A 105541-nucleotide genomic window follows, 5' to 3' on the forward strand; every position below is an offset into this window, starting at 1 on the left:
TTTGTCATACAACCATACTGTATACCTCTTGAAAAGGTATTATTGTGAGTAAGTCAGTAAATGTATTGGCTTCCGGGCCTCTGTTCAAAGATGAGCAGGATTTAAATCACTGGAGATTTCACTGCCTGTGAAGTGACCCTAATCTCTTTAATCACCTTACAGAAATGTTGTTAAGCTTCTGTCCCAGGCAATGTCAATCACTAAAGCCAAGTTACTTCTGCATCATCCTGCCAAAGATACCGAGATACAGAATATTTGCAATCCATACTCACTCCCTGGGAAATGTTTAAAAGAAAGCAAGGTCAATTTGTAAGTAATGCTTCTTTTAAAAAAAAATATTTTGAAACTTGAATCAATGCAACAACATTTCAAAGCATTAAATTGTATAAAATTTCACATGAAACAATGTGATGATACAGATTTTAATTTGTAGAACTGTAAAATGTATCAAATATATACTGTATATATATTTTTCAAAAATTTCAACTTGTGAATCATAAGAAAACAAGTATAGGTGATGTCTGAGGTCCTTATCATTATTATCTTCTTTTAACATTTTTCTTTCTACTGTACATTGTAGTCTTAAATTAACATGGTAATATGCAAAGCAGGCTTTTGTCATAGTACATGTTACTTGACTCTTACTGGTTTATTTGAAGTTTTGCCACTTGTCATAGATTTATGATCTGGAGGAAAAAAATACCTGCAAACACTAAAATACCTGATCACATCTACTGTACAAAGTTAAGTGTGCCTGACCAAAAGCACATTTCTACAGGCAACTTTACAAAATTCTTTCCTTGCCAGTTTTTTGGATGATTTAATGTTCATAAATTAACAAAGGAATGTTAGTTACTGTACATGTCTTGTAAAGTACTGTTGTATAGGAAAGTGAACTGGCTTTTTCTGCCTGTGCTTTGCTCTGGAACAAAAAGCATTTTCAACATCTCTGGGGTACACATGGCAAAAGTTAGGCAGTGGTAAAAGTGATAGGTAAAAGAGAAGGTAAAAAAAGCTAAATAAAATTTGAAATGATCTATAATTCTCAATTATCTATCATTAATAAGCACAAAAAGTCCCTGAAATCAAAATGTGTACAGTACATTAAGTACTTTTATATCTTTAGTTAATTTTTAGTGTTATCTTTGCCAAACCCAGATAAATGTACATGCTTATGGGTTAATTGTAAAGTACTGCCAGGTAAGAGCTTTTAATTTCTGAACCTTTCCAAATTACAAATTTAGATGAAAGGTCAATTTAAAGAGACTGTAACATTTAATGCTCTTAAAGTAAAAACAATAGAAAAGAAAGACAGATTACAACATTTCTATTTGCTAATACACAACAGATAAGATTATACAGTATGTTGAAAGATTCAGATCACCCTGTCTACAAGTATGTTAAATGCTGCATTTTGTCAAATGAAAATTCCCTTACAATTTTAGTTTTTAAAAAAGAACTGGATGGTTAAAAAAAAACTGGTTAAAAAATAATTTTAATCATAGTTCACTTGTTTAAAGACCTAATTCTTCTATAGGTTTTATAATACAACTCTTATAACAGCCGTTGATCTCTATGTTTTATCTTACAGTACTGTATATCTTCATTTTACTGTTTTTTTAAGGGACCCCAGATTAATGATCTGCCTACCACCCAAATTAAAAATACAATCAGCGATGTGAGTGTCCTTAACCTCCGATTGCCAGTTACAAATGGCACAGATTTAAAAACACCTGGCTTCCATCTGTCACAGAGCAATGGAGAGCGGGACAAGGCTCGGGTTACTGCTGGAAGATCCCTTCTTAAAAGCCAAGTAAAGAGGGAGCACGCTGAAGTCAAGTCACAGCCTCAAGAGGCCATACAGAAAGAATCCGAAAATGTATTGCCAAGAAGGCCAGTGAAGCTGGCTCCCTTGGAGGTCAACAAAGATGTCAAGAAGTCACAGCAACAGAAAATTAAGGAAATTGAGCAGGAAGCTGCAATAGCTGCCAAGAAAGTGGAAGTCATGGGTACAGAATCAAACCTCCAAGGAATGAAACAGCATGCAAAAACGGGGCTGGAAAAGACCGTCTTAAATATTTCTCATGATTCTTTCAGAGAAACAGCAATACCCCAGACAAGATTAAAGAAACTTTGTTCAGTCCCTGAAAGACATTCAGATCACTTCCAAGGCAGTAATTGTGGTATCAGAAGAGAGACATCACTCAAAAAGAACACCTTTCCTTGCAAACCATTGGTACCTATGAGTAGCAGTCAGAAGTCTAAAGCTCTTGTCTCAATTGCCAGGGGGAACTGCAGTGGAAATCCTGATTTCTTTCAGGGTTCTGCTGTAGGACACCTGAGGCTGAGGAAAGGTAAAGACTTTGAAGTGGATCAGCGTAAATCTAAGATGTCAACACTAGCTGGATTATCTGATGATGATGGCAAGCCACCCCAGAGAACTAATACGAAGAAGCAGCTCTGCAGCACTGAGGGACGCTAGTTATATGCTGCAAAAAGCACCAAGAAAGTACTCTAGGCATACTGGTGACACAGGAAATAAGAGAAGAGAGCTCTGGTTGACAGATTGTTAGCAGTATGGCTTTTGGGGATATCCAAGATGTTGAGTGAAAGATTGTTAAAACATACAGTATTTCACAAATCTAGCAAGGTCCTTAGTCAATTATTGCTTCTTACATGATTGAGATGAACCTCATCATCATTTTGGTAATTTCAATATTATTTAAAAAAAACAAAAAGCAGCACTTGGGTGAGTAATATGGCTCAGCGATAACAAACACTGAATGGATTTCGACGTATCTTTGTGGATACAGAAAATATGAATACATATTGAAAAGACTTTTTTTTTTACGAAAGCCTATGATACATATTAAAAATAACCACAGAAGACATTGTAAGCCTAACACAAACCATTGTTAACTTCTTTTTAATTTGTGATTTGCTTTTAAGCTGTGCTACTAACTACTGGATAATGTTGCCAAAATGAAAACAACGAGTTTCTCTTTTTGTGGCACATAAGCTTGAGAGAGAAAATCTCATCCTGGACTATTGGAGCTTTCAACAAAATATTGTAGTTCAAAGCAACCACATCTTGCAACAACCTTTACAGCAAAATCTTAGGATTCATTTGGCTCCCCCACATCCCTTAATCAGAAGAAAATTGATAAATGATTAGCCATTAATATACAGTATTATAAATGACTGTAGAAATACAGCTACCCATAATAATAACAGCAAATTCAGAACTACCAAAATGTAAAACTTTCATTTTAAAGTAATACATTAAAATAATGATAAAAACAACAACAACGATAATGATGATGGAGATGGTGATGGTGATAAATTCAGGGGTAAAAGCATGAATATTGTGAGGAAAATATTCTCTTATTCTCTGAAATAAATACTGTATCTTATTGTTCTTTTATTCCAGCTGTTGTAGTCAATATTAGGATATTGCTATAAAATAAATGTATATTAGTATTAAATAATATTGCTTTCCAGTATATTCCATATTTAAAAAAAGATTCTTGTAAATGGATGTTTTATTTTTAAAAGTCCACTTTTCTTGGCCTGAGTTAAAAATCTGAGTTTTGAAGAATTATTTCAGTACAATTCCCCAAATGTATGTTCTACTTTGAGGTATTAAAATGAAAACATATGTTGTTGGTTACAATTTGAAACCACAATCACAACTAATTTGTTATTAATACTTCCTTACTTTTAAAGATCAAAAATAAAAATCTTTAAAAAACACGTTATTCATTGGTCCTGTTCTAGAAATTTCCCTGAAGCAGTACCTGTGTGTTTGCTGTGCTGCCTTCATTATTTCAAAACACAGACATTGTTGCAGTACTCTTTTAACATCTAGGAAAACTAGTGTGTATTCTGCTATCCTTTGACATTTTGTGACCATCCATTTTCAGTATCACGTTTTTGTTTAGAGGATTTTAATGCACTGAAACCTAACCTGACATACAAAGTCTATAAAATGGGGATATATCCTGGACAGGACACCAGTTCATCACTGGGCACACAAACATCATGTCTTTGGATTGTAAGAGGAAACCAGTGCACTCAGAGAAGACCCATGTAAACATACGGAGCAAATGAAAACTCTAACTCAGAGACAGATTATAATCCCATACAACACTACCTACTGAATGACCAATCTTGAGTAAAAAAAAACTGGTACAAATATAAAATATAAACACAAAACATCAGCTCTAAGCACTTGAGTGGATAAGTTCAAACGGTGCAGGTAATTGTACATTGGGTGATCCAAAGATATACTGTATACAGTATGGAATGAAATGCTTGATTAGGAAACTTCACCGGGAAATACAAGATAACAGCCATTACTCAAGATGGATGTCGAAAAGCTGTTTACTCAAAAATTAACTCAAAGTTAACATGATCAGAATAGTAGGATAAACACCCAAATAATTAAAATCAGAAAACACTGTTGAATTTTTGTGACTATTGATTATCTCGGCCATTCTCTCTATGGTTGTTGTAGTGGTACTGCATTTAAAAGAGTGTCCTTTATGTTCTGTTATCAATAAAGTTTGGCTCATGTTTCCATTCACCAGGTTCAGATGTGTCTGTTCTTCACACACAAAACAAAACAGTTGTATCACGTTGTCACCAGGTGGCATTTTTTCCTTGAAAGCATTGTAAAGATGGTATCCGGGTAGTTTTTAACTTTGAATCACCATTGAAAGCTGCAATGTATTATCAGCTGTCTTTTCTATTAAAATTAATCAATTCTGATATATACAAGCAAAATTAAAATAGCTTGCTTACCATTCCAGTGTTGGAATGCATTAGTCACTGTATATTTAGCTCAGTAGTGTGGGACAGTGCTCTCTATGGGTCAAATATTGAAATGGTTTACATGTAAAATGGAGCTCTTGTGTTTTTACTTTAAAAAATAAAATGGAACCAGATAGAAATTAGTGTACTTCATTCTGAATCCTGACATTCGACACAAATGGTTTCATTCCTCCAGGAGTTGATATGCTCTTGAATTCAGCACCTGACCGTGTTGCTCCTCACTCTCTTTTTAAGACTGAGTTATAAATTGCAAACAGAAGTTGTGTGACAATTAATCAATTCATTTGAATGCTTCAGAAGAAATCTTCAGAAGAAAGATTGTTCGCGGCTGGAGACAGCCAATCGCAGGGCTGTATGATGCAGTCTCAGCTGTCCTGAGTTTTTAAGCATCATGCACTTAACATGCCACTACTCAATAGACTTTGGAATACTGGAGGATAAATAATGTCTGCTAAACCCTGCCAGAGTTTTTCTACAATGTTTTCTAGTTTTTATTCTCTCTATGCAATTTCAGCCCTGCAAAACCCTCCACAGTGCTGTCACAACAAATGTCAGCATGTGGAAGTATGTTAAGCTATCTGAGATGGTATAGTGTTAAGAGTCACAGATTCTTAATCACAGCATTAATGAGAGGGAGAGGATCAAACTAAAACAGTCCAAATACCATCTAAAGGGAGAAACACTTGATCAGCTAGTACTGTTCTGACTATACCATTTTTTGTTAATAGAAAAACGTTTTTTCTACAAACCAACTTTTCGGGTAGGTTCAACTGTGAAAGCATTTTGCTCCTATGAAAATAGTTTTTTGTGCAGGCGATTAAGGGGTGACTGAGGAAAAGTCTTAAATATGTATCTAGTACATACCAGACATACCTCAACACTTGGCACTCATTTCTGATGTCTCCACTTTTAATGACCTGAGTTTTGTTGTCTTTTTTACTTTTTTCAAGTTCATAATATTTTGAAATCAGAAAACATCCACATTGAATGCCATTGGGCCTGCTAAAACTCAGCTGTTATGGATAACATGTATATTGTGGAAAGGTAAAGTCTATATTCCTCTAGTTGGAATTCGTCTCTTCCCTGGTTATTGCGGCCTTGGTTATAGGTCTCTAAAGAAAGATTTAAGAAGTCGTAGTTAACATTTATCCATTTTCAGTAACTGCTTAGTCTAGTATGGTTCATGGTGAGCCAGAGAATAACTTAAAAGACAACAAGAGCAAGGCAGGCTGTACCATGGATGGGATTTCAGTTCATAGCAGAGTATACACACTCACATACATATGGGGAACAAGCAATAACAAGCATGTCTACAGCCAGAGAAATAATGCAGCCACAAATAGATCATACAAACTTTACACAGCAATAGGCTAGCTACTGTACCAAAGTCATCATTTTTATCTATATTACTTTTGTAGATTTTAATTAGCCATTAAAAGTAACATTTTAATAAATAAGCATTAAAATTAAATCTTCAAAATAAATCTTGAAGAGCCATTTGTTGAATAAACACGTATCAGATGTCTATAGTAAGTCTACTTCAACGTTTCTTGCATTGTGAACTTCAATAGTAAAAAGTATGGAATACTATACATATCCATGGAAATGAATGCCTTCACATAAGGGTCAGTAGTCTGATTATACACTTCAATGTTCAGAGAGGGAAAATGTGTTGCTTTGTTCACTGCATTTTCATGTCAAGAAAAGTGAAATTAATTATTCATTTGTGATAATGTACAGTACAGTAAATTTTCCCCTTTGTATTTCTGCTCTGTATAGAAAGTTGAACCATGTGCACCTCTGATTAACTGCTTTATCACCCGCCTACAGTACTATAGTACCTTAAAGTTTATACAAAAAAATATAATTGAAATCTTTCAGTCACTTGAACGTGACGAAGGTTAATAAAGCAAAGTGTCTTAGGATGACATATCAAGAGACAAAACGCACACAATGGAATGTACTAAGCAAGGATCCATTATATCTATTGACAAAACATTTTAAAGATTAAACATTTTGTAGTCTTCTGCATATTTTTTATTCTTTGGAGGAATATTTCCCGAATTATGAATAAAAAGGAAAATTGAAACAATCACATACTTATTGATGAATGTGCAATTCCTAGAATATATTCATCTATTGCAGCAGTAGCACACAGGAACACAGTAATACTGTAGTAGTGTACATTTTATCTGATGACTTGGTTAGACACTTGTCAATCCTACCTCCTTGACTTTTCACAGATTGCTTTAACATAAACAGCTGAACTCACAAATATGTCCTTCCATAATGTGGCCAGGACTCCCAAAGTCCATCTGCTTTAAAACATCAGAAGACTTCCTCTCCCAGTCCAGCACTTCTATAGTTAGCAGGCATTGCTGACTAAGAAATGACATCACATACAATACATTCTCTCTAACTCTCACCCTTCACACACGATTTTTCATAAAAAATGCTTTGAAGCATTTGTCATAAAAAGAATTTCAAAATAATTCAGAACTTTATTTCACATTTTAATAACAAATCTTCAATATTATTTCTGTAACAATTTAGTTGATGTTGTACAACTATAAGTGCAGCAGAGGGCGCAATTGGGGCTTTTAGAATAATGCAAGTACTGTATATAAAGCTCCTTAGAATGTAGTGTAATTTTAAAATGTATAGCAATTGACATCAATCAATGCAGAGTGAAACACAACACTCCCCACCACGTCAATTTTATATGGTCTGAATATTGTTACTTTCACCATTGCTTTATTCTGAGACAGAGAAATGGCCATATTGGAGATTTTACCCAGCCACCAGCCTCTGGTTGCTCACTAGCTTTGAGGTATGAAGGCTTTCTTCTGCAACTGCACTCTCTAAATCTGACTTCCAACATGTGCATCCTGATAGTAGAATCTACTTTCTTCTCCTTTTATTGTTTGCTACACAACCCCGGCTGTGGTCAGCATCTGCTTGAGTAAAAGAGTTTGTGTGGGACAGTTCACATGCGGGGCAGACACTGGTTGCTGTGAAGCCAGATGACTGAGGAGGTCTCGGAGTCAGTGACACTATAAAGTCAGCGACATCAGACTCTCAAATTACACGGTGAGGAGGCCAAAGAGACTACAGTAAAACCACGCAGCTTTCACTGCATCCAACACAAATCGCCTTAAGTCCTGAGAGTTTTACGGTGAAAATCTCTTATTTTTCTCTGTCTTCACTTCCTTTTTTCCTGATCTTACCAGTTATTAGAATCTTAGCTCGGCTGGACCTAGTTAGTACACAGTTGGGTGTCTTCAAAGACAAACGAGGTTGGTGCTATAGGCGGTATTATTGTGCTGGTACTGTAGGTAGCACTCTTACTCCAGGTCAGTTCCTGGTTGAATTTCTAACCAAAGACTGGATGCTGGTTAGGGAACACTGTGCTGTAGGAGGTGCTGCCCATCATATAAGATGTTAAACTGAGTTCATGACCACTTTTATCCAGCCAAGTGTACAAACAGATCCCTTAACACCATTTGAAAGAATATTCATGTTAATCCTGGTGTATTTCCATTTTGGGCTCTAGCAGAGATGGTCTGCTAGAGCCCAGAGATGGAAGAGAATTAAGATGGTCTGTTCCATCTTAATTCCATTCGAGGAGCAGAGTCTTACTTCTCTATGTTTCATGTAGTGATGCTGCCCATGCATATTGGCTACTAGTATGACTTTGGACAGTGGGAGGAAACCAGAGCCCCCCAAGGAAACCCATGTGAACACAAGAAGAAACAGAACAAATTCCACACAGATAGTACTGCAGGAATTGAGCCAAAGTCCCCCAGCTCTACACCAACATGCCTTTATATTATTATTATCAGTAGAAAAAGTAATGTTGCTGTTTTTGTTATTCTTAGTACTGTATATGGACCAGTACAGAACTCCTTAAAGATCCTGTATAAAGATAACCAGTAAAGAACTAAAGGCATTAGATGGGAAACTATGTCTCCTTAGAAATATACATTACCATCTAAAGAGCAGAGGAAATATCATGACATACAGTATTCCATAAATGCCAGAGAAATACAAGAGATGCCTGTCTCTAGAAATTTTATAGCAGGTAAAAGAACAAATAAGCTTGAAATACTGAACTAAGAAGCTATCAAGTAGATGAATCATTGGGAATTAAGACACACAAATGATCTTAATAATATTCCGATGAATGTGCTGTAACAAATTATGATATAGAAATTGGACATTTTGTCAATTGTTTCCACAACAGGTTGGCAATTATTGGACATTTTGATATCTCGATATTAAAGCAGTTACAAAATAATATTACGAATTCAAAACATAAAAAGGCATCGGTGTATGTTACTCTTTGGTACAGAAGCTTGTTTTTTGTTGTTACAAACCACTTGAAACAAGGTGGAAAATGTATTACTGTGTCAACAGGAAAAGTAAGCCCTCCGTAAGTCTCAGGAAAGCTATATTTTTAAAACACATTTTTGAAAAGCAGACAATAATGAAAGAAAAATGTACAGAAAAACTGTACTTGTCAAAAAGAATTCTTATTGTTTAATCTACGTGCCCTGGAAAACTTAACAGATACCACAGAATTTATATAGAGAACACTCGAACTGTGTTTAAAGTGACAATGAGGTTAGCAGTGAAGTTAAGAGCACAGTTCTCCTTTGAGCAGGGTATTTTAGATGGGTGCAGTAAAAAGACAAAAATACCCTGAAAGTTCGGCTATAATTGGATGGAGCTGTCAGCCTTTTTTATTTCCATGAGCCTCCCTCTGAAACTCAATACTTTCAGTGTAGTTCCTCCCACTCAATCTACCGATCCAAAGCTTGTTAGAGAACTTTACCTCATTTTTAACAAGACTTTACACTGGATTGTCACCCTGGACAAATAAAATATTTTTTACTTACATTCTATGAATAAAAAGTGATCCTCAGGCTTTCTAACTTAGAAGATGCTGCAGTCTTGTACCCTGCAGAGCAGAGAACAAGTGCACATGTAACTGGAATCTGAGGAAGACTGTGACAGAACTGTGGATGGTCAACAGAAGATTTTTTTAACCAAAATCCAAGTAAGAATCAAATATTAACATATTTATTTTCAGGGAACTCAAAATTTGACAATCAGATATTTATTCAACTACTTGAAGCTCTTACAATTATTTCAGTCTAGTAGAAGGACCTTGTGTCTATCATCTGTTTGATATTTGTTACCAATGGTAAAACCAAATGGCTGGTTTTACACTGCACATAAAGAAACATTCAACAGATATACAAATAAAAAAATACAAGATGGCACTTTTTACAAACCTTGAATTATTATTTATCAAACCACTTATGCATAATTTAGTAATTTCATTGTACAATACTTTTATACTCTAATCTAACAATGATAAAGGTTCTCTTGACTAGATTTGTGTTTAAATAAACTTTGGCTACAATTTAAACCTGTGTAGTATGTTGGTAACCTCATTGTCCTTGAAAATTGAGTTAAATTTTAAAGGCTTGCTTACTGGACACTAATTATCTTAATATAAATTAAAATAAAGTAGTCAAATTAATCTTGGACTACAGGAAAGCAGTCTGTGCACTATGCAAAATGTTTTCTTTCTTGCAAGATTTCCTGAAATATCTGACAATGCTGAATGCTCAATTTAGTGCTTAATTTAAATTAATTTAAGAAAATCATTTTATAAATGTAAACAAATCTGAAATAATTTCAAGTATGTTACTCTTGCAGTACTGTACATGGTGTGTAAAATGAGCTTGACTAATACATCCTGCAAAGTTTATTATCTTTCAGTGACCAAACAGAAAGCTACCACCTGTGGAAAGTGAAAAAAATACAAAATGCATGTAGCACCCACTTGTGGGCAAAAACAGAAATTAATGTCAGGTTGTACACGTACTGTAGATTAAGGCTAGTTAACATAAAAGCAGGTCTAATCTATTATTAAAGAACCTTATGCACAATATATTTTAATTAAAAAAAACAATCATTCTCGTAAAATCACAATCAAATCACTTTCCTATATGATGTTCTTGAAGTAAACTGAAATTAACATGATTTTTAATCAAGATCTCAAAAATGCAAAACAGGTCACATTTTAATGTTAGCTAAGATATGAAATGCATAAAGGTAAAACCATTAACAAAATATTTCTAATCACAATGTATTAGTCTAGCTCTGATGTGAAGACTTCTGACTTCAACTTGAAGAGGATTGTAAATTATAAAACCTTATTAATAAGATTTACAGAAGTTACAGCATGTATTTACTGTAACTATACTGGTCCTGCAGCTGTTGATGGTCATGTATGCTTTAAGTTGTATTATTGTTTTTTTTATTTAATTGCTTGTTGCTAATATACTGTGTGTTGTTAAATTACACACTGTACAACTGACTAAACAGATGACACATTTGAAGCCCATTTAATAATGTTGATGCCACTTCCAGTACCAGTTTTCAATTCAATTTAAAATATTTTCTGTCATGAGATTTTGTGCTGCTGCCACTCCAAGTACACTATGTGATATCTTGTGTCTGTGTCAAAATTCTCTGTTGCTGACAGATGAAAATCTTTGGCTCCTTATTGTAGGATATTAGTGTGTTGTAATGAATTATAATTAACCCCCATGAGTACTGTTCTTTTGTCTCTGAAAGAGTAAAAGTCTGCCAATTTAAAATGAATACCAATCCAACACGGGTGATTTAACACTTATTATCCATATCTGAATATGTCTTTTGCACATATTTTCGCATATTTACCATGATTATTATTAGATTAGATTTTTATTTGTGCAGTCTGACATCAAATATTTGCATTTAATACCTTTTCTATTTATATTTATAAATAGATGTTTGTTATTTATTGAATAATTAATATTCTGTACAAATGTACAGAATATTTGTAAAATTATTTATTAGAATCAAATACCGACACAAAGCTCATGTGTGTGTATGGATGATTATTACCATGTATTGTATGTCTGCAGTGGGACTCAGTAACACTTTGACATTTATTCTTTCTACTTGTTGTGTTATCAGTTTTAAAAACATAATTTGATGACTTTTGGCATCCTAGTTTTGATTTGGAAACCATGCTTTTCTGTGGTTAACATGTAAAGCACGGTATAAAATTCTAGTTTAATTATGGTTATGTAAAAGATTATAGCTTTTAAATTCAACATAAGCTAAGAAGAATAGTTTAGAATTAATGAAATAACTATATTTTTATAATCTATTTATATTTAATTAATTGTCACAAGAACATATTAAAAAAAAACAATAAACAGTTTTAGGTGTGCAGCATACTGTATATATCTAAAATGGCATATTACAAAGCTATTATTTTCTAGTTTTTCAAATATGTCAGGTTTTTGATTTACTCTTTCCAAAAATCAATCTAAATACACTGAAACAAATCACCTTCAAGTTAACAAAATGCCATAACCTGAATACAGTTTGAATTGCCTAAGCCTCCTTTGATACCCTCACTGACTGAGAATTCATGGTGTACAGGAGCACTAAATATACAAAATCCTTATTGTGGTTTATTTCTATGAAATAATAACTTCCAGTATTCTACCTCAATAGGATTAACATCTATAGTACATTGTGTGTTTTAAAGGCTTTGGTTAGGAATGTACTATCACTGAAGGAATTTCTGACATCTGTTCATTGACACACCATGTGCTACTGAAGCAGAGCCTCAGCTCACACTTCAAATGCAAAAACAGAGATGCGCCACAAAGGACCTCACAATCTCACTGGATCGGCTAACCAAGGAAGCTGATGCAAGTTAAAGCTAACATTCTCTGGTGTAGAATGTCAGAGCAGGCAAATGAAGCAGCAGCTCCTCAGGTCTAACAGAATATTAATTTATACTGTACAGTAGATAGTAACATAATGTAAATATGTAAAGTACATATTAAAACAACAATGTACACCTTGAATAGACTGTAAATGCATGATTTTATCAGCATTTCTGACATGAGAGAGGACTAGCAAAACCCAAACATCTCTTTCATTATTGATCCCTATAAGCCTGTACAATACAAGCAAAAGACAGGTGAAAACAGGCAGACAGAGCAACTAATACTGCACTTGGAGGAAGATTTAGAAAGAAAAGAAACAAGCCAGGTGAATTCCCTTTTGGATAAGAATATTTTTTGCCAGTTATTGTAGCCAGAAATTTGCAATGTTTCCTTGAAAAAAAAGTAATATAACTTTTATTTTGACTGATTGATGACTGAGACAACTTTGCAAGTCAGTGCAAACTGTGTAGGAGCTACTGTAAGTAGGTGTTAATTGTAGGCAGGAAGGCTGATAATATTTAACCTACTGTTTAGCAACAGTGCAGCTGTTTCTTATCACCAAAATATAGTTCTGTGCATCATGTACAGTATGCTAAGCATTTAATACTTCAAAAGTGGTGTTTAAACCGATAATCTGTAACTTGTGGAGCATCGTGGAGGAACTCCAAAAGCCATAATACATTTGTGGTACTGGTAACTGCCACAAAATCCAAATTATGAATTATAAAGCTAATGCACTGGAAAAAGAACTTAAGAAACTCCATTGGCTCCAAGAGATTCTCAGCAAAACAAGATTCTCAGCATTCAGGGAGATGTGCAGCATCGATTGTCAGAGAAACACCCGGAGAAAGAGAATAAGGATGATGGTCCCAGGCGGTGAAAAGTAACATATTTCACTAACTCAAAATCACATCGCCAAAGAAATTTGCCCCACTTCAGAACCTTGAATCAGATACGGGAGCTTAAGGGCAGGACACTTCCATCTCTAATCCAAATTCTAAAAAAATCGGTCTCTACTAGGAATACAAAAAGAGATTTGGTGGTTGTTGGCCACTGTGATTCTCTAGAACACTATACTGTAACTGTAATTTTGCACCTCTGTATTCTCTGTGAAGCCAAACTGTCTGATGGATATCATCCATCAGAAAAAAGGCTCCTACTGTAACTAGAGCCACAATATGCATCACATAAATGTGGTATTATATGAAGCTCTAGATGCACCATGGGTGCATATAGGATTTGACTAATTTCATATTTATAGACTTAAAGATGCTTTCTCTAAATCTTAAATATTACTAATTTCTTAAAACATGTCTTTGCCATTGCAGCTGCAAATGGATATCATAAATTGTTAAATCAAGGAAGTGTGCAGTTTATAGGGGATGGGAGTGGCAAATGCCACATCATCTTATATACTGTACCAAGCCCACACATATTTCTGCGTAACAGCCTTTTCCCAAACAGCCTGTATACAGTACCACTATGTTTGTAGACAGCGAGAACAAGTTACCAACAGTAACCAAGGCATGATACACAGATTGTCCAACAGAAACCTGCTGATAGTCTATTTTTAATTCAAAAACCCAAGGATTAAAGTGAACCTATTTTCTAAAAATATAGGTTAACATTTGATGAATAGTGCTCCTAAAAGTTTCTTATTTTAAGAATTCTATTCTGAAGTGCCTGTCGGGAGGAGGCAGTCATATCACTTTATTGTTTTACCTACAGGAGAGTTAGCATTTCTTGTTCATTACTGAATATTAACAGGATTTTTTTTAAATATCCTCTCTAAAAAAGTAAAAATAAACACTGAAATGTGTTACCACATCCCAGCATCAATGCACTGCATATACTCTGTATCCCTTGGACAAGCTTCTAGTTTGGCATATTGTCCTCCAGCTTGTGGGACAATCATTTTCGCACAAAGCTGTAATTTACATTATTTCAGCAAAGTTGTTCAAGACAATAGTGCATCTTGTTCCTCAGCTGAACAGATATAATTAAGCTAAATTTATACCAAATAAACTCATAGAAGAACTGTCTCAGATGCTGGATAAACATAGATGTTTAAACACTAAACACTGTAGTGGTAGATCAAGATATCCCATATGAATGTTTTCTGCAACAGTAGCACATATGTCCTGACTAAGACAAGAAAATAATACAAATATATATTTTTTTCTTTGAGAAAGTAAAAATGAATTTAGCTTTCAATAATTATAATAGCCTCAAAGTAACCCTTAGCACATTTTCTATTTATTCAATTTATTATTACTTGTAAAACACTAACAAAAGAAATGAATACGTATTGTTTTACGTTTGATTATCTCTTACACTTACAAAGTTAACTTTCTGTTGAGTAACAATTGATAAGGGTCCATTTATATTAGGACAACAATTTAAGCAAGCATTACTAACAAAATGTTTTCAGTATCTGTATATTGCAGAGGCATTAAATAATGTCATCAAGTTAAAGGTTTATTTCTATAAATTACAAACCTGAAAATATTATTGATTCATTTTAAATAATTGTCCCCACAGGACGAAACATTGATGGTAACCACAATCCTATTCAACGGTCACTGTAAAAGAGATGGAGATGGTGTTGCGAATGGGATTTCGGATTTGTAAAATTCTAATATTCCTTGCACTGATGCTTCCAGGTGGAAGAACAATTGCACAAAGAGCAGGTAAGAATTTATAAACAACATCTCCATTTCCTACTTGGATTCAGCTATTAGCTTACTTGCATTATTCCTTTTCCTGAAAGAGCATGAAATCAATGAATATGAACAGACGTTAAAATCAAGTTCATGAAAATTTATCAGAAATATGTAAAATAGCCAGATAGGCTGAACATCATAAATGTATTACTCTATTGATGTATGTTCTTAGAAAAGAGAACAGATTTTGGATATAGATAGAATGTTCTAGCATAATTTCGATTAGTTGATTATTCATAGCTGACAGTGATTTATTTGAGTTACTATTGCAAAAACAATAAATCATCTCATTAGTTAAAGATGATAAGGAACAGGTGATGAGGTATTTTAACTTATTAAATGTCAAATGTATAGCCTGATGAATATCAGAAAAGAAACACATACAAGTGAAGCAATACTGTACACCTTGCTGATCAAGAGAACAAGGGCTTCTTGCTGTTCTCTTTCAGGGGGGTTCATACATTTTAAGCCATTTCTTCCTAACTTTCCAGGGAATTGTGTTTCTTTTTTGATTGACCTGAAGCTTACCATAAAGTGAAATTGAATATATTCCAGTTTCAGAGTAAAGTGAAATTGAATATATTCCAGTTTGGGCCAGAGTTCAGACAAAGGTTAAAGGCATTTTGAAACCTAAAGTTCTATTCTCAAACTAGTATTTTCACAAAGTGTCCAGAACGCAGAATGTACAAAACTATTTAAAAAATGTTTTCAGAATTAACTTTGAATATATGATGTTGAAATAATTAACCTTATTTCTCTCATTTTCATTTAGGATGTAAAAACGTTCAGTATGACTTGGTCTTTATACTGGATACCTCATCCAGTGTGGGAAGAGAGAACTTCGAAAAGGTCAGGCAGTGGGTGGCCAACTTAGTGGAGACATTTGACATTGGACCAGACAAGACACGTGTGGCTGTGGTTCGGTATAGTGACAGGCCTACCACAGAGTTTGACCTTGGGCGATACAGAACTCTGGAAGAAGTCAAAAGTGCAGCTCGGAATATCAGGTACCTTGGAGGAAACACCAACACTGGAGATGCCATTAGTTACACTACCACTCGCATCTTCCAAGATGCGAGGCCCAATGCACAAGGTATCAAGAAGGTTGCCATCTTGATGACAGATGGAAGGAGCCAGGATTATGTTTTGGAACCTTCCAAGGCTGCCCATCAGGCCGGGATAAGGATGTTTGCAGTTGGCATTGGCGAAGCTCTCAGAGTTGAGCTGGAGGAGATCGCTTCAGAACCAAAGTCTGCTCATGTGTTTCACGTTTCTGATTTCAACGCCATTGACAAGATAAGAGGGAAACTGAGGAGACGGCTCTGTGAGAGTAAGTATTATAGGATTTATAACAATGTTATAACATATTATATTATAAAATATATGACAGTATCTAAGTATCAGGCTTCTTCACTTTAACAGTTTTCTCCCAACTTTTCTCACCATTGAATTAATACTTCACAGGATGAGCACTATGTGTCATTAATGAGGAATGCTGGGAATGGAAGATTTTTCCTGGATGTAGTTGGTTGTTTAAATGGAGGATACCAACCATAAAGCTTGGCTGTAAAGGATACAAGCTGTAAAGCTTGGCTGCCAAGGAGCAATATTTTACGTTCATGTACTGCTAGTGACAAAATGATTTAAGCGAAATGATTTATATTCCTGACTAAAGTTAGCTATGAGGGAAGGCAAATATATCTGAAATCTTAATCCAAACATTAAATATGGTACTTCAAATGATACCGCAGGGCCATCTCCAGAGTCTGTTATTACACCTTTAAAAATAGAGTTTTATATTGGCTTACAAGTTAGACAGAAATATAATGTATCGATGAGAGATACAACTTGAAAAAGTGTCCTTTTAATATAACAGAGCAGAATGGCATTAAATATGTTACAGTAGTGACTTCACCCTCTTGAGTCATGGAGAGTGTAGACTTCATAGCAGACACAGAAGACCTGGTCTAGGGAGCCTGCTTGTGAATGTGGTTTAATCCTGGCAGGGACAGAGCAGTACTCCAACTGTCACATAGCCATGGTGGTGGCAGTGAAGGAAGAAAGTAAAAAGTAAAGTTTCTAACACAATAGTCCAGAAATGTGCAATGTGTTTTAATGAAATGCTCAGTTACGGTACATGAATTTAAAACAAATGTTCCCTCAACAATCATGCATCTTTACTGCCCGGCAGCTCAAGTTTTGCATCTAAAGATGGTCAAATAAGTGCTTTATGTCTGGATATCATACTAACCTAAGATGTTACATGTCTCAATATCTGAATAATACTGCTTGTTTATAACAGTTACACTAAAAATGGTCTATTTTAACATTTTGGGCATCCTGACAAATATGATAACAATGCTGTGTGATAGTCTTTCATCACCAGACACAGGCTTCAATCTCATCCTTTTTTGAACTGTAATCTCTCGGATCACTTTGCACTATAATGTGCATCTAAGAATATCAGTGGCAAGAAAACAACTTGGGTAAATGGTTAAGTTATTTTCGTTCTGAAAATTATAGTTCTAATATTTCAAGCACTGTACCCTTCAGCATTATCATACTACCTTATTTTTTCTAGAAATCGACTGCTTCAGAAACAGGTACTGTAAAAAAGTAACTGAAAACTCAGATTAGCCCAATAATCATTGCTTTACAGTTTCTTGGCAAAAAAAGCTGTCTTCAACTGGACATACTCTTGACAAATGACAAAAGTTCCTTGATGAGCTATAGAATTTAGATTTTTTCTGACGAACATTTGTTTTATGTTTTGGGAAATTACAGATCTACAGTGTCTTAAGTTAGTCTGCTTCTGTACATTCTCTCAATGTTGTTCTATTTTAAAATAGGGGAGGGTTTTCAGAAAAAACATTAAACATTTGACACATACTCTATATCGGGAGATACAGTATGTGTATACCTGAAAATGCAATTTCAGGAGAAAAGGATTGGAACAGTAGATATGGCACACATTTGTAAATGTATTAAATCCTTCATTTATGTGTAGATATGGGAATTTGACGTTATTGTTATATTTTGGATAATTGTACAATTGAAAGGCAAACTTAAAAAATCTAATCTGTCTTGAGAACTGATGAAAAGTAGAAAAAATACTGCCTTTTCTACAGTACCTTGACAGTATAGTAAGATCATAACTGCTGGTTATCAGCTGAGTCTCTGTCAACCCTGAAATATTGTAAGCTAGCAATTCACAGTAAAGATGGACTTTTTGCAAGAAAGGGCTTGATAGATCACTGGTTATACAAATATTCAGAAGGAAACACAAATACAGCTCTGTCACATAAAGCCTAATTTAAAACAAATTATACTATTCTTATTTACTCTATGTACTGTAGAGATACTGCACTACAGTATGTGAAGTTTATGAATATTTCCTTTGTCAATCATTAACCTAAAATGTTGGCAATTTCTAGGTGGTAATTTTCTTGTGGCAAGGCACTATTGACTGTGCCTTTGAATATTTTTAAATCAACTACTCGCAAACTGCAATTTTACCTTTAATAATTGTTAAGGCAAACTTTGATTTAAAGCCAACTTCGCCCCGTAATTCCTTTCCAATTTTCTTATACACCCATACCCACAAAACATATGGTCTCTAATCAAATCGTGCAAGTTTCTAAATTCAACAGCAGGGTACAGAAATAAGTTAGGGTGTCTTAATCCACAGATGTTTACGTTAGCTAAAGAAGTAGCCATTTACTAATCTGTTTTTGATTAGTACCCTACTGGTACATGAATCACAGGGAAGATTTCTGTAACCATCTGTGGGTCAGTAGTTCTTTTAACAAGAATGGCAAAGGGAGTTACCAGATGGACCAAATACAGCTTAGAATATAACTATCAATAAGAGCACCCAGTGCTTAAATACAGCTACAGCTGTCCAAAGCAATTCTGGGGTTTTTGCTGCATGGTGGATAGTGTATACTAAATATTACTTAAATAATTATTGACTATGTTTCTTTGCTATGACTACAACAATTCATATTATAACAAACCATTTTTAGTGAATGAATGTACAGTACATTGTGTAGATAGAAACAGCTTGACTTTACCAAGTAGATGTAAAGTCATTCTCTACCACAAATAAAACAAAATGAGTTTGCTCTTTTTTATACTAACCACTACTTTGCCCGGGATAGAAAGACGATCTTAGTGGTGTAAAAGAGGGAAGCTGAAGATGACGTGAATGAGTGAAAGGCACAGCAAGTGAACCATAATGCAAACCCCCGCTATTGCAGCACTGGTGTAAAATATTCTTTTGAGAACATCAACCATACTGCAGGCATACCTTCAGAACTGAAATAGTAATTGGTGGTATTGAGTCCTAGGGTAGGTCAAAGTCAAAAGGAGATTTTTTCTGTTCTAATTTCAGTCTTCAGGGTCAATGGTTTTGCATTCTGCCAAGATTGAATACAGTAAATCCTGTAGTCACAAGTACAAAAATTTCTGTGATGCAAACAGAAGGTTGAGATACACTAATTTGCAAAGTGTTAGACATTTTGTTTTTTTCACTCCATATTTTTCTGTTGTTTATGCAAACGTATTCTATGTTGAACTCCCACAGCTTTATGGATTTTGTAGTGAGGACGAAATGTAGGCCTGACTATGTTAAGGGTACTCCCATTGCCACTTACACTGTATGAATGTGTGGCTGCTCTTTAAATTATAGTTTTTCAGCCACAATGACAGAGACCAGTTTCTTTTGAGCATGGTTTGAGAAAATTAAGCTGCAGCACCATTTTAAAAATATTTATGCATAGTTGTCATTTTAGCATGTAATCATGACTCTGAAACCGTTCTGCTCCCCTTTTTGAAGTGGGAACACGTCTGAACAGCTACAAAGTGTACTTTGCTAGCAAATAAAACAGAATTGCATTGAGGAACTACTGTAGTCACATTAACAGTACCTTCCTACAACACAATTTAAATAAAGCATAAGCTGAATTATTGCTTTCATATGCAGACTTTTAAATAGGCAACTAAATAAAATATGACTATAATATTATTTTAACCTAAGGAGAAACAGCGCTGATAAAATGAAAAAAATAAATAAAGAACATACAGTATCTTAGCTGCCTCAGAGAACTTAGCTGTAGATAATATTTTTCTTAAAATACAGCATAAAATTATATTTATAATTACTGTATTACTTTTAAAGTGGTTATGAATTGTCATAGACTATGTTTTGCAAGCATTAATGATAGTAATACTGAATTTTGAATTTTGAAATAGTGTTAACAAAACATTTAATAAACTGTAAATTAAAAAAAACACTGATGCATCTTATAGAACCCTTAGTGTTACATTTCTTTTTGTAAGGTGTGCAAAACTTTGCTCATTGCCAAACCAATTTCTAAAACTATAATATTTCAGTAACACATTTGTCAAACCTGGTTTATTGCATAAACAATAAGAAAACACTTTCAGACATTATATGCATATCCTGTATCTGAAAGTCCACCTGGAATAGTTTTAATGAAATAACTTAACAGTTTTTTTTTTCTGAACACTCAAAAGATATTAGAACCTTTACAGCAGCCAAACAATAGTGTTAATTTTACAGGGTAAAATAAATAAGATTCAATGCAAAAATTGAGGCACCATCTCCTAGAATTAGAAAAGCACAATCACAGATTAAATTAAACTAACACATGCCTTCCTTGTTTGAGTCTTTGCTTTCCATTCATTTTGCATTGTGTTTATTGTTCATTACAAGTGCCTCTGCTCTATTTTTTATGAAAATGCTAAGGCTCCTGGTTTGTAAATACTGTATTTACCTGAGCACTTCTATACCAAATTAGAATCTTCAAGTCTTGCACTGTATAAAGTAAGGAAAAGGTTCTGAACGATCCCCACCCCAGAAAAAAGGATGCTAAAGTTAAGTTTCTTTGATTTGACAAAGTCCTTTTTATAGCTGTGATTAAAGAAAATTACAGGCTCTGATTGTACAAGACTGTCAAAAGGGAAACAGCCAGTGTGGTTTGGTTGCCTGCCTTGCAGTTTTCCAACTTCAACACCCTCATTCTATGTGAATAAAAAAAGCTTGACCGAACTACCTCCTATCCCTCAACAGTAGGGTAGTTGTGTGGCTGCATTGTTGAGACACACTCTCAGAGTAAGGGAGATGGAAAGAAGCTGCATTTGTGTGCACTTGTTAAATGCTACAACAGGTACTGACACCTAAGCCAAAAGAATGCCACCATATTTAACACAATAAGGAATTCAATGAGACTGGTTATAAAACATCTCATAGCTCCACTATAAACTGATTATAATTAGTGGTTTTTGTTGGCATGGGAAGTTCAAAATAGAGCTATTGCTTGTAGTTCTCTGGTGATTATGTGATTAGGCTGGCAAGATGCTGGAACATGGCTCTTCACGGAGAGAGATAGCTCAAAGCATAAGGGTGGTTCACAGTATTACTGAGAGAGTAGCCAAATTCATGTACAGTACAGTATGCATAACACGTTAACAGGTTTCTTTTTTTTAATCTAATCATGTGAAAACTGAGTTATTTGCACATTTTTTTTAGCCTTGAACAGAAAAGACCACAAGGGGCCTTAATTCAAAGACACTGACAATGACAACCTAATGAACCTCTTTAGTCGACAGTGACCAAGACCCAAGCGAAAACTATATGGCAGACTTAATTTTATGAAGACACATTCTTTCGTAAAAATATGAAGTATGTCAGTTATCATATCCAGACTCTATCAAAACATGTTTTTAGCTGATAGCCTCTTTTGCTTGAGTTTTTTATTGAAAATTTAATTGTTTAAGGAACATTTGGGGGTCATATACTGTAAGTGCAGTGCCTTGTAAAAGTATTCAACCCCTACCAGTGTGTACCTTTTTGGAATTACAAATGATGTAGTCACATTTTTTAATTGAAGACTTACAATCAAAACCTGAAATCTCCTTGAAACAATAAACAGTTTAATGGATGATTTATGTTTTTTGTCTACAAAAACAGCAGTGAAAATTCAAAAATAAAATATATACATTACATAAATATTCAGCCCTTTACTATACCAACCCAAAATTAGTTCAGGTTCATATTTAACTTCTTTAATCCATAAAAGGTGTTTAAAAAGTGCTCAGTTTTAGAGCAAATAGTGCATGCGTCATTTGTAATTAAATAAAATGGGATATTATTGGAAGGGGAGTGAATGCTTTTGGACATCATTGTATATACAGTGGATATAGAAAAAGCCATTACATATAATAGTTACAGGTAAACAGTATAATTAAACTAATATACTGTATGTTTAGAATACACACCTAGTATTAAGGTTAATTTCTTAGTCATACTTAGATTCACAACTAATCCTTGAGTAATCCTTGTTCATGTGTGAGGTTTCTTTGGAATGGCCTTTCCACCAGTTGTGTCTATGTCAGTGTCAAAATGTGATGTTACCGGATACAAAGACCACAAATAGAAAAGTGTCACTCGGTCTGCCAATGTCAACTAATCCTGTCAGTGTTGCCTTTCTTTCTGTCACTAGTGGGCATGCCCATTCTGTACTCAAAGGAAAAGCTCAAGGCTTTCAGATACACAGGCACAAATATGAGACTGTCATCAAAGTAAGATGACTCTCAGCTCTCTCTCCCTTGGAGCCACAGTCCATTTTTTTGTGTCTGTCAAGCACGTCAACTGCCAGCAGGAATTCTGCCCACCCTACAGAGGTGGAGCCAAGCATCTTGAGCCACATATCAGAGCTTTAATTATCTGTGAAACTGAAAATAAGCATTGCATGACATGAATGAAAAATGAATTACTGATATTCTGTATTTGTGCTGAAATATTACATCCACAATCAACTATATTTCTGAGGACATTCATTTTCTGAAACAATACTCAGATTCAGAAAGGCATTAATTGTTGTGAACTCACCTAAAATAGGGACTACTTGAATAAGATTCATAAGATTGTATTATCTCTATTACTGTAGCATTTAACCTATCATAAAAATAAAAATAGATTAAAAACGGAAGGATACTTTATCAATATTTGATTCCTTTAATAATGTCTTGATTCTTTTAAATTCCAGATCCATTTCTATCCATTTAATTTGTGTGCCTCACAGATCTAAGACTGGGTAATCTAACTGTAGCTTTCCTTATAGAAGTAAGCTAGAATTTTAAACACACAATATAAAACTATAAACTAAACTCTGGGGCATGAAGCAATGCTATTTTAGGAATCAGTACATTACATCACTTTCAATAACTGCTTATCCAATTCAGGGTTACGGTGGACTGGAGCCCATCCCAGGAAGCACTGGGAGCAATGCGGGATACACCCTGGATGGGATGCCAGTCCATCGGCGGGCACACACAGACATGAACTCGCACGCACTCACACCAGGGCCAACTTTACAGAAGCCAATTAACCTACTGTACCAGTACTGTATGTCTATGGGACTGTGGGAGGAAACTTGAGAAACAAACTCCACACAGATAACAGCCCAAGACATGAACCTAAGGCCCCAGGGCTATGAGACAGCCAAGCTAATCAATGTGCCACCATGCCACTCCTTAAGTAATTAAAGTTGTCATAAATTGTCAACATAAAAAGGTGGTTTAGAACATGCTGGATATTGTGATTTAATGATTGAAATGTTTTTTTACACTCTTTATTATTTTATGTTGATTCTCACCTTTTTGTCTCCATAGATGTGCTCTGTCCAAATGTTCACATTGAGGGCGACAGGTTTAAGTCCATCAGTGGCAAAGACATGGATGAAATTCCAGGTAAGGACGATGGTTTTTAGATTACTCCAGGTAATAAGGAATATGCTAAAATTCTGAGAATACAAAAGAAAATAAAGACCTGGATACTCCTGGATCAAATAAAATGCTAGCAGCCAAACAAGCAAGATGGCTTCAATAGCCTATTCTTGTTTGTGACTTTTCTTATTTTCTTGCAATTAGTCACTCCATCTAAAAAAAAAAGAAATGGATATTAACAGAAAATCTGAATTTATTTTTGCCTTTTCCAAATAACACATCACACCAGTAAATTATAAATGCATAGTGCTTGATGGTTACTTTTGTTATGATAGAGCAAGCATCAAGTACTGTATATGAGTTGGAATTTATGATTTAGATTAAATTTGTCATTCTCATCCTTAGACAACGAACAATAATATCAGGGGGAAAAACATCCAAAAATTGCTGCGGAAAATAACAATTAGAAGAAACCAACTGAAGGAGGATCTTATTTATCTTTATTTGGCTACTACAATATTGTCACTATAAATGTGGTTAAAATTCTCAAGGATGGTTTGGGGGACCCTGATTAGAAATAGCTCAAGGCATGCTGACCTAAATTACATTGGTTAACGAAGGCTTTCAGACAATTAGGGCCTGTGAAACCACTAATAAGTGTTCGGACGTTGAACTATTTTCTTGCTTTGAAAAACGGCAGAATGACGCTGGAGTTTCCATATTGTGTAGTCTTACATTACTGTTAATGTTAACATTTATCCATCTGTCATCATAAAGCTGCTTATTACTGGTAAGAGTCATGGGAATCCAGAGCCTATCCTGGAAACACAGGACACAAGGCAGGACTACACCCTAGATGTCTCAGCATGTCACTGTGCAGTTACATTAACCTTCAGCAAACTTATAGTCACAGATTGCCCTTATATTAAAGCTTTTGTTGTAATTAAAATAAATGTCTTAAATTTAAATTGAAAAAGCACTCATTGACGTGTTTTACAGGTAAGAGGAATGTAGCAGATGAGATCAGGTTTAGGAGCATTAGAGTCTAATGCTAATCAAACCTTAAGTCTAGCTGGATAAGGATGGGAAATGGAAAAAGTAAAAAACAGCTAAAGCACTGGTTTAGAAAGAAACTGTGCCGTAAGAAGTGGTATCTGTCATTAAAGAAGATAGACTCTGGTTTTGTCATAACATTGTCCTCATTTACAGTAGGTCTATCAAAGATTGCCTTTGCAAATTCCTATATTTTCCAATGTTTCTATTGTTCAATAAGTTTCTGATGCACACCATATACCAGAGGTTAACAAACCCATAAAGTTCCAAAAGAGTGGTGTCAATCTTGCATGGTCAGTTAGAGAAGTTCTAGTTGACCATAAACTCTTTGTTCTTTAGAAATGTTCAACAATAAAGCTTTACCTCAGGAGAATTCCCATTCACAATCAGTTAAAAGTGGTCTCTTAGGGCATCTACAGTGCCTGTATAGTCTACACACCCTTTGCAAAGTAACACATTGTCTGACATCACACATTAAATGATAATTAATTTTACTTTTATTTACACATTATAACACACAACATCCATGTTAAGAACAAATATTCAAACAATCTGACAAGTAATATCAAATTTTGAAAAAGAGTGCCCAAACTTACTAATGGCACTTTATATTGAACATGGTAATGTTACGTGAGAAATCAGTCAATAAAACAATTTTTCTGTAATATCTGAACCTAATGTTTTCATTGTAAAATACTTTTTTTCTGCATAAGAATAAGGGTTCTTAGTACAATAAAATGTACAGTATCTTATTCAAGGACAAGTGCTTTTCCTTTATTACAAATTAATTCAGTTACTGTATTCAGCACCAGTACTCAGAAGACCTTGCCAAATCTGAAAAAAATAATTACTTTAGTATTCCATGGAGCAGCACAAGAAGTATCTATCTGACCTAAGGCAGCTCTACAGTATTAAATAAAAGATGTTTCTGGTCTGCAAGGAGAAAAAAAAACAATCCATGTGGATTATATGTAAAACAAAAGTAACAGAATAGTACAAAGTTTCATAAAATGGCTTTCACTTCAGTCCCACTTCAGATATTAGTAAGAACTCCAGTGTACATGTGGCATTCAACTCCAGACCATCAGATCTTCATTTTTCAATTACAACTACAGTAAACTGCTTAATTTAAGTAATTATTAGCTTAACTGAATTAATTAGCTTAACCACTTTTCAGAGGTCATCAGTTGCTGAAGACTTTAAGATGAAGTGGTGTGTTAAGGCTCTTGAAGAAGACACCTATGATCCTGTCTATCAATACCATGAAAATGCTTTGGATAGAAAGAAGGCAATGACTTTTATGCTTGAACGCTCCTCTGAGAGTATTTAATCAAAGTTATCCCAGTAGGCTGTGTGTACAGATGTCACCATCTTACGGGATCAAAAGAACTTGCAGGCTCTTTGGTTTCATTTCCCAGTTAATTCTTTCACTTTTCTGTAGTTAAACCATTCAAGCCTGGAGTTTCAATACGAGTTCAAAATAGTTTTTAGAGCTGATTACATGTTTTGTATTGCCAATCCAAATTACAAGTTTTGACTTGGTTCATCCCAGACCTCAATGTAGCATCTACTGTGTATCTGCAGTGCTCCATAGAGAATACCATTCTGTGACAGACATGAAAAACAATGTGGACATATTCTGTCTTAGTTCCTTAATTAATAAATCATAATTAAATTGATTAATTCACAATTAATTAACTCAATGACAGATAACAGGCTGCTTTGATATAAAATGCTGCTTTGAATGACTGTCTTACTGTACAACAGCTGCTTTAAAAAGTCTTAGTTCAGATTTCAAAATCGGTTTATCACATACTATAACAAAAGTTTGTCAAATATGTGACCCTCGTATGAAAAAAATGCTCATTTAATGTTGCTGCATAAATAAGAGCATGTAACATTTAAAAAATATATATTTCAGTGCTGGAACGAGCCTTGTGGCAGATGATGACCATAGTTTTACAATAAAAATTAAAATAGTTTTGATGGACTTGTTTTCGCTAACACTACTTTAAAACGCACTGAAAAAATCAGTCTTTAACCATCGATGGTACTGTATTTGTAATTTCCTTGCTATTATTTGAGTAATACTTTTGGTTCAAACCACACATACAGCTTAAGATACTCAGGGTCAATTGCAATTAACTTCCTGAGTTAATCCACAGTTGTGTACTAATTATTGTACTATTGTATGATCATCCACAGCTGGATAGAAGTCCCAAATTTTTAGACCAAAAGATGTCAGAACAAGGAAACAATAACACTGAAAAAATCTCATTATGACCACAATCTGAAGCACACGACCAGATATCTCATTAGACAACACCTGCTCAATTTGACAGAGAGTGTGTGATAACTGTATTGGCCTTAGTAGTCAACTTCAGGTTCATTAGAAACAATCATCCTCAATCACAAGGAACAGCCAACAGATGAATGATTCTCCCAATCTGTGTACTAAATTAAATGTTTATGTAGAAGCTATAAGGACACAAGGATTACATATTGAATTAAATATAATAACAAACAATTGCATTAGGTTTTAATAGTTCCGATATCTGTATCAGTAAGGTTAGTAAATGCATGAAAGCAATCTCATTTTGAAATTAAACACCCATAAAAAATGTCTTTATAGTGATTGATTATGATTTTATTGTTGATGGGCACTCTTGTTACAAGAGGGTTAGGATCTTATCACTTATGTCAGTTTTAAGAGAATTATTGTCTGTAGATAATCTAGGGTTTGGTTGGAAAACAGTGGGATTACCTAATGGCAACTGCAGATGCTGTGCAGCCCCAGAGAGAATAAACTAATAGCATGGCACAGACTGAAAATAGCAAAGGGAATAAGAATAAAGACAGTCATAGGGCTAATAGAGGAATAGAGCTTGAAGTACTAAATTAAAGTGCTCTGACTTGTCTGTCTGACATGAATGAAGATACTGTAGGTTCTACGTGGAAAAATAGCAGCTAAAGATTTTAAAAAATGATTTTTGAGGATACTGTATGTAGTAGCCCAGTACCCATGAAAAGTTAATTTAAGAACAGCTGGAGCCTGCAGCCTGCCCCCTTTTAAGTAGCTATAATTGTGTTTAAGTTGGCCTACATTAAAAACCCTTCAATAAAACTCAATTCTGTCAAAGCAGTAAGTTTCTTTTTAAATGGTTCTTCATCCTAAGAAGCATTTTCGGATCACAATGAGATAGAGATGGCTGGTGCAGGCTTACAGCTTCAGACATTTCTGCTGAATGTTTTTTCTTTGCCTGCTGTTTATGTTTTCACTCTCTCCCTCTCACCCCATCTCTCCATTGATTCGTCGGCGAGGAGGAATAATACCTGTACTAAAGCATTTTTCTTTGTTACAAGTCACCCTCGATAAGTCATATCCTGCATAAGCTAGAATTCATATACAATATACAGTATGTATTCCTTATTAAATATAGGAATAATTGAATTGCACAGCAGATTGGAGTTTTAAACATTTCTTCAACTTAGTTTAGTATTAAAACTATGGATTTACTCCATCAAAATGAGTACATCACATAAGTCCCACTAGGGGAGTGACTGTTTACCTGAGGGATTGCTGTGTCTGCTAGTTTTTATTTTAACTGGGCCCTTAAACAGTGGTGCTACATGGTACCTGTAACTGACAAGCTTTGTGGTTTCTACAGCACTTTTTATTGTACACAGTCCTTGGTTTCAAAATAACCCTAGTTACAGTATATTACTGTGTTTCCAAAAACAACACTTTCCAGTTTCTCCTCTAACTTATCATTTTCTTTCATTTGAGATTAAAAACTCTTAACAGGCAACCCATTTTAGACCTTATTTAGGCAACCAGTTTATGATTAATAGACCCAGGTGGCAATGACTAGCAATGAGTATCACACATTCCCAGAAATATTTTTTTTTCTGCTTCTTAAAATCATTTGCAGACATTTCAGCTAACACATCAGGGAGTTCTGAGCTGGCAGGGGTTTTATACTGTACCAATTACAAATCCCATACAACTTTTTAAGAGCTGAAAGAAAATATATTGTAACAACACATAATAGGATATTTGAAATACATTTCTCCACAATTAAGAACCCAGGTCCAGGTCTGAGATTCACTGTTCTAGATTGCAAAGGCAATAAGTCACGAGGGGACTAAATTAATTTACTAAAGTCATTGCAATTTAACTTGTGTATAAACTCACCAAAGAACTACAGACTAACAATGGGATTATTCCCTGTTTGTATATTTCTTTCAGATTATTAAAATTCAATCTCAGGGATTTCCTGAGCTTTATTTGTCATATTGCTATAGTTACTTGTATGTTTATTTTTAAGCAGGAAATGGGTGTGGTCAAAGTTAACCACCTTGCGGGTTGGCAAATCTAAAAGCCTGTGGCAAATATCAAGCCAAATACCTTCTATACTCTAATCTTGCATTTATTTGCAGCCTCAATATAGTTTCAGTTTGAGCCACAGTGACACTAATGTGTGGATCAGATATTTTAGGATAACCTAAATAGCACTGCTACATTTTTAACAGGCTTTGGGTTTTAAAAACACAAAGCAGGAGGCAACAGTGTGGAGTTTTGGTTAGGGCTCTGGAGAGCTGTGGGTTCAAATTCAGGGTGGATGCTTCTATTATACAGTGAGCAGGAGGGTCCTTTCTCCAGTAATTGCCATGCTGTAAAAATGGATCTTAAATTGATGAGAATGTAAATGAGAATATACAGTACGTTAACTTGATTTAGATAACAGAATAATAAAAAAGTGAACTGGTAACACAAAGTCCACTTTAATTTCTAGAAATGTGAAAACAAATGGGCCTCCATTCAGCAGCAGCTTTGAGTTCCCTGCCCTTTCCACACACACTGTCCAATCAGGTGTGGTTTCAAGCCCAGACTTTTTCTCCATACCAGAACTTTACCCATGATGCTGGTATAGCAGAGCTAGTTCAGACACGGTGACGTCACCACCCTCTCTGCACGTAGCAGGAACCTCAGCTGCCTAGGCTGGGGGAGGTCGCTTTTAGCTCATGTGGCTGGTTGCGTTACGCCGGAGATCCAGGTTCATGCCCCAGGTGTGTGTCCCATATAGTATGATTTATGTCTTTATTTATAAAGGTATTTATCCAAGCAACCTAATTTTCTGTATTACAAATACGGTTGTACTATATGTGCCGTAAATGTCTGCTTCCTGCCATCACATCATATGAGCCTGGTTATTTAAGCATTAAGTTTACCAATTTCCAAAGTTCACGCATCCATTCATTATCAGAAATCTGCTTACAGTATACCTGGCATGGGTCTTGGCAACCTAAAACCTATCATAGAGCTCAGGGTGGAACTACAGTATGCTCTGGATGGGAAGCCAATTTTTAGTTCAAGGCACAAAGCCAGGCTATAACTACAGTATAGAAACCTTTAAGGAACATAAACTGAGAACTGGATTCCCCTAATATGATAAAGGTGTCTATCTCAGAGATAGAATTAGAATTCTAATGCTTATACCAGTAAATACAAAGCTGTAAGTTCTCTCTGTGAGGAAACCTACCATAAAATAAATGCTGATTTAAAAGACACCAGTATTGACTGCTTAAATCTTTAAAGTTTTGCGGTAGAGGGTATTGCACTTCTGTGTGTTTCTGGAAGGCAGACTTGATTAAAAAAGTTATGATGGGCCAACATGTTCAGTATAGCAGAGGAAGATCTGTATTGGAATCAGTTTGATTTTAATACAGTATGTATTTTATGTGCTCATGGCGTATTAATATCCTACAGGACATACAGTATAAAAATCTCATGCAGGTTTCTAGGACTCGCAGGGGTTGTTTTATTTTTTTCCGTCTGAAATGAGTCCTGGAGGACCTCACTACAGCATTTTGTTATGAATCTACTTCCCCCGCTGTCTTTCAGCGTAAGATCTTTTTCAAATGGAAGACTGCATGAAACAGGGAATTTTCTTGAAAATACCACATTGCGTTGATTGTTTCCAGGGAAAAATAATTTCATAAAATAATTTAGAACTTGAAATTCAAAATAAGTCAAATTTTTAAGTAACATAAAGAAGCATAAGCATAAAGGACAAATGTTCATCTTGATTATGTGCTATGACAAGTGGTATCTTGTATCTTTTTGGCACTCTTTTCACACTTGTAACTCCACCTAGTGGAAATTAACTGAACTTCAGAAAATGTGAAAGTACATAATGCATGTACAGTACTGCATTATAACATTTAACAGCTAATACAGCTAATTATGTATTTTTTTTTCTCTTTCTCTTTGATATATATATATGTCCGACATAAAACCGACATAAAATCTAATATGTGTTTTCCCCCTGACAGGTTTTGATCTTATGGAATATTTTAATGTGAAAGACATTTTTGGGATGAAAGATGATATTAGTCAAAGTGCCTACGTACGACTTGGAACCATGCCTATTGTCCAGCAGACTGAGTAAGTGAATTAGTTTTACAAACTGTACATCTGTAAGTAAATACCTTTGTTAGTAACCTGCTAAAAAATGTTTGTTATACTCTGTTTGCCAGCACTTACATGAATCCCTTCACTGACACTTGATTGTCCTATGAAGATTAGAATCAGTCTGTTTTCACATATTTGATCTTGATTTAGCAGCACCCATGGGTTGAGTCAATGGTTTTGAAAGTGCTTATCACATTTCTGTGTTGCTTTCATGCTTATAGTAGGAAGGGGGAATGCTTATCTACAGTACTTAACCTCATGTTAAATTGCATGGATAGCAATACATCAGAGCCTAACTGTTCTGATATATCAAGTTGACAGTACATTAAGGCAAGAAGAGGTAGAGGCTTTCATTTCATGACTTGACCTTCACTTTTCAAACAATACTGTTTATACTCTGATATTACCTGAAGACGTTCATACAAAACCTTTGGTGGTATTTTTACAATGGTACCATAGCTTAAAAATATTGCATTTGTTCCTTTTTACAAAACAAAGTAAATTGCATTTGGATTGATTAAAGGTACAGTACTTTCACCATACTATGCACCTTACCCAAGAAAATTTTGAATTTGTTTGCTAGTATAGCTGGCTTCACATTTTTGTCTCCCCTAATTAAGTCTTCAGTGCAGCTGGCATTGTCAGCCAATGTGAAAGTATGGATAACCAGACCATTACTCAAGCTGAACATTCATTCTTCTGAAGGCACTACACCCACACCCATTTCCTTGACCTGATATGCGACTCATAAACCTCTATGGGTTTGGAATAAATTTTAGTCTGTATTTCAAGTTGTGCAGTGGTTGTCAGTGTTTGATAACTTTTTTACAGGACTAGTCATAATTAAATTGATACTTCATGTTGCCAAGGATAGTTCCAAGCTCATTCCTATTGGTTTATTCCAAAACTGACAGTGTTCATACAAAGCTTTGTGTATTCAAACCCATCTGTGAAAGGTAGGTGCCTTAGCCATTGAAAATGCCCTCATATCAGCAGGTAGGAGTGAAAAACGAAAAACAAATAACATACATACAAGAAGGTCAAATAAAAGAAAAATTAAACTTTGATGGCTTATCATGCATTTTTAATTTTTTATAGGAAAAAACATAGAATAAGTCATGCTAAATAATACGCTTTTGGTCATTTATAAAGCTATATAAGACTTACAGTATTTTTGAAAACATATGGTCAGATTGTTACTGTATATTTAATAAAATATACTGTACTGCACCTTTATTATGTACAGTATATACTGTGAAAGGGATATCTTGATTGCTCATGAAACTAATTTTTTGTCTGTAGACCACGATCATTCTTATAAAATAACAATCTTTTTTCTTGTAATAGAGATGTATTTCCTCAAGGTCTTCCAGATGAATATGCTTTTGTGACCACATTCAAGTTCAGAAAAACCTCCAGACGAGAAGATTGGTACCTCTGGCAAATTTTTGACAAGTATGGGATACCACAGGTTCGTTAGATCATTTGGCATATAAATTGACAGAACACGATGAAACAAAATTTCTCCAGTTACGTGTTACTTGAGTACCAAGGAATTTATTTAAGGATTTCACAAAGGCTAACTGCAGTAATCCCATACTTTGTATGTTAAATTAAGTTATGGTCCCTTCTCACTTACCTTCATTGCGAAGAAGAATAAGAAATATCATTGAAAGTAGTCTCACAGACTCAACCACTTTATGAGAGAAAATTGTAACCCGGAGTCATTATTTTTGTGTAACTCATGCCATACGTGCTGTTACGTCTTCACAGAAGTCAGTAAACCTGTGCAATGCCTGTGCCATTCTACAGCATGTAATATTTTACTCTCCCTTCAAATGATAAAATTACAATTCTGAAATACTGAAGAACTACTTTCTTTAAAAGCTAAAGAAAGAATCTGTTCCTGAAAATAGTCTGTAGCGTTTGTGTTCTGACTGGTGCATTAAATAGAAGGTTCATCAAAGTACTACCATACAACATACAGTACATACATGATTTTTTGAAGTTTTATGACAAAGATTTAATTTCCCTTTGTTGTTTTTTTTCACCACTTTTAGGTGTCCATTAGATTAGATGGAGAGAACAAGGCAGTTGAATACAATGCCGTTGGACTAACAAAGGATGCAGTGAGAGCCGTCTTTAAGAACCCTGAAGTTAATAACTTGTTTGACCGCAACTGGCACAAGATAGCCCTAAGTGTTCAAGCCAGATCAGTGTCCCTCTATCTGGATTGCAAACTCATAGAAACTCTGCCCATCGATGACAGGGAAGACATTGACATCCGAGGGAAAACTGTCATTGGCAAGAGGCTCTATGACAGTGTGCCCATTGATGTGAGTAACAGCATTTTTGGTCCATATTCAGTAAACATGAGCACTGAATCTTAGATTTTGCTTATTCTTAATTTAGGATACAATAAGCTGTGACCTATCACAAGTTTATTTTACTACTAGAAAAATAGATACAATTCATTGTTGTATTAAGGAGACAGGACAGTAGGGGGAAATGGCACAGTGTATCAAACTATGTGTGTTTGACTTATGCAATTGGGAAAATGTAAAAAAAAAAGTGGTCTAGCTTAATATTTAATTAATCTAGATTCAATCTTGTGAATTTCTTTACATTTTTATTATGCGTTTTAATATTTAGTCAGGGCAGACTCAAGTATAAGTAATGCAGTGAATGAATTGATCAGTATTAATAAGAGGTCAGCATGGTTGTTTGGTGATAAGGCTGAATGTTCTTCCGTTGCTTACATGGGGTTTTCCTGGATGGTCTGGTTCCCTTCCAGACACATGTAGGTTAGGCTTGGTTAGTTAATTTATAGCTTTACTAGTTACTTCACATTGCTCACACCAGGGTGTGATATGTTCTATACAGTACATGCTCAAGATACACATGAAGAATAAGTGCCATAAGAGTAGTATTTATTTCCTTTGAGATGTTCCTTTTAACCATCTGGAAATATACATTTCTCCACCAGTTTGACCTACAGAGAATGGTGATCTATTGTGACTCGAAGCACGCAGAGTTGGAGACCTGTTGTGACATCCCATCTGGTCCTGTAAGTTCAGCAGTTGTGCTCTCTGTGGTGCAAAATCTCACATAAACACTTTTCTCCACATTCCCACATGGCAAAACATGTGTTTTAGAGTAGTGAAGTTGTTCGAATATATCAGACTCTTTGCAATTAACTTTATTCCTTATGCGAAAATAATGAAGGACTACATACCGTATTAATCAGTTTTGACTTTTCTAAGTGATCACAGACTTACTGAAGATTTCAGTAAAATGTGTAAAACCCATTAAGAGCTGTACAGATTATGCTCCAACATATCATTTATTTTAAGGTGTGCCTAAATGAATTCCTGTTCAATTTGTGGACGATGTTGGTTTTGGCTTTGGTTTTCCCAGATGTGTTCAACTGGTGACATCACATGACTAGTGAAACAGTGCAATGTTCTACCTATGGGAATATCCACACAGATGTGTACAATAAATTTCACTCCACAATGGTAGTGAGAGTTTCACCAAGGCTGGCCTGTCCAAAACTGTGATCTCTAAACAGTTGCAGGAATGTATGGAGGTAGTAGCATGAAGCAGACTGCACTGTTACTGTAGGTTCTCTCTGCCACTTCTATCTGAGACAACAAATAACAGAAAATCTACTGTAACTTTCTACACATTGAGTGCACTGTTTTTTATACACTAATACGCACCTAAATATACTGTGTATTGTTCTCCATCCTGTCTTAATTGAAATAAAAAAGCCTAAAAGCTGACTATTAGCTATGGTTTGTCATTTTCAGTGCCAAGTCACTGTTGTGACAGAGGCCCCTGTCATTGATGTCACAACACAGAGAAGCGGAGAGCAGCACAGTGGTCACCAATCAGTGAACTGTACCTGTCCGGCTGGTGAAAAAGTAAGAACCCTTAGAAGGAACTCCATCTCTTGCCCATTGTTACATATTGATTTGGGTTACAGAAGCTTAAGTGCATAAACCAATACATCACTCATTTGAGGCTAATTAAGTATGTCTGACATAGTGAATGAATTTTTCCTGGAAATTGAAACACCCAATATCTAATTTCTCTTGTTTTATACAACTAACCCAAAGTGTTTTGCATTAGTATATTACAGAATGCTTAAGATACTGGAAATTGAAACACCCAATATCTAATTTCTCTTGTTTTATACAACTAACTCAAAGTGTTTTGCATTAGTATATTACAGAATGCTTAAGATACTGGAAATTGAAACACCCAATATCTAATTTCTCTTGTTTCATACACCTAATCCAAAGTGTTTTGCATTAGTATATTATAGAATGCTTCAGATACTAAGGGTGGAACTGTAAACTGCAGTACTGTTTTATAATGCACAAAGATTAATTGACACATTTCCATAATTTCATAATTCATAATGGAATTACATTAAGTGCTTGTAATGTAAATACAACCTTTCATTGATACATTATACCCAATGGACTTGGTTAGCCAGTTAGTAATACTGTATTGACAAATGATCCCTTAAAAAGGAGAAAATTCAAGCATGTAGAGAAATATAAATTTAACAAAAAATGTAATTGCTTTCTGTTTTTATGAATCAGATCTTTGCTTACACTCATGAACACTCTATATGGCACAGACAGGACTGTATAGACAAAATGAGGCCTGCAGAATTAAATTCCTTTCTGGGACATTCACCCTTGTTGTAAACTTATAAAAAAGATTTTCTGGCACCATGATTTGTTTCTTATTATATTTGTTTTGCTTTCTGCAGGGAGAGGTTGGCCCACCTGGAACAGAAGGTTCAAAAGGAGAAAGGGTAATTTTTCCCACTCTTTCCTATTAGTAATGAAGGGGCAAAATGTGATATTTGTATATTTAATATGAAGTATGTAAACAGTATTTCCTGCATGTAACCCTTCCCTATAGACCACTGTAGAAAGAAGTGATTTAATAAGATAATAAAATAATTTACCTGTGGAACCATGTCTAGCAAGATTAAGTCAGCAGCAGTCCCCTGAAAAAAAAAATAATTGTAAACATCTGGGTGAATATTAAAGTATAATATTTATCTCACCAACAATATAGACAAAACCACAGTTTAGGTCAGCGTCAAATATATTGCCTGGGAAGCAGTAACCAAACAGCCACAGGCCTGCTGCCACGGTACCCTCTTGTGGTCTGGAGGGGAACTGGTCTCCCTATTCTTTTACATACTGGTGTTTAATCACTTGTCCATAATAATAATGTTGCTTTATTAGCCCTATACAATTTCTTGCATTAGGAATTCATCTTTTCGCATACCCCAGCTTGCTCTCCATGAGACACAGACACACAGACAGGGAGAGAAGCTTGGGGTCAGAGCACAGGGTCAGCCATTGTACAGCACCCCTGGAGCAGCTGGGGTTAAGGGCCTTGCTCAGGGGCCCAACAGAGTAGAATTCCACTGCCGGCTGCGGGATTTGAACCAGCAACCTTCCCCTTCACAGGCACAGATCCTTAGCCACAGAGCCACCCTAAGAGCCATTTCCATCTTTTTTAACACTTCATCCAATTCAGGGTCGTGGTAGAGCTGTAGCCTATCTCAGGCAGGATACAACCTAGACTGGGCACAAACAAACACACACTCACACATTCACAGTTCAACCTTCCAGTATGTCTTTGGACTGTGGGAGGAGAACACCCCAGGTCCAGAACTGAACTCAGGTTCCCTGTGCTGAGAGGCAACAATGCTACCAGCTTCCAAGACAGCTTCCAAGACAGAAGGCAAACTCCACACCCACCCCCCATCCCACCTTGGGCATATACTGTAGTCAGTTCTACAGCAGAATTAAGAGATGGATGGACTCTTTCCTCTCCTTGTGTTAAAGGAAAGAAAAATAAAACTTCTGCTATACCTTAATTTGTTGTCTACTCTGTCTAGAGTTTTTTATTTACCCTGGGCCCTAGCAGACAACACAATAGAAAGGGCCCCGTGACAACAAGCTAATCTCACCTTACTTTTTACAAATGTCATTTTACTTCCTCTTTTTTTCAGCTGAGAAACGTTCTTGTATTCATTCCAATTTAATTTCTAACACTTATTATAAAATGCAAATGTATCACTGCTTTTATTATGCTAAAATACAGCACTGTCAGAAAATAGAACACCCGAAGAAAATTAATAACGCTCTTTTTTGTAATGAGTTTTTACTGTATAATTTACATTGCTTTCAAATGGCATTGCTGCACCTGTAGTCAACTCAATAAACAGCCATTTGCATTTCACAGGGGGAACCTGGTAGTCAGGGTGCAATTGGACCAGCTGGCCTTAAAGGAGAAAAAGGAGAGCCTGTACGTACTGTAATTGTTTGCAAACCATTTGAAGAGGAAATTAGCAAAACAAGACAAAAAAAACCTTTGAAATGCTATAGCACCTCTGAATGAGAAGTTTTAGTATAAAGAAAAATCCATATAGTTACAGTAGTATGACTGTTTCACAATAACCATCTCATACTCAGAAAAACTCAGATTGTTTCTTTAAAAAAATACTATTTATGTTTAAAATCACCGTTTCTCGTATGAATAAAATCAGAAATTTAGATGATTTTGACCACTTATTACAGTACATTTATGCAAATGGTTAAATATCATTAAAATATTACTAAAGATTGCATGGCTACTTTTCAAAGTACATCAATATCTTATTAACATATAATTTCTGTATTTTTCTCAAATAATACTAAATATTACTGTAATAACTGTAATACTGTATATTTTTAATTTCAGGGGAGAGGGATTCTTGTCAAAGGTGAAAAAGGTGAAAAGGTAAGTTTTCTTTTATAAATGCAGGTTCTGTTCTAAAAACTACTATTTGACCATGTCCCAATACAAATATTATTATTAAATAATATGAAACCTGAAGCTTTGTCATAACTTGAAAACCCTGTTATGTCCAAAATAAATTAAATATTAACACATATTGATAGGACATTCCCACATACAGTAAAACTTGCATTTTACTGCACAGCTGGTGTAGAATTAAATGCTGGCTTAAATATTTAAAAATAATTCATGTTTGAGTTTCATAACTTAATTTGTTTTGGACGTTGATGTTTTGAGGAGACTACTGCATATGTTTTTTTGTTGCATTCTGATTTTTCAAATCAAATTTGAGAACAATATTTCAGTAGTAAGCTTTGTGTTTTTATTAGTTTTCTCCCAACTGGATTTTGCATGAATGCAGAACATTTGTGTTTTTTGTCATGAGGCAATAAACTACTGATTTTTTTTTCTGTTGAAAATGCAAAGACTAAGATAACAGTACCAAAATGATAGCCCCAGAGACCACAGAAAGATCTGTAATACTAAATATTCTTCCCACACAGCCACACCTACTGTATATTTTAAAAGAGATTTTTTTCTGCCAGGAAAGTACCGGCTGGGTGCCCAAACATATAATTTCTCCTTTTGAAATGAACCAATTTCATTTCAACACAAACAATGCCTTAAATAATGTTTACTCCATTCCACATTCATTCATAAGTAGAAAGAATTTGGTTTGAACCAAGCTGTTATGATGAAAGTGTAGGCAGTACACACATTTATGTTTGCATAAATGTGTGTACTGGTTTTCATTTTCTTCCTTTTATATTAATGCTATAGTTGTTTTTTTCCAAAACATCATGCATGGAAAATGTATATAGCTTTCAGTTTTATGTTGTAAGGTAATACATTGCTACACTTCCAAATAAGCTCAAGGCAAAATAGGAAATGACAACATACTGATGAAGAACTGTACATAAACAACTTTCTGAAGTTACCAGAAGAAAAACATACATTTTCAGATACTGTAATTTCTGCGCTTACTAATATGATATTCTCTTGTGTTATTTCGAGACCATCAACTTTTGTACACTATTATTCACAATGATACCATTAATCATCAGTAGTTTATCATCTGCTTTAAGGATTTACAGTTAATCTAAAGATCAGATTTCCTTTTTGAGCTCACATACAGGAAGTCATGTTTTTTTTTATGGATAGAGTACTGGGAGTGCAGAAGTTATTTGGATTGCTGATGTGGAATGGGAACATTACAACAAAAACACTCTTTAAATACTAGAATGTGGTCAAGGTTTAGATTACATCTAAAAAATCATAGCAGAATGTTTAATTACTGTGCAACTCCTACTTGTGCGGGAGAAAGGAAGACAGTTCACAGGCCAAGGTTTTTGGTGATTTTATTCAGTGAATGTTTGTGTGACCATGAAACTGTAAGTGGTCAAAATGATTTTTATTACTTTTCTTATTTCGGTTTTGCTTTTCAATTATTTATTTTTTGTGTCCACTTCTAGTGAACTGTATACTTTAAGCTAATCCTAAGCACCCAGCAGTCTGGCTTATTCTAAAAAGGCCACCAAGTGCAGTATATTTAATTAAATCTCTGGGGCAGTATTTTATACTCATTTGACAACACAGCCAGGGATATACGTACATTACAGTGCTCAAGATTTCCAAAGGGTAAACAGATGAAGTTGTGGAATTATGAGTACAAAGATGTAATAACTTCCCCAATCACATAACATATTGTAAGGTACATTACTATCGGTACTACTAGTATTACCTGAATACCAATATTAAATGCTAAGTGTAATTGTTACATCCCAGTGTGTGTTCTTTGTGTGTTGTTTCTGTTATGTCCACACTGCTGACCCTTGATTGTTCTCCCTTCCCCATTGGCCCACCATTACACCACACTTTAAGTATGACGTCATCATCAATTAGCTCTCAGCCAATCAGAACACATTTTATTCATTATATAACGTGGAGGTTTTCAGCAAGGAGAGGCCTTTCGTTTGACTTCGGTCCTGTTTGGTTTTGGTTATCGATTCGCTTCTGGTTATTGCTTTGGCTTCGTTTGTTGGTTTGTTTTGCTTTGTGTGTGTGTATTTTCGTATAGCTTCGGCTTTGTTGTTTTGTTGGTTTTCTGTTAGTTTCTTTGTACTTTCATTTGTTTGTGTGTTCATCCTTGTTTTGCCATTACCTTGCCCCAGTGTTACATGTTCAACTTTTGTGTTCTTTTGGACCCTGCTCCTGTTGATTACTCTTGTTTTCCCTTATTTGTATTCTTGGTTCACTTGTGTTTTTGTGTGAACTTTTGTATATAAGGTTAGTTTAGGTTGTTGGGGTACACTCTACACACTTAGTTGATTTTGTATTAGTACACTAGTTTAGTACGGATGAGTGCCATTTGTCTTGTATGGTTTTGGGTCAGTGCAGGTTAGCTAGGGTGTTGAAGACGCCGAAGACCGTGTGTTTCGGGTTTTCTTTTGTCGTCAGATTAGCTTTCCCTCACTGTCCTAGCCAGCTCCATTTTGTTTGTTATTTTCTTTCATTTGGCACCACTCTAGTTCCTTACCCTTGTTATCATACTTCCTAGTCCCTCACCCAAACCCACCTGCTTCCAAAAGAATTATCCTAAATGTTACACCCCTTTACCCCGAGACACTTGGGGTCGTAACAGTAATATTGTATGTCTTTTGACGATAGATGTGTTTATACAACTGTCCCTTATTCCCTTAAGAATATTACAATATACATATTACAATAGAGAATTAAGAAAACTATGTTCAATGGTATTATATGGAAGTAACTAGTCATAACTATCTACAGGCTACTCTTTATTTTTCGCATTGATTTTTAAATGGTACTGAGTTTTGGGAAACATCACAGAAACAGTATGAATAAGATACATACATTTGTATGTTTAAAATCAGAATTCTTTCAAAGGTCTGATTTACAGTAAGAATGGTACTGTAAAGAAATGAGTTGAAAGCAATAGGTTTCCATTGCATCTACTTTAATTAGACCCATCAGGCACCTACCGTATAATGGATTGTTTTCTTTTGGGTTTTTCTTTGATGGTAATAACTGGATAGAAAACAGTCAGCTCAAGCTTTTGAAACAGGAAAAATAATGGACCTTTTTAGTTTACAAATATACTGTAAAGTACATAAAGCCATGGACATTACAAAAGCCCACATTGAACCTGTAAGAATAATTATGTGCTGTATCATATCATAAAAAAGTAGTTAAAAAACCAACAAAAGTGAAAAAAAATCACTTAAATATTTTGCAGTATGAGAGATAGAGAGTATTCATTATCCCTGAGGAGTGGGGGAGGGGGGGGGGAAATTTATTCACAGCAGCAGTGTTGGTGTACAGACAGAAGACAAAAGAAGAAAAAAAAAAGACAGGTACAACAATATACATACAGTACATATTTACATTGAAGGTCAAGTTTTAAGTAAGGAAGGATAATGGGTATGGGTAATTGAATTCCAGAGGTAGTCTTGATCTCTGTAAACAATTAAATTACATCTTAGGGATGTAAACAGAATTAACACTAGTATTTTAGCAGGATATCACACTCAAAGCAAGTCATTTTCAAGCACTGACAGTGGGAAAAACATTTATGGGCTCATCGCATGAAATGTATTTTATTTTTGGTGTTATAGAGAACCGTAGGATTACGATTAAGTTGATTTTAATTTATGAAGTTTTGCAAGATGCTGGAAGTATAGTAGTTTCAACACTTTATTATTTCTATTTCATTGGTCGTATTTCATCAAGTATTGGTCTGTGTGGCATGTGGAATATTCTGCTTTGTAATACATGGACTGATCATAAGTCATGCAAAGAGTTTCTCAACTAAGCCCACACATGGAATTCTGTGTGGCAGTTCATAAGCACTTGCTAGGACTTCAGTTTTGATGAAAATATTTTTCATGTTTTATTGTGAGGTTCATGTGTTTGCAAAGAACCAATAATACATACATCAAGTTTAACAATATATATATTTCATTTACTTTAAGCTCTTTGATTAAGACAGCTGGTTTATATCCTGGGCTTAGTAGCGTAGTGGTCTCAAACATATGGAACATGGGCTAAATCCATCCAGACAAACCCATTTGTTCAGCCCATGTGCCAGTTGCAATCAGATCCATTGGGTGGGATTCAGCTCATTGTCCAAGCATGAGCTGGCACACTTGGGCTGGTTACTGTAACAGTCTCACGCACCTGGGACTACCTGTGCTGTAACCTGCAGTCTATCCAACTGTGGAACCTTCTGACAGAGGTGTGTCTTTGCATGAAAGCTGCAATGAAAAAAAAAACTGATACTGCAACACTTGTGTGCATACAGTTTCCTCTAAAATTGTCTGTTTATATTTCTAGAGCAACCACCCACTGTTGGTCTCACTTAAATTGTAACATTTGCGTTTTTATAATATGTAATAATTTAGAATGTAAATATAGTAATAAGTCCCTTGTACTGTAATTATCCTTCTTTAATAAAAAGAAAACAACATAACTTGGATTACATATTCAATCAGCTGTCAATGATAAGCTATTCTTTAGAACCTTTCCATTAATTTGCTGCTTTCAGCTTTTCACAATTCTTCCATAGATTACTGTTCTTTTGGACACCTCCTCACCTGCTGTGCCCATTCTCACAAATCCTTGTACTTTATATTCCTGAATCTTTTCTTTCTGCCCCTCACACCTGAAGTAGGCTCGACAGGCAAAGCAGTGTTTGTTCCCTTTTGTTTCTTTCTGCTGAAAAATACAGAGAACATACCTTTATTTAATGTTCCTAGACTCTGCATGATCTTTAAGAACAACTAACTGACTTCAATGAAATTAAATATCTTGGATGGTCCAGCAGATCCAGCCTAATATTAAAATTTTTGAAAATTGTTTCAGGTTTGAAACACCGAGATACAGTATTTGTCTTGTTCAAATGCTAATCCACAATTTTGATCACTCACCCACTTTTGTCCCCCACGGGTCACACTTAAAACTAAAAAGAAAAACGTCAGGGAAATAAGATGATATTTAATGCTTTTATTGTTGCAGAATAATTTTTAAACCCTCACTTTTAGTGAGGAAGGAACAAGACATATACGTTTCCTAGCAGAAATCTCACAGGAAACAGAATATTTTGAGTTTCAGATACAGAATGATTTTTAAAGCATACGGTAGCAATTCTTACACATCTAAATATATCTCTCCACATACTGTAAACTGTGGTTCATACTGTACATATTGATTCTCATGCAAATTAGATTTTATTTGTACTTTACTCTTGATATTTAATATCTTCTAAAAAACTTGAACATCTCCACTCAGGGCGAGGAAGGTGAGCAAGGGGAAACTGGATTAAGAGGAGAAAAGGGGGACAAGGTAAGAAATAATATAATTTTAATCTAGTTTAATACTGCCTGCCAGCATTTACATTCAAAGTGGGCAATATGAGAATTGAATTATCCTGATACAATCACAACTACAGATAAAAAGCATAAAAACATTTTACAAAGCATACTTTCTTATTTAGGAAGGATAGATTTAAATATATAGACTTGCAAAAAATATTATCCTGATTATTGTTTGAATTCATTCCATTAATTATTTAATTAACCAATGAACCTCCACCAATATCTTCAATCTTTTACTTTTATGTTTTAAAATAACAAATGACAAAGTAAAATCCTCCGACCAAAATATTAAGTTAATAACAGCTTGTGATGATGTGTAACAGCTCTTAACGAGATGTATACAGTATTTCCACTGAGACTTTAGTATTCTTTGCAATTGCCTGCGAAGTTATTATTATTTAAAATATCAGTAATACAAATTGTAAATTTAGGGTACACATGGACCTGCAGGTCTTGCTGGGAAACCAGGGAATAAAGGAGAAAGGGTAAGTAAATTAAACTTAATATTTCCTTTTAGCCTCCTGAGCATTTGCTGAATTTTAGATTCTTATTTCCCACATGCAGTATGTGTTTAAAATTCAGTAGTCCATTCTCTCCATTTTTATAAAGCTTTGATTCTAAATTACTTAAGGGATGTTTTTTCCCCAAAAGCTGTTCAACAGCTTTAGGAAAATGACATTTTTATTTATTAAGCAAACATTGAAAAACATCTTTTGCATAATTTCCAAGTTAACAAATATAATTATCTCAGACAATTATTACAGCATCAAAAGGGGGGCTTCTTCCTTTCTTATTTTCTCGCTTCACAAAACTATCTTACTTTGTATGTTTTTTGTTATGCTCTGTTCTCGGAGAGATTATTTATCCAAGCTAATTTTTCCAGAGGAAAAGTGTCTGAAGAGATTTCTTAAGGCCAAGTTTGAGAAACAAGAACTCTGTCTCGCCCAGACAAAACAAATTGTCAGTGGGCTTCCAGAGTATTGAAAAATGCCTTTTACCTCTTCCCAGCGAACAGCATACCGAGAGATTTTGTTTTTCAAGAAGGGAAAATTGCATGTAACTGCGCAGAACTCCAATGGCACTATGACAAGTGGGAAAACACAGGAGCTATTTTAATAAAAAAATGCCATAGAACAAGATTCAAGAGCTGCTTCACATTGTCTTCTGGGACATCCTTAGGAACTATTATTTTATATACTGCATATGTGTTATATATACAGTACATGTTATATACAGTTAATACAGGACAGTGCATACTGTATATACATTATGTACACATCTACTGTATAATGCATTGCTTTATATTATATAGGAGAGTGTTGAGTATTTTAAAGCTGTAATAGTCTGTCATCCATGTACAGTATAACAGTTTTACATGACCTGGTCATGTGTTTCTTCACTCCTTAGCAAAATGTATTACTTTTTAAATTTGAGCATAAAGTCTAATAGCTCTCTGCAAATTGTTAAAAATCAAAATGTGAAGTGTCTCTTAGTCCAAGGCATGATTGTACAGTATATTACCATATCATATGCTGTGAAATCAAAGTAATAGGACAAAGTAATTTAAAATTTACAGTATGTGGCATTATAAGATCAAAAATCACTATAAAGAGAAAGGCATTGTTTATTCAACCAATAGAGCCCATGACTGAGTGACTGCAAGAGGAAATATAATCAAAGAAACTCTCAGCTCAACCTGTAAAGTGTAAAATATTCTGTTACAATTAAGAGGGTGCCGAAATCGACCCGCCCCAGTCACTAAACAACAGCTGACATACTGTAGTGGTACATGCTCCTAACTTAATAGGCTATTATCATCTACTGTACATACGTCTAACATTAAGCATGTTTCAAAGCCATTTCTTCATACTGTACTGTATATCTCTTTTTTACCAGGGAGATCCAGGAGAGCCTGGTGAGATTGGTTTACCTGGACCTCTGGGACCAAAGGTAAAAGTTACAAAAGTACAGTAATATCAATTAGTGATTGCTATTTAATGGTAAAGTTTGTATAAGCACAAAACATTTCTTTCAATACATCTTAAACTATAGAGTTTGACACTGCAGTGTACAGTATGTGTATAAATGCCCAGATCATACAAAGATTTACAACCTTTCTGTGCATTTTTGTACTAGAAGAGGCACAAATATTTATTCCATGCTGAAAAGAGAAGAAAGGAAACACAATGTTTCAACTGTGGAGTCGTTTTCAGGTGTGAGCCCTCGTCAAACCCAAAGAAGGCTCCACAGCTTTTCTTCTCTTTTCAGCATGAAATAAACCTTTACTTGTTCCTTTGCAGCCTACCCATGCTGATGCGCCTACAGTACCTACTTGAACTAGGTACAAATATGAGACATAACAGAGGCAGGCAGCTGAAGCAACTACAGAATTTTCAAAAAGTCAATATATATGTACTGTATATAAAAATAAAAATATATAAAACTGATAGTTTGTCTTATTTTATAACTTTGGGAATTATATGCCTGTAACTGACTTGTAACTTGGTATTTCTGAATTAACATTTATTAGTTACCTCATGTATTTCAAGCCATTACTCTTCAATTTTACACAGGGATCAAAAGGTGAAATTGGCTCTCCAGGGTCTCCTGGAGCCAGAGGAATACCTGTAAGTATTGTTTTCTTGAGTGAGACCCGTTCATTCCACAGAAATGATTACATATATTGTACATGTGCAAAGCTTTTCCATCCATCCCTCTATATTCTCACCTCTTTAATCAATATAAGGTTGTGGAGCAGATGAAACTTATCCCTGCAAGCAACGGGCCAAAGGCAGGATACTCCCTGGGTGGGACGCCAGTCTGTCACAGGGCAAACACAGACACAAACAAGCACACAAGCACACACTCACACACTCCAGGGACAGTTTTCCTAGAAGCCAATTAACCTACTGTACCAGTATGTCTTTGGGCTATGGGAGGAAACTGGAGTACCTGGGGAAAACCCTCGTAAACATAGGGAGAACATACAAACAGATCCATAGAGACAGCACCCAAGAAATTGGAAACAGGGCCATATCGTTGCAAGGCAGTAAATTAACTTCTGCTTCACCATACCACTCTTGTAAAAAGCTTTTTTTCACCAATTTCCATATTTTTTACACCTGGTTTTCCTCTTCCCAATAACACACAGTCTTACATCTGCATTGAGGTCATGTTTAGTCTTCAGTCAGTGAAATATAGAGCAGATTTCCAGTCCCTATGCATAAAACATTACAACATGCTAGGTTATACAAAGTAGGTCTGCACTGAAAGCGAAGGCTGTAGCTCTCTGGTGTTTTTGTTATTAGTTTTCTTTGTCGTGCTTCAACAGTGAAACTAACTTTTAACAAAAAGAAAAACAAAAAAGTAAACTTACAGCACACTGAATGAGACGTCTTTGGAGATGCTGTTTACATTGTACTTGTTTTAAAAACATTTATGTAGGTTTCCCAATTAAATGGTACATTTCTTCTACCAGATACTTTCCTGTTAACAAAGAATGCTACACACAAGGGGAGGCCATTCAGCCTATCTAGTTCATTTGGATTGTGATGTGTACCATGTGTTCCTAACAAAGGGAGTGGCAATCCATATAAACAACTAGCTTTAATACTTTATTTTTAGTTGCTTGACCTCTCGTGCCAGATCAGAAAGCACAGTGAATGCTAGATGAGGTGAGGCTGTGGAGACATTGGAACAAAACAGACATTGAATGAAATAAGGAACAAAAAGACAACAAACTGGCTTCAAGGATCAAGCCCTTTTCTTATGGTCCAGTGGCTAGTTAGAATTCCTGATGTTCACACAGGAGGCCTTGATTTTATTCCTGGTGTCCGAAACACGCTTTAAGTGGGTACGATGACCAGAATGGCCTCATCTCATATGTAAACTTTGATATTTGGTAAATGTCCATCTTGTATTTTAACTGCAGATTAAACACTGGGGTGAACAGTACATTGACCTTACATGTTTCCACAGGGAGAGAAAGGCGGTAAAGGAGATAAGGGAAGTGATGGTGAGAAGGTAAGATTATTGCAAGATTAAATCTTAAAAGCAGATTTTAGCATTATTACAAAGCATTATTTGCCATGTGAGAAGATGGGCCTCTCAGGAGTTAAGGAAGAGGTATTGGTGGCTTGTAATGTTTCATTATTTAAGCTTTAAAATGCAGGAATAAAACCAAAAACACACTTAATATAACAACTTTTCCTAAAATAAATATAGATGTCTATGTAAATCACACAAGACTGTCATGCTCTTGAGGCACTCACAGTACAGTAACTCACAGATGTTCTTCAGTGTATATACAGTACAGTATATGATAGCTGGTGTCTACCGTACATTGGCGTTTGTTTCATGTTAGCAATCAGTCACTTCAACAGTTCAGTAAATGTGACAGGATAACACATTTGTGTCAATATTCTGGAATAATGTTTTGTTTCACTTGTTTGGCTTGTTCCATTTTTCAGTGTGCCAAACTGAAAGGGTATTCTTTTATTTTAAATACTTTTAGCAATCTAGATTACTGTAGGTTTGTTCAGATTTAATATCTTAGATGAAGTAAAACTCGGTATAAATTAGGCCCAGTGTAGTATTCTTGTGATCTTATTGGCCTCTTAATCAGACAGAACAGTTAGCAGGGAAACTTAACAGATGATTCATCTTTTATAAAAAAAAAGTATTTTGGGGCTCATGGATTTGTATTGGGGATCATGGTTTGTATTGTTACAGTACTGTATATCCAGTAACATCCACCTGTGATATCAAAAGCTAAAGTACAGTTAGAGAATCAAGAGATAACAAGGCCTTCATTTTTACACTCTTAATCTTCATGAAAACACCAATTATAGAGATAAAATATGTGTACTCTTTTCAACTACTGTATGTAAAGTGCAATACCTCCTTAAAATTAAGCAACGCCTCCATTTTAGAATGAAATTAGAGAAGTCAAAAGCATTTTTGTATTTGTTGGTTGCGGGGACATGGAATAATCTAGCTTTTATATCAAATAGATTTTAATATTGTAATACCAGTGCTCTGTCAGAGACATATGTTTATATAAGATTTATATTTATCACAGAGACGCCTGCCTTCTCCAACAAATTAGCTGACAATCCTTTTGTGTGTACTGAGATTTTAGTGAAATCTGGACAAGATATGCACAAACACATTCTGTTAGAAACATTGCTTATTAATCACTTTAGTTAGTTGAATTAATGAATCCCATAATACATTCCATAAGGGAGATCAAAACCTACTATATGAAGGTTTTCATAATACCAGTAATGAAGAGTTCTAAGTTGGTGTTTTAATTTATGTACAATAGTTTTTCATGCTTGGGGGACACATATTTACACCAGTGCAAGAATCCATGCTTTTAGGGTCTTATAGTGAGAAACTGTGTCAGTGTTATTTCCGTGTTGAAAAGAGGAATAAAAAAACAGACACATACTGTAGGTGCCTTCTTTACTGGTTTGACACATTCCACAGTCAAAAGTGACCTTTATTTGGTGTGGAATTAATTTCTCTTTAATCATGTTTAATATTTAATCATCACCTCATAATTTTGCTATTAAAAACATTTTTTTTTAATGTTGGACTTGTTCGTTGTTCTTGCAAGTGCTTATTAAATTGAAGGGACATTGTCCTTGCATACAAATTACTGTATAAAGTAGTATATAGTGAAAATAAAAAGAGAAAATAGGGGGAAATAATTTTAATTGATTAACAGCATGTGTATTTAAGGTTTAACTGTAGTCAGAACGAATGGGTTTTTATCATTCAAACATTCTGACAGGAAAAAAAGCATTTTCCAGACACATTTTTCATTTTAGGAAATAATCTTTAATCTATTAAATAAATCTCTTCTTTTGTAAACCTAGAAATACTAGGGATTGTTGCGTTGTGTTTTCTGTTATGTTAAAATAATTATCATTTCTGTGAATACATGAAGCCACCTCTATTTTGCCCTGTCAGCACAGCAGGCCTGGGGAAGAAGTTAGAGGAACTGTAGGGGGTGAAGAGAATATCTGTGTGAGATAGCTATGCAGAAAAGGGGCTGTTATTGAACAAGAAAGGGAGAAACTGAAAAGCGTGGTGTTGTATATCACAGGGCGAATCTCAGCAGAAGCACTTAATTATTCTCTACACTAAATGGTAACAATAAATACCATCGTGATCATTTGTTTTTCAAATGAGGCAAATGTGTTCTCTACAGTATCCATGTGCATGTACTGTACTGTACTGCTGTTCACAAAACAAACTGGATCATGTCTCTGCCTGTTCTTCAGATTTTCCAGCATGGTTAGCCCCAGTAATTTCTAGATATTTGAGATTTTCTTTAATAAATTAAGAAAAATATATACCACTGTATATGACTATTATGCTTCCATATAGAGTACAATATTATCATCCCAAAATAGATAATATTGTTTCTAAATGATGCACTACTGAAAAGTAACACCATTTCTACTGCTGCACTAAAACATAACATTATTGTATTGCAGATTAATGTTTTAAAAATAACTATGAAGAGCCAACTCAGAGCAGGTTTATATCCCATAAATCCATGTACCAACTGTTTTATCTAATAATATAGTATCTTTTAACTTAAAATATTGGATTGTTAATAGGAAAAAATCACAGCCTCCCAAAATTTATTTTTTCTTTCAGAAGTGAAAGCAGCTTAGGAAAAATCCAATCCAATCTACAAATGTCAGAGTAATGCAAAAACATCAAAATATCATACAGACTCTAATTATAAACTAAACAACTGAATGCGCGCATATTACTATATTGATGTTAATATTAATTTAATTATCGCAATACATCAAAACATTTCCAGTTTCAACCTACATTTTGATGAACAGCCAAACAAGCAATTTGCACATAATTTGAAAGATTCAATGTAGGATAACATTTTTTTTTAGAGCTGAAAGACATCAATTTTTCAAAAACCTAAAGAACATCCATGTGTTAGAATATTTTTTTTAAGCCAAAAATAGGTAAGCAACACAGCAACAGTATTTTATTTTCAATTTCAGGGAGAACGTGGGATTGATGGATTTCCTGGCAAACCTGGTGCCCCTGGTAAAGATGTAAGTTTGACTAGATTTCAAATACTGAACATATTTGTAAGGTTTACAGTATAAGTGTACTGTGTGCTGTATATACTGTTGCTTGTTAGCAGGGTATAATAACACAGTATGACTACTTACTTACAGTACTTTAAGCATGTCCTTTTATTTATATTATAATAATGTCCTTTGTCCAGTTTTAGTGAAGGTTTGTCTTGGTCACATCTGTCTATAAGACATGATATCACAAATGCCCTGGTTCATCTTTGCACTTCCAAGCTAATTCTGAAACATGGTGGAGGTAATCTGATGGCCTGGGCAGACGTTGACATCTCTTGGAGCTGGCTCACTCATCTGTCATATAATAACGTAACTGCTGATGGCAGCAGCAGAACGAATTCTGAAGTTTACAAAAGTATTTTATCTTAACACATTGGGCCATATGCGTCAGTACTTTACCGGGGGACACTTCACGTAGCGTGACATGAACCCAAAACATGCAGCCGAAGCAGCCTTTCTCTTATCAGGTGAAAAAGGTGGAAAATCAAATTGGAAGAGTTCATTCCATTCCAGTTTCATTTTACAGGCCCAGGAAACTTTAGGAAACTAAAGATCAACACACCCAAAAAACAGGCAAGAACTGAAAGTGGCTACAGCAGCAAAAGCATGGCTAAGCATCTTAAATGAATACACAAGGTTTTGGTGAGCCATGAACACACTTAGGAAGTAAATGCCTCAAAGGGATATGCAGTCAAATTTGGACTTTTACATACTGAAATTTACAAATATATACAATATTTACCAATAAATTACTTAGAATAACTTGGTTAAAATTAAAGTACGTTTTTGTTCTAATATGATCAAATAATATGTATACTATATTGTAATTATCATTCATATTGATGTTATTACTTGACTGTAAAGCAAAAATAGCAGTTTTGATATTACTACTCCAAAACTGCTGCTGTAGTTACTGTTACTATACAATACCTCTGTACTGTATGTAGACATTTACAAAATGAACCCTTTACTTGATTCATAAAGAAAGTCTTTCTACATATCAAACCTTTAAACCTACTGTTGATGGATTACAGTAAATAAAAAATTCCGCTGGGAATATACAGAATTTCACAACCTTTCTGCCCATATCTAGTATGAAAAAAATAAGCCTACCTTGCAGTCTGGAAGGTTTATGATTGAAGCTTCTACTTTGAGGTGAAAATCTAATGGTCCAGAGTTAAGTGATCAGGTGTTACCATCTCAGTCTTATTTTATTTGCACAGCTTAAAGCTGTTATCAAAAAAAGGAAGCACTGCCGTGCATTTGACAAGGACCAGCTGCTGTCTTGTCTCATGGTGGATGCCAGAGAGTATTTATGGCAGGAGAATTTAACTGTAAAATGTTGAGACAGGTGTAGCATCTGTGTTTAGTCTGGTAAGGATTATCTTTGAGGGTTATTTCAGTACCATGGAAGGTGTTTTTCATTGCAGGTTGACTCATACAAAATTAATATCTCATCCCTAGATTGCTCTGCAGAAAATGCAAAGAACTCATGAATACTTTGTGAAAATTAACATAAGGATAGATTTAAACTATTACAGTGCAAGTTCTAAAACAGTGGAGTGATTAACATTGCATTTTCAAATGTTGAGAGGGTCAGTGCAGTGTGTTTCACTTACATACAGTTCTTTTTGTTTAATAAACCTTTTAATAAAATGAAATGCTTTTAATTTATATATAATGGTATTTACAATGCAACATTCATACAGTATGTCCTACTGTATGTTCGCAGTATGTTCGACTGCGGTATACTACATACTGCAGTATGATCTACTGTGGAGAAAAAATATATATTTGACTGGCATCATTCATATTACATATGTTTTTTCCAAAATCTGTTGTCAAAGGGAGACAAAGGAAGCATTGGATTGCCTGGTGTTATTGGATCCAAAGGCCAGAAGGTACGACTACTGTATATTTGAAGAGATTTGTTTAATGTTTTCAATGGAATAAACTATGCTTTTTAATATAATTAATATTCTCTCTAATGTTTTGTTTTTACAAATATTTAAGCTTTATACCTGTATAAAGAATTTCATATTGAAGATTCTGGACATGAAAATCCAGAACATGTAAAATTACTGTTGGTATTCAGAAAATAACATGGTCCTTTTGGTGTTTTTGATGCCAGTGCAAAGCTGGGAAAACGAAACTACCCTAGCCATACTGGCAAATACAGGGTCAAAATCAGTACCCATGATACTGTATGTTTCTTTTGCACAGCCTGGGTTTCAGCTCAATGTAAGAAATGGACAGAGATCCAAGTGGATGTAATATTGCATACTGTATTATTAGCGGTTTTCTAAAAGGAAGAAAACTCTGCTGCCAATATTATCTAGTCTGATTTTGGAAAAATAAAAATCCTACAGGAGTAGATCATAGATTCAATTATTGTGGGTGTTTTGTGATTATCTTAAAAGTCTTGGATTCAGTAGGATGTACATAAACTGTGAACCTTCATTACAGTTCCAGACATTCCAGTTTAATAGAAGAAGGCATGCTCATTTATCTTCTTTGTAATTGGTTGTTTCATATTGTCTGTTTGTAATTAGATCCTTCATGTTGTCTACTTGCAACTGGATACTTCATATTGTCTATACTTAATTACTAGTTTCTGTGTGTGCTCTTTGCTCGTATTTATATTTAGATTCATGAATTCATGTTTTTGAATCATGCTAAATTGGCTTCAGGCTTCTTCAAGCCAAGAATGAAAGAATGCAATTAAATGTCAAAGGTGTGCAGTAGGTAACCATAGTGAGTACATACCTTTTAAAAGAGAAATCCATGTTTAAACCCATTATTCCTATTTTTCTTATTTAGTGTGTAAACCAAGATTTAAAAAAAATGTTTTCTTTTCTGCATAGGGTGAAATGGGGCCGGCTGGTTTACCAGGCGATGTGGTAAGAAAAATATTATTTAAGGTGAAATAGCATTATGTGTTATAAACAATATTGCCTGGAGCTGACATACAGTGCATTTCTAGGTCAATCAATGCCAAAGACATTGCTTCTTTACATTTACTACAGTATCTTACTGTGTGAGAGAGAATGAGAGAGATTGTGATACAAACAGACATACAGTATACTGCCAAGGTCTCTTAACACAGGTCCTTTCTACTATAGATTAGTGTTCAAAGATCTTGCCCAAACCGTACTCAATCACACTTCTATTTGTGTGAGCCTGCCATTTCCTTCACTACAGGTGCAGTACTACTTTAGCAATTTTATACTCTCAGCTATCGGCAAATTAATCATGTATATTAAAACAGTAGAAAGCCAACAAAAGCAATATTGATTCAGGTCTTTTACGGCGCTAGTTCCATTGAACCAGAAATGTGAAATTATGGTTGAATAATAGTGAAAGACAACACTGTAGGATATGCCATCCTTTGGATAGGATATTACATTAGAACCCTGTTATTCACCATAAATACAGATTCCACTGCAATATTCCTACAAATAGGTTAGCTAACTGCGATCCTGGTGGTTCCCATTTAAGGCTTACTCCATTTAGCCCACCTACATGTCCACCATGATTGTATCAATAGAGTAAACTTTCTTCCTTATTTGTTGTGTTACTGACAGAGGTGAGTGCAGCAACTTGGTTGAGAGTAACATATTGTACAGTACATCCTGCCCCTAATATAAAGCATTCTGGAATCTTTCTGTGTGAATGTACTTTACAAGCAAGGATTAATCATTATTTTGCTATTGCCACAAATATTTTTACTTACAACAGCGTACTTAAATATTGCAATTTAATAGTCATCGAAATTCATTTTCTATATGATTGCAGCACTGTTTGATTTATTGTACATGCAATGTATTTACTGTTAAACTATTATCTCTTTCTGCGAATCCATCTCCAGATTCAAAAGGAAGGCTTTAAGGGAGAACAAGTAAGTACAGTTTCTTTCATTCTCTGGGACTTAATTCATTTCTTTGAGGTTTTATCTATGTTTACTTATCATCTAAAAAAAGCAACAACCTTTTTAATAAGTTTACTTTTTTGATTTGACTCTGTGTGTTAATGTTTTACCCTGTGTCATATAAGAAGTTGAGTGAACAATCCATTAAAAAAATTGTGACTGGCTGGAAGTCAAGTTTGAAACCATGGGTTATGGCAGCGGTCAGAATTGGACACTTTCAGATTCTGGTGAAAGACAATTTTTTCTAACACATTAATCTGGTTGTGTAGGGACCACCAGGACCCCGCGGCCCCCCAGGACCTGATGGACCTCCAGGACCCCCTGTAAGTAATAAGTTAGAAATGTAAACCTGGATAACCAAAGAACACAATGCAATACACTTTAACTCTAATAGGAAACAGAAGGTACAACCATTACAATATCCTGCTCAATGCATTGAAAAAAAATGTTATCTTTTAGTAAAAAAGGGACAAAGTACAGATTCTGGGCTAGGAATTTTAATGATATCATTCAAATACAGAATGATTGGTTCAAACAGATTTATTAAATAGAGTTTGACATAATTGTTTATTGGAAATATTTAACCCAAAAGAAAAAGCTTTTTCTCGGAAGAGTTGCGTTTCAGATTTATATGCAGAGACAGAACACAGCTTATGAAATTCAATAAATAAATGCTTTTATTCATAACATTGTATTGTCTGTTCAAAGATTTCTATTTCATTTTTCCTCTCATGAATCACTTTGTTTTGTCTCACTCATGAAATCATTTTACACACTTCAATTGACCATGATTATAGGGGAAATATTGTCAAAGTACTGCCTGTGAAATTAAATCTTTAGAACTGGTTATTGAGTCATGACAATCAGGTCTGTTGCAGCTTGCTTCTCTTTGTTCTGCACTGCAAATCTTTTTTGTTTATTTTTAACTCAAAGAAAACCATACTGCACAGTGTATATGTGACTGCTCATTAAAGTATTTCAGCATTTTATTTGTTAATATTTTTTCACTTTTACTTATTTCCAGCACCAGATATAGTACATTTATTTTGCTAAGTGTCATTTTAAATAAAGTAAAATCTATATATTTTGCCTGGGTACTGCTGTGGAATACGTTGGCACAGTTTCAATTTCATTTACCTTAATGGTAGACCACATATTTTGCAAGCATTTCCACTATTATTCAATATTAATAATACAGACTATTAGAAGTCATAATAATTTTCATGACAAGTATTTTTTTTTCATTAGGGTTTACCTGGTACTGATGGACTACCTGGAGAGCCTGGCTTACAAGGTCAAAGAGTAAGTCAAACTGAAGATTTGAAGATTACACTTAATGCTGTTCAGAATATCAGTTATGGGGGGAAAATGTTCTGGTAATGGATGGTATGCTGCTGCAATGACTGGATTTGCTGTCTCACCGTGCTGGGGGCCTTGGATCAATTCTGGGCTTGGGGTGCTGTAGTATCTGCATGGAGTTTTATGTTCGTCCTATGTTTGTGTGGATTCTCCCGTTTCTCCAAGGTTTATTTTCCTCTCACAATCCAAAAGCATACTGGTAGGTGAATTGTTTTCTGGGAAAATTGGCACTAGGTGTAAGGGTGAGCGTGTCTGTATGTCTGCCCTGTGATGGACTGGTGTCCTTTCCAGGGTGTTTCCTGTGTTGTGCCCATTGCTTACCTGGATAGGCTCTGGCTCAGCCATGACCCTGAACTGAAAGAAGTGGTTAGAAAATGGAAAGATGTTCTGGAAATTTGCTCAATTAAAAACTTCTGTGTGTATGTTTAAATCAAAGACTGATAAAACTAGCAAAATAAAACTGATAAAGAAAACAAAGATTTATACAGTACTTTTTCCATGTCTGACTTGTTTAAGCATAGCAAATGTGTAGAAACTTGTAAAATACCTACAGTTCTGTGATGTGTAAAGAAATAATTGCTTTTTATTCCGGCTCTTATAAAAAAAAAAATCAGACATAAAATTGTTCTTTAATTGATAATGTTTTACAGTATGGTCTAGTCTGTTAGAAGACCCACAGGTGATAATGTTAAGCCAAAGGGCTTTTTGCAACTCTTTGCAGCTTGGCAAAGAATATTTAACTTACTGCAATATTCAGCATTACTTAGTTTGTATCTTAACTAGTTGTGAGAGAATGAAACCCTTCATTGATGCCCTTACTTACAATGATGCACAAAAGATTTAATCAAATCCTTTATACAGTACATAAATATTAAACTCACAAAACATACTGTATTAACATTAATACAGCTAGAGGGATTCTGATGGGTGAGCAGTATCAAAAGTGACATGCTGTCAGATTTGAAACATTTTAAAGTTAGTACTGGGAACAACCTCCCTGAATATTAGGATAAATCCTGGCAGTGTTGACATATACAATAGACTGGAATTAGCCTCTGAAGACTATGGGATGTTCTGTCAAATTTCCTGTGCTGGAGCAAAAATAGGTTAAGACAGGCAAGTTGTGGTTATCTTCTGTTAATGGTATTGATGAGCTGTTCCCATAAATTGTCTATTTGATTGGGGTCTGGAGCAAAAATCCACAGCAACATTCTTTTCCTGAAGTGGTGTCATTATAATCCTTGCACTCTGGTCTTGCAGCACTAGACATCTTTGCTGGAATGAAAAATCCAATGGCTCCAAGCAATTTATCAATTTATCACAGAGCAGTATGGTTGCCCTTAATCTGCATCAAAGACTCTTGTGTTAGAAGGAATTACTCCTCATATCATCAAACTTCCACCCTCTCCCCAGTTTTCTCGAAGAACTTGACAGTCATTATAATGTTGACAATGACACCTCCACACATGCTGTCTTCTGTCCAGTCACTCAAGGACAAAATGTCATTTGCTTGTGAAAAAAACAAAACACTCCATCACTCTATTCGCCACCTCTTCAAATGTTCCTTGGTCCATAGAAGACAATTATTTAATTAAATTTACTGTCAATGTTATCTCTGAATGATCCTTAAGTGTGCAGGTCACTTTCTTGTAAACAACCAGCCTTTCTTCTGATAAGCAGGTTATTGCTTACAGGAATTTCTCAGTTGTAGTCATTGAAATCCAAAAACAAATTTGGAGATAGAACAGATGGAGATGACAGTCCATGACATAATGTGTTCATCAAAAAGCTGGTTTCCTGGTTGTTCTGGGTGCTTCTGATGATTCACCCAGAAAATTTCATTCACAATTTTTCTCATACAGAAGCCATCTTAAGTCATATTGACCAATGGATCTTCACAACTTAAGAAGAGCGTGGTCATATTTTCACCCCTCTTTCAATAATTAAAATGATTGTTTTTTAACAGAATCTTAATGTATTTTAAGACTTTTAGATTTTCTCAATATATTTAACTCAATTCAGACACATTTTAATGAAATCATCAGACATAGGCTCACTCACTCAAGGGTTTGATTTTTAGTTATTAGGACACATTCTGCCACCAGAGGAAAAAAAAATCACATCTCATAATTGTGGGAGAACTAATTATCTCGTAATTACGAGATAGCAATGCTTATGTCAGTGCATGTCCAACCTGTTATGTTTTGCACTGAATACATGTAGAAGCTACCGCGAACTTGGCTAGCACTTTCGGTTTAATGATTGTGTCAGTGTCCAGCCCTGCAGAATTTGCACAGATTTACTTTCGACAGGGGTTTAGTCATAATGAAATCTTGCAATTTTGAGCAAATATGAACAGAATCATTACAAGCATGAGGACCAGACTTGTGGGATTAAGAGATCAATGCAATGATGGTTCCGTTGTGAACTGTTATACATGCAATCACTTCCACTGCTTAAAACTGTAAGTCCACACGTAGCAATATAGGTATTAAAGGAATAAGTTAGGAATAAAGCTTATTCCATGCTGAAAAGAGAAAAAAAAACACAACGTTTTGACTAAGAGGGCTTCAGCATGAAATAAACCTTTAACTTGTTCCTTTACAGCCTACGCATGCTGACACGGCTACCTACAGTACTTGATATAGGTATTATATGACAATTGTGCTATTGCGTGATCACATAAAATACTCTGGAATAACTATCTTGTAATTATGAGATAATTTTCTCGTAATTATGGGATAATTCCTTATCTTGTAATTATGAGACAATTTTCTCGTAATTAAGAGATAAGGGCAAGGATTTTTTTTTCCCTTGGTGGCAGCAATGCGCTTCCTTACTGTTATGTAGGTTACTATGTCAGAAATTAAGAAATGTAACAACAAAACAAACAAAAATGTTAGGTGCCTTTTATGAACATTTTTACAGTATATGTAAATAAAAATAATTATATTCCATAAGAAAAATAAGTGCAAATGTTTTTATTATATAAAAATAGTCAATTCTATTCTTGTATTAAGTTCTGCACTTTTGCTTTCATACATAAAAAAAGAGAATTTAAATACCAGGTGAATGAAATTTCATACTTTACAGTACAGTAATACCTCAATAATCACTACAAAGACTTGGAACAGTTAAAATATGCTACAGTTTAAAGATGGTTTAAGAGGCATGACTCCCAACAGAGAAGAAGTGGTTTTATGAAACAGGGATGCTGACTTCTCAAACCTTTGGGTATATTCAGTTTCTGAATTGCCGCCTGTAGAATAACTTGGTTGAACAGTCTAGCCCACAGTGGCCACAGTTTCCTGTCTGCACTTGAGCATCATCAAAGCCCGAGTTACAGGTGGACTTTACAGCTGCATTAAATTATGAATGTGTTTTTTATCTTTTTTGTCATTAACATGCAACCCCTCAAAATAAGATTTGGCTTAATAACTTGCTAACCTGAAAGGTCTTGAGAGAGCTGAAGATTTAACTGAATCTAACACAACTGTTCCAAATGAAAAAAAAAGAGTAAAATGTTTTTTTTTGTTGCTCAAATATCCTATCCTTCTAACAGAAATACGAGAGATGAACTACAATTATGTTGGTATAACAGAAGGTTCACAGTGAGAAAGTGCTACCATACCAAATGAAACATGTAATTTTGTTGGATTTCCTGTTCTGACTGTGGAAAATGGCTTATAGCACAAGTTCTATTCAAATTAAAATTATACCACCTATCAAAAATATACATTATGCTCAAGTGTATATTGAAAAAAACTCCTGAGCTAATATTTTAGCCCTCTTTAACTTCTTTCTTTGAAAGTCATGTTCTAAAGTGTAGTATCTAAGGTAACTGCTGAGTGTTTTTAAACTTCATACTAAAAAAATGGGCACCAGATTCATGACAGAAACAGAAAGTTAATAATTCTAAAATTTCCACAACATATGACATGTGAAGGGTGGTACGGTAGCACAGTGGGTATCATTGCCACATCACGGTGTTGGGTCCCTGGGTTCAATTCTTGGGATGCTATCTAGTGGAGCTTGTACAGTATGCTATCCCTGTGTTTGTATGGGCTTTTGCCGGGTCCTCAGATTTATTACCATAGTCCAAAGGCATACTGGTGGGTTAATTGGCTTCTGAGAAAATTCTGAGTGTATCTGCCCTGTGATTGACTGGTGTCCCATCCAGGGAGTATTCAGCTTTCTAGCCTTTGCTTGCCTGGATGGAGGTTCCATCTCCCCTCCAACTGTGTATTGGATCAAGTGCTTAGCAGCAGTGGTAGAATTCTGGCCATCACAGAGGACAGTCACCACCCCGGGCATGAGCTCTTCACCCCACTGCCCTCAGGCAAGAGATATAAGAGCATACGGACACTTACCACTAGATTCTTCAATAGCTTCTATCCACAAGCAGTGAGACTGGTGAACACATTTAGCCATCCCCCTCGGACCACACCTACACCATCACCATCTACCTCATTGTAATTTATCTATTGTACATCTCCAGTCATTGTTTACATGTCTGTATTGTTTACATTCAAACTGTCTGCATGTTTACTTGCACATTGTCTATTGTTTGTTTGTACATTGTCTTGATGCACTGTTTGCACTTTGTTTTGTTTTTTACACTTGTTTTACAAACGAGAGACTTTCTGTAAGTAAGAATTCCATTGTACCAGTACCGGTTACATATGGCAATAAAGTTCAAAGTTCAAAGTTCAAGTTCAAGTTTCAAGTTCAAGCAAACAGATGGATGACCTGTGAAACATCCAAGCAGGACCTGTGACTACACTGGGCTGTAGTAGTAGGCCAGGAGTTAATTGTAGAAAGTAGGGCTACAGTACTGCTTTAATCTCTTTCACTCATCTGTGGTTGGCTGGAGAACATGAAAATGAATTTCCTGAATTAGTCAGACAACTGTAAAAATGGAAAGGTGGTTTTATGAACTGTACTGTACAAATAATTCAGCATGGTTTATTCCTATGAGGTAACACAAAGTTAGAAGATATAGAGTGTCCTATCTCAAGAAGATTCTTCACTTTTTACTTTCTTTTTTATGTTATCCTCTTGAACTTCAATTCTACGTGTTAGTGATGAAACAATCTAGAAAAGGGATCTCCAACTTCTTAATCCTGGAAAGCCCCAATCCATTCAATCCAGTTTTTTAGGTCACCTTTACATCACCAATTTCTGAAGGTATGGAACAATTCAATAGTGATCAATCAAACACGATTTGTTCAATTAAGTAATTGAGAGATAATTTTGGCCAAAAAAGTAAGTACTCCTCAGCCCTCAAGGCCCAGAGTTCTCTTATCTGAACTGAATACTGTAACTGCTTGATTGGAAATACCTGTAAATTATTGAAGAATCTTTAAAAAAAGAGTGACTAATTAGAGTGGGACTTTCCAGGACTAGGACTGCAGATTCCCTGATCTATCATTATGCTCTTTTCCTTTCAGTTTTAGAATGACTCTGTTGCCCATTCCCTTAAGCAATTTCCTCAGTGATCTGTTACTCTTGCTGAACAAACATAGATTGTAATTGCTTTGCCAGGTACCTTACCTGCTGTACTGTACATCCTTCAAGTATGAGTCCTTGGGAGCCACTCCATAAGTACCTCCAACCAGAAGTCTTTTGTAGATAGTAATGTTTTAAGTATAAAGAAGTCTAAGATATTTGGCTGAGCATCATATCAGGGCAGATCACCCTGCAGAGAAATAAAAAATATATAACCACAGTCTAAATATAACTATGCATATACAGTACCTATACATTTTACATTCGATGCGAAAGTGTAGTATGAATTTGTGCTTTAATTACCAAGTAAAGCCGTTTAATGTTCATTTCAAATTTCAAAGAAGTTTGGAGTTTCCAGACTCTATCTTTTTCTGTATTTCTTTAGACATCTAATAACATTATGTTGTGTTCCTTGCAGAAGAAATCTCTATCTTAAGTTCCAAGTTACGGTGTATATTGTTCTTTATTGTTTATAACATTATATCAAATACTGTATCTTTTCCCCTTTGAAAAAATGCATATTTTAAAACTTTCAGTAGTCTAAGCTTGCATTAAAAATGCTTTAATGATCACCTGCTCTACTGTACTGTTTCAGGGAAGGAAAGGAGAAAGTGGGCTGCCTGGAGTTGATGGGTTGCCAGGACCACCAGTAAGAATAAGCATTTGTCAGTTTTGCTTTAACATTTTCATCAATTCAAAATAAAATAATACATCATTGATTTATTCTTTTACTTTCCAAACAAATACAGGATCATTTGTGGGGAAAATACTCTTTATTAAAACATATCCATGCTTTGTAGAACATACAGTACACATTCTTTATTCAAGAGCATACACACATAATTCAGTATACACCTTTCAGTTTAATGGTATTAACAGGCCATACTTGGCAGTTACATAATCCTGCTGTATATGGAGCGTCTACAGTGGCTTCCGTAGTCGAGGATCCATTCTGTTTTGTGAGTCATGGGATCTGCTAAACTCTTTTCCATGCATATCTGCTATTACTAAATAACCTAATACCCATGAGGGAATTCGTGCAATGTAAAGGCAGTGAAAACAGAGAAAGATAAATATTCCCAATATGTCTTTTCTTTTAAAAGTCAGTTTTTAGAAGTCCTAAAATAAAAGTTAGTTATATTGTTGGTAATTTCTTTTTACCCTTATGTCAGCTATGATATTATTTTTTCCCCTTTAGTGTTGTTAACACTGAATGTCCACTATCCTTTATTATAAATTTCATGTTTCTCCACTGTTCACAGTGAGTGCAGCTTACTTTCCCCCTCTTGTGGATATGCTATGCTCTACACATGCTCTACACATAGAGAGATACCTGGCCACCATTGGTGACCATTTATCTTTTCTTTTTTCATTTAGTTCTAAACGTGGATACTGTAAGTTTAATTATTGTTTTCCTTATTTTACAAATGTTTTAGGGTCCCCAGGGTCCTCCTGGAAATCCTGGAAATATGGGACATCCTGGACCTCCAGTAAATATTTATTGTTATCAATTTTAATGTCTTGAAAATAAAGAATTTCACTTCATAACCGGACTATCTGTTATCCAAACCAAATACAGAGAAACCCTTATCTTTAAGCTTTGTCTTGATGGTATTTTTATTTTCTACTACAACTAGAAAAGGTACTTTTCCAAGTTTATGTGTTTGAGCTAGTTAAGGATTAAAGGATTGTTATAAGAATGCTTCATTTGAGCTATAGATGTATCTCTTCTCATTTACTACATTATTGTACTGTACGTCTACAACAGACTAATCAAATAAACCATGTTAAATCTACTGCAGACCAAAACTGCTAATTTAACTAATTAACTTCACTTGTCTTTATGTATTTGTAATATATTTTTAGGGCTTACCAGGTGAAATTGGATTTTCTGGCAAACCAGGAGAGCCAGGAAAACCTGTAAGTACTTTAATGTGGGTTAAGATGGGAAGTAGTTAGGGTCAAATGTTTAATACTGCTTTATTATAATGGCTTATCCTAGGGTAACACAAACCATCACTATCTATGGTCATAACGTCCAGCTGTAACATTTTGTTCTTGCTCATTTACTCAATCAGTTGTATTAACTCTTCCCTGCATCTGAAATGTGATTTAAATACAGAAACATTGTGAAATAAACATTACTAGGTAAAAAAAAAACAATTGCTACGAACAGATTTAAAGAGACATTATCATGGATACCAGTGTTTGAATCATTCATTTTTTGGACATCAAAAGGTGTAACGCACAGTGAAATTTTGTGTTGTATGAAAATATGTGAAGTTATTGAGATGCTTCATGTCCATGTTATTGTTGTTGCTTTTATTTACAATGATTTTGTTACCCAGCAAAAACTAACTCACATTTCACTGGGAAGTTATATCTTCATGTTGTATTTTTTAGATTCATTTGTATGTGATGAAATGCCCCAAAAAAGTTTTAAAAAATAAATTTGTTGATTTAAACAGAATTATCCAATAACAATTCAAGTAAATCAGTTATGTTATTGCTTTATATTACAGGTTGTCTCAAACATTTTTGCAGGTGTTCTTAATTTAACCTCGCAGTCCGATTGAATTTGCCACCCTGTGGCTCAACAGTTGCTGTTACAATTCCATATAAATTCTCTTCAGACTTCACTGGCACCACCAGTCTTCTGTCCTATCACAAAGTATACATTATATTGAAGGAAAAGACAGTCCTTAAGAAGTGTGAGGGTTTGTAGAAAATGTAATTGTTTGTTTTTCTCCAAGGGCTTACCTGGTAAAGATGGGCTGGATGGCCTTCCAGGAAATGATGGGCCAAAGGCAAGTAATTATTACCAGCACAACTTCCCCTGGGGACAAGCATTCACACCCCTTGCTGTAGCTAAAGCAATTGTGGATATCATTTCTGTAGTTTGGATTAGCTGGACTGTTTCTTTGTTCATGTATGTCTTGGGAAAGTCAGACCACATAAGAAAATAATACTATTTTTTCATTTCTTGACCTTCTAAATATCTTTTGGTACTGCCAATAAAGTTTTAGATAGAACTACACTATATATTATTTGCTTTTTAGTTATAATAGCTATAATATAAGTTAAGGGTGACATGGTAGTGCTGTGGTTAGCATTGCTACCTTATGGCACTGGGGCCCTTGTATTGATTCCAGACCTGGGGGGCCATCTGTACTGAGTTTATATCCTCCTACAGTACAAAGGCATACTGGTAGATTCATTGGCTTCTGGGAAAATTGATCCTGATGTGAGCATGTGTGTTTCCGTGTGTGACCTACTGTTGACGAGTTTACTGCTGGAGTTCTGTCTAGGGTGTATCCTGCCTTGCGACTCTGAATTGGATCAAGCAGCTAGAAAATAGATGGATGGATTACATAACCATTAAGGAATACAATGCATACATGTTGCCAAGCAGTTGTGACTTTCTCCAAACCACCCTGCTGTAGGCTTTTATTAAACTTTCATGCATGAAGCTCTCTAGATGCTTCTAGATCTCTTCTACAGGAGAGGAAGGCACAGGGATGAAGAATTCCCTTTTCACCGTGACATTGGAACACAGTAGGACCGACACCATTATGTGAGGCATTGACTTCTACCATGAAAGGGATAAACAGGGATCTCACAGAGATTTCTATAGATGTTTAAATAATCACTTTTCATTTATTTCCTTTTATCTTTTAGGGTTCACCAGGAGAACCAGGTCTAGATGGGTTCCCTGGAAAACCTGGTCCTAAGGTAAGGCATTATTTTATGATTCAGAGCTGTGAATTATAGAAGGGCAAATATTAATCTTGTTTATACAGTATGGTTTAAAGAGACATTAGGAAGAATTTTGAGAACACTAAAAAATGTCACACATTCAGGTTTGTTAAAATTCCCTGAGAGCGCATAGTAATAGTAATCACATTGTATTGGCATCTCACTTGGATTTCAAGAGAGAAAAAGAAAAGGCTCAAATTAGGAAATTAATTAAAATAATTGTGTCTCTCACTAATTTCCTACATCTTTTACAGGGAGATATGGGACCACCAGGACCAATCGGTCTACAGGGAAACAGAGTGAGCTCCCCTTCACATTGTGTTTTGATATTTCTTGTAATATTTTGTAAAAAAGATAGCACCAGCATTGTCAATGCCTCTGTCAATATGAGCTGTTGTAATTTTCTCGCAGGGAGAGGCAGGGCCTCCAGGTTTGCCTGGATTAATTGGCGCAAGAGGTGAAAAAGGAAGTCAAGTAAGTTTCCTTGTTATGATCAGCCAATATAATGTATAACCAATTTAAATTAGCAAGTTGCTAAGAACAAAAGAGATGTTTTAGATGTTAGGAGGCTATTTTTACCCATTTTGTTTAAATACTCAGAGCCAATTTATTCTGAAATCCATAGCCTTTGAATTGAATCTGTCCAGTCACTTCTCAAAGGATATCTTCAACAACCTGTATTGTGAATTTCATCCAGGCCCTGCACAACATTTATTTTGTAAAAGAGTGTCTTGTACTGTACAGTATTTTCAGTGTTAAATGCATCTGTTCATTTCCACCTGTTACTCTTTCTCCCTGTTGATTATGAGTAATTTTGAAACCTTAAATCTGAGAGAGTCATGGCCATCCCCTTGAATAAGTATTGTAATAGTGTGCTAGATGGGGCAGTGCTGCTTCTTGAATAAGTCTCTAAACTCATAACAAGTAGGTTGTGGGTTCAAGTCCCCACTGCAGACCCTGCTGTTTTGTATGTGGCTCAGATGGAATTACGTGTTTCCAATATGACAAGGATCTCTGCTTCCGCTTCTTTAAAATTCAAGTTGAACAAGGGCTGAAAACCTACCAAGACTCACTTCCTAGATGTTGACGAAGGTTCTTCATTTATAATTTCACTAAACTAAGCATAAGCCAACAGGACAGGTTACGAATGAGAGGTCATTCAATGTCTCGTCCAGTTTGAAATTGGAACTGAGCTAATCTCATCCTCCTGTTTCTTGAAAAAAGTCAGGTGATCAGCTTCAGCATCATGACTGTAGAGATTTGCTTTTATCACCCTTTGTGTAAAGAAGTGCTTCCTGTTAGTTTTAAATGCACTTCCATATAGCTCCCATTTATCAGTTATGCCCTCTAGTTTCAATATTCCTTCTGGAAAACTGGTGTTGAACTTGAAAAAGTACCACATAGTTTTCTTAGCCTTCCTTATACAGTATGTTGATAAAGACTGGAGGGTTAATACTAAGTATCTCATTATCCTTTTATACTACAAATCTGGGTTTGGAGTGTTTGTGGACATACTATTTCCTCTAGGTAAGCCATCTGACATGTATATATGTCTAAATATACAGTACATTCCCTCCTGTCAAAACTATAATTAGATCTGTCCTTTAACACATTTTCCTTCAAGGGTGAACCAGGAAGAGAAGGAGCCATGGGACCAAGAGGGGAAAAAGGCAGTCAGGTAAGATGGATGCAGATTGAACACAGATAGGCAGAAGACAGCATCAGCTTTGGATTTTTCAGAAACTAGCATGAAAATATCCTAACAGAAAAAAAAAACAGTTGCATACTGTTGATGCCGTTGTTGATCTGCTGGTACCTAAAACATGGCAGTTGCAGACTACTTTTATTCAAAGTTGTATATGTGGAGGGAAGTGGTGGAGGTAATGGACTCATTAATGAACATACAAAATACCGTATATTTCTGTAATACTCAAATTTGTGCACATCATTTGAGTTTTGTCTATGTGCTATAGAACAATTAACTAAAGCAAAGCCCATTGTTTGGATCTGTAGGGGCAGGTAGGTTCACAGTTAGGAGCTCAGCATCAACAGTGTTCACAAAAATTTAAAACCTATGTTTTAAAGCCTTAAGCTTAGCATTAAGCTAGTGTCTGGAACATTTAACGTATATTTCAGCAACACATTGGATATGAAAGAAACAACACCCCTACTGAATTTTTTTTCTGAGCATTATGGTTTTTACAATGATTACCTGAAATACTATGATAGTGTACAAATGGAGGATGCAGATGGAAAGGCGGTATGATACTTGTTAAACATATATTTTGTTAAAAAATATAGTGTTTATTTTAGCACTTTGCTGCATACAGAACTAAAATAAGTGATAATTACTTAAAACCATTTAAACCTAGCTTGTTGAGTGCCCACAGATGTATAATTTCAAGATTTCTTCTACCTTACCACTAATATCATTGCCCCATATGCTATATACTGTACATCTCAAATACAGATTGCTGTAAGATAAAGTAAAGAAATCATGCATTTGTGCTATTAAATAATTAGTTAGATCTAGTCAGCTTGCCAAAATTAATTTTAGAAAGCTCGGTGTCCCCAATACAAGCATATTCAGCATAGAGTGTGATATTTACTGACAAGCCAAACTAATTAAATTAGACAAAATAATATGCCAGTATCCAAACTAAGAACTTCTTGGCTTTGATCCAGGGCGATATTGGTCCAGAAGGGCCTGCTGGACCCCCAGGAAAAGTAAGTACAGATTTTTTTCCCTCCTATTCATATGACTTATTGGATGGGTTTACCACATGAATAAAAAATACTGTAGCCTCACTAATAATTATGAATAATTGTCCAAATTGCTTACAAAACACTTACATTTTAATAAATAATTCAGTAGTCTGTAAATGCTAATTTATAAATATGAAATATGACAAAAAAATAATGCTTTTGCTACGTATTTGCAGTATCACTTAGAAAAAATGCTGTGTTGCAAAGACCATGCAGGATTTGCCACTCTGCCATGCAGTACAGCCCAACTTTGTGGAGTGACTGAGATATTGCTGACTCGTGGAGATCTTTCACTTCAGCTATTGAACTCTGTATCTTTTTCAAAGTTGTAGTTGGGCTTACTGTGGCATACTGTAACTGCTGTAACCATTCTCTTACTTTATTTGAATGAAAAGGGTAGAACTTCATGTATTGCGTATAGTGTATAATTCCATGCAGATATTATCACAGGTATGAATTATAATTGTAACAAGAACGTTTCAAAGCTGCTTAGGAAGAAATATATATATATAAATATGAATATTAATATTTTCTTGGTAATTTTGTAAAAGGACTAATGTTATATACTATATACAGTTTACTGTTCATATTTACTGTATATATAGTGGTTATTTATGTGTGTTATTATCTCTTTTAAAGGTTGAAACGGTGGAAGCAGAGCCTGGAGAACCTGTAAGGAACCTTTTATTACTGCAAGATATACTTCTTTGTGAAATATTTGATTGTCCAATTGATATCTACAATAACTGCCTCAATATGAGGATACCTGTGAATGCCTCTTCAACAAGAATTGTGCAAACACATTGGCTTTCACTTTTATCAAGGAATAAGGAATTCCACACCTGTAGTAACAACACCTCTTTAGGGGAGTTCTTAGTTTAACAAGCAGTAGAAATCAAACATACAAGTGCTTTGAAATATGAGTTTAATTTTCACGTTTAATAAAATTGACAGTGTCCCAACTAACATTTTGCAAATATGTTTTAATAAGGGGAATACTGTTTTAAATCTCAGGGTGAGCCTGGACAAAAAGGAGAGAAGGGGGATCAAGGACAGCCAGGTGATCCTGTGAGTAACAAGCATTCTGCTGCAGGAATTTCTATTCTTTAATGTGTTTTAAAGCCTGCCTATTAACAGTTGTTAATACTGATTTTTGTTGCATGAATAATTGGACAACTTTTGTATTCCCATTAGTAAATGTTAGCTACTGTATCTCCTACAGTAGGTAAACATGTTTTTTGGCAATGGCAATTCTTGTAGGACCAGTACATTGAATGTACGTATGGTGAAAACTGCCCAATTAATTCCTATATTTGAGAACACCCCACAACAGGGGGCTGCCACTAATTTTCTCATGGCCATGCAACACTGGCGTCCAAAAGTGTGGCTACCAGTTGTCAGCCAGTCTTCAGTTTAACACCATGAAATACCATGAAATCAGAAATGTGAAAGCATTGCAATGTATTGCATTTTAGGATTGCCTAAAAAGCGAGAATTAAAATTTGTAAAGGAAATGACCTCTTGATGGAAATTCGTAAAGGAAATGACCTATTTTTCATGTGGGAAAAGGAATCAATACTAACAGTTAGCCACCAGATGGCAGAAGAAGCTTAATAAAACAAGTTTTAGAGCTGATAAAAGCTGTGCTTTGACTTCATGCAGTCGCTTTTATGTAACAGAATATTAGATCTTCAAATTAATATCAGACAACTGTTTCAATTTAAACCAGATAAACCTAAGTATTTTCACTCTCACCAACAGAATGATGTTATGGGTATTATGTGCTACAAAATATTTCGAAATTGCACAGAAAAATAAGTATCTTGACTTCGATTTGCTAGCTCTTAGCAATTGTCTTTTGTGTATTTCTTATCATATGAGTACCCCAGAACACTGCACCTACTGTATGGGAAGTGTTCAAATGACCTCATACGAAATATAACAAATACAAATTCATTATTTTTCTTTTTTTGCCCTTTGCTCTCTGAATAATTTACAAATATGCTAAATTTAGTGAATTATCAACTGCAAAAATACTAAATCTTCCAGAAAGACAGAGTGTCCTGACAGAAGCACTGAATACTGCAAACATCGTGGGCTTTGTCCTGGAAACAACAAAACAACACTGAAGGAGTTTCCCACCCACATCCAACAGAAATTGCTCTCAGCGTGACACAGCGTGATGAATGTATTACCATAAAAGAAGACATTTACCACATTTTTGAGAATCTGATATGTTGTGTAAAGGGGATGTTACTCAGCAACATGACAGCCATTAACACAAATCAATTTGACCAGATACCTCAGTACTCTTAACATGAAATTATCTTTTTTTTAAACTGGAGGAAAAGAAAACATAAATCAAAATATGTATTGAAGGAATTAAGATACAGATTAAGCATGCAGATTTTTTTGTTTGCTTCCATAGAAAATTTAAGTCAGAGGTGTTAAATGATGTTTATATGGCAATTTGATGAATGCTTACAGGTATATGCAGTGCTATAAAGAATGGTATATTCTTTCTAGGTATATACAGTATGTTGCATGATATTTGGGGATATTCTGTGTATTGTACTTCTAGGCTAGCTAAGAAAAGGGGTGACCGTCTGTTACGACCCAAGCGTCTAGGGGTATCGGGGTGTAACATTTAGGATAATTCTTTTGGAAGCAGGTGGGTTTTGGTGAGGGACTAGGAAGCGTGATAAGGGTAAGGAACTAGAGTGGTGTCAAGGGAAAGAAAATAACAAACAAAATGGAGCTGGCTAGGACAGTGAGGGAAAGCTTATCCGACTACAAAAGAAAACCCGAAACACGCGGTCTTCGGAGTCTTCAACACCCTAGCTAACCTGCACTGACTACCCAAAACCATACAAGACCATACAATGCATACTGTATTTGAAGCAAAAAGGCAAAAAGCTGTAAATACATCATTAATATCTAGCCAGCAGCCATATCACCCTGCAACTCACAACTGGCAACCCACTGAAGTTAAGCAGGCGTGAGCCTGGTCAGTACCTGGATGGGAGACCTCCTGGGAAAAACTAAGGTTGCTGCTGGAAGAGGTGTTAGTGAGGCCAGCAGGGGGTGCTCACCCTGTGGTCCAGGTGGGTCCGAATGCCCCAGTATAGTGACGGGGACACTATACTGTAAATAAGCGCCATCCTTTGGATGAGATGTAAAACCTGACTCTCTGTGGTCGAAAAGAGTAGGGGTGTAACCCCGGCGTCCTGGCCAAATTTCCCATGCCTCCTAATAATCCCCCTCTATGAATTGCCTACATTACTTTGTTCTCTTTCCCACTCCAACAGCAGGCAGAGTTTGGAGTATTTCTCGATTGCAGTTAATGGCAACGTCAGCTCAAAGATTTGGTTCAAACCACCAAATGGAGACGGGTGTCCCGACAAGCGGACCCTGCTGATGTGGGATTAACGCTAGGAAAGAGAGAAATCATTAATATCTATTTAAATTAAAGTCATGATTGCATAAGTATTCAAACTCTTTGGGGTCACAAATCATATTTTGGTGCACACAACTACCTTAATGAGCCTCACAATCAGTTCAGTGTGCGATGATAGTGTCCAACAAAAGCTAGTCTGCATAACAAAGAAGCAAACTCATCTCAGCTTTTAAGTGACACTGCAAAAATGTGGTGAAAAATTAACATAGCTGAGGTAGTGAACAAAACAAAATATTTTCTTACTGCTGTCAGAATAAAGATGTTCATGAAAGAAGACAAAATGACTTTTAATCTAGTTGCTGCCACATGGTTTCAGTTTAATGATTAACGCATGGTCACAGAGGAAGTTTTTTTTGCATTCAATTGCATTACATAGATTGCACTTTCAAGGAGAAGGTTTTTTTTTTATTTACAGAATCAACAGGATGCTTATGCAACAGGCAGGATGCAATGAAATGATGCTTAAGTACATCAGAGATTTACTTCGGTTAAAATCAGTTCGCATTTTCGAGATGCACAATTTATACAGTACAGTAGCAATATGAAAAGGCGACATATTTCAGATGAATGAATCTCTGCAATGAAGCTGATCTGTGTCCTTTATTTTTTTGCAGGGGCCAAGGGGTGTAGCAGGAGAGCAAGGTCGTACAGGACCAGCCGGGCCTCCTGTAAGTATGTTTTCAACTGTTTAGCAAGTAGTATGTATTGAGTCATACTAAATAAATGACCACAATCATCATCGTCATCACCATCACCTTTATCATTAACTTGTCATAATTGTTTAAACAACTGTGTTTGACCTATGATCCTTATGTAGCATTAAACTGCGTTAAACTCTATATACAGTATTTGGCATTCAACAATTAGATGACAGTAAAAATCAGACAACCATTCATTTCTAACACAAATCACCCTGGAGAACACAAAATATGATATAACACTTTTTTACCTTTTGAGAGTTTGTGGGGAACTAAAAAAAATACTGAAATTCGTCCCTTACAATTAAAAATCTGACTTGTATGCAGAGATAGCATTACCTCATAAAGGCCAATGATTTAGCATTTCATGAGTTATTCTGTCACTTAACCTCCACAGAATTATTTTTTTATAAACCGTTTAGTCAGAAGTGAATAAACGCCAAATTTAAAGTATCAGTGAAATGTATAAATATTTAACATATCCTCGCAACTTCCATTTCATAGCAAAGCTATTTATACACTGTGGGTATTATACAATGTGTCACTTTATTTCTACAAGTCATAGGACTACTGACCTTAAAGGAGTTTTCATATGCCTTTTATAGGTGTCTGTTTACTTCTAAACAAGCATTGTGCATATACAGTAAGCATGATTTTCATGCCTTTAATAGCTCAGTTATTTTTGCTAAGGGGCTTTGAAAAAAAAGAATAAATATACAGTATATTTGACTTATTTGGTCAAATTAAGATTTACATTTAGGAGAATTTTGTTAAAGAAATACATCAAAAAGTTTCTCAAAAAGTCTTGATCAGCTACCTCAGTATTATTGAGCAGGGTGACTGGTCCAGATGCCTGGTCGGGTTGTTAAAGCCTCTTACATCCTGGGTCCTGAATCTACTTCCACTTTGCTTACTTGTCTAAGGTGTATTTTTTTTTGTATATAATATTTTTATACAATTTTATTTTAAATCAGGGTCCGAAAGGGGAGCCTGGACTCCAGGGCGAGTCTGGTAGAATTGGTGATCCGGTAAGTTAATGTCAAACAAGGGTGAGTATTGTAGCGGGTTCGGGTTCTTGGGGTTTCTGCCCTTGCCGCTCCTGCCCCAGTTCGTCCCCCTGCCTCAGGATCGATCCCGGGTCTCCGGCGTCGCTCAACAGGGAGGGATATTGCCGGCTGAGCTAAAGAAGGCCTTCACCAGACGGGCGGTCAACATCCCTGTTATGCGCGTGGGAGTAGAGGGCTGTGCCATCACCGCTCTGTAACCGGCTCGTACAACCTGTATGTCGGCCGTTCGTTACAGTATATGTAATTATGTACTTTATAAATGTATAGGCCTCTGTTTTACAAACTTTTGTACTCAATATATTAAAATAGCTTATTTCTTACTTTTTTCAAGGACAACCTGATCTAGGGCTATTTTCTATTAAAGAAAGCATCATTTCCTTTGCTCCAAAATGGGACTTTAATAAGATATTGAAAGTGTATTTGTTTTTGTAATATACAATACCATCAATCTTTTTTTATAGGGTCCACCAGGATTACAAGGCCCTCCAGGTGTCCGTGGTTTACCTGGGAGTGTGGTATGCACATTAAGCAAATTTATCTCGCATGCACTGGTTTTTACCTCTCAACTATTTCTATGGACAATTCTCTGATCATTGTAGAATCTAATAGATAGTTAAATTATTTCATTTATCTACTCAGTCATAATGCTTTGCCTAATACTACTAAAACTACAACATTAGTTGCTGGAAAATGGTTACCGGTTTAAGGAAACCTGATCTTGAAAGAAGAAGTTCTGAACTTTGTGGTCATCAGCATACTTGTAAATTGCTCAATAAATATGGGAATACTCTCTTTTCAATATGCAGGGAGTACCAGGTAATCCTGGCCTACCTGGAAATGATGGTCTCAGAGGAGAAAAGGTAAGAGGGAGCTGGTGACTGGAGAAATCTTTGTGAAGATGCAATCTTCTTCAGTTATGAGCTGCATTGATTTCAGAAATTGCATATATCTTCCAATCTTATGAAAACTGACCTCACCTTACACCGTGATTTCAGTTTGATTACTGTACCTCAGTAAAGGTGTCATTGTATGACTATTAACAATAAAATGTTGTAATTTACTTAGCCTAGATATTTTGGAGAAAGCAGAGGAAAAAAGTCAGTTCATGGCTGGAATACCTCCTCCTGAACTGTTGTGAATATACTGTATTGCCTCTAATTTTCCGATATGGAAAACACAGATTTATATATTTAATTTTGTTCATTTTCATTAGCGGAGATTAGGCCCAAATATGATGTTTAAAAGCTACTGTACATCTGTATTCCTTTGCCGGCGAAAAGGGAACAGAAGTTGAGCGACGCAGGTGGATTTGACAAAAGTGCTTTGTCAAATGTAAAGTGTTGTTTGATTGCTGGGTTTCAATTGTACAGGGAGAACAAGGAAAAGATGGACCGCAGGGACCAACAGGGCCTCCAGGGGAAGCTGGGCCTGCTGGGATTCCTGGGCTGCCCGGAAAGGGGAAAGATGGAGAACCTGTAAGACAGAGATACCGTCTTTTCCGTGCAGCTTGATCATCTTTTTAATTATGCATGCATGTGATTGTTTACTTTTATTCTGGAATTACTATAGCAAAGGCTATTCTTTTTTATTTGTTGTCTCCTGAACAAGACTGAAACCAACATCAGCTACTGTATATTCTGTTGCTCAGGACGTTTGTTTATGCATATCTGATTTACTTTCATTGTCACAGATCTTTTTGCACGTCTCCCTCATCTTATGCAGTTTCAGCTTACTCCATTCCACATTAACATGCAGAACACAATTTTATACTACAATTTCATCAGGAGCTGGCAAAGTCTCATATATACACAGTTTTAACACAGTGTTGGTACAGTATGGTACATCTACATCACCTTCTTCCCAGGAAACAAGCAATGTGTTTTTTTCTCTTTGTGCCTCATGGTACTACACAAACTCCAGTTATGTCTCCTACATTTTGACAGTGCCTTATGAATCAAAAAGTCAATAGTGTTGCCAAACGCTCATAAAATGTGATGACATATTAAAAGAAAACGGACACATTAGATCATCTTGCTCACGTTCTTTACACACTATTCAGACGAATGAAGCACCATGTTGTGCTAATGTTAAGGGTCGCAAAATCTAAATGTACACATTTATTTTATTAATGTAAGGATCATCACTATTAAACTTAATTACAGTATAATATATAACTTCATTGTGTATGTACAGTATTTAAGATTTTTTGGATTGATGAGTATAATGCTGGTGTAACTCCCATCTTCCTATAGTTAAATATTCATTACACAGTTTCCTGATAGACAGGTGTATTTTGTTTGGAAACTGTTACTTAAAAGAGTAAGGCCTAGAACTAGAAATAATTTAAAACCACTTGTCAATCATATGGCTTTGTTAGCCCATTTCCTGATGGTGGATTTCTGTTTTCAAGAAGCCTTTTCTTTCACAGGAAGGAACCAATAGGTCAAGGTCTGGATTTAGTACATGCTAAGGAATTTTGCGAGAGGAATAAACATGGTCTAAAACATCAGACTATAATGATAACTTATGTCCTCTGCTTTTCTGTCACTGATCATAATCTAATATTGTATAGACAGTAGAATCCTATCTGCACTGAAGGCATACTGTACAGTATCAGCACAAATTTCACAATGAATTACATCAGAAAATTAATTAAATATGAAGGTTGTGATGCTCAGAGTAGACATTCATAAAGTAGATTTCTAACTTTGAAACAAACAATTAAACAAGTTACAAGTAATAGGTTTATTCCATGCTGAAAAAAAGAAGAAAGAGAACACAACGTTTCGGCCGTGGAGCCTTCTTCAGGTGTGAGCTCACACGTGAAGAAGCTCACACCTGCTCACACCTGAAGAAGGCTCCACGGCCGAAACGTTGTGTTCTCTTTCTTCTTTTTTTCAGCATGGAATAAACCTATTATTTGTTTCTTTGCGGACTACGCATGCTGACGCAGCTACCCACCTGAATTAAACAAGTTATGTAAGAATCTGGTTTTAGTGCCTTGAATAGAGGGAATTGTGTATTGTTCTAGTATTAACAAGCTTTCACAATGCATTTTGATTTCATTTGAGGCCAAAGCCAGAAAGCATATAGAGCAAAAAAAAGGGGGACCATCCAATAGAGTTCAGTATTGTGATTCTGAATTTTCAATCTAAGCTTAGACAACTCAATTCGTTTTTCATCTTCTTTTTTTTTCATATGAACAGTCGATAAGAATTTCCTGTTCTTTAATGAAAATTTGGATCCTGCTGATGTGAAAGTGCAGAGATGGCTCAAATCAGTATGACCACCATGTGGCTATAATCAAACTAAAAAGGGTCGTGGCAACATGCTGTAGAGACAACTGTTAATTCTGTGTCTCAAAATCTGGTTCCACTAGATGTACCAGCAGCTGTCTGATGCTTATATAGGAACACAAGACATAATCATATTCAAAGTTCCAAAACCACTGGTTTCAATTTCTTCTCTAAAACAATTTCCATTTACGGAGGTGTTCCTTCTCATTAGGGAAACGTTGCTTGACTCCATGTGTGCTTTTTGTGCTGAGTATGTGTTAATGAATTTATGATCTCTGAATTTTATAGGGAGAGCCAGGAGCACGTGGTTTGCCAGGACTTCCTGGCCCTAAGGTGAGAATTAAAAACTGGCATGTGGAGTGACTGAATCACATTTTCCTAAGGAGAAAGTGTGCAATGTACAAGGCATAATGCTTGGACACATTTCAGCAACTTAAAAGGTTTCTAAGTTCAAGACTTTTCAGCACTGCAACAGGAAGAATAATTGAAGTTCTCCAGCAGAGTCTTGCTCCCTTGCAACACACTTTCTAAATAGAATATCTAGCGCTGAGCAATCAAGTCAAGTGCTCTGTATATAGACAGTAGCTATTCAGCTGGTCAACAAAAAAAAAAATCCCTATATAAAAGAAAACTGATATCAGCTCATAACAAATATGCCCTTTGTTTTACTATTGGTGCAATGAAAATAATTGTATTATTTTGTTTCATTTTCAATATAATGTGTTTGGAACTAAAAATTAAAGTTTTCAAACAGTTTTCAATGTAAATGAACAATGTCAAAGCAAGAGATGAGTGACAGCTAAGTTATGCACAAACTTCAAACTTCATGATTGTGTATATGAAAACTATCAATTGTGAAAAAAGTGATTAGACATACATAAGGTATTAGTATCTTTCTAATACAGAAAGACAAAAAAAACATTCACTCTACACATTGAAATAGATATACAGTATAAACTATGAAAGTAATTATACTCAGTGTCTATAGCCTTATTAGTCTTTGCATTTTTTTTTTAAATTAAAGTTTACATGCAGTATGTCACATAATAAATATGTTTGGTGTCATTTTTAATTCATTTATCATTCTTGACTTACTGTGATACACTCTAGTGACTTTGGTGTTAAACACTAAATTCACCTAATTCCTAATTAAATGATTGAGCCTGGGTGATAAAGTGATTTAGCTTGTTTGATGTCAAACACTATGAAAATCGAGAAAGACAAAACACAGAAAGGAATCAATATGTTCTACCTTTCAAGAGAACAATGCTTTCTTGTCATTGATATGTTCGAGGCTGAATTCTTACATCAAGTCTATGTATACCACCGTGATGGATGTGAGCTAGTGTTGTGCACATGTTCACAAAAATATGCTAATTGTTGTGCAGAACAGGCCAATCAATCAAATGTTGTGGTCTGGACTAGAGTGTGGAGTCACTATAGAATTTCACTTGTCAAGATTGATGATGTACAGTGTTCATTGATCAAGCGGGACCCCATTTGCTGCTCTTTCTGCAGTGTCATACTTATAATACATGGCATTATACCAGCATGGCCTCAAGTTGTTTGTGTAAAAACAATTTTCTTGCAAGATGAGAGTGTGTGTATCAGGTGAATGCCCTGTGGCTGGAAGGTTGCCAGTTCAAATCCCGCAGCCAGCAGAGGAACTCCGTTGGGCTCCTTAGCAAGGCCCTTAACCCAAACTGCTCCAGGGGCGCTGTACAATGGCTGATCCTGCACTCTGACCCCAAGCTTCTCTCTCTGTCTGCGTGTCTCATGGAGAGAGAGCTGGGGTCTGCGAAAAGACAAATTCCTAATACAAGAAATTGTATATGGCTAATAAAGTGATCTTATCTTATCTTGGTCTTAGAGTAGAGTCTTAGTGTAGAGTATTCTTTTTTGGCTCTGAAAGATGCAAGTATTCTTTAATATTTTGCAAGTAACTGCATAAAAAGTAATTTGAAAATATTTACACTTTTTGGATTTTGAAATAAATATGGACATATCACATTTACCTTTATAATTTATTAACTGTTTGTTTTTACTTAGTGACTGTAAAAAAACACCTGAAGTTTTGCTTAAAGAAACAGTAATATCATAGTATTTATAACATAATAAAATTATCTTCAAATAATAGTAATCAGAAAATTATATAGGTTATACAAACAGTTTCCCACCCTAAAAATGGCAAAGTTTTTCTTTACAAATAGAGGATAAATATAAAGAAATATATTTTTATATTTAAAAGTATAGAGAGTCCATGCATGCAGAAATTGCTTGCTTTAAGAAAAGTCTTCAATGATTAATGGCTGCCGAAACCTCTAGACATCATTGTTGTCAAGTAAACTAAAGCCAATCACTCATTGTTTAGAAATTGTCAGGCATGCAGGTTCTTTCAGATGAATCACCTATATACTGTTTATAAACAATCAGAACTTCAGGCCAAATTCTTTCCTAAGATGATCTCATTTATAACTGGGACTCACAGTGATAAAATTCACTTTCTTCCTAATGCTTTTTAGGGTGAGACTGGTGCCCCTGGGTTACAGGGTCTTCCAGGAGACAGAGGCCCACCTGGTATTGGGCGTCCTGGACCTCTGGTACAGTATAACGTCTCCTCACATTTGCTACTGGTCTTTTCATGTCTAGCTGCTTCCCACAAACCATGTGTTTCATGTTGCAGGGCACTACTTATTGAACATGACAGCAATAAGATAATGTAAGGATATTTTTTGCGATCTGAGATCTTAAAAAGTTTATACAATAGGCATTAGTGCATTCATCAATGTTTTGGCACAATACATTGTTGGATTGTATCGATGTTATTGTTACTAAAATACTGAACTTTTTTATGGGAACATTCTGTACACTATCATTCAAGCAATAGGTTATGAGCCTTACAGGGAAATTCAGATTTCTTTAAGTAAATTTCCAGTTGTCCCAATTGTCCCAGTAGTCTTTAATAAGACTATCACTAGGTTAGATGATCATATAACCTCATTTTATTAAAACGTTAAAGTGTTCTTTAATTGGAAACACCCAATTTCACAATATACAGGTACAGTATGTGCAAAAGCATTGCTGACTTGTATCACAATCAACTGTGCATGCTGCTACAATATATACAGCAGCAAGAAAAACAAGTCCTCCTCTATGCTATACAGATTTAAAGTGAATTTACATTTTAATCATATATAAATAGCAATTTGCTTTTCCTACTTTCTTGGGAGGTCCATTGAATTATTGTCTGTGTGCTCCCAAACATTGTAATATTCCAATACTGCTTGCATGTTTTTGTAACCAGTAGTATCATCTTCTGACAGTGTTCCCATTTTCTGCACTGCACTTCAGGATATGGTGAAATTTAAATCTTAAACCAAATCAATTGTTTAATGTACAGACATTCTGCAAAATCAAGTAAATTTGTTCAACCTCTCTTTTCTCTGGGATATTCCACTATATTCATATCTCATCAATCTATGCAGAGTAAATGCATGAGCTGAGAAAAATGAGCTTTAATAAATTTGCTTTTTTTAATTTTACTTTCTTACTTTAAGGATGACATTATGCAAATCTGTATAAAATATATTAGCATTAACATATTTTTTCTCATATTGAAGCCTCATTTCCTGTTTTATATCCATGATTTATGTTTCTATTACCTGCATTTAATACTGTGCACTTGTCTACATCAACTGCATGTACTTGCTCAGTCTTGAATTATACAGTATCAAACTCTTTGAAAATTTCTTTGCGGTTTATACAGTGCTTCATAGTTCTCCCAGTAGATTTTGGTATAAACTTCACTAGTTTACAAACTAGACCAATATCTAGATTTTTTCATAAAAACTACATAGAAAGAAGATCTTAACACAGGTTGATTTAGCAAAGTCCTGATTACATCACAGTTTTGAGCTTTCACACCTTAACTTTACTCTGTGTTTTCTATTAGCCAATTCTAATTCAAAATACACTAACATTTCTCAGAATGACTACCACCTGTCATTTGACAATTACTCTTTTATCAAGAAAGTGATGAAATGTTGTACTTTGTGAGTTCATTATTGTTTTTAGTTTTTAACTTAACTTTCCTACAAATCTGCACACAGATGGACATCAATTTAAATTCTAATTATTGTTACCATGAACTTATGCATAATATAAGTAGAATGTGGTAGGTTATACTGTAATTTTGTTTCAGTGTTGTCATCCCTTTTATTGATGGCCACTACATTAACAATTTGATCACTTCATCATTTTAGGGACCAGCTGGAGCCCAGGGTGAAAAAGGACCACCGGTAAGCAATCACTGTGGATTTGGTGTGTACAAGGAATTCAGACGTATTTCATGCACTTACACATAACATAACATGTGAATTCAATTTATTTTACCACTGTTCTTAGACTATTAAATTTACTAGGGCAGAGATATGTTTATGCTCAAAATCAAATTGGAATATGATCAGCAAATATGAACAAAGAAAAAAACAAATGTATTAAAAGAAAATATTATTACAGGGCTTTGAAATATGATACAAATAATAAAATATGTATACATATGTTTTTGAATCAAACTCTTTCCCTCTGATTAATGTAAGAACTGCTTGTAAACTGTTTATGATTCAAAGAAAAACATTTAGTTTTTTAGATTTCTGTCACAAAATGCTCAATATATAGAGTACATTGTGATATATCGTGTACATAATGTACATATAATAAGCACAATGCATTAACTCATATGTTTATTTGAATTATGAAAACATAAATTCATCCATTATTAAAAAGTCCAAAATACTAAAAAATATAGCAATCTACAGTCTGGCCAAAATAATTTTAATTCAGTTTAATCATCTGTTTATTTCAAATAATAACAGTATATATATAATTACAATTTTGAATAGAACAATACAGAGTACTCCCCAGATTTATTCATACATTTGGTGAAAAGGAACAAAAACTGAATATATGTACTGTATGCTACACTGCAAATTTGATAGCATAGTACAGGACAAAGCTACTGCACATTTGTCATAGGTTTCTGAATTCCAGACAATATACAAATGTAGAAATCTAGAATGTGTGAGGTTCAGTGGTGTCACAATTCCAACACGTGATCACTTTTTTTTGCAAGATGCACTACTCTACAACACTGTTAGATGGCACAACAAATCCTTAAAGTACCACAGCAGTGTGTGGTTTTAAGAAGAATCTGTAAAATATTAACTGTTTGTTAACCCAATAGTGTTTTCCTGTGCTAATTATACTGTATACAGTACATACTAGTGACAATTTCATTAAATATAATGATTACATTGTTCAGACATTGAAAATGGGTCATTGAGAATGATTATTTGGCAACTTCTAGCAGCATCTCTGAAAGGGGGAAAGGTGGAGGTGTGGAATTCAAGAGCGTTTCATAACATCAGTAATCTTAAAGCTTTGCTGCTTATTGGCTTTATAATGACACTTTGAGATGTGATGGAAAATTAATTGTCAATAAAACCACTAGCCCAGCTAGAATGAAACCATCTGAAACATCTGACACAACACAAGTGTCATATAGTGATCTGTTTTAAGCTGTGAAGGGCAGAAGGAGGTGTGCCAGTTTGGACACTGCGTATACTGCGTTGTGATTTCTGCTGATGTGAGTTTTGACACACATTCTAGATAATTGCATCTGTAGATGTCACATTTGTTCACATTTCTAATTATTTCAAAATAAAATCCAACCTAAAAATTCTACAATAACAGGCTCATTGGAAATGCATTGTAAGCCTACTGAACTATTTTACATAGAGACTACAGAAGCTTTTGTATTTCTCTGGGATATTAAAGACGGTTACATACAGAATACATTTAGCAGTATTATATATCATCATGGTTAAGATCTGAGACTGCAAGCAAATGGACATTGACCTCCACATGTTGGAGGATGATTATGAGAATTCACAAAAAAAACCTCCATCAACCACTTTACGATATAACGTCTATTATTAAGACATTGAAGCCTGTAGATACAGGGGTATAGTGGTTCAGGAGGCAACTGTAAATTCAAAGACAACAGCTGGAGATATCCAATACAAACTGCCTTCCTAGGATACAAAGTGTCAAAAATTATCATTCAGCATCACCTGCATTGTCATGAATGAATGGATTGGTAGGAAGGGTCATAAATATTGTATTTATGGTGATGTCAACATACAATGGTAGTTGTGTGTTTTACATGAATGCCTACATTATTATTCTTTTTTCTTCAGGGCCTAAGAGGATTACCTGGTGTTGCTGGTCCACAGGGTTCACCAGGGCATAATGTAAGAACACTTAATACAATGACTAGATAAAAACATTAAAAAATGCAAACAACAGACAACAGACAGATGATCATTCAAACCATTTAGCTTCTTTGTTTGCAAGACGTGTATTGGTCTGTAGACCTAACACTGCTGTCCCTGAAATATAATATACTGTATCTTGAACATACCTGGATAGTTTGTTTCATACACCAATAATTATTTAATAATACATATATTATATTTCATATATAATTATTCATTTATGTACAGTATTATAAAACAAGTTATATATAATATTAATTAATACTTTTATCAGGACACCTTATAATAGTCTTTTTGAAGAGTAGAAGTTTCAGTCTCTTTGTTCTGTCTGTATTTCCTTAGTTTCAGAAACTGTTTTCAAAGGTCCTGTAGCATTAATATGCTTTTTGCAATGTTGCCATTATAATTCTATACACGCTTCCAACAATTTTGTACAATTTTAACAGAACATATATTTTCTGTCCAGCTGCTATTATTATGGTTAAATATGTTGAACTACAATATGTTGAAATCTAAAACAAAAGGACAAAAAACATTACAATGTTTTTCTTAGCATGATTCAAATGACTTTGCATGATTTTACTGATTGTGTTCATATACTTAAAACTTAACATGACTTAAAAGGACATACATTTATAAATAACACTCAAAAGTGTTATTTATAAATGTATGAAATCACAAATTAAACTATTTTATTTCTCTGAGTTTTATGTGTGTATTTATGTGTGTTTATACAGTATTTCTTTTATGACAGGGTTTGCCAGGGAGACAAGGTGACAGGGGTCCCCCAGGAGAGCCAGTATGTATTAAATTTCACAGTATAAAAATACAATGCTGTTTGGTAGCCACTCAATCTGTAAATACAAAGAGTTTCACAGTAATATGTAACAAATCTGGGATGATATGGCTTAATGTACACCACAAGCCCTTAAGAAACAATGCCTTTAAAATGAGTTAAAACACTTGATCAGTATATGCAAAACTAATGTATACAATAAGATTGTTGTTTGTTCTTTCTACAGGGAAAAGCCGCAGAACTTTCTGAAAAAGATCTTTCAGCTTTCCTTAAGGTGAGGACAACATTGAATTAAAGTGAGGTGTTAGACTGTTTTTTTTTTTCAAGAAAAATAAAATAGATGCACAAATGCTTTACACTGAAAAAAGCTAGCTTTTCACGCTCACAGCTTTCTTTCAATATATGCTTTGGCTTTTTTTACACTTTCTATAACTATGTTTCATGTACTGTACATCTGAAGCCTGGAAAAAGACCTTGTTCTGGGAAATTAGGAAAAGGAAATTATTGTTTTTATTTTTTCTTTCTCACCAGTGATGTTAAAATATTCACAAACAATTGGCTCCATGAAAGAGAATATTTTTATTACATTTTCTGCTGCAGGACCTATAGTAGAGATTTTAACATTTTTGCAGGGCACCTGAGTAACAAACCTGCCAAAGACACTCATTCAGACCAGAGATGAAACTTTGTGATACTGGGAATCTTATGATTTAAGTGGAGGCACACAACTTACTCAGCACTGTTAGGTATAGGGTTGGGAACAATGGTCATGTTACAAGATGACTGTGACTGAGATACTGGGAATCCTATGATTTACTGTAGGTGTAAGCACACAATTTACTCTGTTAAAGCACTGTTAGATATTATGGTTGGCCAATGTTTTCTCAACTCTCAGTGGAACAAAGATGAAAGGCTTGATGGGTGGGCAGACACCTCCTCATTTCCCTTTCTTGTCTACAGCAGTTTTTGCTGAGAGTTGAGATGTAACTGGGTTTTCTGAATTGGAATGACACATGATAAAGTATATTTGGAGAGAAAAATATTGAAAGAAGCAAAGACAAGCTCAGAAAACAGTGAAGCACAAAACGTCTTTGTAATTAAGAATGCTATCTATGTATAGGATTCCAGTCCTTATGTTTTACAGTTGTGTTGTTTCAGGATATGTGTAAAGATTGTCCACCGGGACCTCCTGGGGTGCCAGGTATGCCAGGTTTTAAAGGAGACAAAGGGCCAGCAGGCCCTCCAGGAAAAGATGGTCGAGACGGGTACCAGGTATGAGAAGTGCTACACTATAAAATCTTTTATAGTTTGAGGTGGAAGGTGTTTTTCTTTCACATTTTCAAAAGGGAATTGTATTTAATAAAATTTAACCTAAAATATGACCTGTTTAAAACTGGCACATTAAAACACAGGATGTAAAAGGAGCTTCAACAGGTCCATGATTAATTTGTTTCCTTTATAAACACACAGGTTTATGTTTTTTTGATTGTTGTTGAACAATACTTTTCATGACTGTTAAATTTTAGATTTTGGACTGGGCTTTTTAAAACAAAATTAAACACAGAATCATGAATACAGTATGGCCATTGGATTTTAAGCATTTCTTTTTAGCTTAGTTTGAAGCAAAAATACAAAATCTTAAATACCATTTAATTACTTTTTTTAGTTTCATTATTAGTAGAATTGTTTGTGACGTTTGGAACAAAAAACTGGCATTCTGAGCAGAAGCATGCAGACTCCCCCTAGACATCGAAATTGTTGGCATTAAAAACAGCAAACTTAGAACGGTAATTCTAAGTTTAGAAGTGGGGATTACAGAGAAGCTGGATACTGCAGCCTTTTACTGGAGGGTACTTATGTAAGAAATATGATTATTGTAATAGAAATATAATGGGAACAAATCAACAACAACAATGTTCTTTATTTGTTTTCAATTCATAATTATTAAATTAATATTATTAATATGAATATTATGAAATAAAATCAAATAATGGGACATTTAACATTCTTCACGTTAAGTTTTGTCACGTTAGTATTAGTATTATCAATATAGAATCATAAAATGTGGTTATAATTCCTCTGCTACAGCCAATAAGCAAAACACTATACATTAACATAACCACTCCCAAGGGATTTTTCATTTATATAGACATTTTATTTTTTTCCCTTTGCAGTTGCTACTAAAATACTATTTCCCTTCAATTTGCCCTGTAAATTAGCCATTTTCTACTGTATTATGTATTGGATATAATAATATATAAATACACTACATCTGTTTTACACAAGGTAAATTTGAGGTAATGTGTCATTTCATTTGTTCTATGTTTTCTTAGACAAAGTACCTTAATAAAAGAGCTATCCTTAATTACAGGGACCCACTGGGCCTCCAGGTCCCCCAGGGCCACGTGGGATGGATGGCATCAAGGTAAGTTTTCATAAGCTCTGATCCAGATGTGGCAGTCCACTATAAGAGTGTACTGTATCATGGTCCCAGAAAATTGCATTATCTTGAAAATACTGTGCAGTATGTGATATACTCTATGTATGGTGAAATACAAGGCATACTGTAGATCAGCATTTCTAAAATATATTTTATTATACCAAAGAAAACTGCAGTATGGTTTGCACCAGGATCAAAGATACTTAATACAGCAAGTTGCATTATTCATAATTTCATAGTCTTGCATAATGTTTTTTCTTTGTGTCACTGTCTTCATCTCGCTTTGTCCTCTACCTAAAAATAAACAGATCATATCCATTTAATTAAATGTTCCCTTAAATTATGGGGAGAAATATAATCATAAATGTGATTATTTTGATTGTTTGGCATTATTTTTAAGCATTTACCAGTTTATAGCTTCTAAAAGCCTCTATATTGATTTTAGGGCTGCTTTCTTCTTCCACAATAATTTCAAATTGCTTTACTTGAAAACCAAAACAAGGTTCAGTGGCTGGAATGTATAAGCAGGCATAATGCTTAATTTACACAATTTATCTTCCTGCTCCAAAGACGTGAAATGTGTGATATCAGATTGTATATTATAACTAAGAGCAATGTTTAGAGGTGCGGGAGACTGAAATGCCAGTCTTAGAAATTGTCACTCTAATTTTATTGCATGTTTTCTCAACAGGGTGGAAAAGGGGATCGCGGACCTCCTGGTGAAGCTGGAGAGAAAGGTGAAAAGGTAATATTAAAAATATTAGTCATACAAATATGATGAGATGATAAATGTGAGTCATGTGCTGCTGAACATGATGTAAAGCTTCTTAATCGTGTCTATGTATTGTTATTCAGGGATTACCAGGGGCTCCTGGATATCCTGGGGCAGCGGGATTACCAGGGCAATCTGTAAGTATTCCCTCCTCAATTTACCTACTGTAGTAGCTGAAACTGTCACTAGTGCAAAATACTGTATACTACATTTCTGTGAAAAGACAGATTGTAAGGAGTTCAATCGTCAAAGTGGTTATGACTGAAATTGGGACAATTATGACTAAAATTGCCCAACTAGGACTGAGGGTGTACACTTAACATAATGCTACTGATGTTGGGAGAACTTTGACCAGTTTGGGTTAAATTGGAATTTAGCACTGTGCTTACTCTCGGGACCTGCTGGATGAAATATCTTCCATTAGACACTACCTACAGTATCTCTTAAGGCACTTAAACTTCCAGCATGCAAATAGTAACTAGTTCTGGCAATTGAGGCATCAGAGGAGTTGAGTTGAGTAAATGTTGCAGGATTTCATTCATCACCTGTGGCTCAGGGGCTGCAACCATCGAGTTTTGTCTTTAACATCTAGTGGTTCTGCTGTTTATGGGTATATTATAGAAAATAACTACCAATAGTAAATAAAAAAAAACATTCATCTATTTTCTAACTGCTTCTTCCAATTCAGGGCTGTAGAGGCCAGAATCTGTCCCAGCAAGCAACAGGTGCAAGGCAGTGGGCAACCTGAATAGGATGCCAGTCACACACACACTCACACCTAGGGCCAATTTTACCAGAAGCCAATTAAGATAGTAGTATGTCTTTAAACTGTGGGAGGAAACTGGAGCACCTGAAGGAAACCCACGTGAACATGTGGAGAACATAAAAAATCCATACAGGTAGCACCCCAAGTTCACAATTGAGCTCAGGTCACTTAGTGCAGTGAGGCAGCAATGCTAACCTCTGTGTCACTGTGCCACCTGCTTATAGAAATAGAAAATACAAATTTACTAGTCGGGCCTTTCAGCTAATCTCAACTCAGAAAGTCATTGGAATATCAACTGTTTACAGTAATATTTTCATTAAGGTTCAAAAGAGAAATGTAGAATGCGCTCAACCATACACTTCATACATTTCATTTCTTGCTTTTATGTATGGGCTGCAAGAACATATTAAGGGCTGCAAACAAAAGAAAACCACTCAGCTCATCTAGTTCAGTTGCTAATGGATCTGAGGATCTTATCCAACCCGTTCTTGACAGAAGCCATTATATTGACATCAACAACATGGCTGGGTAGCTTGTTGTAGACTCCCATATCCATTTGTGTGAAGCACAGCCTCCTTTTTTCAGTTGTATGTCCCGCAGTGTCTGCTTGTAACCTTCACTTCATGCTTCACTGTTGATTTTGAAGAAATCCATTGGGGTTAATTTTGTCGATGCCTTTGAGGATTCTTCTCTTCAGTACACACACCTCTGACTATGTTTGTGTGATTTTTTCTTTGTTCTGTTTTGGCTAAAAGCCTGTTGTTGTAAGGTCGCGTTCAAGGCCACAGTGAACCAAATCTTATTTTGTTTCTTGTAGTTCAATGAAGATATAGAGTACTGTAGTAATCTATGAAACATTTCAGTTATTATTTGAACATGCTTTTGCAATACACAGATAATCAGTGTCATGCTGATATTTATAATACTGTACAGCAACCTCTTTATTTTCAACTGTATATTTGTGTGTTGTTTTTACAAATGAGGAATAAAAGTTTTTTCCCAGTATTTGAGAATCATGTGAAATAAAAAACAGCATTCTGGAAGTGTTTAATACAGTAGCAAAACAAATGAACTAAGATGTTCATAACTGCAATTTAGTATAATTACCGTTATTTCCTATATTTATTTCGTTATTGTATGGTCTTGAAATATACAGTATCTTGCTTTTTAGACTTTATATTATTTAGATACATGTAAGGATGGTTAAGATACCAGTCAAATAATACCAAAGTCAAATAATCTATAGTATCACTTGTAACAATCTATGTTTATAGTACTGTGATTTAAAACTAATAGAAGGAGTACTATCTATGGTAGATACGGTAGACATCTTTAAGACGTTCAGGTTGGTAGCTGCGTCAGCATGCGTAGGCTGCAAAGGAACACGTAATAGTTTTATTCTATGCCGTAAAAAAGAAGAAAGAAAACACAACGTTTCGGCTGTGGAGCCGTGGATCCATGGAGCTTACACCTGAAGAAGGCTCCACGGCCGAAACGTTGTGTTTTCTTTCTTCTTTTTTACAGCATGGAATAAATCTTTAAGAAGTGACTTGTTTTGAAGCGGATAAAGTTTTTGTCTTTTCTCTTAGGGAGCAGATGGTAGCCCAGGACCTGCAGGTCCACCAGGAGCTCCTGGGGAAAAGGTAAGAACACATACAGTAGCTGAGTTCATTTATTTACAACCCAATGTACCACAGTGAAGACAGCAGTTTCTGTGTTGATGTAACCATGGTGTTATGTGTTACAGTATATAGTAAATACGGTTATGTATATAAATATGGTGTTATATACAGGATATATTGTGTCTAATTTCAGAAATGAAACAGATACACAGTTGCTGTAAATTATACATTTATATTAAATTTATGCCTCTCTAAGCTCTTTCCTTCAATTGTCGGAAATACTTTTCCCCAGAGAATAACAGACCTATGCTTATTTTAACATAGACAATATAATTGGCATGTTTGGCAAACTAATACAAACCACAGATTCAAATACTTCATCTGTTTTCAGGATGTTAGTCAAGAAACAAAAAAATGTTGTTTTTTTTTAAGATTAGTGGATTAATGCAACCTAAACAGTAAAAGTCATAAATTAACCAATATGGTTTTACCAGGGTAAAGAGGGTCTTAAAGGAATCCAGGGGCCACCGGGACTACCAGGTTTAATGGTGAGTTAAGGCATGTTTTTACAATAATCTTTTGCAGAAAGGGCAGATATTATCCTTTTCACTGATATATGTTCAGTATGATTTGTACAGGAGCAAAAGTATGTGTATTTTTTTTCACAGGATAGGTAATATCCCTATAATTGGATTAGAACAGTGCAAATGTCAGTGCTGAATATTTACTACTGATTTTCTGCCTTAGGGATAGAAAAGAAAGAACTAATGAATTTAACATATTAATCAATGTAATATTCAATGATGAACCATTACAGGAAAGCAGTGGAATTTTGCTCTGCACTGATTAGTGTTTATAGCGGGTGACATTTTGATATAGTGGCACCGTAATCACATGATGAGTAATTGCCTGGGGTTAGCGAAGTCAGAATTTAGAAGTTGTTGATAGCACTGGGGAATGAATTCTAATTGGTCTGAGATGCCACTGTGACTGCTTTTATACTTAAGGCTTACATTACAATTTCACATCAAAACAATCACTACCAATAAAAAGTGTGATTTCAATAATGCCATTCTAAATGTGCTTTCTTCATTCTCTTTCATTCAAGGGATTGGCAGGAAAGAATGGAAAAGATGGCAGTCCAGGAGAGCCAGGAGATCCGGTAGGAAACCATCAGAATCAATATATTTCACCCTATAGCAATGCCTCCTGATGTCCTTGTCTCCTTTATCTTGGTGATACAATCCTGGGTAACTTCTTTTTCATACCTCAGCACTGCTGCAGAATCCTGTTGCTTAGAAACAGGTTGAATTCCTATATTAAAACAGATTTCGAAAGCTCTTCTAAACTATGTCAAATACAGTCCCTGGAAGTGAAAGGAAAATAATAAGGCCAACAGGCCAACTGTATCTTGTACTGCTTGAAAATAGTTCTGTTTTGCTGTCTTCTTGATTTATTATGGATAATCTGAAACAAAAGATCGAATTTCCTCATCTCACTGAAGGTACCTGTGTAATTTGAGCATATCTAATGGACTGGACATAGAGTCAGCGTAGCCTTTATACCAGATAATGCTTAAGGACCATTTGTACTTACAATTACAAATATGATTACAATGAAATGTTTTCATATGTAGGGTGTATTTCTGTCAGCATTGTTGGGACTTTACCACCATTAATGTGTTCCTTGTCTCATTACTAATGTATCAAAACTGATTTGTCTGTATTTATGATCCAAGGTTTATTATCATGGCTACTATATTGTTGGTGGTTTTGTGTGTATTTCTTCAAAGGGTAAACAGGGGGAACCAGGTCCTCCAGGCAGAGATGGAATGCGAGGACTTCCTGTAAGTGTTAATTAAAACAGTTGTTCACCCAGTTCATCTGGATTACAAGTGGTTTAGAGGATGCCGTAGATTATATCTCGTCTTCCATTCTGTTGAATCTGCATTTAGTCTTTGTGTTATTTGCTCACATTCTGGAATTAAATTTATAATGATCCAGAAAAATGCAGAAATTTCATTGTCTAGTTGCATGACATTACTTTGTAAAAAAAACAGTATACTTTACGTCATTCATATAATTTGATCAGTAATGGGATCTAAGAGACTTTTCATTCTGTAAACTACAAGCATTGACTTTGCACACTTTGTTTCTATACAATATGTTCAGCACACATTGTCAAAAGCTGATTGTAAGATGTAATAAACATAAGAACAATTATGCCAAGACATTTTTATTCAGAGATGTAAAATAGATAATTATAAAGAAATGTTTAAAAGTGTTAGGAACAATTCACTGACCTACTGTAATTACCTACAAAACAATGTTGCTTTAAAGCTCAGTTTTAGATGCATTTTCCCAGTATTTTCTTTGAATTCTAGAGAAATGTTAGTATTCTTTTTATACTTTTTTAATAGTTGTTTCTTTCTTCTCCAAACTACATGAATGTCCAAACTCAGTGCCCTCACTTATTCTACATACAGTATGCTGCAGAAATGATTGATGGTACACTAATATATTGGCAACCAAATACTGACTGTACAATGAGACAATAAAGGTTATGTTGAAACCTAAGTAAATGCCAGTTATTAAATACTGTATTATATTTTAATTTAAATTTAAATTAAACATTTTCTGACTTCAAAATAAAAATGACTTTTTTTCCAGGGTTTTAAAGGACACAGAGGAGAACCTGGTCCTCTTGGTCCCAAAGTAAGCTATTTATCTAAATCATTCTAACACTACTGTACACAATTAACAGTGCTGGGAGAAACTATAAGAATCAGAAAAGTACTTTCTATTTCATGTTCTTGAGCCAAAAAAGAAAAACCCATTTCCACTTGGGCTTTGGGAACATGCGCATACCACCTACTAGAATTTGTTCTTTCTGCTAAGGAATCTTTGAGGAACAGATCGGCAGGTGCCCTAATCGGAGAGATGAGTCATGCTATGTTTGTTAATCAGTGTCCTCTGCAGAGGTCTCAAATGAGGCTGATTTTGAAACCTGAAATGAGGCTTTGTGAAAAGAGATGTATTTATTCATGTGCTGAGAATACTAGGGATTTTAAAAATTCTGGCTGTTTCTCAAAGATGGATGAATTTCTAAAATTGCTTTTTGAATAGATATGAGGAAATCTCAAGCTTCCTGGTTTTCAAATAGCGGGTTGCATATTCATGTATGCACTTTAACCTCCAGGTCTCCAATTACTTATTATGCTAATTCGGTTTTGACACCAAATGCAGTATTTACACCAACACAGTTTTGTTAGGGAGAGGGTACACTGCATGTTATGTTGAATCAAAAAAGTTTAAAACTGAATTTCTATTTACCCACTACACTTATGAGCAAACAACATTTCCTTACAATAAATAACTATATTTTTTGCATTTATCAGTATAAATGAGATCCATGCTACCCTACAACCTATTTGATTGCTGCAGTAGTTATTTTCTGCAGTGTATTATATACTGTACATTAGATTTTTCATAGATATATGCAGAATATAATGATAGCTTTTTGTGAAAAAGATAAAGACATTCAAGAGTGTTTTAAATTGAACTTACTGCTTAGGCTATTACTTGTCTTCATTCTTTTAAAATGCATAATTAAAGCAGAATTGAAGAAATTGTAATATTTCAGGGTTCCTTAAGGTACAGCTGGAACAAAGATGGAATATTCACTATCCATCATGAGTATGTGTGGAATACATTTTCCTTGAGTACACTCTAATTACTGTGATAAGCATCTGATTTCCTATATAGATATACAGTATATTATATTTCCATTTTCAAAGCTGAAAGAAAAAAAAGTGGTACCTTATGTATTCTTTTCGCAAGGGTGAAGAAGGAAAAATTGGACACCTTGGACCCCCAGGAAAACCTGGAAAAGATGTAAGTGACCTGCTTCAGTGCTTTTCTACTTCTTTTAAATTTCACTGGCAGCTTTGCCACTTAAACCAAAAGAGTTATACTTTTTAGGGAAAATTCTGATTTGAATTTGAGTTTTTTGTAGCAATCCCTTCTACTGAGAAGCCATATTTATTGGCCAGTTTAGTCTTGATCAATTCATAGTTACATTTTCCTGCAAAACAAAAATGCAAGACTGTCTCATTGGCTGTCTTTCAGGGTGACCCTGGTCGCCCAGGTGCAGAGGGACCCAGAGGACCTAGAGGAGAACAGGTGAGATATTCTTTCAGAAAATGTGAACTTGGGTTTTGCAAAAAGATATGGAAAAGTTACATAAAACTCATCCAGTCTTATTGCTCACTACATACAGTATACAATTCAATGATGATCCCTAGCACTTATTTTGTGTTTTTAAACCCAAAGATCTCAAAATGCTTTACATATAGGAAAAAAAACGTTGATGCTCACTTCAGCCAACATGGCAGCATGGCACCCCCACTACCGAGCAGATCAGTGAATTAATTCAAGTAAATAATTAGAGTAATCTATCCAGCACACTAGAGTTAAAACCCATACTCTTTCAATAAAAGTGCTATAGCAGTAGTTCGGAAGTGAGCTTAATGTGTCTTTTAAAGAGTGGCACCTACTGTACTGTCCCTGGTCACCATAGTAGGGTTTTTGGAAATTCTTTGGAAAGGCTTCTACTAGTCAAGCAACACCACTTGCAACACCAACCTGAGAATGTCGATCCCTGTACTGAAGAATCAATCTTAGGTTTTGACACAACCAAGCTAAAGGATGTAATTGCTCCCATTAGCATTAGTGCAATTATTGCTTTTATACAGTATTAGTGCTGTATGATGACACTGCACGATTGCTTCTGAAACAAGGGTTTCTAAACTTGGTCTGGAACAACCATGGTACTATAAGTTTGATAGGTAACATTGGATGGTCATTTATTAGTTTTCTATAAAGCATGTTCGTATTTCCTCAATCAAATCATTAATTCCTGAAAGATGAATGAAAGCAAGAAAACAACATGACTTTACAGGACCAGTGTTGGACACCTTTGATCTTAGGCTTGCATTTGGTTAAGTCCATCCAGTACACCCGTTTTCTAACCATTTCACCCAATTTAGGGTCACGGCCAAACCAAAGCAACTGGGAGAAGGCAGGGTACACCATGAATAGAATGCCAGCCGATTGCAGGACACATACAAACACAGACATGTGCACCTTCATACCAGGGCCAGTTTTCTCACAAGCCTATGAAACCACAGTATGCATTTGGACCATCCGTACATGCATATGAGTTTATACTGTATGTTGGAGAAAACCAAATCATCTGGAGGAAACCAAAAAGATCATGGAGAGAACATACAGACTCCACACACCCGTGGATAAATACCAAACATGTTTTTTTGTTTCTTTATGATTATTTCTTTCATAATACTATGCAACTATTGTTAAATATTAGTTGGAATTGTATTGTAATTTTAACGAAGAGATTTGGATGTTTTTCATTAGGGTAAAAGTGGCCCACCTGGACCACAAGGAAAAGCAGGACCCATAGGAAATCCGGTAAGTGGAAGATTTAAAATAACCTATGGAGAATTACTTTTTTTTCTGAGCGTTTAATCTTAGAAAGATGCAGCATGACCAAGAGACTTGTTATCTGCTATATCTATATACAGTAACAGAGCTCAGTGGCACTAATCATGTTGCAGAAAGCGGCATCACCCCCTTGAAACCTACTGTAGACAGTTCAAAATTCTCCTAAAAAAGGAGATTCAGTCTTTTGGCATAACAGTTTTCATTGCTTTAAGGGGACTGATATATTATGGATTTCTGCTCACAAATGACTCAAATTCTAATGGGAGCAGAATAGAGCTACAGCAATCACATCTATATTTCAGTCATATCTTCCTTCTCTAATGAGTATGAAGTTGTTTACTTAATAAAACTTCAGTCAAAGAGAGAAAAGTGTACAAATGTATTTCCAAACTTCTCTCTCTTAATTACATCCCTAGATTTATATTACTTATCTTTTTCAAGAGCACTTAATTTATTATAGCTACTAGTAACTGTTAATCAATTGCAATCCTTCCATAGAGTTATCAGTATCAATGTGTCATTTTAACTCACCTGCCACAAAATCATATTTTTCTTTTAATTGTAATTCAGGGACCCCAGGGTCATAAAGGAGATAGTGGAAGCCCTGGACTGCCTGGCTTTGCAGGCCCGCGAGGGCCTCCGGTAAGTAGATATTTATTTTATTTGTAACTTAAACATTCTTTTTTATGTCATTAAGATTTCATGTTAAATGTCTAATAGATTAGATGTCTGACTCCATGTCCTAGCTGCTTGGAGCTTGTCCTGATTTTCCAAGAGTTGTCTCAGTGTCCTGAAAAAAAATCCTAATGTCCTAAATGCAACCTCCAGTTTGGATAAACCCTCTTCTAATTATAGTTTAAATAGTGAAACCAATCACGGGCATTGCAGATCTCCAGTTAAATGCACTAGCTTAATCAGGAAATATCTTAATCACATATAGAAGCAACAACTTGGAAACTATTTCAATATGTATAAAAGCAGAAGTCATGATTGTGTGCTTTAACAGTATTGTGGTAAGGAAGATGGTTCCATATTGTCTCTATTGTTGGAGTCATGGTTATTGGGAATGTGAAATCGCCTCTTTGGTGAGAAAGGAGCCAGGGTTACCCTCAGTGTTAACAGATTAAATCTCATATGACAAATTTCCTGTGATACCTCCTGTAAAAATTGCATGTTCACTAAGTTATTCTTAAACGTGCTTCCCCTCCCCCATCAAGGTTAACCTTTGAGACAACAGCCTGGGGCAACAGCCCACCAACATCTCTTAAATTAAATATGACGGCAAATAAACTGTTATGCTTGCTACTGTATATAGTAAGAATGGAAACATACCAAATGTTTTAATTTGTCAGCCCTTCAAAGTTTAAATAGTACGTCAATGGCTGTACGATGTAACCCATTTATTGAAGTTGTTTGTAACAACGGAGAAGTAAATAAAATCAGTTGCAAAAATAATTGGTTACTGGTAAAGTTTTGAACTCTGAAAATGTGGACTTATTTAAAAAAAGAAATATACTGTATGATTTAGAGTGTACAGATATTCCTTTTTTTGCTATTAGCACAAGCAATCATGTCATAAATAGTATCATAAAACACGTGCATTCTCACATTTCTTGACAGTTGAAAGCTATAGGAATTTTGAATTATGTCTGCCCACAAAAATAAAAGGGAACAAATAACAAGGGAAAAAAATACTTTTTTTTGTCTATGTAGGGACCACCAGGTGAACCAGGCCTTCAAGGAAAGGATGTAAGTATTACTTATTGTGGATGAATTATTCATTTATTTCTTGGGGACTTTATCAGACATGAATAAAATTATTTTTCAGGGCATTCCAGGCAAGACGGGAGACCGTGGGTCTAAAGGAGAAAGGGTAAGTGGAACAGATATTGTAAATACAGTTAGTTCTCAATTTACACAGCAGATGCATTCCTGAAAAAGTGAATGTACTGTAAATAGGGGGGATGTGTCCACTCCCATCCAGAGTTGAACTCCAAAATGAAAACAATTACATTCATTAAGGAAAATGCTACAAATACAGTACGAAACGAGTATTTGTTTTACTAAATATTACATGTAAACTAAATGTTGGAGAGTGTCTTTTTGGTTTCATTTTTTTGGTTGTCACTAGTTAGTGGTGAATGATGCAGAAAATGTATGAGTACTGTGCCCATAAACAAATCTGAGCATCACAACTGTCTTCAGCGATTTTTCTCTCAGTTAACTTTTTCAAAGCCATTTATTTTAGTCTCATTGTAAACATTACAAGTCAGGTTTCCTGATTTGGTTTCCTGAACTGGTAACTGATTATTTAGTAGTCTTATTCAAATTAACATACTAAGAGTTTGTAAACTGAGAACATTTTCAAAGCAGCAGTCACTGAAACTAAAACATTTTAACTAACATGAAAATATCATCCAGCTACTGTGCATCTTCTGAAAGGGGAAATGATTTGTATCGCTGTTTAGAATCACAGACATGTTATGGTTGTACAGTCTTATTTTATTAATGGAAAACTTTGACTGTGGTGTGGTACAGGGGGACTCTGGGATCAAGGGAGATAAAGGGCCCCCAGGGGACAATGGCCTCCCGGGAGAACCCGGACCTCCAGGAAGGAAAGGACACACAGGCATGATGGGCATGACAGGACCTCAGGGGGAAAGAGGGCCAGCAGGGCCCCAGGGGGCACCAGGACAGCCAGGCTTCCCCGGGCCCCGGGTGAGTACCTTATCAATCACTTCAATTTCAGTTCCATTCAAGATGCTTAATTGGCATGACCGATGAGTACAATTAGTGTTGCCAAAGCAAATAAAATTAAATTAAATTAAAAAATAACATGAAAAAAATAAAATAATAAAATAAAATCAACAGACATACAGTATTACAGACATATCATAAAATATTTACATATACTGTTAACATATGGAGATGGGCTTTCTGTTCCTCAGGCACATATTGGACTGCCAGTTTACCTGAGTTCCCTTCTCCCTCCCAGTAGGATTGGGGACCCATTGTGATTCTGGCAGGTGTAGGAACTCTGGGATTAGATTTCTGAATTTAGGGAAGAATATTTCTCTAATCCCAGAATATGTGTCACAGTGCAGTAGGAAGTGCACCTCTGTCTCTATTTCTCCCTGCTGGCAGTGGGAGATCATCTCTCTCTCTAGAGCAGTTTGGAGCAGAGTGTCTCAAAACAATGAGTTGATTTCCAACACTACGTAACAAATGGAAAGGATTCCTTTAAGTCATTAAGAAATTCGCTCAGAATTTGTGCTCAATGTATAAACAGGTAACAGGTTGACAATCTGTGTATTTTTTAGGTGTGTTTATATGCTTGTACATGGATGCTCATTGCATCATGGATCACAGAATAGTCGTCACAAGACAATGTTTACAGTGCTGCAGTTCCACCTAGAATAACCTTAACCTGTTATCATTCACGAAGTATATTTTTCCATTAAACTATTCATAATAAAATATGGGTTTCAAACTCTTGAAACATAAACTTTATACTGAAAGTCTATTATGATATATATGTCTGTACAGGGATTCTGCCACTAGGTTAAATACTGTCTAGTTCATCTCCATCTAGTCTACACTGTTTGCTTTCTTTTGCCAAGTGAAAACAAAAATGGATGGAGCAATTTTGTACAAGAAATGGCACTAGACTACTGAAGCATCCCTGTTAAAGTAATATAAAGAGTAGAAAGCAAGGTGTTTTAAAAGATTCCAAAATGATTAATATAGTGATTTTAAATTACAGGGAGAGTCAACGTCACTGGAAGAAATGCGAAGAATGATCCAAGAGGAATTAGCTAAACAGTTAGATGGTAAGAATAAGAAACTACAGGTGAATGGTTAACATGATGGTGTTTGTTTCTGTAGTGACAGTTTACTTCATTTAATTTTCAAGATTATTGCAATAATAATGTGGATTGCCTCCAAATTAGCTAGAAAATAACCTAAGTAATTATTGTAAGTGATTCTGGACCTGTGGTGTACCGTAATGTAAAAGCAGAGAAGGACACTGTAAAACTGAAATGTATTAATGGGCTACCAATACTTACTATATAAGCCTGCAAAGTGGAAAAACGATTTAATTAATCTACTCAAGACCGATCTCTAGCCACTCTGTTCTTGACATATCTAAAAATACAAAATGCCTAGCTCTTGGGTCTCAGGCTTAGTTCCTGGAGATCCTAGTATCTTCTGGGTTTTTGTATCCACCAGGCCCTCAATTACATAGACAGTCTACTTTTTTAACTGCATGATTTTAATCAGGCTCTGAGGTATTATACAGTAAACGGTACCTTTAATGAAGTGAATGTGTTGTAATTAACTATTAAAGACATTAAGAATGAAAGCATACAGCATATAAGTTTAACTAAGAAACTAATTAGGGAAATTATTTATGGACTATGTGGTCGGCTTTTGCAGCCAAAATGGCATACCTCATGGCTCAGATACAGCCAGCCCATGTGAAGTCCAGTCCTGGCCGCCCAGGACCACCTGGGCCTCCAGGCAAAGACGGGCTTCCTGGGCGATCTGGTCCACCTGGAGAGCCTGGCAGCCCGGGACAGAATGGAGCAGAAGGACCGCGGGGACCAATCGGTCCTAAAGGTATGCAGTTTCATTTAGTCTGACTGAGATACTCTGATGGACAGGGCTGCAACAGTTACTAATGTGGTCTTATTATTTTCAACATTAGGGATGGAATGTTTAACATTTTCCTCAGAAAAAAAAATCTTTCATAAATATTACATTGTTATTACTGTTAATATATCTGTCTGGTGTTTTAAGGCAACCTTAGATATAAAATATTATGGATAAATTCTGTGACCATACAAATGTAATCAGCAAGGCTATTTAGTTGCAAAATAGACAACAGGCATTTACATTGCACAAAAAACAATAAATGGAATATAACACAAATACAATTCAAAAGGTATAATGTTGTGGAATGATGTAGACCATTCTTCTTTGTCATCATTACATATACCTGAAAGCACATTAATTACTTTATTATTTAAGGAGCTCAAGTATAACAGGATGAAGTATAAAACAAGAACTGAAGATATTTCCACATCTTTTGTTAACAGTTTTTACTGATTTTTTTGTACTACTGTAGCATTATGCTAACCTGAGGCCAATCTCTCTTCAGGTGAAAGAGGAGCAAAAGGTGAAAGAGGTGAAACTGGCATCGGGCAGAGAGGAGAGATTGGTCCTACTGGTCCAGCAGGTATCTCCCTGGATTTCCTGGTGTTGTTTTAATTCTTTACAGAACGTTTTAAAATACGATTACTGTGTAATATCACCGTGAAAGGGGGTTTATCTTTCTGAAACCGAGTCAATTATGAACACAAACACTTTGCAATTAGTGCTGGCAGACAAAGCCACAGATGGCTCCTTCTGCAAGCCTCACTAGATGAGTCTCTTAGTTACATAAAGACAAGTCATTCATATTCATTTTTCTTTTTTCAAATCCGCAGGTGCACCAGGAGCCCCAGGTTATGCAAAAGATGGATTGCCTGGGACACCAGGGCCCCAGGGAGAACCAGGGAACCCTGGGACACATGGTCCCCCAGGCCCCCCAGGACCCAATGGACAGTGTGACCCCTCTCAGTGCGCTTACTATGCAAGTCTGGCTGCCAGGCCTGCCAATGTCAAAGGCCCTTAAAACACAACTGTGGAGAATAGTATTCTTATGAACTTGGAAATTCAATGAACTCATTTTTTAATATACTCAGTTCTGGGGTTTACAAGCCAAGACTGCTGCCGGTCAGATATTTTTTTTGTGTCAGATATTTATCTTCATTGTCAGGGATTATTATTAAAATGATATAAAAAAGACGTGTAAAAAGGCAATGTCATAAAAGAGCAATTCCTGTGGTCTCAAAACCATGCCACGACTGTTTGAAATATCTGCTGGTTCTCATCCGGGGATAGTGTTGGCTTTGGATTCAAATGTGAGCATTTCTGAGTGGGTTAAAATTGTCCCAGTGGGATTATGTATTTCTTCTTTGATGATGGAGAAATTGCTTTGGCTCTGGGATAATTGCTGATCGAATATTTTTTTTAATATATATGTAGACTTATCTGTAATTTTTATTTAGGTTTGTGAATGAATATAACTTGTGGCTTTTTTCCTTTTTGTTTTACCTTAAAATGACCTTACATTCTGATTTATTTCTGTTAAGAACATTTAAGATTTAAGATCACCTCCTGTGTTCTTCATTCTCATGTAAAATCCCACCTCAAACTTCTTATCATTAAGCATTAAGGAAAAGGAAAGGAAAAATTCACAGGACTCATGTCATGTGACTGTGTCACATGAGACATATGTGGGCCTTATTGAAGTCTTTTGTGACAAAGCAATTATGATTATCAGTCATTAAAAAAAGCTACAGCCTGGTTAGTCTTGCATGGTAAATTGAAAGATATTTATATGAATTGTATTCCTTTTTTAATTTCATAGTGGATGCACATCCTTGGGAAAAAAAAGTTAACTTTAAGTGGACACAGTACTGTATATGTAGAAGTCCTAACAAACAAACAAACAAACAAACAAACAAACAAACAAACAAACAAACAAACAAACAAACAAACAAACAAGACCACACTGGTTCAATGGGGGAAATAAGATAAATAACAAACGCCAGCCCACCATAGCCTTTTATACATGTTGGATGCTCTCTGAGTGGTTTATTGACTGATCACCTGTGCAATGAGAACAAAGCATGTATCTACATTCTAATCTTGGAAAATCAGTCAATCAGGCAAGGAAACCAACACTCAAGCTGCTCTAGGTATTTAGGGTAGGGCATTAAATTACATTGGCCTAACACACTTGTATTCTCTTATTACTCTTATTATCTGTGTCTCAAATGCATTTCTTCTTTTCTCTTTTTCTTGTATTGCTAATGTATTGCTTATTGTAGCAAAACAACATCCAAAATTGATTCTGTATGCGATTACTTAGCATGGAAAATGATTCTAGCAAAGGGGGTGACAGAAATGCAAATAAAAACAGATAGGACATGCAGCAACCTAGAAAGAAAATAGTAAAGTACAGATTATAAAAATTTCCTTTTTAATTTTAAGGCACTGTTTGGAAATATTAACTGTCATACTGAAGAAAGAGCACTTGACATCCCCCAGATAGGGGAAAGGAGTTCAAAAAGCTTTTAGAGAAACTGGCACTGATATGTACTATATCAGAAGTGTAATGAAATGATTTATCCCCATTCACATTGACAAAATAAATAAATCAAATAAAATCATGTTAAAGCCCCTTTTGAATTATTAGTGGTTTCATAAGAATACTTTTTTGAAAGATGTATCAGTTGATCACTAAATTAGTTAAAGAATTATATTCCATTATTGATCTATTACTCAAAGTATACACACTGTCCATTATTAAATTCTGTTACCAAGTATTGCTACATACTGCATGTTACAAACCTTTTGTCCATTAACTGTAAGTAAACAATCAAATTTAGTTGATATAATTCATATATTTAATATTTTATTTTTGCATAGTTTGATTGTTAAGCACACAGACATTTTCTTACCAGTGAATGATTTAATAAGTTGCTGGAGGAAAGAAAAATGATTATGTTAGATTAATACTAAAGAATAGTTCATACGGAAGCACCTGATGGTATGCTTAAGTAGGTGTTTAATACTCAAAAACATATTTAAATCCCATTTCATAAAGTGCTACTGATAAATAAATCATAAGACCTACTATTAATTATGGTTCAAATGGAGAAAGCTTTCTCAAGGATTTAAAGATTTTTTTTTTCAAATGGAGAAACATTTTAGTGATAAAGTGTATACAGTATATGACTTTCTTGGTGAAATAAATGCCTAATGTGACACCTTATTGAAATGTGAGAAACAAGAGAGAATGTTTTACTTTGGGCAACACCCTGTGTCTGCTCCTACCAGATTTTGGTGCATGTTAAAACAGCAGTTTGACGGTCTATACTTCAGCAAATTACTTTTGCTTTGCTCTGCCTGCTTTGTTCACCTTCTCTGGTGGTATAGATAGAGATCAGTGAAATGTGTCACTGGCTTCAGGAGTTTCAGGATATTTTAGAAAATATTTTAGAGTAATTTGAATCATTACACTTCCACAAGTGTATGCTTGGTTATAATGTTTAGGTTTACAGAGTTCTCAAGTAAGACTTATTTTAAAATAATGTCAAATAAATCCCAGGGGGTCTAATTAAATGATACAAAAAAGTTGGATAATCTCTGAGCCCAGAAAAAAATCTATAATGATTCACATAAGAGTTTTTAGACTGATCTTTAGCACCACGAGAGAAGCTGTTCTAGCTTTTCCAAATCAAAGTACAATATTTTCTGTGTGCATTTCAAGTCAATGTATTACAATTTCTTGTATTCCAATGTAATCCTGTATTACCTTCAGACGGCATTGTCACTGCTCCAGTGTAGTGTTCTGACAGTCTTCATATCAACTAGGGAATATACACTGAATGCTGTAAGATAATAAGAAAGTTTAGAAATAAGAGGAGGTTGTTTGGCCCATCTAACTCCTTTGGTTTTTAGTAACTGATTGATGGAAAGATCCCATCCAACCATTTCTTGAAAGAAGCTAAACTTACAGGTTCAATGAGATGGCAGGGTCATGTGTAACAGCTTCCCACAGCTTTTAGTATAAAGTGCCTCCTGATCTCAGTATTGACTGCAGTTCACTGTAGTTTCCACTAGTCTCCTAGGTTTGAGGTTGAGGTAGTTGAAGTTTACTGTTCCTTTTGAACATGTTCATGGGGTGGACTTTATCAATGTTTTTGAGAATTGTGAATAATTGAATCAGATCCCCTCGTAGTCTTCTTTGTTTAATTAAGTGTAGAACATTTCTTTGAATCTTAGAATGGATCTGGTTGTTTTTCTTTCCACTGACCACAGAGCAGAAAAATCTTCTATATACTGTATGGTGGATATCAAAATTATACACAATATTCTAAGCATGGACATACAGTAATCCAATTTTTCTGGTGCTTGTATACAAATAATGAATGAATATATTTTAAAGGAATATTTATGAACAGTATATTCCAGATATACACTGATTTACACTGTCACCAATAAATGAAATGTATACTTATTCTTGAAAATTCTGTATAGTAAAAAGGCTAATTTGATTAACTGAATGATGTCCAGAAAAGCACTTCAGATCACTTAAAAGATTTTGTCCAGGCCTTCCCTCGAAAACAGCTTTTTAACTGTTTTTGCCATGGGCTACAACATATAAAAGAAAACAATCTAGTATTCACTTTTACTACGCAAAAATCTTCACAATCAGTAGTTAAAATATATACAGATGCAGCCATTCAAAATGCACGGTACAACCCTGTACTGCGCAGAATTATCTGCAGTTCAGCACGTTATACTGCAGTACATGATTGGCTGGTCAAAATGACTGACAGGCGGCACTCGTGGTGCATTGGTTGTTAGTGAAACGATTGCTTCATTTAATCTCTTTACTGTGCAAGTTTAAATCCGCTTAATATTGAATATAAATACAGAATTTTACAACCAACAGGAAATCTTAGTAGGTGAGCATAAAAAGAAAAGGACCGTAACGCATCTGAAGGTCATAAATTATATTAATTTAGGAACATAAACATATTATGTAAACTGAATATTGGTAGTTTAAAAAAAAATACACACCAGTATTCCACTTTCTTCATAAATATTTTAAGCATCAAAGTCTTTCATTCGGTTACATACTGTGGTTATTTTGGAAAAGGTTTTACATGCTCCTTTTGACTATATTAAGTTTTTATACTTCATAAAAAGCTATAATGTTTTAACCTTTTCTATGAATATCAATAATTACTCAAAACGTCCACTAGTCTTTTCTTGTATTTTTTGCCTGATAGGATGTTTGCCTTAATAGAGCTTTGGTAAAACCAAATATGATATTTGTCTTTAATTCACATTTATCTGAGATAAGAGTCTTCAAACAAATGAAGGTAAATGACATAAATGGGCAGTGTAGTAGTTAATCCATCAGATCTTCCAATCAAGTTGATTGATTTATTGATCCGGTATTCCTTGCCTTTAACATCATTTGTACCTTCCTAAGTAAATATAAAGCTGAAAGGCTATGTTTATACTCACTGATACAGAACTATTAGGATTAATCACTATCTGAAGACAACAAGCCTATGTGTCAATAGACATTCACTTTATAATTTGCATTTTTGCATAAAGTAGGAAAACCCAAGAGTAGTGTACTGTATATTTTTCTAGAAAAACAGAATATAGCTCAGAAATTAATCCTATTTCAAAACAAAACATAATTTTAAATATAACACTATTGTGACTTTTATAGAATTCATGATACTGGGAAGCACTTTTTCAAGTTTAATAAAAG

At 35.2% G+C, this 105541-nt stretch overlaps 2 protein-coding genes across 2 annotated transcripts; both read left to right on the forward strand.

Annotated features, from left to right (window-relative positions):
- Positions 1 to 222: 222 nt before the first annotated feature.
- LOC107078562 (uncharacterized) lies at positions 223 to 3337 on the forward strand. Its single transcript, XM_015356861.2, has 2 exons — positions 223 to 309; positions 1625 to 3337. Exons 1-2 carry the CDS (start codon positions 283 to 285, stop codon positions 2480 to 2482), a joined length of 885 nt encoding a protein of 294 aa, XP_015212347.2. The 5' UTR covers positions 223 to 282; the 3' UTR covers positions 2483 to 3337.
- A 6291-nt stretch (positions 3338 to 9628) lies between these two features.
- Positions 9629 to 102424, forward strand: col22a1 (collagen, type XXII, alpha 1). Its single transcript, XM_015356827.2, has 65 exons — positions 9629 to 9892; positions 15180 to 15328; positions 16134 to 16691; positions 24059 to 24136; positions 31502 to 31613; positions 32988 to 33111; positions 33701 to 33976; positions 34627 to 34707; positions 35453 to 35566; positions 36427 to 36471; positions 37923 to 37985; positions 38421 to 38459; positions 43824 to 43877; positions 44341 to 44394; positions 45806 to 45859; positions 46483 to 46536; positions 47888 to 47932; positions 50953 to 51006; positions 52893 to 52946; positions 53910 to 53945; positions 54914 to 54943; positions 55243 to 55296; positions 56222 to 56275; positions 62436 to 62489; positions 63277 to 63330; positions 63707 to 63760; positions 64594 to 64647; positions 65519 to 65572; positions 65851 to 65895; positions 66008 to 66070; positions 67221 to 67274; positions 68282 to 68323; positions 69002 to 69034; positions 69377 to 69430; positions 72434 to 72487; positions 73492 to 73545; positions 74046 to 74099; positions 74391 to 74444; positions 74955 to 75059; positions 77169 to 77213; positions 79403 to 79480; positions 81143 to 81178; positions 83138 to 83191; positions 83970 to 84014; positions 84238 to 84285; positions 85170 to 85283; positions 86383 to 86436; positions 87143 to 87196; positions 87307 to 87360; positions 89579 to 89632; positions 90106 to 90159; positions 90720 to 90773; positions 91404 to 91457; positions 92281 to 92325; positions 93451 to 93504; positions 93739 to 93792; positions 95047 to 95100; positions 95704 to 95775; positions 96847 to 96882; positions 96962 to 97006; positions 97672 to 97851; positions 98897 to 98963; positions 99571 to 99753; positions 100295 to 100372; positions 100623 to 102424. Exons 2-65 carry the CDS (start codon positions 15232 to 15234, stop codon positions 100808 to 100810), a joined length of 4866 nt encoding a protein of 1621 aa, XP_015212313.2. The 5' UTR covers positions 9629 to 9892; positions 15180 to 15231; the 3' UTR covers positions 100811 to 102424.
- The last annotated feature ends 3117 nt before the right edge of the window (positions 102425 to 105541 follow it).

Source organism: Lepisosteus oculatus, chromosome 10 (assembly GCF_040954835.1).
Source record: "Lepisosteus oculatus isolate fLepOcu1 chromosome 10, fLepOcu1.hap2, whole genome shotgun sequence".
Lineage (NCBI taxonomy): Eukaryota > Metazoa > Chordata > Actinopteri > Semionotiformes > Lepisosteidae > Lepisosteus > Lepisosteus oculatus.

What these genes read in the sequence shown, in the direction of transcription:
- LOC107078562 (XM_015356861.2), top strand. Translation starts at nt 283, where the DNA reads ATGTTTAAAAGAAAGCAAGGTCAATTT. An exon ending in AAAGAAAGCAAGGTCAATTT is followed by an intron (nt 310 to 1,624) that starts GTAAGTAATGCT and finishes TGTTTTTTTAAG; the next exon opens with GGACCCCAGATTAATGATCT.
- col22a1 (XM_015356827.2), top strand. Translation starts at nt 15,232, where the DNA reads ATGGAGATGGTGTTGCGAATGGGATTTCGGATTTGTAAAATTCTAATA. An exon ending in AACAATTGCACAAAGAGCAG is followed by an intron (nt 15,329 to 16,133) that starts GTAAGAATTTAT and finishes ATTTTCATTTAG; the next exon opens with GATGTAAAAACGTTCAGTAT. An exon ending in AGGGTGAAAAAGGACCACCG is followed by an intron (nt 81,179 to 83,137) that starts GTAAGCAATCAC and finishes TTTTTTCTTCAG; the next exon opens with GGCCTAAGAGGATTACCTGG.